The 144,179-nt window shown below is 42.3% G+C and overlaps 1 protein-coding gene and 1 pseudogene across 4 annotated transcripts; one reads left to right on the top strand and one right to left on the bottom strand.

Annotated features, from left to right (window-relative positions):
• The first annotated feature begins 2,432 nt into the window (after positions 1-2,432).
• LOC115899615 lies at positions 2,433-5,188 on the top strand (annotated as a pseudogene).
• A 20,537-nt stretch (positions 5,189-25,725) lies between these two features.
• On the bottom strand, positions 25,726-97,869 carry TRMT9B (tRNA methyltransferase 9B (putative)). 4 transcript variants are annotated; one of them, XM_010380105.2, is made up of 6 exons: positions 97,816-97,869; positions 96,846-97,140; positions 58,895-59,091; positions 41,671-41,825; positions 36,611-36,784; positions 25,726-28,754 (listed from the first exon to the last, which is right to left on the bottom strand). In XM_010380105.2, the coding sequence occupies exons 4-6, from the start codon at positions 41,822-41,824 to the stop codon at positions 27,718-27,720; spliced, it is 1,365 nt and encodes a 454-aa protein (XP_010378407.2). In that variant the 5' UTR covers position 41,825; positions 58,895-59,091; positions 96,846-97,140; positions 97,816-97,869; the 3' UTR covers positions 25,726-27,717. The 4 variants fall into 4 exon arrangements, with proteins under 4 accessions (XP_010378407.2, XP_030794081.1, XP_030794083.1 ...); XM_030938221.1 differs by having other exon boundaries at positions 58,926-59,091; XM_030938223.1 differs by lacking the exons at positions 58,895-59,091; positions 96,846-97,140; positions 97,816-97,869 and having other exon boundaries at positions 36,611-37,528; positions 41,671-41,799.
• Between the last annotated feature and the right edge of the window lie 46,310 nt (positions 97,870-144,179).

The following is a 144,179-nucleotide window of genomic DNA, read 5'->3' as shown; positions in this document are numbered from 1 at the left end:
GGCCACATATCGAAACCAAATCCTCTGCTCAAAAGAACTAGAATAAGTTATCTTTTACATATTATTCATACTTATATCCTGTCAACATCCAAAAATGTTTTGAGGTAGCCTGCAATAATAGACACTTACCCAATAAAAACATTAAAATGAAAAACAGGGGGAAAAAAAAACAGCAGGTGACATGGGAGACAGACAAAGGTAGATAGCAAAGACTGAGACTTAGAATCTAAGAAAACTTCCTGTCTGACCTTCCAGTTCCAGGGAGATGATACTAAAGGAAACAAGATGGTTTATAGACTCATCAACTGACAAAAGAGAGGCTGCAGCAGTTCTGAACTATGAAACACTCCTGGCAGCCACAGCAAATCTCTAGGACAACATACCAATGGCATCAAAGCAAGAGTATACTTCAGTGATAGAGCGAATTAAGTTCCCTGTTTGGGACCCAGGCCAGGGCTAGAGAAAAGAACTCTGAAATGTAGAGCTAAAAAATATATCCTCTGTCAGCCAGGCACAGTGGCTCACACCTATAATCCCCAGCACTCCGGAAGGCCGAGGCGGACAGATCACGAAGTCAGGAGATGGAGACCATCCTGGCTAGCACAGTGAAATCCTGTTTCTACTAAAAATACAATAAATTAGCCGGGCTTGGTTTCAGGCGCCTATAGTCCCAGCTGCTTGGGAGGGTGAGGTAGGAGAATGGAGTGAACCCAGGAGGCGGAGCTTGCAGTGAACCGAGATCCTGCCACCGCACTCCAGCCTGGGCAACAGAGCAAAACTCCGTCTTCAAAAAAAAAAAAAAAAAAAAAAAAAAAAAAAAAAAAAAAAAACATATATATATATATATACCCTCTGTCTTCTCCATACCCATGTGTTCCCTTCCGTGAGAGACTTCCTTTCATTTAATCCATATAAAAATCAAGCCTACTCTAAATGAAAAATACCTCGACACAGAAGCAGCATTAACTAGTTAAGTTTTATTAAGACATTAACAAAATCTAGAAAACCATAAAGAAAATCTGGCTGCATTTTAAAGCCCTCTCCTAACATCAGATTCCCCAAAAGAACAAAGTGCATGGGGCATATAACAAAGACCTTTTCCTAAACTAAGATAAGAATGCAAATCAAAATAAAGGCAAAATCCTACTGAGTGAAGCAAAAATTGTAATTCAGTAGCTCAAGACTTGACCAAACGGTTACTTTTAATCCCTATAATCATCCAAATAACTAGGAATAGCAGAGAAAATTGTGTCTCCTTTCTACAGAGTCACGTGGCTTTAAGAAACTCAAGCACATCAAATTCCCACCTTACCAAACAGATAAATTGGAAAGGAGTTTAGTATTTTATTTTTAAATTATGTATTTATCTTTTTATTTTTTAGAGAAACGGTTTCATTCCGTCACACACACTGGAGTGCAGTGGCATGATTATAGCTCACTGCAGCTTCTAATCTTGAGTTCAAGTGATCCTCGCACCTCAGCCTCCCAAAGCGCTGGCATTACAGGTGTAAACCAAAGCACTCGGCCTGACTATTTTAACGAATTAATTACCATATTCCTTAGAATTGTAGCTCCTTTATAGGTCATTCAACATGTGATGCAATTTTTTACAAGTGGTATTTTTTTTTTTTTTTTTTTTTTTGAGATGGAGTCTCACTCTGTCGCCCAGGCTGGAGTGCAGTGATGCAATCTCTAGTCACTGCAACCTCCACCTCCCGAGTTCAAGTGATTCTCCTGCCTCAGCCTCCCGAGTAGCTGGGACTACAGGCATGTGTCACCACACTCAGCTAAGTTTTTGTATTTTTAGTGGAGACGGGGTTTCACCGTGTTAGCCAGGATGGTCTCCATCTTCTGACCTCGTGATCTGCCTGCCTTGCCCGCCCAAAGTGTTGGGATTACAGATGTGAGCCACCACACCCAGCCCCCAGTGGTAATTTTAAACTATGCTTCAAGCCATTACACAAAGCCAAGTACATCTACTCAAGGCACTCTCAAATTTCCATTTACTCCCATTTTACTCAACAAAATAAAATGTTAAATTGGAACATATTTCACATGACACTTAAAAGATCAACAAAATGCTCCTGAAAAGTTCTGAGCTCAACAACTCCATGAATGAGAAAAAAACAAACCAACTGGATATAGTGAACATACTGCACATAAAACACAATTGTGAAGAAGATGCAAGATACTGCCAAAAAGCTGCTTCAGGTTTCATCAGAGATACTTGTCCTTAACTCTGAGTTAAAGTATATACTCATGTAACTCAACTCGTTTAAAAGGAAACAAAGAGGAAGAAGAAAAAGAACTTCCACTTTAGAATTCACATTTTCGAAAGCCTCCATTATTTACACCATTGCCGGGAAGAGAATTTTTCTCTGCTATATTTGCTTGAAAGAATTAAAGGTGTAGGGCAAAGATTCTTGGAAATTATGTCGTTTACGATCCTCAAAAGTGAGAAACATGAAGCCCAGAAGAGAAGGCCTTCCAGGAAAATTCCAGAGCCGGAGGTAGACCCAGTACATTGTTTTTGTTTTGAGACGAAGTCTCACTCGATGGCCCAGGCTGGAGTGCAGTGGAGCCATTTCGACTCACTGCAACCTCCGCCTCCTGAGTTCAAGCTATTCTCCTGCCTCAGCCTCCTGAGTAGCTGCGATTACAGGCGCCCACCACCACGCCCAACTAATTTTTCTATTTTTAGTAGAGACAGGGTTTCACCATGTTGGCCAGGTTGGTCTCGAACTCCTGACCTCAAGTGATCCGCCTGCCTAGACCTCCCAAAGTCCTGGGATTACAGGCGTGAGCCACCGTGCCCGGCCGACCTGGTAAGTTTTCATCAAGTACTCTGAACTATGCAACAAACACTAGGAAGTAACAGAAAAAAAATTAATCTAAAAACCCTCTGGAGAGTCAAAGAAGTGCAGATTTAAAAACAGCATGAATACTTGGTTTCATGGTATTGAAAAAGGACCTCGCACTTACCTGCATGTACAAACTGCCTGCCCACCTCTATCAGAGCATTTTTCAAGCTGTGCTACAGTTAACTATGTACTGCCCAAAGCCAATCTGTCCCTGCAGATCATAAGCTCTTAAAGACCAGGACTTCAGGAGAACAAGCAAAACTTCAGAGAGAAGGGAGCCACCGAAACAGAGTTCATAGCAATGGGTCGGCAGGAGCTGATGACTGGAGGTGCGCGGTAGCCTTGGGGTCTGGGACAGCGGAGGGCAGAGAAGGCAAAAGGGCCTGCATGACACGCTACACGGCTAGGAACCACAGCTGCGGTGATTAGTTCAGTTTTATCTCGTATGCCTGTCACTTATACACCATCTGTTGTTCAGAAAGAACTTCAGGTTGAGTATTTGGACTCCTTGAGCCTTCCGCTGTTTGTCTCCGGGACGTTTAACACTCTTAAAAGGGGAAAACTGTCCAGTTCGATTTTGCTTCCTGGGACATTACAGGTGTTTCAAAAGTTTGATGAAAGCATTCACTAAGGAGTGATTCCACTTTCTTTGGTGGTTGAGAAATACAGCGTCTGAGGGGCAGCATCAGGTCTTCCCATCAAGCTGAGGTCGGAGTCTCCCCACCACGGACCTCACCCTCGCTCTCCCCTCACAAATCTGACCTCTAACTGTAACTGCCTTGGCCTCATTCCGTGGGTGTGGATGCTCCTGCTTGAAACGCATTTTCAGCCCGCCAAATTCTTGGGAGAGTTTCTTCCACTCTCCAGGCGCTGAGAGCTACAAAGTTCAATCTGCCTTTCAGATTTTTTTTTCTTCCCATTACTAACGGAAGAAATCAAGAAGCGCCGGGCAGAAGGGCCCTTCTCCCTCCAATCAGAGCCCAGCCCGGGGCCAGAGCAGGAAGCGCGGCGGTGGGATGCGCGGTGACAGCCCCTCGCCCCCCGGGACCCGCCGGCCTGGGCAGAGGTCGGTGCGGCCAGCTGGCGACAGCCGTAGGGCCGACGCCTCTCGCTTCCTCCCGCCTGGGAAGTGAGAGGATAAATCACGGGGCGGGGCAGTGCGCCCCCACCAACCACTTCCCCCGCACACGGACCCCCACTACACGCGCGTCTCTGGCGGGGTCGACCCAGACGAGCCACGGGGCGGCGCACAGCCCCACTAGCAGGACGGCCAGGACCCACGCGCGCGGGTCCACGCAGCCACCTATATAGGTGACAAAACACTCAGCCGTTATGTGGGGCCGGAAAGAGCCCCCACCCAGAGTCACGGACCCCCTAGTACGAGGGTCCGCGCAGTCCCCTCGGTGAGTCTGGCGAAGCAGTGTCACTGCCAGGGAGGGCGGCGGAGTCTCCCACTCACGGTGACGCGGTCCCCGCCCCACGAGTGAGTCCTCGCAGGGCCCCCTCTGCCGCACGCGGGGACCAACCACGCCGCGGGGGGACCGGGCAGAAGCCAGCGCCCAGGTCCATGCAGTCCCCTCCGCGGCAGACGGGAGGAGCCGGGGAGCAGTGGGGACCGGCCCCCACCCGCAGGGCGACCAGGACCCCGCGCGGGCCCACGCGGTATTGCAGCAGGTGCGAAGCCCCCGGTGCCACCCGAGGCCGAGACAAAGCCCAGGCGCAAGGACCCCGGATCTCGACCTCGGACCCTGGGGAGCGCAGCTCGGAGCCGCCACGCCCGGGGCAGAGACCCCCGCCCGGTCCGGAGACCCAGTCACCAGTCGCGCCGTCTCACCTCAGGCCGCCGCCTCGCAGCGCTTGCTCCTCGCCGCGGCGCCTGGGCCAACTGGAGCGCAGCTGAGCAGCCCACACAGCCGCAGCAGCCTCAATAATGGAGTCCCGGGGCGGCGCCGCCGCCGCCGCTTCAGCCCGTGTTCCCCGCTCAGGATCCGGCTGGGATCAAGTAGCTGCAGCTGGCGCGGGGCTGTGGCCGGGAAACACACGGTGCAGGTGCACACGGCCCCGCCCGCCGCCCCGCCCCCAGCGGAGCCGGGCGCCCAGGGCCCGTCCCCCGGCCAATGGGGAGCGAGCCGCGCGGAGAGGGCGGGGCCTGGGGACAAAAGGGAGGTTGGGCGGGGCGGCGCTGGGACTGGGCGTGCGGGGTCCCGCGGGAGGACCGGACCCAAGAGCTGGCCGGATCCTTGCCTCCTAGAAGACCCAGCTCAACCTCCACCTGGAGTCTGCTCTACAGGACGCGCTCATCTCAACCCCAGAACTCAGGCTTTTAGAGCAGAGAGCGAGAGACAGGCTTGCTTTACAAAAAGGGAAACTGAGGTCCAAGGAATAGGATTGCCTGCTGCCCAAAGTCACGTAGTCCCATTCACTCGTTCACCTTGTCATTCAGCAAACATTTGGAAGCACGTATGGTGGGCGTTAGGAGTGAAATAGGGCCGGGCGCGGTGGCTCGCGCCTGTAATCCCAGCACTTTGTGGGGCCGAGGCAGGTGGATCACTTGAGGCCAGGAGTTCGAAACCAGCCTGGTCAACAAGATGAAACCCCGTCTCTACTAAGAATACAAAAACTTAGCCGATCGTGATGGCGTGTACCTGTGGTCCCAGCTACTAGGAAGGCTGAGGCAGGAGAATCGTTTGAACCCGGGAGGTGGAGGTTACAGTGAGCTGAGATCCTGCTACTGCATGCACTCCAGCCTGGGCAAAAGAGTGAGACTCTGTCTCCAAAAAAAAAAAAGTAATAGATGGGAAGTAGAAGCGAACTTAGGCCTTCCCTGAAGGAGCTCGGCCAAGGAGTACCTGAAATGTCTCTGCATCTCTTTAAGGTCTGATAAAGGAACCAGGAGCGAGCACTAATCACTTCCCTTTCCTGCCTCAGAGCTTTCATGTGTTTGCTGTTCCCCGCCTGAAATGCCAAGTACTAATGCATTTATTTATAGAAATGGGGTCTCCCTATGTTGCCCAGGCTGGTCCCAAACTCCTGGCCTCAAACTATCCTCTCGTCTCAGCCTCCCAAAGTGTTGGGATTACGGGCATGAACCACTGTGCCCAGCCCTGATCGTCTTTAAAACCTCTTTCCTCATCTTATTTGAGCTTCCTGCATCATGTGACCCCACACCCTTGGTTTTCCTGTACCTCCATAGCTGCTCCTCTGTGGGTACCGGGGACCCACCCCCTTCTCTGCCCAACTTGTATATGTCTGGGCTGAGGCCAAATGCCCTTCCATTTGCAGTGGGCACTGCCACAGGAAATCTCATGCCCTTCCGGGCTTCACAAACCATCCACATGCTCTGCTGCCTGCCAGAGACATCCATCCCAGTCAGATGCCCAGCCCTCACCTTTCCCAAAGCCCCAGCTGGACACAGGGAAGCATCTCAAATTTTCCGCGGGCCAAAACAGAGTGCTTTCTTAGTGCCCTAACTTGCTCATCCATATTCTTGTGATTCTCTGTAAACAGCTCCTCCATCCACCCAACTGCAGAGGTGAAAATCTCGAATCCTCCTCCAGTCCTTCCTCCCCGAACCTCTCATGCAGCCCTCTGCCTTCCTAGGACACTGAGCACCCCTCACTCCCAGCACCAGATGGGGTGCTGTCTGAGTGGCTGCCACTCACTTGACATGAAGTGTGACCTCTCGCCCGGTGTGGTGGCTTACGCCTGTAGTTACAGCACTTTGGGAGGCTGAGGCAGGCAGATCGCTTGAAGCCAGGAGACTGGGTCCAGCCTGGCCAATATGGTGAAACTAAAATACAACAGTTAGCCAGGCATGGTAATGCGTGCCTATCATCCCAGCTACCCTACCCAGGAGGCTGAGGCAGGAAAATTGCTTGAACCTGGGAGGCAGAGGTTGCAGTGAGCCAAGGTCACACCATTGCACTCCAGCCTGGGCAACAGAGTGAGACTCTGTTGCAAATTAAAAAAAAAAAAAAAAAAAAGAAGAACAAGAAGGAGAAGAAGTGTGACCTCTCTAAGGCAAGGCAGTGTCCCACTCTGGTTCACTTCCATGTGTAAAACAGGACCTGCACCCTGAAGGCACTCACTCAGGGAGCCTGCTGGGATGGGTGGATGCAGAGTTAAGGTCTTCATGGTTGCTGGGGCTGACCCCATCCCCATTGCTCTTCCCACACACACCTGCACACTCATCACTCCCACGCTCACACCCACCACTGAAAGCCTGGCCGCTAATCTGATTTGCCTAACAAGGTCCCCAGATGAACAATACATGCTTCCCTACCTCTCCCCTGCTAGGGCCCCACCGTGTTCTGGGATGTACTCAGGGATCAGGAGAACAAAACCTCAGGGAGTGAAAGGACATTCCAGGGTGCAGGCCTCTGCATCCCCCTCCATGCCCTCACCCCTGCCTGACACACCCTCACCCCGTACCTGGCCAGCTCCTACCAACCCTTAAAGTCTCTCCAAGTTCAGTGGTGGCAGCCACACCCTAAAGTGACTGACCCCCCAATGACCTATGCCCTTGCCTAGTCTTCCCGACCTTAGGTACGAGCAAAACCGGTGACTGTCTTTTAACCCATGGAGCCTGGCAAAAGCAATGGGATGTCACTGTCAGAGTGCATCACCTTTGCACACTGGAGAGAGAGGTTTTGCCTGCAGGTGCTGCAGGAGGGAGATGCTGTGCTGAGAAAGGACCTTTGGAGGGGCCCCGTAGGCAAGGAAGCAAAAAGCTGGACCCTTGCCAAGTGGGTCGGAGGAAATGAATTCTGCCAATAACCTCAGCAGACCGGGAAATGGATTCTGCCCTGGTTGAGCCTCAGATGAGGATGCAGCCCAGCTGCTTAGCGTGAGATCCCAAGCACAGGACCCACTAAAATGTGCTCAACTCCTAGCTTGCCAAAATTGGCTTAAAGGTGTGTGTTGTTTCAAGCTTCTAAGTTTTTAGTTATTGCCTATGAAAGTGTTAAAATATGAGACAATAACTTAGGTCCCCTCCCCATCACACACATTCTTCTTTCTGGCATTCATCACAATTATACTTACTGATTTAAAATCTCCCCCTTGGCTGGGTGCAGTGGCTCAGGAGTTCCAGACCAGCCTGGCCAACATGGTGAAGCCCCATCTCTACTAAAAATACAAAAATCAGCTAGACGTGGTGGTGCAATCCTGTAATCCCAGCTACTCGGAAGGCTGAGGCAGGAGAATTGCTTGAATCCAGGAGGTAGAGGTTGCATTGAGCCGAGATTACACCATTGCACTCCAGCCTGAGTGACAAGAACAAAACTCTGTCTCCAAAAAAAAAAGTCTCTTGCCACTAGCATGAAGGTCCCATGAGAAGAAAAATGGAAACTCTTGCTCATAACAGTGCCCCAAATGCCCAGCACGGTGTAGCTCTAGGGCAGTTGGTCGATGGTGGACGCTGCTGGTTGGAGGGCCCAGCTGGTCCTCCCAGCTGCCTTCTCCCTGGTCACATTCCATTATTGAGAACAGAATAATTTCTTGCCTTTCCAGAGTCCCTCTTAGTGGGGATTGGCCAAGTGACATTGTCCTGCCCCGGGAGACATAAGTGGAAGTTGGCTGAAAGGTTTCTAGCCGTGGTGTGCTGGGGCGATTTGAACCAGGACATGAGAGTTGACTGTCCATTGTTCGGGAATTCTGCAAGTTGGTTGTTCAACACATTCAGTACTTAAAAATATTAAATAATATAAATGCGCAAATTAAAAAATGCATTAGACCAGATGCAGTGGCCCACGTCTAACACATTGGAAGCCTGAGGCAGGAAGATCACTTGAGCCCAGGAGTTCAAGACCAGCTTAGGCAAAAAAGGAAGACCTTGTCTCTACAAAAAAAATTTAAAATTAGCTAGGCATGGTGGTGTGTGCATGCAATCCTAGCCACTCAGGAGGCTGAGGTGGGAGGATCGCTTGAGCCATCTGTTCAAGGCTCCAATGAGCTATGATAGTGCCACTGCCCTCCAGCCTGGGTGACAGAGCCAGACCCTGTCTCAGAAATAAACATATTGTATATATTAATAAATTCATAATAAATGTATATTTATATATACATCTATGGATTATAATTATATATTTAGACATAAATATATATTTTTTGTTTTATTTATTTATTTATTTTGAGATGGAGTTTAACCCTGGTCACCCAGGCTGGAGTGCAATAACACAATCTGGGCTCACCACAACCTCCACCTCCCGGGTTCAAGTGATTTTCCTGCCTCAGTCTCCTGAGTAGCTGGGATTACAGGCACGCACCACCACGCCTGCCTAATTTTTGTATCTTTAGTAGAGATTTAGTTTCTCCATGTTGCTCAGGCTAGTCTCAAACTCCTGACCTCAGGTGATCTGCCCACCTCAGCCTCCCAAATTGCTGGGATTACAGGTGTAAGCCACTGTGCTCAGCCTATATGATATATTTACATATTATGATTATGTATATTAATTTTATATAATTATATATAATATAAAAACTTTCCTTTCCTTCTCTTGTTTCTACCTACAGTCAGTCCCATGACTTCAAATGCTATCTACATGTAATAATTTTAAATGTATATTATATATATATATATATATATATATATTTTTTTTTTTTTTTTTTTTTTAAAGGAGTCTCACCTTGTCGCCAGGCTGGAGTGCAATGGCGCAGTCTCAGATCACTGCAACCTCTGACTCCCGGGTTCAAGCGATTCTCCTGCCTCAGCCTCCCAAGTAGCTGGGCTTATAGGCGCCCACCACCACGTCCAGCTAATTTTTGTATTTTTAGTAGAGATAGGGTTTTGCCATGTTGGCTAGGTTGGTTTTGAACTCCTGACCTTAATTGATCGCCCGCCTCAGCCTCCTAAAGTGCTGGGAATACAGGCATGAGCCACCTTGGCCAAAATATTTTTCTGTTTCCAAGCATTTTACATGAGAGGAAAGTGGAGAATAAATCATCTGACACTACTGTAAAAAAAATCTTTGTGCCTCTCTTCTTTTCATCTTTCCTAAGTGTACATATTACCAAAATGTCTTTAGGTTGAGGTCCTCCCGTGAAAACTTTACAGGGTGTTGTGTCCCCAACCACCCTCCTGTCTTTTCCTAGTCCTGGCATTTTAAAACTGTCTGGGGATGACCCAGGATACCCGCTGTGGCCATGTTTATTGGAGGGTCTAGTGAGTATCAGCCCTGGCGTCATCTCATCCCCAAGGACAGCCTGAGGTAGGGGATAGTCTCTCAGGGGAGCAGCTGGATGCTCTTGGCCTTAGAGGAATCTCCTGGTATAGCTCCATCTAAAATGGTGACCCTTTCGGGTTATTAAAATTTTAGGACATTAAAATTAATGGACAATACAACTTAGGATCCACGGTGGACACACAGCATGTTTACGATTTTGTGAGTAATATCATCCCCCCCCCCCCAGACATTACGGACAGTATCAAAGACCGGTGTACACCTTCTGCAATATAGGGAGGAATATCATCCTCTCGCCACCTGGATATTAGGAACAATATCAAAGGAGTGTTTATAACCTCTGCGATATTAGGAGTAATATCATCCTCTCCCAGGTGGAAATTAGGAACAGTATCACAGGGGGCGTGTACACCCCCTGCGATATTGAAAGTAATATCATCCTCTTCCCTCCTGGATCATGAGAACAACATCACTGGGGGGTGTACACTTTCTGTGATATTGGGAGTAACATCATCTTCTGTGCCTTGGAATATTCAGGACAATATCACGGGGGGGGGCGTGTACATCTTCTGCAATATTGGGAATAATATTATCCCCTCTCCCCCTGCATACTAGGAAAGATATCACAGAGTGGGTGTTCACCTCCTGCGATATGGGGATTAATACCATCTTCTCCCCTTCTGGATATCAGGAAGAGTATCACACGGGGGTGTACAGTGTCTGCGTTACTGGGAGTAGTATCAACCTCTCAGCCTTGGAATTTTTTTTTTTTTTTTTTTTTTTGAGGCGGAGTCTCGCTCTGTCGCCCAGGCTGGAGCGCAGTGACCGGATCTCAGCTCACTGCAAGCTCCGCCTCCCGGGTTTACACCATTCTCCTGCCTCAGCCTCCCGAGTAGCTGGGACTACAGGCGCCCGCCACCTCGCCCGGCTAGTTTTTTGTATTTTTTAGTAGAGACGGGGTTTCACCGTGTTAGCCAGGATGGTCTCAATCTCCTGACCTCGTGATCCGCCCGTCTCGGCCTCAGCCTTGGAATATTAAGAAGAATAACGCCGGGCGCGGTGGCTCAAGCCTGTAATCCCAGCACTTTGGGACTTTCTATCAACTCAGATGGTTACCAGGCAATATCACAAAATATGCAATTTTTTTTTTTTTTGAGATGGAGTCTTGATCTGTTGCCCAGGCTGGAGTGCAGTGGTGCGATCTCAACTCATTGCAAGCTCCACCTCCCGGGTTCATGCCATTCTCCTGCCTCAGCCTCCCGAGTAGCTGGGACTACAGGTGCGTGCCACCACACCTGGCTAATTTTTTGTATTTTTAGTAGAGATGGGGTTTCACTGTCTTGGCCAGGATGGTCTCAATCTCCTGACCTTGTGATCTGCCCATCTCAGCCTCCCAAAGTGCTGGGATTACAGGCATGAGCCACCGTGCCTGGCCAATATGCAATATTCTTTAAAATAGTTACCATTTATCAATTGCTTAATAATTGTATCTTACATATGTAATCTTGAACACCTGTAAGAACTGACCAAAGCAGCTATTATTATTATTATTGCTATTATTTTTGAGATGGAGTCTCACTCTGTCACCTAGGCTGGAGTGCAATGGCACGATCTTGGTTCATGGCAACTTCTGCCTCCTGGGTTCAAGTGATTCTTTTGCCTCAGCCTCCTGAGTAGCTGGGACTACAGGTGCAAACCATCACATCTGGCTAATTTTTGTATTTTTAGTAGAGACAGGTTTCACCATATTGGCCAGGCTGGTCTGGAACTCCTGACCTTGTGCTCTGACCTCCTCAGCTTCCCGAAGTGCTGGGATTACAGGCATGAGCCATTGCACCCGGCCCAAAGCAGCTATTATTATACACTTTTTGAAGCTGAGGAAACCAAGGCCTAGAGAAGGGCAGTGATTTTTTTTTCAAGAACACATTGCTGGATTTACATGGCCAGGCTCATGTTACTTCAAAGTGATCATCATCACCTAATCATTCACCTGGTAGAAACTTATTATTTCCATTTTCAGGGTACTCAGAAATTTTGTTACTGTATCAAGATCACAGGAAGAGTGTTTGAGACATCACCAGAATCTACAGCCTCTGATGGTGCTCCTGGGTTCAGCTTCTAGCATTACAGGTGTGCTAGCTTATCTACAAGATGGCACCCATGAGCCCTAAATTCCTGGATTGATGCTCTTGCCTAGTCCTCTATTGTGTCATATCAGGGCTGTTCTGAGTAACCAATAGAATACAGCAGAGGTGATGGCATGTCACAAAGTTAGGTCATAAAGGGCATCATGGCTTCCATGTTGCTGGCTTCCTCTTGGATCACTTCCACTGGAGGAAACCAACTGTGTGTTGTGAGATTTAAGCCATCCAGGGCGAGATCTACCTGGTAATGAACGGAGGCCACCAGCCGACAACCATGCCGGTGAGGGATTTTTAGAAGCAGACCCTCCAGCCCCAATCAGGCCTTCAGATTACTGCATCCCACATTGACTACAACATTGTGAAATGACACTGAGTCAGACTCATCCAGCAAAACCACCGAACTCCGGACCCACAGACACTGAGATAAATGTTATTTTAAACCACAGAGTTTTGGGGGTAATTAGTTACACAGTGATAGATAATTGATAGACATTGCAGATAACTTGTCTCTTTAGTCCACAAGACTTTAGACAGAGAGGAACTCTACTTGAAGATCTATTATTAAAGAACTACACTGGTCAGGCACAGTGGCTTATGCCTGTAATCCCAACATTTTGATAGGCCGAGGCAGGATGATTGCTTGAGCCCAAAAGTTTGAGAACAGCCTGGGAAACATGGTGAAACCCCATCACCACAAGAAACTTTTAAACAATTAGCCAGTCATTGTGGTGTGTGCCTGTCGTCCCAGCTACTTGGGAGGCTGAAGCAGGAGGATTACTTGAGTCCAGGGATCAAGGTTAAAAGTGAGCTGAGATTGCACCACTGCACTGCAGACTGGGCAACAGAGTGAGACTCTGTCTCAATTAAAAAAAAAAAAAAAAAAGAACTACACCTGAGAAGACTTCTCTGTATTGGGATCTGATTTAAATAATTACATCCTGGACCTCAAACCTGGACATCCTGTACAAGTTTGAGACTTTTGGGAGGAGTTGAGAGGAATGAGAGTATTTTACATGTGGGAGAAATAGAAATAATTTGTGGCCAGATGGTGGACTGTGATGATTTAAAATACATCCACAGATTATTTAATATTCCTTTCAAAAGATGGAACATAATTCCCCTACACCTGAATGTGGGCCGGTCTTAGTGACTTGTTTGTAGTGAATAGAATGTAGAAGTGATTGTGTGTGATGTCAGAGACTAGGTCATAAAAGTGATGGTGTTTTCCGGCTTGCTCTTACTCTTGGATGATCTGCTCTGGGGAGAGTTGTGAGTAGACCTCCAGCCCACAGTCATGTGAGTAAGCCTTTTGAAGAGTGGACCTTCCAGGCCCAGTCAAGCCTTCAGGTGACTGCAGCCCCAGCCAACATCTTGGGAGACCCTGAGTCAGAACCCCTGCTAAGTCACTTCCAGATCCCTAAGCCTCAGAAACTGTGAAGAAAAAAAAATGTATGTGGTTTTAAGCCCTAAGTTTGGGGCATAGTTTGTTATGTAGCAATAGATAATATGTGTGATATGGTTTAGCTGTGTCCTCACCCAAATCTCACCTTGAATGGTAGCTCCCATAATTCCTTCATGTTGTGGGAGGGACCCGGTGGGAGATAATTGAATCATAGGGTGGTTTCCCCCGTACTGTTCTCATGGTAGTGAACCAGTCTCACAAGATCTGATGGTTTTATCAGGGGAAACCCCTTTTGCTTGGTTCTCATTCTCTTCTCTTGTTTGCTGCCATGTGAGACGTGCCTTTCACCTTCCACCATGATTGTGAGGCCTCCCCAGCCATGTAGAATGGTGAATCCATTGAACCTCTTTTTTTTTTTTTTTTTTTTTTGGCAAATGGTCATGTCTTAGATATGCTTTTATCAGCAGCATGAAAATGGACTAATACAATGTTATTGCTGAGAATTTAACTTTATAATATTTTCATATTTGGATGAGAAAAAAGATTTTGGATAAATCCAAGCAAACTCTTTTCATCCTAAGGTAACAGAAACAGAGTAAATTGCCTCTATTCTTGCTCCTATTTTGTCGAATATAAGCCCAGAAATGCCGTTTGTCTTTATTGTCTAATTTTTTTATTGTAGAAATGTATTCAATCACTATATTTAGTTTAGAGAACTTTGCTGTAAACAGAACATTCAAAATTTTTTAAAATATATATTTTCTGAATAGCTACTTTATGATGTACACTGGGCATCCAGAGGCTATAAAGATGAATGAGGTGCAGTTCTTGTCTTCATGGAATTTAACCTACTCATGGACTATTAAATAATTAAAAAACAATAATATATATTAAAGTACCAAATGACATATATCCATATATTCTAAATTGTCTATTACCTTTTTACTCCTGTCTTTTCAACTTAGCCCTTGCAACTGAGATCTTTCCTAAATTTTAAGTACGTTTTATTTTAAAAAATCTTTTAGAGATGGAGTCTCACTCTGTCACCCAAACTGATCTGGAACTCTTTGCCTCAAGCAATCCTCCAGCCTCAGCCTTTCAAAGTCCTGGGATTACAGGTGTGAGCCACCACACCCAGCCAATTCATTTATCTAAAGCTGAATATACCACCAGGTGTGACGGTGTATGCCTATAGTCCCAGCTAATCCAGCTACTCAGAAGGCTGTGGCAGGAGAATCCCTTGAGCCTAGGAGTTCTGGACTGCATTACAGACTGGAAGACAGAGCAAGACCCTGTCTCTTAAATATATATGTATTCATATATTTTTTTATATTTATATTTTTTATATTTATATATACTTATATATTTATATATTTATATTTTTATATATTTATATTTTATATATTTATGTATATATATAATACAAAGTTAAAAACTCACATATCAAAGTGTGTACTCCTGAATTCACACAGTGACACACTCATGTATCCACACAGTGACCCACCCCTGTATCCACAATTAGATTTGGGAGCACAACATTACCCAGCCCATATCTTAAGGAGCTGTTATTTTGCCTTCCGTCGCCATACAAAAATTTTGCCAGTTTTTGAAATTTGTGAATAGAATGATATATATGATTTTTGGTTTGGATTCCTTCACTTAAGTTACGCTTGTGAGATTTACTTTTGCTGTTCAGGGTAGCAGTAAATTCCCATAGCTCTATGACATTAAATTATATAAATACACTTGTCCATTCTACTGTTGATGGATAACTTGATGATTTCCAGGTTTGGGCTATAATGAAAAGTACTGCTAAGAACATACACGTACATATCTTTTGATAACAGAACTCTTTTTATCTGATCTACACCGGCAGTGGAATTGCTGGGTCGTAGTGTACTGTCTTAGATTGGACTTTTAGCTCAGCTCTGTCTCCCTCTCTGTGTCCTTGCTGTCTGGCTTTTCAGTATCTCCTATTAGTGGAGTTTCAAGTTTTTCCACATCTTGTTCCACATCTGCAACAACATTTGATATTATAACTCTTTTTTTCATTTGAGATATTCTTGAGTGTTTTATTATTTATTTTTTACCTAGGTTTTCTCCTGTGCTTGATAAGTCTGAAGGAATTAGAGAGAGAGACCGTGTAAAATATAAACTGCTCCTGAGTCTGAAATAGGACGCATTAGAAGATGTAACAACCTGTTTGACAGACCCTTGTTCTCCCTGAACAACCAGATTTGTCCGAATTCCCACCTGGTTACCAAGTCGTTAGTTACCAGTTGTTTGTTGGTTGACTAGTTAGTATCAACTCAGCATTGGTCGGTTCTGTATGGATGTATACGTATATATATAAGATATATATTTAAATATATATAAGGATGTGTATTTAAGCGTGCTGATGGCTGGGTATGATGGCTCACACCTGTAATCCCAGCACATTGGGAGGCCAAGTTGGGAGGATCGCTTGAAGCCAGGAGTTTGAAACCAGCCTGGATGACATAGTGAGACCTCCTCTCTACAAACAAACAAAATAGCTTGGTGTAGTGGCACACACATGTAGTCCCAGCTACTCAGGAGGCTGAGGCAGGAGGATCGCTTGAGCCCGGGAGATCGAGGTTACAGTGAGCTATGATTGCATCATTGCACTCCAGCCTGGACAGCAAGACCCTGTCTGTGAAAATAATAATAATAATAATAATAGTAATAATAATAATAATAATAATAAATTGTCCTGGGCAGATGAGGACTTTGATTCAGCATCCAGCTTTCATTCTCCAGAAGAGGGCAGCCTCGTTCCATGTTTTGTCTGTAGGCCTCCCTGCAGACACCTCCTCCCTCCTCTATTTGTTAAAGGGCAGGCTTTATTTGTTAAGCGCATTACAGCCTCCTGGGCAGCCAGGTGGGAACTTGGGAGGTATTTTTTTCTCTTTGTTCTTTCTGGCTCTCTAACCAGATTCTAGTTAATTCCACCTGAGGTCTGGACGTGTCCTAGTTTCATTTCTAAACCTGCTGTCCCAGCTCCCTACTGTGTCTCCCAACCTCCTGCTGCAGACCCCTCAAATCTCAGACCCTCCTCTCCCCTCCCTCACCTTCTCTCTTTTCCAGAGGAATTTTTCCAAAGCACGTGCTCAAGAACGTTCCAAGGATCTCTAGCATTTGAAGAAAACAATACATGTGATTAGGTTAAAGTCTAAATCCCCGGGTGGCATTCTTGGCCCCTAAGAATCAAACTGCAATCCACTTCTCCACTTTCCTCTACTTGTACTCCCCTCAAAAAACCCATGTTTCCACGGAGTGAGCAGAACTAGGGTTTGAACAACTCTAGGTCCGAGTCCAAATGCAAAGCTCAATGTCTTTACTGTCTTTACTTTCCATCCATATGACCGTGGCAAGGAACTTAACCTCTATGAACCCTGGTTTTCATATCACTACATGGGGCTCAGTGGTACCTGCCCCTCATGGTTGGTGTAACAAATAAACGTTGCTACGAATGTAAGAGTTCCTGGCATAAAGTGACCACATGATAAATGGTACTGTCATTGTCATCTTCATCAATTTACTTAATTTACTCTGAGCTTCACTTCTTCTCTGTCATTGTCCAAATTCCCTGCTTTCCTGCCCTACTGAGATTTCATCTTGTGAGGTCCAGCCTTATGTCACCTCCTTTATGATAACCCTCTTCCTCCCCCAGCATCCCAGCGTTCACTGCTACTTCTGAGCACCCTCATTCAGAGTCAGGTGAAAATTCGTTCACCCAAGTTTACCGGGCACCCCCAACAGCACCAGCACTATGCAGGTACCACAGTGAAAGAGGCAGACAAATCCCTGCCATGGTGACAGGTATACTCTCGCAGAGAAATATGCTTAAATAAATACATAAATAAATATGTGTGATGAATTTCAAAAGGAAATTCACATAACTCCAGGACCACAGAGCAGGAAAATAACTTAGTGTCTTTTCTGTATCAGGGGCAGGGGCCCCAAATGCTTACCTCGGAAAGGCACGTCAAAGCTGAGATGGAAGCGTGATTAAGTCAGGCCAACTGAGGAGTGGAATGACATTCTAGAAAGAGAGAACTGTGCCCCTCTTCTCTGTCCTGCCAATTTTAAATTCTCCAAGATCAGACACTGAACTTTTTTTCCCATAAAATCTCCAGCAGAGCCTGGAAAGGCCCTTGCCTATAGGAATTCTTCAGAAATTGATGAACAAAAAAATGCAAAGAAATGGCAGTTTTTAAAATTGAAGTCTTTAAAACGATAGGGAAACAAGCTCTTTCTGTTCCTGTGTTTTCTGTCCCTTTCTCGGGGTGGTTACATATTTTGAGTCCCAAGATGATACGGTAGTGAAAAACTCTAGTTCTTCACAGACCACCTCTTTCGAGGGCCGAGAGCTCACAAGATGGCATGGGTGAGGGTTGCTTCAGGACAGCTTCTTACCCCCGAAGCAGGAGAGTTCTACCTGTGTGGGGTGTGCAGGTCACTTTATCCATCACACCGAAGTTCCTTCCTTAGCCAAATAAAGGAGTATAGGGTTGAGTTAGACACCCTAACAATCAACTTCTCCTGGAGTCATCTTATTTCCTGGAACTTTGGGGCTCAACTACGTTTCTTTTAATGAGAAGGCTTTTAGATGCCTCTGGGGTGGGGACAGTGCTCTCCCATGGAGGAAGAACCAGGCCTCTGGAAGTGGCCCCCCTATGCAGTTTGAAGGTGGCAGCTCCATTCACTCTATGCCAAGCATGGACACAGGAATCATCGCCAAGCTTCCCAGGCAGGCAGGCCAAGGCTCAGGCTCAGCGCTACATCCAGGGCTATTCCAAGTCAGGTTTCTTCCACTCCTGGGCAGCATCTTGGGGTCTCAAGTTCACTGCTGTGAACAGCTGCTGGCGAGTGGGGCTGTTCCCACCCTCCCCTCAATGCAGAGTCTCCCTGGGTAAACCCTTTCAGTGCCCTGGCCTCTCAAAGATGGGTGGGGTTCACTTCAAAGTGGCTGCAGAGTTCTCTTCTGCAGCAAGAGAGCTCTAACAGAGGCCTGCCTACCCTGATTTTTCAGGGGTGGAGTGTTGGGAAGGAAGGGATATCTCTGTCTCAACTTACCACTCCCTTCATTTTCAGTTATTGTGAGCGGTTTCATTGCAAGAGAAAGAAAAACTTGTAACTGATAGTCAAACATCATTCACTGGTGGTTTTCGTTTGTACGCTTGGACAATTAACCCCGAGGACCAAGTCCACATGATTAGTTTTCAGTATTCAAACAAACATCTAGCAAATAAATAAAAACGTATTCTTCACACCTGCAGTCTCAGAGAAGATGGAGAGAGGGCAGTTGGTCCTAAGGGCCTGAGAGGAGAGGTTATCTCCTAAGAGGAGATTTACGATGCAGGAAGTCAATGAAGCTGGGACATGACCCTCTATTGCCAGCCGATCCCAGGAGCTGAGTTCCATCAGCCAGGGCCGGGGCTCTTCCTCCCCACAAGGCTGAAGGCAGGCAGGGAGTCGGTGGCGGGCAGGAGAGCTCCTCTGTTGCTCATTTAGAGTAGGTCCTTTAAAATGGCAAATGATTGTTTGTTTCTGGAGGTCAGGGCAGGGGGTGACATGGAGGATAAAAATACTGTGGTCCCTCGATACCCGTGGGGAGTTGGTTCCAGGACGCCCTCAGATACCAAATTCATGGATGCTCAAGTTCCTGACATAGAAATGATGCATAGCATTTGCATATTACTGACACACATCCTCCCTTAGACATTAAAACATCTTCAGGTTCCTTATAATACATCACACAGTGTAAGTAGTTGGTATACTCTATTGTTTAAGGAATAATAACAAGAGAAAATATCTGTACATGTTAGCACAGACACAATCTCCTTTCTTCAAATATTGCTTGAATCTACAGAGGTGGAACCCAGGGATCTGGAGGGATGACTGAGCTAGGTAGAAAAGTGACTGGAGCTGGAATCGCCTTAGTCAACTATCCCCCTTAACAAAAAATTGGTGGAGACATAAGAGAAAACTTGTGGCTGATGCAGAATGGTTTTTTAACTGCTAAATTGTAAAGGTGTAAAACGAGTAGTGCTGTAAAATACCCTAAATGCAAAGGGCTGTAGATGGTGAAAGGGGAGAAGATCAACATGGAGCTGTGGGATCAGGGGCATTTCTTTGCAGATGGGACCTGAGTGGGCTGCAGTGTGACAAAGATCTGGATGGATGCATAGGACAGCTCCCTGGAGGAATGCAAACGCAGGTGTTGTGGAGGAATGCAGAAAGAAGCATATGGATCTGGTTCTTGGCTTTGCAAGTCACTCCTTCTCGGAGTCAGTGGCTCCCAAGGTTTCTGGTATCCCAAGCATCTGCTGCTTTTCCTTGCACACACGTGCACTTGCATGGGGATTATCTTCTGTGCCTGCATCCGGGATGGGGTGGGGAGTGAAGTGTACTGACATTGACAGTTTCCTTCTGATTTCACCCATTGAGAAAACTGTAAAACCCACTATACATCTGTCAAACATATAATTTTAAAGCTGAATTTATGCTTAGATATTTCAAAAATAGCAAAGGAGCACAAAGATGGAAGAAGGGATGGCTTCTAAAGACAATAACTAGCAATGTTTTTAAACTGGGAGGTTTCTGGCAGAGTACAAAGCACAGGACTGAGGTCTCACTGATTCTTGCAAAAGGTCAGCACAAAGTGTATTTTATTTGTCATGATTTTTATCTTTCAAGCAGCCACCTGAGGGCCAAACTGATGCTCAGGGAGATGGAGTAGCTTCTTCCATCACAGGTGAGGAGCCGTCAAGCTGCACCATGCCAGGGCACCATCTGCTGCAAGACTGCATCCCTCTGAGTGGCATGAGAGCCACAGCAGGGTCGGCACAAATCCTCCCTCGTTTCACACCCCCATGCTGGTAATGAGCTGACAAATTACAGATGGAGCAGGTCAGGAGAGAGAACAAACTTGCCTACCTCCCAAGCAACATACAAAAATGACATCCTTTCTAGATTAGGACCACATTTGCACGCATCCACTTTTGGATAGTCTAATATATCTTTATTAATCTCTAAATATGTCTTTTTGGTCAATAACATTCTTTTAATAACCATTAAAGATAATCTAGTATTAAATGGTTAATTTTGCTTCCCTTAGATAAAGATAACAGAATTCAAATAGAACTTGCCCCATCTGGTTGACGTGTAGTGAGATCTGACTGTGTGAACTAAGTAATGCTTGTCCTGTACAGAATGGAGAAGAAAAGCAAAGTTTTGTTCACCTGGGAGCCCATTTTTTAAAAATGCATTGATACCTAACTTAAATAATTGAATACATATCATAAACATACAAATTACACCATTTAAAATATACTTACTACAAAAAGATCCTGAACATATTTGGTTAATGCAAATAAAATTTCTTCACATTATTATAAGAGTCAAAATATTTGAAATCAATTTGTGCTTTTAAAACTATTGCTAGCTTCCCCTGGGAAAAGCCAAAATAACTGTATATTGTAGAAAAAAGTTTTTGCACTTTTGACCCAAATACACATATCAACACAAGAAGAGGCACAATAACATCTAATAATTGTTTTAAATTTCCCTGAAACAGACAAACAAATGAAACCTAGTTATTCAATGAAATACATTTCTATGGTAATTGCTAATTTGATGTTTTCACACGTGCACAAAAGAACCACTTTTTCTTGGTCACTAACGACAGCAAACCCTAGATGTCTAGGAATATATATATATATATGTGTGTCATATATATACTTACATACATACATATTTAAGAGAGCATATGAAGAAAATAGGACAGTTTGCACATACATATTCAAAGCCTCTCAGAAATTCCACTTAGGTCCACATTAGTGAGCCTTAATGTATTGCCAGCATTCCGTGTAAATAACCAGAGAAGTAAAACAAACTTTAGTAGTGGAGTCCCTCCTTGTACATTAATAGAAAATCTAGTTAGAAGTCGTATGATTAGCTCATAAGAGGTCAGGAGTTCAAGACCAGCCTGGCCAATATGTTGAAAGCTCGTCTTTACTTAACAAAAAATACAAAAATTATCCAGGAGTAGTGGCACGTTCCTGTAATCCCAGCTATTTGGGAGGCTGAGGCACGAGAATTGCTTGAACCTGGGAGGCAGAGGTTGCAGTGAGCTGAGATTGTACTACTATACTCCAGCCTGGGTGACAGAGACACGGTCTCAAAGAAAAAAGAAAAAAGAAAGAAAAGAGAAAAATGCTTATCACTTAACCAAATTCTTGCTAAGGGAATGTAATATAACTGTACCTTCTTCAGGGAATTCAACATCAGGGTACACTGGCTTAGCTGCAGTGACTCACTCGTTTTTCAATGCGGAGGTAATATTCATAGAAAAATCCATATTCCATGTGGAGAAAATGTATTTTTCCTGTGGATGAATTAATGATTAATTGGGTTGGAGTAAACTTTACTTTCTGCAGCTCTAGTATTTATTTGTCTAATGAAGATCCAATCTGGCCATCAGCTCTTACAAATGGTCATCAGATTGGTCAGATAGATTATTCTATAGCTCCAATCCCTCCCAGATAAAGTCATTGATTATCTGTATATACTCAATTGGGGAAGACCCGTATCACGAGAGGACAGAGTATGTGATGTAACAGAAACGATTCACACCGCTGTTAATGTGTCATAGACAGTGGGATCCCTGGGGAACTAAAAATAGGACAATTCAGCTAGAATTTTCTCTTTGATCAACTCTCTTCGGTTTCTGATTGTGCTTTCATGCTGAGCCCTTTCTATTCGCATTACAATTTCAATCCTTGGTTGGTGAGAATTCTTTTTAAATGTTTGCACTTCAGTTTTGTAGACAACTGAGGTTGCAGATATGGAGTTTATACTATCAAAACAATCATCAAATAATCAAAATAATCATAATTTTGAGTCAAGATTGGAACAAGAGGAGTTAAGCATTATGGTTGTTTGAGGGTCTGTTAATGCGTCTCTGATTCCCTTCCACTTGCGCGGTTTTCCCATCTGCTGGACGCGTGTATAATAACACTTACCTCATATGCCTCTTGATGGCATGAAGCCTGTATCGTGCATTTTTCTTTGGAGAAAGATTACAATTATGGCATTTGAAATCCAAGTATATATCTAGGGAATGTGGGAATTACTTGTCATTATGTAATTTCTTATGAAAGCTTTGTCTAAAATAGCAGATTGCAGAACAGAAAAAATCGGGTGCAATTGCAGGAAATGAGACTGAAAAATAATTCAGAGTTAGTTTATGAAGGGCCTGAATGCCAGCCAAAGGAGTCTGCATTTATTCTGTATTTTTCTGAAATATATCCCACAGAACACTTGTGCTACCGGATGTTAATATGTCTAGGGCAAGCTAGATTAAGTCTAAGTTTTAGGGTAGTCCTTAAATATGCTAATATGCATCGTGATTCTCTAAGGGAGCGTTGTTTTTTTTTTCCTCAAACTAAACAATATAACTTGGTAATAGGCACACAGGGAATATGAAGAATGTTCCAGCTTGGCACCTTCAGGTCAGTTAAGTCCAATATTCTGGGTACCTTCAAGATGCCAGACAGTCATTACTTTGTATCATATGTATCCAGCACACAGCAGATTGTGTATCCAGCACACAGCAGGGCTTAGTAAACAAATGGAGTGAATGAAATATCTGAATAGTCCTCAGTTGCCTTACTTATAGAATGGGAAAACAATAATATAATTGTCGAAAGGTTGAAGAGTTGGAGAAAAGTGGTCCCAGAACATTTTGCAATCAAGTACTATTTTTTAATTCAAATCAAATTAAAACAGATTTACAAATGAAAAAAGGAAAAACAGGTAAGAGACTACTATTGAATTACTGTCTAGCTGTGTAATCTTTGCTTAACTTTTCCAAAGTTCATTTGTAAAGGGGATAATCACACTTACCTTGAAAGGCTCTAATACTCTGCCAAGCACATGAACTAGGCCCAGGGGTAGGAGTATATGGTGTTGTGGTTAAGAGCAGAGGCTAGGAGCCAGACCTGAGTTTGAATCCCAGCTCTGCCTCTAACTAAATGTGTGATACCTACTATGTGTGTAACCTTAAGCAACTTAATTTCTTTCTGCCTCAGTTTTCCTCATCTGCAAAATGGGAACAAAGAGTATACTTATCTCGGAGGGCTGTGGTGAGGACTGTATATAAACTAATGAATGTTGTATATTAAGAAAAGTTCACAGCTATTCTTATTTCAGATTTTCTATGTAATTGGAAAGAGATGCTGAGGCCTGCCCTAATTTGTTCTTCTTAGACTGCAGCTGCTTGACTGGCAGTTGGTTCCCATTTCCTCCTTCCTCCCAAACTGGGTGCTCACAGCTCACATTTAACCTATGCTCTCCCCCACCAAGTCCAACTCCTGAGTTAGACCTTCTGTTCTCCTCCAAACCCCTATATATGTACATATGTATGTATTAATTTAATTTAAAAATTCACCAGTGCTTTCTTTTTTTTATTTTTTTGGTCATTAATATTCAGGGGCATTCATGTTCCTACCTGGTTTATATTTGGATTTTTTTTTCTCTGGATTATTACAAATTTTTGCCTATTGAGTTGATGGCCACTTAAAAGACAGAGGAATTCTTGGCATGTAGAATTTGGAAGGAAATAGGTAAACAAGAAAGAAGGATGAGCACTATTCTGCACGGAGATCTTTGATGAGAAAAGAGAACCAAAGCAAACTCCAAGATGTTTATGTAGCTAGTTTGTTAGTTACTTTGATATGCTGGTGTCATATCATCACTATGCTGGCAATTGGAAACAATTTAAATAGTTGCTTGAATTATTCCCACTGTAACATTATTTTGATTCCATCCTTTGTCCACGTTAATGCACTTCCCCTCAAATCCTTTGAAGATTCCATGGAATTCCTCAAATAGACAGTGAAGCATCAGGAAGTCAACAAAGTTTTGTTTTGTTTTGTTTTGTTTTGTTTGAGATGGAGTTTCACTCTTATTGCCCAGGCTGGAGGGCAACGGCACAATCTCGGCTCACTGCAATCTCCACCTCCCAGGTTCAAGCGATTCTCCTGCCTCAGCCTCCCAAGTAGCTGATATTACAGGCATGCGTCACCAACCCGGCTAATTTTTTGTATTTAATAAAGATGGGGTTTCACCATGTTGGTCAGGCTGGTCTCCAACTCCTGACCTCAGTTGATCCACCCACCTCGGCCTCCTGAAGTGCTGAGATTACAGGCATGAGCCATTGTGCCCAGCTGCCAACCAAAGTTTTTAAGAATCCTCCAATAATCCCCCAAACTCTCCCTTCTATTTCAGATAGTGGGACTCTGTGCTCATGCCAGTAAGTAAAGAAGAAGGAATAAGAAAGACATTGTGTGATTTAGTATAATAAGGAAGTAAGTGATCAAATTACTCCAGCTAGATCGGTAGAATCTATTATCAAGCACGTGGAGGCCGACAGCATTCACAAATCAACTGTCTACGTTTATACTCACTGATGACTCGTGTTTCCTTTCGAGGACAAGTAAGCTTTTTAAATGATCAAGACGTTTACATTAGTTTTGCTCTTCAATGGCTTTTCTTTAAAAAAAATCCAAAGGCAGAAGTTAAATTTAAAAGAGTTTTCCATGTGACTACCCCAACGAGAGATTATCAATCACCAAGTTAAATATTTGTATACAAAATAATATCTGGATGCATAGATTCTTACATTCATCAGATGAAGAGTGAAAGACTTATTAGTCACCATGCTTTATTTACACCCCTGTCAAAATTACATGAAAATATTTCTCTCCAAAGAACCATTCTAGAGGACCCTTTCATACAAAGTGATGTGTGTACATCTAAGAGGTTGCTCAGTTTAGCTCAAAGGCTAAAGAGTCTAGTAAACAGTTCCACCACGTCATGACTTTTAAGTGGTAGGTTACCACCAGAAAGAGACGACTTCGAGCACAGATTTCTGGCAGCAAGGCCAGGATTAAAAACCCATGTGACAACAGGCTTCAGAGAGAGGAACAATCCATTCCTAATTCAAAGGCCATCAAGCCCGAGTTGTAAGAACATTTTTGACTCTGAGAATCTTCTCTTTTTACCAAGAAAATCCCTTACAGTCATGGTTTAACATCCTAAATTAAGGAATGGAAGAAACCAAATTAATTTTTAATTTGTACTCCGCTTATATATGTTTTCAATCGTCCACTACTGCAGGATGTACACTGAACGGTAGAAGTCATATACATCATTTTTATCAGACAACCTCATCTACCAAAATGGTGATAACACAATCTTATTTTGAAGCCAAAAGAGAGTTATAAACATCAATCGTTTTCAGATATGCTTTAAAAATGTTCAAAAGTAACATCATTATTTGAAGTTATAGCACAATCATGAAAGGAAAAAAGAACCCAAGAGCAAATGAAATTCGTTATTATTTTAGTTACTTTTAGTGGAAAAAATAAAACAAGATTTGGATTTTCAGCCAGGATAAAGTAAAGACTCCTGTCAGATGTCCATTTTCTCATTAATGAACTACTTGAGACTGTACTCCTGGGTCAGCTTATTTCTGCTTCTCCTGTCTCTAGACCTGTATTAATTATATTTGTGTCTCAGGATCTATGACATAAATTTAAACAGACCCACGGGCAAATCTAAACACTGACCACACAGTGTTCAGTCTATTCATTTCTCTACAAAGTGACAGAAATTCAACCTTTAATAAGTAGAAGTTGATTCTACCTAAATTCCTAACATAACTAATAAAATGTAGTTGCCTTCAATAAAATAAATGCCCAGATACTATTTTTAAGGATACAGCAAATCCCAGTCATACCTCTACCAAGGCTAACTATGCTGTACCTTAATCTGTTTGTTCTCAGAGCCAAAATCAGTGCTTCACCTAGATTCTCCTTTCCTAAAGAGTCTGTCAACTCAAAAGAAGTGCCTCGTTCTTGATGCAGACTCATCATTAGTCAATCCTGGTCTTGGATATTCATGCTTCTAATAAGCATGATTGATAACAATCTTGCTAATAAGCAATAGTAATATCAATCTTGAATATTCATGCTTCTACTAAGATTGGAAGAATACCACTTGGGTACTTGCATATAACTCCTAGTACCTACATCCTCCACTACTTACAAGCTAACAATGCCTTTATTATTATTATTATTATTATTATTATTATTATTATTATTTTGAGACAGTCTTGTTAGACTGTCCAGGCTGCAGTGCAGTGGTGCAATCATAGCTCACTGCAGCCTTGAACTCTTGGACTCACGTGATCCTCCTGCCTCAGTCTCTTGAGTAGCGTGGATGACAGGCTTGCACCACCACACCTGGCTAATTTTTTATAGAGATGGGGTCTTGCTATGTTGCCCAGGCTACTCTTGAACTCTTGGGTTCAAGTGATCCTTCCGCCTTGGCCTCCCAAAGTGCTGGGATTACAGGCGTGAGCCACCATGCTCAGCCTAACAGTGCCTTTAAAAACCTCCTGGGTTACATTGAAAACCTTACTATCACATGTCAACTTATTTTGAAGCAAGTTAGCTTACAATTTAGAAAAGTCCTTGTAACACTTCTTGGTTCTCTCCACTGTCACTCAGTTTTCTGAAAACTTTAAGTAGAAGCAAGACCTTGGCAGCAAGATAAGTCATCACATGGTTCAATGTATATTTGTGCAATGGATCAAGTTTACCTATTATCTTGCACACTGCTCTCAATTATAACCTGAGAACCAGAAATTATCCCCTCACTTTATAAAAATACTGTTTTAAAAGATTATTTAACAGCATCATCTTTTTAAATCCATGTGTAGCACTGAAAAACACTATAAATGTATTTTATCTCTCGGGGTTAAAAAAAAATCTGAGCTGTACTGAAGGGCATTTTCTGTTGCTTCTTCAGATCTTTTATATTAACATTTAAGTGCAAATACCCTTTGTCAAGTGCTTTCAGTGCCAGGATCTGTGCTTATTCAAAGATAAAAACAAAAACAACCATATAATTCACAGTCTCTGCAGACCAAATCATAAATGTATTAACAAATAACACTGAATGCAAATTCAGGTAACCATATCAAACCTAATGAAAAAAATGTGGTTCGTCTTTTGGAGGAGTTGTCTAAAAGGATCCAATCAATCACAACTTCCCTTTTTCTCTGCAATGATACACCAGTTACCATGATCATTTCCAGAACTCAGGATACGAAGCTCTGATACATTCTCCTTGAGCAGACTGCAGAGCTCCCCTTCTCGAAACACGTGGTAGTAGCGCATAAAGGCTCTGGAGTCCAAAAGATCAGGCTGTGGATCTTCGACAGACATTGTATCATCTGCATTGGAATCTGTGGAACCAACTGCAGAAATCCTTCTCAATATTTTACTAGCAGAAGGATTATCATCTTCTAAGTTACCTGCCTCCACACAATTCGCACTGGTATTAGTGCTATCCAGAAAACTGCCCCCTCCATTTCTCCTCATTTCTCCTTGATGGTCTCCATTTAAATGCTTCAGAGTGCCTGGTGCTCTCAGCCACTCTAAGTGTTTTCGAGAAGAAGATTCCACAAACACTTCCTCATCTAAGTTTTGCTCTTTTGTTGAAAATGGCTCTTGGTGATCAAAGTCTAAACTAGAGTGTCTGGAAGGCTGGATTGTTACAGTGCTATTGGTCCAACCTTCTGTGTTTTTCAAGGGTCTTACTCTTTCAATTTGCTTCCTCAGAGTCGACTCATCCAAAGATCTGGAGAAAAACCAGGAACGAAATGATTTTCCTAATGTGTTGTAGAATCCATATTCTTCCTCTCCTTCCTTAGAAATATTTGCAAAACAAGTTCTTGCCATAGCAGGTTCATAGTCCACACTGTGGGACCGTTTTGAACCCCACTGCTCCTTAAAACAAACAGAACAGCTACACTCAGAGCAAGGAGGATGGTAGGGATGGCTTCTTTCTGAGTGTCCACACTGCCTCTTCCTCCCAGACTGGCTGGACTCTGAGAAGAGCTGGGAACACAGGGCCCTGTTCCATGGAACAAGCACGTCTTGCTTCTCAAAGCGACGGTTCTTTTGTTCCATTGCCCAAACGTAAATCATCAGCTGGCCTCCAGGAACTAAGACCCTGGCCATTTCTTTTATTGCTCTGATTCTTCTTTGTTTTGTAGAAAAATGATGTATGACTGAAAAAGACAAAACTAGATCTTACTGTGTATGCACACACATAAACCCACACATGTATATACTGGTGTTTACCACATAACAATGATGAAATTTTGACATCTAGTAAAACCTTCTTATTTCCTCCATGGCAATGATGATGACAGAAATAGCACAGGCCTGATTTTAGGAGAGAGATAAATTTTAGCTTTGGCTGCTGTACTTTAATATTAGATAGCTGATCTTGGGCAAGATATTTAAGTTCTACAGATTTTAACATGCTTCCTCGAAAATAAGAAGTCTAGAGTCCACAAATCCATAAAGTCTCTTCCAGTTCCAAAATACTATGGATTTTCTTAACCAGAAGGATGGCCACTGTGAATTCCTAAAATTTGAAAGGGATATTAAGTGTTCCCTGGTTGAATTCTATGATGTAATTCAATGTGTTAACGAATGCTTTGTACTGCTAAAGTAATAGCTGAGAAGTACAGAAATATACTGAATATTGTTTCTCTGTCTGGATAATGCAAAGATCAGCCAGCTCACCACAAGTCCTATTGATTGCTTATAATAAGATATAAAATAGTTGTGTCTATTAAAAAAATCAATGTATATAGGTCATCATTTTACTTCCAATTTCTGCAAAGTCAAAATGAGCTTCAAGTAAGACAGACTTTATCAAGTCGTAAGTGTGTTATTAGGCATAATTTTATCCACCAATAGACAGAAAGTGCTAGTCTGTTTGTTCTTGAGGGAGTGTAATCACAGTACTGTGTTAAGAGAAAACGTCAAATTATTTTTTCCTACACAGACCTACCAATATATCAGGAAGGAAATTAATCTCAAGCAAAGTTTCTTGTTTTGATATGAGTTGTGAGGGCAGAGATAGAGGTTGAAAGGGTTGCTCTAAGGGTCAAAATAATCCAACTGTTAGTGGTGATTTTAGGCAAACTAATCTTTGTAGTTTACCTGCCACAGAGATATATTAAATATCAAAAATGGGGTTTGTGTACAGATCAAACTAGTAAAGAAATATCACTCAACAGATACATTTTGTATTGTTAGCAATCAAGTTTTCATTCCTATCGACAGCACACAAACTTTGGTATCTCTACCACGCAGCAATGTAAGAAAGCCAGAGGTGTGAGGGTAAAATGGGTTTGAAGAACAAGACACCAGTGTATTTTGTTCTGCTAGATTATTTTTTTGGTAACTAGTTTTGTGATCTTTGACCAATCACTCTATCCACCTGGCCTCAGACTGCCGCCACCCACCCCCCAAAAGAAGAGTCCATTAGTATGGCTCATTTGAAAGCACACTTTTCTAGAAGTAGAGTCCTGATTACTAAGCTAAGGAGGTATAGGAGTCAGGACTGAGAAAGACTCAATCCACTGCTAATGCTCACATTTACCCGTGGTTACTAAGGGCCATTAATATCTCCCGTGCCGCGTGCAGTGGCTCATGCCAGTAATCCCAGCACTTTGGGAGACTGAGGTAGGTGGATCACTTGAGGCCAGGAGTTTGAGACCAGCCTGGGCAACATGGCAAAACCCCATCTCTACAAAAAATACAAAAAAATTAACTGGGTGCAGTGGTGTGTGCCTGTAGTTCCAGCTACTCAGGAGGCTGAAGTGGGAGGATCATTTGAGCCGGGGAGGTCAAGGTTGCAGTGGGCCATGATCAAGCCACTGCAGTGCAGTCTGGCCAACAGAGTGAGACACTGTCTCAAGTATCTCCCATATGCATGTATGTATCTCCCATAACTTGCGCCTAATTCACTTTAGAGCTTCTTCTATGGGTATATTTTCTAAATACAATCCATCTTCATTATTCATGGATTCTGTGTTTGCAAATTTGCCCACTTGATAATCAATCGCCCCCAAATCAATACTCCCCAAATTGTAGTCCCTCAAATCAATACTCCCAGACTTTCATGGTCATTCACTGACGAATGCAGAGGGGCAACTCGAGCCTCTCAATGCACGTATTCCCAGCTGAGATGAAACAAAGCAATGTTCTTCCTTCTGATTTCAACTCTAATACTGTAAACAAGGGTTATTTTTGTGATCTATTTTGTGTCACATTTTCTGCATGTTTGTGCTTCTTGTTGGTGATTTTGCTATTTGAAATCGCCTCCAAACATAGTGATGAGGTATTACCCAGTGCTCCCAAGCCCTGGAAGACTGTGATGTGCCTTACGGAGAAAATATATGAGTTAGATAACTTCATCCAGGCCTGAGTTGCAGTGCTGTTGGCATGAGCCTAAGATCCAATAAACTGTCTTTAAACAGAAACACACATAAAACAAGGCAATATATTGTTCAGCTGACAAAAATGTTGTGACCAGAGGCTCACAGAAACCCAATCCTGTATGCCTCTTGGGATTCTATATTCCACTGAATTTATTAATTCAGTGTTCACAGAGACTTTATAGAACATTACTACTGTAGATAATGATAATTGACTGTATTTTTTGGGGGGTGGTATAAGACCCCAAGAAAAAAACCATTAAAATGGAACTATTTTAATAAAATGGTCTCTTCAGTAGACTCGTACATCAACATTCAGAATTTTATTGGGCTTCAAAGTAGGTTTTTTTTCTTTGTTTTCATTTTTGTTTTGAGACAGGGTCTTGCTCTGTCACCCAGGATGTAGTGGCTCCATCTCAGCTGGCTGCAGCCTCTGCCTGCTGAGTTCAGTTGATTTTCCTCTCTCAGCGTCCTGAGTAGCTGGGACCACAGGTGTATACCACCACGCCCAGCTAATTTTTGTAATTTTTGCAGAGATGGGGTTTCGCCGTGTTGCCCAGGCTGGTATCGAACTCCTGAGCTCAAGCCATCCTCCCACCTCAGCCTCCCAAAGTGCTGGGATTACAGGCATGAGCCACCATGCCTGGCCAAGTTGTTTTTTTAAACAGAAAGTCCTTATTTATTCGTTTATTAATGCCTAAGTGACAATTCCTTTCCAATCAGATGTAATACTGTAATTTCACCTAGGAATATCAGTGTTTTATATTATGTTTTATATTTAAAGTGTAATAAGTAACAGCCTTTAAACCAAATGTTCTTAAGAAAAAAATAGCTGGCTGGGATGGTGGCTCACACCTGTAATTCCAGCACTTTGGGGCTGAGGTGGGCGGATCACTTGAGCTCAGGAGTTGAAGACCATCCTGGGCAACATAGTGAAACCCCATCTCTACCAAAAAAATAAAAAATAAAAAAAGATTAGCTGGGTGTGATGGTGTGTGTCTGTGGTCCAAGCTACTCAGGAAGCTGATGTGAGAGGATCACTAGAGTCCAGGAGGCAGAGGTTGAAGTGAGCCAAGATCACGCCACTGTACTCCAACCTGGGTGACAGAATACGACCCTGTCTCAAAAAAAAAGAAAAAAAAACCTACAAATGATTACTTCTTTACATGTTAAATGCATTAGACATGCATACACATGCATGTTCTATTAAGAAACATTGTAAATGTATCTAAAGTGGGAAGTGAGAATATATTTACCTGAAATATCAATGTCTGGAAACGATGTTGAATTTTTTTAAAGTCCCTTTTGTTTAAAAAAATCATAATCACAACTTAAAGGCAAAAGTAGTACTCAAGATACGTATCCTAAAGCAGTATTTTCCTGCTGAGAGCCCAGACAGTAGGTAGGTTGAATTCAATTACTGGATTCCAGATTCAGATGAGAAGTTTACACACGATCTCCTTTAATGTCTTGTTACATTTTGATATTTTATCATTTGTTTACATTTAACTTTTCAAGTGTACATGACTCGCTTCTCTAACCTTCAGCATTCAGAATCTGCAGGTTTAGCGTAAAGCAGCCTTTTTTTAAACATCAGTACTGTTGACGTTTTGGGCTAGATGATTCATTTTTTTGTTTTTGTTTTTGTTTTGTGAGACAGTCTTGCTCTGCCACCCAGGCTGAAGGGCAGTGATATGACTTGGCTCACTGCAACCTCCGCCTCCCGGGTTCAAGCAATTCTCCTGCCTCAACCTCTCAAGTAGCTGAGATTACAGGCATGCGCCACCATGCCCGGCTAATTTTGTACTTTTAGTAGAGATGGGGTTTCACCATATTGGCCAGGCTGGTCTTGAACTCCCGACCTCGTGATCCGCCCGCCTCAGCCTCCCAAAGTGGATAATTATTTATTGTGGGAGCCCACTTACTAGATGACATTACACATACACACATCCAGTTGTGACAATTAAAAATGTCTCCAGACATTGCCCATGTCTCCTGGGGAAAGTGGGAAGGAGCAGCATAACCCCCATTTGAGAAGCACTAGCCTGAAGGGCATCGTTGATTGCTGCTATGTTAATATGCCACCACATTTCCCTAGGATGTTTATCAGACTATTCCAAAGGTAAGTAAAATGATGCTTCTTTTTCTAATCCACCAGTAAATGAAGGCATAACTAGGTATGATGCTTAGCTCACATTACTATTATTAAAAGATATGGAAAAGCGAACATATATATACATATGTATTTCTTCCTGTTAAGCAGGAAGTGCCAACATATAGAATTTTAAATAGAGAAGTAAATATATAGGGACATAACAGAGACAGTCTATTGAAATTTCTCATACTATACTTTCTTTTATATATTATTCATATTTACATATTTATTTATATATATTTCTTATAATATAGGTCCCTATATATGTAATAGGAGAAATTTCAGTAGACTCTCTCTCTTATGTCTCATACGGTCATATATGCACACTCACACATATATATTTTACCTTTTATATTTATATATGTTGTGTGTGTGTGTGTGTGTGTATGTGTGTGTGTATATATATGTTTTTTAGGGACAGGGTCTCACTATGTTGCCCAGGCTGGACATAAACTCCTGGGCTCAAACGATCCTCTCACCCCAGCCTCTCAAAGTAGCTGGGACTACAGGTGCCTGTCACCATGCCTGGCTGCTGTAATATAGTTCTCAATTTGAAATTTAACTGAAAATAACCACATCACATTAATTCATAGTTACAGATCATACAAACGTGTGCTGTTTTTCTACTTAAGGAAGCATTTTAAATTCGAAGATGGCAACTAGGTGAACTCCATTTTCTCTGAGGGCAAGGCACGAGATGTACACTGAAAATAGAGAAGGACGTAGCCAGACACGCACGGAGCATTTCCTAAGCATAAGAAAGCTGGTCTATATCCCCTTCCTTCACCAGTGGCTCAGTGGCATGGTCTGGATGTAGGTGGCTTTGCAGACTAAAACGAATTTAGCCTGGGCATGGTGTCCATGCCTGTAATCACAATACTTTGGGAGGCCAAGGCAGGTGGACTGGTTGAGCCCAGGAGTTCAAGACCAGCCTGGACAATATGGCAACCCTATCTCTACAAAAAAATTCAAAACAATTAGCCAGGCATGGTGGTGTGTGCCTGTAGTACCAGCTACTTGGGAGGCTGAGGCAGGAGGATAACCTGAGCCCAGGAGGTCAAGGCTGCCACAGCACTCCAGCCTGGGTGACAGAGTAAGACCCTGTTTCAAAAAAATAAAAAACTCTTGAATCATTAAAAAATCCAATAACAATTTGAAGGTTTAAATAGTTAAAAGGAAAAAAAGTAAAATGAGTGTAGACAAAAGAAAAGCAGAGCCCACACATTTATCTGACATTTTATTTTATTTTATTTATTTTTTGGAGATGGAGTCTCACTCTGTTGCTTAGGCTGGAGTACAGTGGAGAGATCTCGGCTCACTGCAACCTCTGCGTTCCGGGTTCAAGCAATTCCCTGCCTCAGCCTCACAAGTAGTTGGATTACAAACGCCTGCCACCACGCCCGGCTAATTTTTGTCTTTTTAGTAAAGACGGGGTTTCACCATCTTGACCAGGCTGGTCTTGAACTCCTGACCTCGTGATCCACCCGCCTCCGCCTCCCAAAGTGCTGGGATTACAGGCGTGAGTCACCGCGCCCGGCCCATTTCTTTGACCTTTCTCCAATTTCTAGTTAAGTGGAATGATCAAACCAAAACCTTTTTCCACTAAAGATTCAAAGCATTGTATAATGTTGCTTAATTCAACAAGGTTTTCTCCTGGTTATAGACTGAAGGTTTGTGGCCCGCAAGACTCATATGTCGAAGTCCTAACCCCGAGAGTGAACGTATTAGGAGATCAGAACTTTAGGAAGTTTAGACAAAGTCATGAGGTGGGCCCCCATGATGGGATTAATGGTCTTATAAGAAGAGACCAGACAGCTTGCTCTCTCTCTCTCTCTTTCTCTTCTTCTCCTTCCAGTCTCCCGCTACATTCCACGTGATGATACAGCAATAATTAAGCCATCTGCAAGCTGGTAGGAGGGTCCCTAACAGAACCTTACCCTGCTGGCACCCTGATCTCAGATGTGCAGCCTCCAGAACTGTGAGAAATAAATGTCTGTTGTTTAAGCCAAGTCTATGGTATTTTGTTATAGCAGGCTGCAAAGGCTAAGACAATCTTCTTCATGCTTACAACCAAAATGGATTTAACAGTTTCAACTGCAAACGAGACTGTCAGAGAGCAAGTTTCCATGGCAACCATCTCTTGCCAGTCCTTACTAGTTCCAAGGTTATGGCTTCTAGGCAGCCTCCCCTCAACATGCGAAGAAACAGTCCCCACCTAATGTTGGATAAATCAATCTTTCATGCATTTTAGGAAAAGAGCAAATCATCTTATTCTGCATTTTTGTCATGAAAAACTCCATTTTATAAAAGATCATCTTTCTTGGATAAAACTTGTTATTCAAATAGGTGGATTTTTTTTTTTTTTTTTTTTTTTTTTTTTTTTTTTTTTGAGATGGAGTTTCACTCTGTCATCGTGTACAGTGGCACGATCTCAGCTCACTGCAACCTCCGCCTTCCCAGTTCAAGCGATTCTCCTGCCTCAGCCTCCTGAGTAGCTGGGACTACATGCGCTTGCACCATGCCCAGCTAATTTTTGTATTTTTAGTAGAGATGGGGTTTCACCATGTTGGCCAGGCTGGTCTCAATCTCCTGACCTCATGATCCACCCACCTTGGCCTCCCAAAGGGCTGGGATTACAGGCGTGAGCCACCGCACCCAGCCAAACAGGTTGATTTTTAAGAGTGTATTGGGACAAGTAATTTGCTTTGCAAAAGATTTTTCCATTGCAAAACAAACAAAAAAACCTTGTCATAGGATTCCTTTAAATATCAAGTTTCCCTGCATATTTAAATATGGCAGGTGTCATGTATTCCTTACCTGCATGTATTTCAGGCATGGCTTTTTTTTCCCCATTTTTTGGCATGTGTGTTTTCTGGTCATACTTTTTGGGAAGATATGAGAAACACATTCCCTAGACTCATGAACAATCTCTGGCAGTATGTGAGCAGAGTGGCATTATAAAAACAATGCCATCCAAGACCAGATGGGACCCACCTTCTCCCTGAACCTGAGTGCCTGTGAGTGGCAGATTGGTCCAGGTGACATTTGGTGTGTGAGCCCTAGAATTCTCTGCTAACAAAGGCCACTATTTTGGCCTAAAAAATGACAATATAACTTCTAAAAATCTACTTTGCTTTGCATGAATCTGGCTTCATTTAAATATAATGAAGTGCTGTTTTCAATGAGTAAGATTCCTTTTATCCTTTCTTACTCATAAATAAAAGAAATTGGAATGAATCATAAAAAAACTGCAATGACAATTTGAAGGTTTAAATAGTTAAAACAATCATATATGCCATAAATACATTTTGGAGTTGAGTCAAATCACTCAAGTAGTTGAAACAATTATTTTAAATTAGAGAAAATAAATTACATTGACATTTCTACACAGAACAGATGGTGAGTCATGAGAACAGACTAAACCCTGTCAATTATTCTCGTGGCAAAGGGTGAATGTGTGATCCGGCTGCCTTACCTCCTATGGAGATGACAGCATCGAAGCCCTCATCCCTAAAGGGGAGATTAAGGTTGTCACATACCATGGCTTCACATCCTCTCTCCCGGGCAATCTCTACCAGTGGCCCACAGTAGTCACAGCCCACGGTATGTACCTGGCTGTTTACTTTAAGATACTTCCCAGTCCCACAACCTAGAAGAGAAAAACCTGCGTTACATGCCGTCCTCAATGGAAAGTGTGAAATAGTTCATTTGTCTCATAACAAGAAATATAATTCACTTTTTTTTTTTTTTTTTGAGACAAAGTCGCGCTCATTCACCCAGGCTGGAGTACAGTGGCGCGATCTCGGCTCACTGCAACCTTTGCCTCCCGGGTTCAAGCAATTCTCTTGCCTCAGCCTCCCGAGTAGGTGGGATCATAGGCGTGTGCCACTATGCCTTGCTAATTTTGTATTTTTCATAGAGACGAGTTTCTCCACGTTGGTTAGGTTGGTCTTGAACTCCTGACATCAGGAGATTCGCCTGCCTCGGCCTCCCAAAGTGCTGGGATTACAGGCATGAGCCACCGTGCCCGGCCAACTTTTTTTTTTTCTTTTTTTTTTTTTAACTAACTAAGACAGAATACAACATGGTGTGAAGGTATTCACAAAAGTAAAAGAAAAGTCTTCAGTGAATACTTACATATTCTCATATAGAAGAGAGAAAGGCCATAGGAAAAAAATAACATTTATTGAATATTTAATGAGGTAATGTCCACAGGGCTCAGTACACTAGTGCAACCAAGGCACGTCAGCTGGTCCATGGCAAGAAAGGTAGTTCTAGTATCCCAGAGACCGTGTGCAGCCTCTAAGCTCACATCCATATTTCATTGTATATACACGCATGTGACGGCCTTTATTCTCCTGTTGTCTCTCCAAAGATTCTTACCACTTGCTGACTGCAAAACAAACAACTGTCAACAACTTTTCAATTATTTATACACTAAAACATGCCTTCAACTTTTAAAAATTTGAACTTGAATTAGAAAAGCATTTTAAACATTGTTTTTAGCCAATCTCTATTCATTGCTACATTTAAAATGATCTCTATGGGCCCAGTATACAACTCAGATTATAAAAACTACTTTTTTTTCTTAAATAGACAATTTTTGATATTCACTTTCCAGTGGCAGAGACCTAAATCATTCAGGATTCACAAAGCCCAAAGGTTTAGATCATTGAGGTCTTACTGATGTTACAGTTGAAGAAGGTAGTAACATGAATGAATAACCACCTTGAAACAAAGCCTACAATCTAATACTTTATATTATATTCTATCACAGATATATAATCTAATTCCTTTCCAGAAATACTAAAAGAAACCATTAGAGCCTATATTTGTACCTATTGACATTACCTATACAATTTTTCTACCTGAAAAAATATCTATCACTATTCAAGGGTGATTAGCTTGCTGCTTCTGAAATACATCAGGACGCTGCAACCTCTGCCTCCCAGACTCAAGCGGTCCTCCTACCTCAGCCTCCCAAGTAGCTGAGACTACAGGCATGTGCCACCATGCCCAGCCAATTTTTTTTTTTTTACTGTTGTTGTATTTTTTGTAGAGATGGAGTTTCACTATGTTGTCCAGGTTGGTCTCAAAGTCCTGAGCTGAGTGATCTGCTCGCCTCGCCTCCCAAAGTGCTAGGATTACAGGTGTGAGATACCGCGCCCGGCCTATTTGTAGTGTAATTTGTAGTGGCAAAACACAGCAAACAACATATATTAAATGTTAATATGGCACGATTAGCACAGAATCGTAGGCAGCTTTTAATACTGGGTAGCTCTATACAAAAAATATGGAATGATTTCCTCAATATATTAAAAGTATAAAAAAAGCTAGGAGTATAATTAATAGTATACTACCATTAATGTAACCAAAAAAAGGGAAACTACCCATCACACACTCACAGGCACAAATACGCTTATATTTACATAAAACATCTCAAAAAGATCATACAAGAAGCTAATAGCATCAGAGGCCTCTGGTGTGGGTTGCTTGGTGCCGGTGACTGGGATGGGAGAAGATTTTACACTATGCATTCTTTTGTGCTTTGTTGCTGAACCACATCGGTGGGTTACCTATTAAAATACTTTTACACATTTTGAACCACTTGTTCACATCCTTTAACTATTTTTCTTGTGACTTGTTGGTATTTTTCCTTTTTTTTCTTTTGAACTTATTCCTTCTGTTTGATACTCTGAACATTTTAACCAACATCTTGCCATTTCCTACACCTACCACACCTGCTTTGACACCCCAGCCCAGGTAACCACCATTTTAACCTCTCCTTCTATGAGTCCCACTGTTTTAGATCCCACATATAAGTGAGATCACTGCGTATTTGTCTTTCTGTGCCTGGCTTATTTCACATAGCATAATATCTTCCAGGTTCCTCCGTGTTGTCGCAAATGACAGGATGCTGATCTTTTTTTTTACAGTGACATTGAAGAATGCTTAGTAGATTAAAAAAATTGTCAGCCGGGCGCGGTGGCTCACGCCTGTAATCCCAGCACTTTGGGAGGCGGAGGCGGGCGGATCACGAGGTCAGGAGATCGAGACCATCCAGGCTAACACGGTGAAATCCCGTCTCTACCAAAAATACAAAAACTTAGCCGGGCGCGGTGGCGGCGCCTGTAGTCCCAGCTACCCGGAGCCTGAGGCAGGAGAATGGCGTAAACCCGGGAGGCAGAGCTTGCAGTGAGCTGAGATCCGACCACTGCACTCCAGCCTGGGCGACAGAGCGAGATTCCGTCTCAAAAAAGAAAAAAAAAAATTATCTAGATTTCTATGACATATGTTGCAGATGTTTTTACTTAGTTTGATTTTGGTCTTTTGACTAGAATTGTATGTCTGTCTAGATTTTTGTCTTGTGGAACTTTTCCATTTTTATAGGGTCAAAGTTATCCGTCAATACAGTTAATCCTCATCAATTACAGCTTCCATATTTGCAGTTAATCTACCTGCTGAAATTTATTTGTTACCCCAATGTCAATACTACAGCATTGCATGGTCATTATCAGACTTATATACTCACAGTGCAGCAAAATATTTGAGTCACCTGAGACCCACATACCCAGCCTCCTTTTTTCAGCTCCCATACTGTAGTCGTGTGTCCTTTCCATAATCTATTTAGGGCCACGATTTCTCCATTTGTACAGTTTTTACCGGTGATTTTGCTGTTTCAAAGAGCCTAAGCCTGGGGCTGAAATACCGTCTAGTGTTCCTGAACATAAGAAGGCTGGGATGTCTCTGATGGACAAAATATATGTGTTAGATAAGCTTTGTTCAGGAAAGAGTTATAGTGTGTTGGCCATGAGCCCAATGTTTATGAAATAATAATACATAGTAATCAAGGTGTCTTTAAACAGAAGCACAAATGCAACAAGCTTATACATTGGTAAATTGACAAATATGTTGTGACCTGAAGTTTACAGGAGTCTAATCCAATATTTCCCCTATGAGTAATGATTCAGTATTTGCCAATTCAATGTTTATGATACATATATGAAATGTAAGTACTGTGAATAATGGCAATGAACTGTATATTCTTTTATGATTTCTTTTTGTATGTGTATCATACATAGGCATTTTGCCTCTGAGAATATTTTAAATAACAATCTAGTTGTCATCTAGTCCTTTAATGAGCTCATTTCCTTATGCTTATATCTTTGCTTCATTTGGAATTTATTTTGATGTAAGGTATGAGAAAGTAACTCTCTGATTGTATATGTCGTTATCCCAAAGCCATTTACCTAATAACTCCTTGTCCCCACTGATTTTAAGATCCTGGTACGTGGCTTACTTACATTAATAGGTGGCAATAGATCCAAACTCACTGCACGTTCTGAAACTAGATTTATTATTTTTTTAAATTACATGGTAGAGATATTTTTCAAAGACTCCCAATTTCCATGTGACATGCACCCCTTCCCCAGATTCCACATTACTCATACCATCTTCAGCAAGTCACAAGTTCCGGTATGTCTGTTTCTCTTACCAGTGTTTAGAGTGAATATCAAACTAGACAGACTTTGCAACTACAGACTTACGACTCATGGGTGTAGTCAGCATGCAATTGCTAGAATGCAGTTTTAGGTGGGCAGGCCTTGCGTGAGATTCCAACCACAACTTAAGTCTTAGTCCTAGATCTACTAAGCTGTGGTTTACCAGTTCTTGATTTAGGAGGATGCTGAACCAATGTCCTCCAGACAAATAAGCTATTATGAAAATACTGTCTAATTAAAGATATGTTTCTGTAATGAAACACCTATAGAATAATTAAGGGAAAGGACCCATGAGATTCATAAGACATTACTGGACCTCTTGCATAATCCCACAATTCTACAGAAGGCATGTGAACCACTCAAAGTGAGCCACCAGCAGAGAACACATTTGGCAAATGTGAATGTCTTTAAATTTACAACGGTCAGTTTCACAAGCCATCATTTCCATCCTAATTTATTCAATCAATGTTAGGTCTGTTTTGGTGGAGGATGTACACAAAGGCCCTGAAAAGTCACTGTCTAAATGTAAAGTTTGAGGCCAGACATGGTGGCTCATGCCTGTAATCCCAGCACTTTGGGAGGCCAAGACAGATTGATCACCTGAGGTCAGGAGTTCGAGACCAGCCTGGCCAACATGGCAAAACCCCGTTTCTACTAAAAATACAAAAAATAGCTGGGCATGGTGGTGGGTACCTGTAATCACAGCTATTTGGGAGGCTGAGGCAGGAGAATCAGTTGAACCCAGGAGGTGCAGTTTGCAGCAAGCTGAGACTGCACCACTGCACTCCAGTCTGGCTGACAAGAGTGAAACTCCATCTCAAAAAAAAAAAAAAAAAAAAGAAAAGTTTGAGAAAGTTTTTTACTTGCTGCTGACTTGACTGTCTGAGTTTCTGCTGTAAAATGAATATTCTAGGTACTGGCATGCCAAGGGTACAATTTCAAGATTCTTATTAGAACAAAACTAAAAAATGAATCTGAAAAGCAAAGGCTCAATGGAAGATATTTCATGCTGCATGGCCCAACGGTGGGTTACCTATGTCTGCGACGATGCTGCCTGGCTTCTGTTCTTGGAGGAACTGGCGGACACGAGGCCAGGCTTTGCTCTGCAGGTCGCTGAAGTAAGGGGCTGTGCTCTCGTACACGTTGTGCACATGCTGCTTCTCCAGCTGGGCGGCTTCATGATCCATCCTGGGGAAAACAGGACCAAGCCAAGGCATGCAGGTCAGCCTATGCGCCATAGGTGACTGAAGGAGGATGCATATTTCCCAAACTTGGGAACCTACAACTGCAAAAGTCGTGCTGTTCACACACTTTCTTATAAGCTGCAAAGTACAATGCCTTCACGGTAACCATCGTTGCCAAAAGACTAGCAAATGCACGGTTTTTACCTGCTATATTAAGGAAAACAATGGTTTGAAAATGAGTTAATTATTATATAATAAGTTCCTGAAGAAGATGAATTTTTTTTTTTTTTTTTGAGGTGGAGTCTTGCTCTGTCGCCCAGGTTGGAGTGCAGTGGCTCGATCTCTGCTCACTGAAAGTTCCGCCTCCCGGGTTCAAGTCATTCTCCTGCCTCAGCCTCCTGAGTAGCTGGGACTACAGGTGCCCGCCAACACACCCGGATAACTTTTTGTATTTTTAGTAGAGACGGGGTTTCACCGTGTTAGCCAGGATGGTCTTGATCTTGACCTCGTGATCTGCCCGCCTCGGCCTCCCAAAGTGCTGGGATTATGGGCGTGAGCCACGGCGCCCAGCCAAGATGAATTCCTAATTTTAGAAGCATAACCAAAATTCTTACTAAACGGTTTACTTTGGATAAGACCATTGTATCTGATGCTGAATAGATTTCAAAATTTCATAACAGGTAGCTCACCATTTCAGCCCAATAACGAAGCCCTATTAATTCTACCTTTTTAGTGTTTGGGTTCCAGTCATGTCTCTATATCACTACTGCTTTTATTTTAGTATAGGTGCCCATTTCTTTACTGAATTACTTCAACAGCTGGCAAACAGTTCTATTGCCCTTCAATTGCTTTTCCCAATTTCAATTACGTCATAATTATTTTTGTAAAATATAGGACTGATTTTGTTGCTTCTCATGTATTTATTTTTAATTTTTGTGGGTACATAGTAGGTGTATATATTTATGGAGTGCATGAGATGTTTTGATATAGGGATACAAGGCTCAATAATCACATCAGGGAGAATGGGGTGTCCATCACCTTGAGCATTTATCCTTTGTGTTACAAACAATCCAAAATGTACAAATAAATTATGTTTTTTACTATAGTCACCCTGTTGTGCTAGCAAATACTAGGTCTTACTCTATTTTTTGTACCCATTAACCGTCTCCACTTCTCTCCCACTCCCCACTACCCTTCGCAGCCTCTCCTAACCATCCTTCTACTGTCTATATCCATGAGTTCAATTATTTTAATTTCTAGCTCTCATAAATAAGTGAGAACTTATGAAGTCTGTCTTTCTGTGCCTCACTGATTTCAGCTAACATAATGACCTCCAGTTCCATCCATATTATTGCAAATGACAGGATTTTTTTTTTTTTTTTTTTGAATGGAGTCTCGCTCTGTCACCCAGGCTGGAGTGCAGGGGCATGATCTCGGCTCACTGCAACCTCCACCTCCCGGGTTCACACCATTCTCCTGCCTCAGCCTCCTGAGTAGCTGGGACTACAGTCGCATGTCACCATGCGTGGCTAATTTTGTGTATTTTTAGTAGAGAAGGGATTTCACCGTGTTAGCCAGGTTGGTCTCGATCTCCTGACGTCGTGATCCACCCGCCTCGGCCTCCCAAAGTGCTGGGATTACAGGCGTGAGCCACCGCGCCTCGCCCGGATTTCATTTTTTTTTTTTTTTTAAAGCTGAGAACTCCATTGTGTATAAGCACCACATTTTCTTTATCCATTCATCTGTTGATGGACAGTTAGTTTGCTTCCAAATCTTGGCTGTTGTGAATAGTGATGTAATAAAACATGGGAGCGTGGGTATCTCTTGGATATATTGGTTTCCTTTCTTTTGGTTATATACCTAGGAGTGGGATTGCTGGATCGTAAGTAGCTCTATTTTCGTTTTTTTGTAGAATCTCAAAACTGTTCTCCATAGTGGTTGTACTAATTTACATTCCCACTAATAGTGAATAAGGGTTCCCTTTTCTCCACATCCTCACCAGCATTTTTTATTGCCTGACTTTCAGAGAAAGCCCATTTTAATTGGGGTGAGATGATGTCTCATTGTAGTTTTGACTGGCATTTCTCTGATGATCAATGACGTTCAGCACTCTTTCATATACCTGTTTGCCATTTTTTATGTCTTCTTTTGCGAAATTGTCTATTCAGATATTTTGTCCTTTTTGTTTTTTATTTTATTCTATTTTATTTTATTGAGATGGAGTCTCGCTCTATCACCCAGGCTGGAGTGCAGTGGCGCAATCTCAGCTCACTGTAACCTCTGTGGCCAGTTTCCCAAGCCATGAGCAGGTCTAGAGGTGCTGTCTGGGAGCCAGGGACTGGAGTCAAAAACCTTAGAAGTCTACTTGGTGTTCTATTGTACTGTGGCTGAGCTGGCACTCAAGCCACGAGATGCAGCCTTTCCCACTCTTCCCTCCCCTTTCCAAAGACCCCTTCCCCACTGTGGCCAAGCTGGTACCTAAGGTGCAAGGCAAAGTCCCCTTCCCTTGTCCCTCCACTTTTCTTAAGCAGGAGTCTTGCCCCACAGCCACCACAGCTGGGAATGTGCTGAGTCCTCATCTGGAGCCAGCAAGACTCAGTCTCACCCAGGTCCACAGAGTACTACTTGGGTATCATTGCTAGTTATGCAGGGCCCAAGGGCTCTTTAGTCAGAAGGTGATGGGCCCTGCCAGGACTAGCTCCTTCCCTTCAAGGCAGCAGGTTGCCTTCTGGCCCAGGGAGTGTCTAGAAATGTCATCTGGGAGGTAGAGCCTGGAAAGAGGGCCTCAGGACTCTGGCTGGGCCCTATCCTACCGTAGCTGAGCTGGTATCCAAGATGCCAGGCAAACTCCTCTTTACACTTCCCTCTCCTCTCCTCGAGCAGAAGGAAGGGCTCTCTTTTGGAGCCAGGAGCTGTGCAGCCTGGGTAGGGGAGGGGTTGGTGCAAGCACTCTCTTAGCAGCCCTTGCTGGTGTCTCCATAGGTGGCGTTCCCTCCTCCCCACCTAGTCCACTGGCTCTGAGGCCAGTTCAGCAGGAGGACTCACCTACGAGCTCTGGCCTAGACTGCCTTTCAAGTTTATTTAGTACCCCAGAGTCCTTTAGCCTACAGTGGTGAGGCCTGCAGGAACTCAAGTTCAGACTGCTGGGATCTGCAATTCCCCTCTGGCTAGGGCTGGTTTCAATGCTCCCTCTGTGAGCAGGTGTCAGCTGAGTTCAGCCCCATGGTTTTGCCTTCTACTGTGACAGGGCAGCACTGAGTTGGATACAGTGTTGGACAAATGCAGTGCTCTCCCTCCGCTAAGCACAGATTCTCTCTCCATGCCACATGGCTGCTGCCAGGGGGTTGGAGGAGGGATGGCATGGGCAATTCAAGACCGTCTTTCTCACCCTCTTCAGTGCTTCCTTTAGTGATATGAAGTCAAAACCAGGCACTGTGAGTGCTCTCCTGATTTTTGGTTCTCATGTAGGTGCTTTTTTGTGTGTAGATAGGTGTTAACTTTGGTCCTTGTCGGGAGGGTGGCGGAGAGAGGACACACTATCAGTGGAGCCTTCCATTTGGCCGTCTTACTCCACACCACTCCCCTCAATTCTTACCTGCAACTTCTTCAGAGGCATTTTATAGCTTGTCCCATTGGATTCAGCTGGCCTAGGTGAGCACATAAGGCTCTTTCTGATCTAGCCTCATCAGACTTCTTAAGGGTCATTTCTCACCATCTTTCCTCAGCATTAGCCATAATACCCAATGACCCGTTGTTTCTCAGCGGTGACACATTCCTTCTCATCCAGGGGCCTGAACAGATGCTATGCTTTACCTGGCTAAATTCTAGTCATTCTTGGAAAAGGCATCACTTCCTCCAGGAAGGCTTTCCTGACCTTCCAGGCAGGATAAGGGCAACAGGGAAAGAGTAAGAAAAGCATGAGAGCAGGTCCCGTTTTGGGCTTTACTCTGTCATGATTCTATTCTATTTTGGCGTGTGAGTGAGTGAGGGCTATCCCAGGCAAGTGGCCAGGGGCTCAGGTTGTGGCTTTTACCAATCAGTAGGAAAGTATTTCCAATCATTTAATAACCCATTTGGCCCTACTGATGGCTATCAGCTATTGCATCCCATGCATACCTCTACAGGGATCACAGAGTCCTGTAATCGTTGAATTCAGATAAGATATTTTTCTCTGGCAGAGTCCGCGGGAAGACTCTGGAGAACAAGGACTTGTCCTATTTAATACTGAGTTCCCAGCACTTAGGACACAGCAGACCCGCAGCAAATGATCAAATAAACACACATAACGAGAATGGAACCTAGCTCTGAGTACAGAGGGTAGTACTGGCTTTGTTAGCAGACGGAGTGATCACTCTGAGGAGCTGGGGAAGGGAGGGGACCCGACACCTGCAAACTGGCAGATGGGAGTGTAACTAGAGAGAAGGTACTGTCCCTGGACAGCCTCTGTCCCCACACCTCTACCCCTGTCCTGGGAAGTTACTGCCAAGTTACTTCCCTGTATGGAGAGAGACTTTCAGACTATGCAAATACTGTTTCAGACTATGTAAATACTGTTTCTTATTTGCTCACCCGCCAGTTTTAGCATCTACCAATGACTCTTGCCCCAATTATTACTACAAGTATCACCAAATGATGATAATATAATTCCATCATTTCTTCCGTTTCAAGGAAGAGCTATTCAGGATTTACTCTTAAAATGTAATAGGTTGTCTTTAATCAGTATGAACCAACCCACAGCCCCTGCAAAAAATTCTAGCAAACTCCTGAGTATAAATCCAATTTGTGAGGTCTGACAAAACTTCCACCCAAATTGAAACAGCTTATGTTGCACCTTCAACTGAAATTTACAAAGTAAACATATGGCTGGCTAGAACTGCCCACACAAGAGAAAAACAGAAACACTATGTGCTTTTCATTTAAATCAAAATCTCAGTAGATTTTAGTCTATTTACATTTCCCCTTCCTCAAGGAATCAATCAAGCAATACAATTTAGAGAACAAGTAAGTTTTTCTTTACTGCACTTGCAAATGTTAAGTGGTAACCAACATAAACTGGATTCCTTGCACTATGCAGTTTAAAAAATGACTCCAATTTCAAGCTCAGAATTTGTAGTATCTGAACAGCACCCCCTGAGATCTTGCCCTGAGTTTTCAGGTAACCTAAAAGAGAGTTATTTTTAAGTGTATAAGCGATATGAATCTATGTTTTCCAGTTAACTTTATAAACACTGCAGATTTAAATTTTAAACGCTGTGGATTTAAATTTCCTACAATATTTTCCACATGAATTTTATGTATATAAACAAATTCCTTGAGTTTGAAAGTGTGACTAAGCTAATAAGACTAGTACTAAAACAGGAGCACAGGATTCCAGATGAAGCGAGGGATAAAGGGTTTGGATTAGCCAGGATTCCTAATCTGTGTGCTGTCAAACTGCAGACCCATAAAATAATCCACATAAAATGTCAGTATTTAAAGCCTCACATTGTGTCCCTCCTTTGAGATTCAAAATGCACCCCAGCATACTACAAGTTTTGAAAAATCTTTTCTCAGAATTACTGGGTCTAATATACTCTTTCTGTCTTTAAACACCTCCTGTCTTTTTAGGAAATAATATTATGCGGAAGACACTTTGGAAATGCTAATTTAATGTTTTGCAATTTAAGAACGTCCCCCAAACAAGGAAGCATTTTTCCTGAGCATCCTTTTTCATTCATGTAGTTTTAGTGAAGTATGTTATCTACAAATCATAACTTCTAAGATGGTTTATAAAATGACTAAAAGGCCGGGCGCGGTGGCTCAAGCCTGTAATCCCAGCACTTTGGGAGGCCGAGACGGGCGGATCACAAGGTCAGGAGATCGAGACCATCCTGGCTAACACGGTGAAACCCCAGTCTCTACTAAAAAATACAAAAAACTAGCCGGGCGAGGTGGCTGGTACCTGTAGTCCCAGCTACTCGGGAGGCTGAGGCAGGAGAATGGCGTAAACCCGGGAGGCGGAGCTTGCAGTGAGCTGAGATCCAGGCCACTGTACTCCAGCCTGGGCGACAGAGTGAGACTCCGTCTCAAAAATAAATAAATAAATAAATAAATAATTAAATAAATAAAATAAAATGACTAAAAGTATGAGACGGTAAACATTTTAACTAGAAAGTCAGAAGGATGCACATCAGAGTTGCTCATTGCTGTCGATCCAAGAGAACCTGCTTCTGAGCCTGTGCCTCCTCTTTCCAGGGATCCCCGCCTCACTGAGTGGACCCAGGTTGAAAACCAGACCTACCGGGAACCAGTGCATGGGTGAGACTGACCGAATCTTGAGAATTTGAACTAAAAGTCCTGAATAGTCAAATGATCGCAAGTGGTTGGTTGTGATCACTTGGAGTCTGTGTTAGGGAGTCCATTTTTAGCCATGCACATATGGATGAACCAAAAGAATATTTTTCTGCAAAATGAATGTAGCTGTAGGAAACAAAAAAACAAGATGAGAGTTTGGGATGCTTCATAACATGGCGGGGGGAAAGGCAGAAGGACTGCGGAAGTCTAGTAGATGATATTCTAGTTCTAGTCCCTGTGTAGGCTCTGGACAGGGTCTCAGGGTCACTCAACTCGCAAGAAACCTGTTCATTTTAGAGTACCACCCTTGCGCCCTGAGGTACCACATTTCCTAACTTTGAATCTCAAATGGATACCCTGTTCTAGCCCTAAAATATTCTTCTCTTGAACTCATTTCTGTTTCTACAACCACACCTTTCCAAAGGCAGGCAAACTGCTTTTTTTATTAACATTTTGAAATGATTATTTTATACTTTAAATAACTAGTGTGCAGTGATGCTGACACACAATGTTGTAATATCTTACCTTTATTGCTACTTTTCAAGCAACCTGTAAAGCTTACAATGTAACCTTAAATCAAACCCCCAAAATTGAATGCTAATGATCAAAAGAAATCATAAATATGATGACAAAAACACAAATGAAACTGAGTAGACAAAGATACAACTAACTTTGCCGGGGGAAGCTGATGTAGGCACAGAAGAGCAGACCTCAGACGTTGAATCGTCTTTATTCCTTCCCTTGCCCCACAAACTCTGCCTATTTCTAGCATTTATTCCTTGGAGGATGGAAGAGAGGAGAGAAAGTGACAGAAAACTAACAGGAGAGTGAGTGGCCTGGCATGTTTCCCAAGGCTAGAAAAACAAAGAGAAGGACATTGGCAATTCCTGCTTCTGACAACAGGGTTCTATTGAGAAGTCACGAATGTTTACTTTTCCTGCCCTGGGCATGTGATTAGGCTAACATTTTTCTACCTACTTGAATTCAGGTAAACCCTATGTGACTTGCTATGGCATAAATGTGATCCCAGTGTGTTGCTTGCCAAGTTCCCTATCCCTTGTCTCTGCAAGGAAAGGTTCCTTGTCCTGGAGACATCAGCCTGGGTCCCTCAGAACTCTTGATGGAGAGACATCATGGGTATTCTAACCCCATCCACCAAAAGGAATAAACAGCTCAGTTCATCATATGAACGGCAAAATATCTAGATCATGAAAAAGTAAAAAGTATACATCAATTTTTATTAGATGACAACTTGTTACCATACAAGTTCCCCTTTTTCTTCATAAAGATTAAAAGTTTTCTTTCTCATAGGTATGTATTATTAAAAAATTGAGAGAAAACTGGATACAGTTTTGCATCCTACTTTTTTGAACTTAATATTGTGAACCAAGTGGCAACTTCTACCTACAGTCTTCTCTACCTTCTCAAAGAAACATAATCTCCACAATCATAATTCCATAGCACTTGAAATATATTGTGTGCTGTAAAGTATTATAATGGCTTAAATATTTCTACTAGATTCTGAACTTCTAAAGAAGAAACAAGATTTCATACACATCTTTGGTTAGCCCGTAGTATCTAGCACTGGGCCTAAATATAATAGCTCTAAATACGTTTAGTGAATACATGAATGATGGAACTCTAGCCAATTAAACAGTATTTCTTTTACATTTTTAAATCATATTAACAGTTTTATTTAGGTATAATTGACATATAACAAACTGCATATATTTAAAGAATATAATTTGATGTTTTTACACATGTGTGTGTATGTGTGTATGTATCTGTGAAACCATCAAGATACTCAAGATAGTGAACATATCCTTCCCACAGTAAATCAACCCTCCTATCTTCCCCTACCCTGAACAATCTTTCTTTTTCTTTCCCAATTTTTTTTTTTTTTTTTTAGACGGAGTCTTGCTCTGTCGCCCAGGCTGGAGTGCAGTGGCGCAATCTCGGCTCACTGCAACCTCCACCTCCCAGGTTCAAGAGATTCTTCTGCCTCAGCCTCCTGAGTAGCTGGGATTACAGGCACACGCCACCACGTCCAGCTAATTTTTGTATTTTTGTATAGATGGGGTTTTACCATGTTGGTCAGGCTGGTCTTGAATACCTGAACTTGTGATCCACCCACCTTAGCCTCCCAAAGTGCCAGGATTACAGGCGTGAGCCACTGCACTCAGCCTCTGAACAATCTTTCTTAATGTCATGTTTCTGGGCAAAGAAACAGGGACAGAGAGGTGGACACTGACATATATATCCAACAGCCACAATTTCAAAGGCAACTTTGAGTATTTGATATGTCGACAAATAAAAATAAAAAGCTTTCCCAAGTTTTTCCAGTTTCTTAATGATCACTGGAAAGCTACAAACATATTCACACCCAGGTGCAAATAGTAAAAATATTCCGAGGAACTGAAAAGGCTTCCAGGGAAAAGGTTTTTCTATTGTCTCATCAAGGAGATGAGACTCTGTACTTGAGCCACATAAATCTAGTGAACTCTGAGAAGGCTTTGCCCCCAAGAGTGGCTCCTTGTCCTGAGGGAGGAGGTGCTATAACTGAATGTCCTCAAGATGGTGCTTATTATACCCGCTCCTCCTAAGACGTTAGCACAGAGACCGAGGTGATAGGCTATAAGCACTTAGCCCTGTCATCAGAAAGGATTTCTCATTCGTTTGTGACGGGAACTTCCATTACCTCTATCTTGAGTTTCTTTCTGTACCACACTCTTCCCTGCAGTGAGTCCTCTATGTTTTAGCTCAATGGAAAACACACGTGGCTTTAAAACAGTTCTGTCTCCAAATACTGACATACATTTACGAATTAAAACCTCTTGTTATCATATAGAACAATAAAGCTTTTAGAGGAAAATGGAGAACGTCTTCACAACCTTGGAGTAAGTTAAAATTTCTTACAAAGGGTCGTACAAAGTGCTAACCATAAAAGGAAAAATAAAGTAGACTATATTAAAATGAACACACCATGAAGAGAGGGAAAATTCAACCCCCAGAGTGTGAAGAGGTATTCACAGTACACACCGCTGACAGTTGAGTAGTAGCCAGAATATACACAACTCCTTACAAATAAAAAAGCAATAGACAGGCAACACAACCGACAAATGGGCAAGAGACTTTACCAGACACTTCACAATGGGCAGGAGATGGGCAGGAAACACACACAAAGGGGCTTAACTTCACTAGTATCAGGGAACTGCAAATTTAACCCACGATGGGATCCCACCACCTATACAAAAGAATGGCTGAAATGAAAAACACAAGGAATATCAAGCATTGGTGAAATATGGAATTGGTGAGTTCTAATACACTGCTGGAAGAAATGTGAGTTGTTTCAATCTGTTTGGAATACTGCCTGGCAGTTACAACTAAAGCTAAACATATGCATATCCTATGGCCCAGCAACCTCACTCTTAAAGGTATATACATATATCCAAAAGATATAGACACCTATATTCACCTAAAGACATGTGCTAGAACATCCAAAGAAGCACTCTTCAAAGTAGCACAAATCTGGAAACTGCGTATGTGCCCATCATCAGTGAAATGATCAAATAAACTGTGGTATATTCATAGAATGAAATGCTACCAGAGTTAAAAGAATGAAAGTTTTCAACCATATGCAACAATATGGATCAATCCCTATATTAGTCCATTTTGTATTGCTGTAAAGGAATACCCGAGGCTCGGTAATTTATAAGGACAAGCAGTTTATTTGGTTCACGGTTCTGCGGGCTGTACAAGCATGGCACCAGCATGTGTTTGGATCCTGGTGAGGCCTCAGGAAGCTGTTACTGATCGTGGAAGGTGACTGAGGAGTACGTGTGTCACAAGGTCAGAGAAGGAGCAAGAGAGAGGGGAGGAGATGCCAGGCTCCTTTAAACAACCAGCTCTCATGTGAACCGACAGAGCATTAACTCACTCATTACCACAAGGAGGACACCAAGCCATTCGTGAGGGATCCACCCCCATAACCCAAACACCTCCCAATGGTCCCCACCTCCAACATTGGGGGTCACATTTTAACATGAGATTTGGAGGGGACAAATATCCAAACGATAAAAATTCCATAAATATCATATTAAAAGGGAAGTCCACAAAAGAATACACACTGTAGGATTCCATTTATAGAAAGTACAAAAACATGAGCTAATAGATCAGAGAAAATAAAATAAAATAAAGTACAAAAACATGTAATTCCAGCATTTTGGGAGGTCGAGGCGGGCAGATCATGAGGTCAGGAGATTGAGACGATCTTGGCTAACACAGTGAAACCCCATGTCTACTAAAAATACAAAAAATTAGCCGGGCATGGTGGAAGGCGCCTGTAATCCCAGCTACTCAGGAGGCTGAGGCAGGAGAATGGTGTGAACCCGGGAGGCGTAGCTTGCAGCAAGCTGAGATCGCGCCACTGCACTCCAGGCTGGGCGGACTAGAGACTCCGTCTCAAAAAGACAAAAAAAAAAAAAAAAAAAAAAAAAAAAGTGCAAAAACAGATAAAACAAATGTGGGCCATTAGAAGTGGGATAGAGGCTGCCTGGGGTAGCACCTGGCAGGGAGCGCTGGGGATTGGGAGGTGGTCCTGGGGTGCTGGTAATGTTGTTTCTTGATGTGGGCTCTGGTTACATGAGGGTGCTTAGGTTATGAAAAATTCATTCATTTATTTGTACATTTATGATATATGTACTTTGGTCCATGTATATTTCAATTAAAACTGCCTTTTGCTTTCAGGCAATTGCCTTGTTATGTATTTTAAACCATGTTAGAACTTGAAACTGAGCAGAGTATTCTCTCTCATCCGTGTTCTGCCATTCCCCTGAGGGATGAATGCCATCCAGTCAGCGCCTTCTGGGCAGCTAGAAACTGGAGATCACTGGGTTCAAAGATCAGGTGAAATGTCAGAGCAGTAGCCCCATCCAATAAGATGATGTCATAGTATATACAGAAACTGCTGAGAGTTTTAGCTCAGAAGAAATCTAACTGAAGAAATAAGTGACTTAAATGAGATAACGTCCAATGCCAGATTATCCAGTAACCAGTGAAGAATAGAGTCCATTTGCTCTCAATAAAGAAGTTGTTTCAGTTAGGGCAGCAGATAAGTGACTCATTAGTATGATGAGAGGAAGGAAATTCATTTTATCTACCTTATATTTGTGATCTTATTACACATTGAATAGCTTTACTCAATAACTCGAAGTGAAATTAAGGATGAATTGTGCCAGCCACAGCTTCCAAGTAGCACAACTATAATAATATATGAGGATTACTGATCTCAATAAATAGATGGGAACATAAAATTGTGTAAAGGCCCAGGAAGGAGGCTACATGATCCTCCGCTTGTAGCAGCAGGTGGTTGCTATTGCTACTTACTTTCATTCTCTAATTACCTTGCTGTTTCATTGTTACTGTTACTCATTAAGACAATTCTCAGTTACTTCAGTACCTTAGGAAGAATGTATGGACAAACTTGAGTGTCCTCATTTATTACTCTCATGTGGATCATCTGTAATATTTAGTCTACTGTTTATGTGGCTCTTTATATATGTGCAGTTATTGGAAAAATCTGCTGAGCTTTCTATTCTGCAGAGAATAAAATCTTCCTGAAAAATATTATAGTATTTATAAGCCTTAGAACCTAAGACAACAATGACGTGGGGCCTAATTGATATCTGGACGGTGAATCTCCCGAAACACACACAACTAACAGAAGAATCAGTGTTCCCTCCAAAAAAACCAAACCCAGAACAAAAACGACACAAAGAAGACAAAAATATGTATCAATGAAGTTTTTTAAATAAAAATCAAGAAAAGGATCAAGATAGAATGACAAGGAAAAGAAGAAAGAAACCAGGGGAAGTAAAAGGAGAAGAAACGGGGTAATGAATATATGTATTGAATGATTATCATGTGGTTCATATATGTTAGTGCAAAGAAAGCCAGAAACAGGGAGTAAGAAAAGCAGACAAAGAGCTAAGAGCTATGACTTAATATGTATAAAGAATAGGCCGGGCGCGGTGGCTCAAGCCTGTAATCCCAGCACTTTGGGAGGCTGAGACAGGCGGATCACGAGGTCAGGAGATCGAGACCATCCTGGCTAACACGGTCTCTACTAAAACCCCGTCTACTGAAACCCCGTCTCTACTACAAAGAAATACAAAAAAACTAGCCGGGCGAGGTGGCGGTTGCCTGTAGTCCCAGCTACTCGGGAGGCTGAGGCAGGAGAATGGCGGGAACCCGGGAGGCAGAGCTTGCAGTGAGCTGAGATCCGGCCACTGCACTCCAGCCTGAGCGACAGAGCGAGACTCCGTCTCAAAAAAAAAAAAAAAAGAAACTAAAACAAAATAATGCCAAAGGTTAAAAATTCTTGCTCTAGAAAGTCTAGAGTTGTATTGTTTTGAAGTTTAATATATTATATTCATTTCCAGAATAATAGGAAAGTATTAAAAAGGGAAATTTTCAGTGAGCCCTATGTGTGTGTAAGCTGACACATCTTCAAATGAATGCTTGAGAGGTCGGGAACTGCGCCTTGGAACTCAGCCTAGAAGTGTAAGGCAAGATTTGAAAATCTTTGTTTCAGCCAGGCACGGTGGCTCACGCCTGTAATCCCAGCACTTTGGGAGGCCGAGGTGGGCAGATCACGTGAGGTTGGTAGTTCGAGATCGGCCTGACCAACATGGAGAAAACCCGTCTCTACTAAAAATACAAAAATTAGCCAGGCATGGTGGTGCATGCCTGTAATCCTAGCTACTCAGGAGGCTGAGGCAGGAGAATTGCTTGAACCTGAAAGGTGGAGGTTGCAGTGAGCCGAGATCACTCTATTGCACTCCAACCTGGGCAACAAGAGCGAAACTCCATCTCAAATAAAAAAAAAAAAAAAAGGAAAATGTTCGTTTCTTGTCATTTAAATTGCACTTGCAAGAAGAATCAATTCCAGGGTTCCCCAAAGGTGGACAAGTCACTGCTTTTCAGGTCCTCTTAGCCTGCTTTTCAGGGAAAGTAGCAAACTTGAGAATTCTAACATAAGTAAGGTGTATAAATCAAGTCACTTTGGGACACTTGATGTGTTTGAAGAGCTGACCACTACAGAAGGAAGGAAAGGAAAGGGAGAAAGAGAAAAGACGCTTAATCCACGCAGCTACAGGCATGCAGGCATGAAGGTATTGCCTAGTTAATACCTTCTAGTCAATATCAGTGCCTTCTTAAAAAATGAAAAAGCTTCTAGTCAATATCAGTATCTTTTTAAAAAACAAAAAAGACATTAGTTTGAAAGAGCAGAGGGTCCATCAGAGGTAGTAGTGAAAAATAATTTTGGAGATCTAAGATTCTGGGGAATAGCTGATCCCTTGCCAAGCCTGAGGCCACGCACATATGACCACTATTTGCAATTGCAGACACTTTAGAGATTAAAATACTTTTATTTATTTATTTATTTATTTATTTATTTATTTATTTATTTATTTTTGAGACAGAGTCTCGCTCTGTCGCCCAGGCTGGAGTGCAGTGGCAGGATCTCAGCTCACTGCAAGCTCCGCCTCCCAGGTTCACGCCATTCTCCTGCCTCAGCCTCCCGAGTAGCTGGGACTACAGGCGCCTGCCACCTCGCCCGGCTAGTTTTTTGTATTTTTTAGTTGAGACGGGGTTTCACCGTGTTAGCCAGGATGGTCTCGATCTCCTAACCTTGTGAGCCACCCATCTCGGCCTCCCAAAGTGCTGGGATTACAGGCTTGAGCCACCGCACCCGGCCTCTAAAATACTTTTAAAAAGCCTCTATTTATCCTCTGTTTCTTTGGGGAACTGCACCTCTCTCAGACTCCAAGTGTCACTGGGGCCTGCCAGGCACACTGACAGTGGCAGTGCGGTGGGTACATGATCCAATCTCGGACAGTCATTCTCCCTGGCCCAGGAAATTGACAAGAGGTTGGAGCCGAACTGCTGATGGCTCAGCCTGGAAGCAAAGATCCTCATGTCTCATCCCAAGTTGTAACTTTCCTGAGGTTTGGTTTGCAGAGGTTCCTTTTATTGTGCCAGCTACTTAGGCATTCCCAACACATCCTCCTCCTTGCTTTAGTTCATTTTGACGTGTATAGCAAAAGGACTAAAGTATTACAAACTTGAATGCTCCTTCACAACAACAGCATCTACCCCAGTGGAGGCCACAGTGAAAGAGAGGTACCATGGCCACTAGGGTTGCCAACAGGACTCATCACAAATGGATGAAGGGACTCTTGTTGGAGCAAAAGAATCTACTGAGATGGCAATGTGCTATTGGAATGCCAGCCTAGAAGATCAAAGTTGTTGCAGTGCTGGCACCTTTGCCCCCTTTCTGTCTTTCTGTTTGTACTGCCATCCCCTAGTATCTCAGCTAGTCTAGCTGGTCTGTCTGTTCCTCTTGCTGTCTCTGCACCCCCTACATCTATCCCTTCTAATATATTCATAATGATGGGAGTTGGCAACACAACCTTCTCTGTTAATGTCCACTTGGCTGGAGCACAACACATTCCTACAGTAAAAGGTAACAGCATAGACCATGTAGCACACGTGCCATTCCTGATTTGCTGGCTACAATTCATGATTTTTCTTCTATGAATTCAAGAAAAGTTGGTTAGAATCTGTATTTCATGCCAGTGCAGGGTTAATTTTTCTATACAACCCATTGGATAATATTCACTCCTTCTTGAAAGCCCTTCAGGGGACCTCTACTGCCTACTGGATAGCACCTGCACTCCTCAGTCTGTCATGAAAAGCCTCCCTGACCTGGTCCAGTCCACTTTTCCAGTCTTATATCCTGCAACTACAGTACCTCAAACTCTCAGCTCTACCCACACAAATCTACTCACTTTTTCCCAAGTGGGACTTGCTCGGGACCTTATTCAGGTCTTTGCTGAAGCCAGCAGTGTATTCTCTCTCACCTGCAATGCTCTCCTATCACTTCCTCCTGCCAAAATCTTCTGGTCTGCAAAGTCTAGCACAGTTTCTTCCTCCTACATAAAGGATTCATGGATAACTACAGATAAAAATCATCCATCTCAGTACTTTTTTTTCTTTTTTTTTGGCCGGGGGGAGATGGAGTCTTGCTCTGTCACCAGGCTGGAGTGCAGTGGCACGATCTCTGCTTGCTGCAACCTCTGCCTCCCGGGTTCAAGCAATTCTCCTGCCTCAGTCTCCTGAGTAGCTGGGATCATAGGCGCATGCTGCACACATGGCTTGTGTGTGTGTGTGTGTGTGTGTGTGTGTGTGTGTGTGTATTTTAGTAGCGATGGGGTTTCACCGTGTTACCCAGGCTGGTCTCAAACTCCTAAGCTCAGGCAATCCACCCGCCTCGGCCTCTCAAAGTGCTAGAATTACAGGTGTGAGCCACTGTGCCCGGCCCCAGGACTTCTATACGCTGCAAACTTATTATCTCTATCACTCTAGAGCATTTTTCCGGATACTGTCATGAACTCTCAACTATATATATGTTCCCAACTAGATTATAAGTTTCTGGAGGGCAGAGATGGAAATGTGATGTTTTTATATATCTATACCTATGTCTCATCTGTACGTCATAGAGCCTAGGATAGTGCAGAACACAGAGCATCACTCAATAATTAATTGTAGAGCCAATGAATCAAGGAGCTGTTTCTTAGCTCCCTCTGCAAAACAGCAGTACTTTACTCTGTACAAGCTGGTCCTTGACTCTTTGGTCATAAATCCTAAAGAGCCAGCTGTGAGTCAGTGGGCACTTGGAGGAAAGCAGAACTAAGACTGAGCTTTTCCAGTTTTATTTTGTATTTTCTGATTTGCTGCCCCAGAGGTTTGTTGTTGTTGCTGCTGTTGTTGTTTTGAGACAGTCTTGCTCTTGTCGCCTAGCCTGGAGTGCAGTGGCATGATCTTGGCTCACTGCAACCTCCACCTCCTGGATTCAAGCAGTTCTCCTGCCCCAGCCTCCTGAGTAGTTGGGATTACAGGGGCCCGCCACCATGCCTGGCTAAGTTGTGCATTTTTAGTACAGACAGGGTCACCACGTTGGCCAGGCTGGTCTTGAACTCCTGACCTCAGGTGATCCACCTGCCTCGGCCTCCCAAAGTGCTGGGATTATAGGCATGAGCCAATGCATCCAGTCAGGTCTGTATTATAGGTACAATCTAGGCATACAACGGTCACTTTTTCATAACTAAGAAGAAATATAAATACTGGAAATGGCTCTCCTATTATAAATGCCACAGAGGACACAGAATTAAAAAAAAGAGAGCATAAAATTCTGCTTTAAAATTCAAAGACGTACTTAAACTACAATTCTAAACTGAAAATGCAAGTTGGCCCAGACAGTTAAAAGACAGGTCTTTTATATTATAAAAAAGACCTAATTACAAGATGTATAGCTTTTTAATTTTACTTTTTAATACATGCAACTTCACACTTAACATCTATATATCATTTCCAAGTACAAATGATACTGTAAACTTTTGTGTGATAAAAATCTCATTTAAAAATATGTTTAAGTCCTACAAAAGCATTTTGCTTTCTAAAAATGCTAAATATGTTCTTATAATTTTTACTTACCCCGTACAACTACTTTCAAACACTGTTTTCCACCTTATGCAAAAATAAATTCCAACTTACTTTATATCACATTGTCATAAATTTAAAATTATAGGGATTGGGAAGAATTCGATTCGCTAAAGATGCACATTGCTAAAAACGCCTCATGGTATGTGAGTTGCTGAAGGGCTGAAAGCTACTAACCTGAGTCATCCTGTGATTACAGGAAAATTACCTCTTGTCTTTGTGAATCACGGCAGCCTCCACCTCCAGAGAGTGACAGTTGCTTCTCATAACTTTCTCAATGTGTAACGTCAATTAAAACTTGTAGGAGTGAAGTCAAATAGTGCAGTCCTTCTCATGATAAACCACTTGTGTGAGTCTTGACGGGAGCACAGGCCCTATCAGGAGGAAAACAAATAGTAAACGTCATTTCACATGATAAGTATATGGAACCAGCTACAGCCCAGGTTGACTTCCTGACCTATGCATAAATTACCCAGCCAAGTAGGGATTAGAAAGAATTGTTAATATGTGGAGTGTGCCAGAATTATAAAAGTAGTTCAAATCAATGGGCCAATAAATCAATTCCTAAGCTTTCTGTAAAACATACAATACTTTCTCCTAAAATTAAATTGAATGATTTCATCTTGTTCCTGGGAAAATTGCTAACATTGAGAGTCATCTCTGATTCCAGGGGCTCAATTAAATGTATACTATCTAAGACAATATTACTAAATTGTACTAAATCATTCCAGTACAATTGGACTGCTCAATATTTTCCATATTACCAGCTACTTCCATGTCACTTTGACAAGTACTTGTTGTTATTCATCATTGTTCACATTTTTCTTCTTGTTCATAAGAGTTTGTCATGAAACCCATCAAAAAACTTTTAGTAATTAAAAAAAACAATGCACCAGAAACCACTTTGTAACATAGAGGTCTTGTGGTATACAATGAGATCCCGAGAGATGCCTGATGTGATAGGAAAAGCCCATCCTGTAACACCTTGGACCCTAATTACTTGTCTGCAAGTGGGGTGAATGAACTATAATCTAAGTCCCAGCCTGCAACCATTTTTCCTAGTTTCCTTTTCACTTGTGTGTTCACCACACTGCCACAAACTGTACTTCTCATTACTCTCAGTGATTCTCACGATAGCAGGGTGCATGTGGCTTTCCTACTTAGAGATGCATGTGGCTTCCCCCAACATTCCCCTACACCAGCTCCACCCCAGTCCTGGCCCCTATTTAAAAAATCATTGATCTGGATGTGCTTTGGAAAGCTTCTCTCTAGTCTTCAGAACTTGCCTATAGATTTTAAGCCCAGCTACGTCTCACTCATATGTAGGCACATGATCTGTGCCGTTGAGAGCCACAGAAGCTAACTTTTTAGAAGTGCATTTAAGAAGCATTTTGAAAGAGCTACCAAAGCACCTCATCTTTGCTCATGCAATTTTAGAGCCTGCCTTAATTATAAGAGAGATGATGTTTGCTAACTGAGTCCCTATGACAGGGCGAAGCTAAAAGCTCTCTGTTCGGACTTACCCTGCCAGGCTCTGACCTGGGCAGTCAACTGTCATCAGACAATGTGGTTGTCTACACGCTTTTCCTTCAGGCATTTGTGCCTAAATGTGTTAGACCTCTCAGATAAGCCACTGAAGGCAAAGTCTTGAATGCCCCCATCAGTAAGAGTACCAACGAGAAGAGAAATTGTAGCTAGTATAGAAGTAGGAGGCATATGTGAGCTACCTGGGCAGGAGGTTTGTCTATATGCCCAAATCAGGCACCCAAAACACCTACAGATATGACTGATTTTGCTTCATTTTCCTAAATTAGGATCCAAATTTGCCTTTGTCTAAAGTGCATGAATCATATCACCTTCTCCAAGAAGTTGTTGGGCAAAGATAGAATGGGGTCGTATCTATCTCAAAGGAGTTGAATTCCAATTGAGTCTTTTCATCAAATCAGTCCTATTTAGTATTGAAAGAAACACATTTCTTCCCTTCTTCTCTTTGACTAAACAGGAGGCCATCTTGTACGGCAAGGTCTCTACCTTAAACCTTCTCAAATGAGCCATGCATGTATTTTCCTGGGAAGAGGGTCAGCACCTCAAACCACGGCTCAGGGGCAAAGCCAGATTTTTGAAAAAAAAAAAAAGAATTATCTGTATTAAATTAAAAATACACATTCATCTTTTCAACAAATATTAACTGAATCTCTGGTGGATGTAAGGCACTAAGGATAGAGATAAAATAGCTCTCACCACATTCAGGACCCCAGAATTTAATATTGGAAGCATACAAATAAATAGAAAATTAAAGTGTAGGAGAACCTTTACTTCTGGGATGGATACATCCTGAGCTAATGTGATTCCCCAAACTCATGCCTTGCCTTATTTAATACCAAGAATCAAGATTATTTGATATAATCATCTACAAAATAATAGAATTGATATGGTTCGGCTGTGTCCCCACCCAAATCTCATCTTGAATTGTAGTTCCCATAATCCCCATGTATTGTGGGAGGGACCTGGTGGGAGGTAATTGAATCACAGGGGTGGTTACCCTCATGCTGTTCTCATGATAGTGAGTGAGTTCTCACAAGATCTGATGGTTTTATAAGGGGCTTTTCTCCCATTTGCTTGGCACTTCTCCTTGCTGCCGCCATGTGAAGAAGGATATGTTTGCTTCCCTTTCCACTCATGATTGTAAGTTTCATGAGGCCTCCCCAGCCATGCTGAACTGTGAGTCAATTAAACCTCTTTCCTTTACAAATTACAGTCTCAGGTCTGTGTTTATTAGTAGCCTGAGAATTGACTAACACAATAATCATATATTTATACAATCATTATAAAAGAATTATTTTGTGTCATTGCAAATTATTAAACATCATGGACCTTTAGGTCACTTGCGGTGTTCAAAATCACAACGTCGATACCCCTTATCTGGTGTGATGATGTGGGTGTGCGCCAGTGCTACAGGAGCACATAGGCGATGCAACTAATCCAGCCTCGAGTGGGAAGGGGGAGTGAAGGCTCCTTCAAGGGGCTGACACCTAAACTGAAGTTCAAAAGATGAGTAGGGTCAGCCAGGTGACAAGGAGAAGTGGGTGATTCCAGGCATATGAAATAGCGTGTGCAAAAAGAAAGACACAAAGCCAATAAATGAATAACAACAACAATAACAGCAACACACGCACACAAATATATGCAGATGTCACAGACCCACGAAGGTTTGACTTTATGACGGTGTGAAAGTGTTACACATTCAGTAATAATTGTGGTCTCTCACAAAGTTAGATGGACATGAAGCTCAGGAGAACTTCATTTAAACATCATCACTGGCTGGGCACGGTGGCTCACACCTGTAATCCCAGCACTTTGGGAGGCTGGGATAGGCGAATCACCTGAGGTCAGGAGTTCAAGGCCAGCCTGGCCAACATGGTGAAACCCCATCTCTACTGAAAATACAAATACAGTAATTTTTTTTTGAAATTACAAATAGCCAGGTGCAGTAACACGTGCCTATAATCCCAGCTATTCAGGGGCTGAGGCAGGAGAATTCGCTTGAACCTGGGAGGCAGAGGTTGCAATGAGCCAAGACCATGTCACTGCACTCCAGTCCGAGCAACAGAGTGAGACTCCATCCCAAAAAAACTAAATAAATCAGTAAATAATAAAATAAAATAAGACAATCATTATCCTAGTACATAGCCCATTAGAGACATTAAGTATATTAAATCAAAAGAGAATACATACAGCAAGAAAAGAAATGGAGCTAGAAGAGGAAGAATCACAAACTCTTAAGTCTCATAGATGTTAGCATCAGAGGAGAGACTACCATGTACGCTAGAGCTCTATTATAATTAAATTTCATTTGAGAAATGTTGACTAAGCACCTACTAGGCAACAGATGCTTTGGTAACTGTAAGACAAACAAAGATGGGTGGTCCTTACTCTCTAGAAGCTACAGACTAATTCAGGAGTAACACAGAATAACAGCTGAATAACCATAGCCAGGGGTAAGCATATGACGGGTGGATACAAAAGTATAGACAGCAAGCAATATTAGCTTTTCTAGATTGGGGTGACACTTGGACTCTGGTTCTGACTCCCTCTAAAAATGAAGCAAGTAAAACAACCTCATAAATATTTTCTCCTCTACACAAAACTCCTTAATGATACACCAGAGGGATTACAATGGAAATGCTAAGGAAAGGAACAGCTGGCATCTCTCCTCGAAATCCTATGAGCAGAACAAACTCAGAGCTTCGAAACAACAAAATATGTTGCATCTGGAGAATATGATCCTCTCTGAAATCCCATCAGGGACTAGAAAGTTACTCCTGACAACCATGTTGAAAACAAGTGAACAACCTGAGGGGAGTTTACCTCAGGGGAAGAAATCAAATACCCCGAGAGCACGTTGTTTTCCTCGAAAAATTTCAAGGAGTACGTGTCTACATGGCCTTCATTAAGAGTAGGATACTAACCCCAAAAATGAAATAGGGGAAATGAACATGACAACATCTGGGTGGGGAGTGTGAGTGTGTGTTTCAGGGAGTGGGTGTAAGAGGATAATGTAAAAATTAGGAAAAGAGAGCTGGCGGCTTAATATTGATCGTGAGATCCGTTACCAAAGGCCATTCCTCCTCAGGCAATGATAAGGCCATGTTCATTGCAACTATATTACAATTCATTTTGGTTTTGTAGATGAAAGAATGTTAGAAATGAACAAGAAAATCAAACACGAGAGTGAAGAAAAATGAAAATGTAGCAGCCGGCTTCCCCTAGCCATTGGCTGCTGGTGTCAATTTGACAAAAACAGCTCTCAGTTTGTGTTGAGATAAAAGTAATAGGTCCCCCAAAATAGCACCTTGGAAGAAGACTGCTCCGCTATTACATATGAAAGGCACTTCCAGAGAGGAAGTGGAACACGTATTACTCATCCTCTTTTCTCCCAGGAAAGAAGGTTTAGGCAGGATAGAGGACAAGGAATCCCAAAGTCATTTTACTGAAAAGAGGTTGCTCAAGAAAGAGCTTTTAAATGAAGATCATGGTTTTCAACCATAGAGCTATAAGTTATCTAATGATTTTTCTAAAGATGGAATTAAGGGGAAATGTGACAATAAATTATATATTAGTGTATTTCATAAAATAAATTTATAACACAATTGATCCCAAAGAGGCACTCATGGGATTATTACAGTTTGAGTATCCCTTAACCAAAGTGCTTGGGACCAGAAGTGTTTCGGATTTTGGATATTGGAAGACTTGCATAGACAGAATGACATTTCTTAGGGATGAGACCCAATCTAAACACAAAATTCATGGATGTTTCATAATACCTTGTATACATTGAATGAAAGTAATTTTATGCCACATTTTAAATAATTTTGTGCATGAAACAAGTTTGTGTACACTGAACCATCAGAAAGAAAAGGTGTCACTATCTCAGCCACCCATATGGACAATCTGGTTGTGTGATGGCACCATCATTCCTGACTCTAAATTTATATGCTTCTCATAAGCAATCGTGTTCATATGCTTATTCACGCTTAAATACTTAACAGTAAAAATAGGACACATCATTAATACAGTTTTTTTAAAAAGTGTGCAGGGTAGCCGAGCAGCACAACATCAGATACCTGTGTCAGCTGTTAACAGCAACAAGTAAGGGCAGGCTTTCACTCTCCATCTGCAATGCTGTGTTTTGATTAAAAGGCTACTGTACACTGTATTTTATTTTTCAAGGCAAGAAGAAACATCAGAAGCAGTTGAGGGACCAAGAAGAGGGGCCTCTAGGGATGAGGAGACATTCTGCTAGAAAGGTTTTATTATTATTGGTTTTTTTTCTCTGAGAGAGTCTTGCTCTGTTGCCCAGGCTGGAGTGCAGTGGCACCATCTTGGCTCACTGCTGCCTCCGCCTCCTGGATTCAAGCGATTCTCCTGCCTCAGCCTCCTGAGTAGCTGAGACTACAGGCACCCGCCACAACACTCAGCTAATTTCTGTAATTTTAGTAGAGACGGGATTTCACTGTGTTGGCCAGGCTGGTCTTGAACTCCTGACCTCAGGTAATCCGCCCTCCTCAGTCTCCCAAAGTGCTGGGATTACAGGCGTGAGCCCCTGCACCTAGCCGGCTAGATGGCATTTAGAAAATGTTTCCTGGCCGGGCGCGGTGGCTCAAGCCTGTAATCCCAGCACTTTGGGAGGCCGAGACGGGCGGATCACGAGGTCAGGAGATCGAGACCATCCTGGCTAACCCGGTGAAACCCCGTCTCTACTAAAAAATACAAAAAACTAGCCGGGCGACGAGGCGGGCGCCTGTAGTCCCAGCTACTCGGGAGGCTGAGACAGGAGAATGGCGTGAACCCGGGAGGCGGAGCTTGCAGTGAGCTGAGATCTGGCCACTGCACTCCAGCCTGGGCGGCAGAGCAAGACTCCCTCTCAAAAAAAAAAAAAAAAAAAGAAAATGTTTCCTCCAGAGTCACCTGTCTCATTAAGAATTTTTTTTTTTTTTTTGTCTTGGAACTCTCTGATTTTATAAACCGACATGATTTCTTGTGTTATGGCTGCACACTGCTCTAGTCCTTCAATAAGCCCATCGCACCTTTTCACCATGCCATTGACAGGCGCTTTTTCTGCAGTGTTGACAATGTCATCTTCATCATCACTACTACATAAAAGCTTCCTTTTTCTCATCACCGTTACTCATAGGGGTATTTGCAGGTCTTTTTGACATTTGCAACACTATCTTTACACCACAGAGCAGGAAATAAGCAAAAGACCACATTGGGTAACGCACGCAGGTCTTGGCCTCATGTGGGGCATCGTGGGGAACCCGTCGTTGGTGCCCAAACACGTCATTTTATTACACTTTGTGAGCATGCTCACGTGGGGAAATTTGGGCATGCGAGGAAAACATAGATCGTATCTAAAGAGGGATGGAAGGGCCTTTTGTCCCTTGGAGATGCTAAAGAAACCATGTGTCCCGTGCCTGCATTTTGACTGCAACCAGTCACATGAAGTCAGGCATGACTTCCACTTGTGGCATCACGTGGGCACTCAAATATTTCAAATTTTTGAGCATTTCGGATTTGGAATTTCAGACTAGAAATATCCAACCTGTGCTAAAAAAATAAACTAAATAAACTCTGATTATGATTTTTTTTTTTTTTTTTTTTTTTGTAGACGGAGTCTCGCTGTGTCACCCAGGCTGGAGTACAGCAGTATGATCTTGGCTCACTGCAACCTACGCCTCTTGGGTTCCAGTGATGTTCCCACCTCAGCCTCCCGGGAAGCTGGGATTACAGGCACCCGCCACCGCACCCAGCTAATTTTTGTATTTTTAGTAGAGACATGGTTTCACCATGTTGTCCAGGCTTGTCTTGAACTCCTGACCTCAAGTGATTCGCCCACCATGGCCTCCCAAAGTGCTGGGATTACAGGCATAAGCCACCGTGTCCGACCCTGATTATGTATTTGAATTCCACACAGAGTCTATGTGTATGCAAAACATAGTAGAATCTGGACTGTCATGGATCTCATGATGTGGATTCCAGCTCTGTCATATCCCTCTTGTGAGTACTCCTGCCCCTTCCCTATCACCTCCACCTGGGATTAAGTCCTCACCTGGTCCAGGAGGTCTCACTCTTGCAGATTGCACAGTACAGAAAAATCTCAAAGGGACAACTGGAGAACTAGAGGGACCAGCTGATTTTTTACTTGAAGGCGAACACATGGATAGGTATGTAGATAGATAGATACAATAGATAGATACAGAGATTGTAAAGCCTATTATTCACTATTACCACAATTTCATAGACAAATGGACAATTTTACCCTCATAAAATTTAGGAAGTCATGATCTCAAACCAAAGGAGAGTCCTTTGAAATTGAACAGAATTTATGAAGAACTGACTATATCAGGTTTAATTTTCTCATTTCACTACAGATTGATGAAAACATTGTCACCTCCCAACACTGGCTTTGGGAGGCTGAGGAAGGAGGATCACTTGAGGCCAAATGTTTGAGATAAGCCTGGGCAACTTAATGAGATTCCTGTCTCTACAAAAGATTGAAAAATAGCTGGGTGTGGTGGTGCATGCCTATAGTCCTAGCTACTCAGGAGACGGAGGCTGGATGATCATCTGAGCCCAGGAGGTTAAGGCTGCAGTGAGGTATGAACACACCACTGCACTCCAGCCTGGGCAATAGAGCGAGACCCTGTTTCTATTAAAAAAAAAAAAGAAAGAAAGAAGAACAAAAGGAAAGGAAAAAGAAACCAACACTGGAATAAAGAACTGAGTTTGGGGAAGCAGATAACATAATGGTCTCCAATCTCACACGCTCCGTGCCGTCACACTCAAGTCCTGAAAGTCATCCTCTACGTCACCAGTGTATCACTCTCCAGCTCTAAAGAGAAAGTCCAAATACCTGAGCATGTCACCTAAAGCCCCCAGGATCTGATCTGCATCTTCGCTCATGATGTCCCACCCGCAATTCGTGCACCCTGTGCTCTGCCAGCGCCATTTGAAGTAGCCAGCCAGTGACTTCTCTGTGACAACGAGAGGAGGACTTTGCAACAGAATGTAAATCAATGCATTACTTCTATCATAGAGAAACTCTTGCAGTGATCAAAGAAACAAACAAAAAAGGAATCTGCATAGTGACTTTGTGGATATATATTCCAGCACAAGCTCCTTATCTAGTGCCACTGCTCTTCCCTTTGGACTTGAAATTCCCTGAATGCTTTGGACATTTGATACCTTCGTGCTTTTTGCTCATCTGTTCCCTCTCTGCTTGGAATTTCCTTTCTCCTCTACACCACCTAACAGACCAAGTATCTCTGATGGTTCAGCTTGTGTCATGAAGCCTTTCTTGCCCCCCATGTAGGATTCGTCTCCTGTGCTCTCTGGTACCTCTCCTGTATTATATGGTAGGCTTTGGCACTAGTGCTGTGGTTGTAATCTGGTTTATTTTGGCTTTAATATCTCAGGGCATTTTCTACTCAACTCCGTAGTGTGCAGTGCTGGTGGGATGCAGAGCCTTGCCTCTCACCAGACACGGAAGCAGGGAGCTTTCCCCACTCCCTGTGCCCTGGTGAGATGGTGTACTCCCACCATGATGTGCCCACATCCTAACCTCTGGAATCTGGGAATGCGACCTTATTTTAGATGTAATTAAGGATCTCAAGGGGAGATCATCCTGGGTTATCTGGGTGGGCCCTACATGCCAATGACAAATGTCTTTATAATAGACAGGAGAGAAGGTGGAAGGCAGATACTGGAGTTACACTGGCACAAGCCAAAGAGTGCCTGAGCCCACCGGGAACTGGAGGAGGCAAGGAGGAATTTTCCTGTGGAGTCTTCAAAGGGAGCAGGGCCCTGCTGACAACTTGATTTAGGACGTCTGGCCTCCAGAGCTGCAAGAGGATACATTTCTGTTGTTTTCAGCCCCCAGTTTATGGTCATTTATTACAGTAGCCCCAGGAAACAAATATAGATGCCTGGTCCTGTGACCTAAATTCAATCAACCATGAACTCTTATCCTGGACTCTGAATGCAAAGTGAGTCATTCAAAGGCACAGGCGGGGTGACAGTGTCCTGGCCACATCACTCCCACTAATAGGTGCCCTTGTCCTTCTCAGACAATCAGGATTCAAACCCATTCTCCAGCCCAGGTTCTCCTGATTCTGTACAGTCCCTGCTGTATTCCAGACAATGTTCTTCTCTGCTTAAGATATCCGGAATTCCTTTCTGTTGCCTGCAATTCACAATTTTAACTAAATTTTTAAAAACGTGTTGGTCGTTGTTCCGGCCATTCCAAGAGAAATACGAAGATTCTGAGTAACATCATTAAGTCCAGAATGGGACTCTGGCAACCAGTGGGGTACAGTAGCAGAAAGCTCATTGAACTAATCACCTGTAGTTGCAGGATTTAGGTATCCAAGTAGGGCAAGGCTTTGGGAATTAACACCGTTCTCACTGGAGAATGCTACCAAGGGCATGAGGAATTCAAGCAGGCAGGAAGGCATTTGAATGAGCTTAAGAAAAACAAATACTCAAATCATTTTTTATTTTATTTTTATTTTTTATTCTTATTTTTGAAATGGAGTCTTACTCTGTCACCCAGGCTGGAGTGCAGTGGCATGATCTTGTTTCACTGAAACCTCCCATTTAATTCTTAACGCAACACAGGCTTGATTCTCTTATCTCTTGAAGCGGTAGGTGCTAAGGCAGCTGAAATATAAGCTCTAGGTTAGTGAGAATCTATAGGCTGCCAAATTACTTGAATTCATAGCCTCCCCAAATATTTTATGTGAACGTCAGGGCATTGCCTGCGGGGGGCAAAACTGGGGCCCTGAGAACAGGAATGAGAATTTTTGGATGCAGCCCTCCCTCACTCCCCTGAAAAGGACAACCCTTACTTCCTCGTAGGCCTGCCATTGCCCCAGCAGAGGGAGTTTCCTGTAAGAGGGAGAGAGCTCAGCCCATTCCACAGCACCATGTTCCCTCCCCTTCTCACTGTCCCCAAGTCTGTAACTGGCCACTTTCCTGCAGGTTCCAGAGAAAAAATATTACAAAATCAAACCCAGAAGGTTACACACCAGATTTACAGCCCATTGAATTTAGAAGGAAAAGATCTGGGGTAAGTATCCACACATACGGATTCTGAAGGTGACTGCCAAAGAGAGAGGAATGTAATTATAGACTGTACTGAATTTATCAACATGGGTGAGCTTACCAGAGAGTCTGGGCTTCATGTGCCAACCTGGGCGACTGAATGCAGCTCTAGGAGCTTGCTCATCTGTTAAATCAAAACCTGGACTCAGTGGTGGCCTAACCAGAGCTGAGATGCTGTATATTTCTTGATCAAAGATCAACTAAGGCATGCAAGTGGGCCTGTTTCATGCCCTGCAGTGGCTACTATATTGGCTGGTTAGTGACACAGAAATAGTCTGGGAAGAGTCATATAAATGAACTTCTCAGAATTGCTCATAGTGCAAGAATCTATCTATCTATCTATCTATCTATCTATCTATCTATCTATCTATCTATCATCTATCTCTCTGTTGCGGGTGAGCGGCAACTGTCTGGGCCAGTGGTACAGGGGTAAACAAATTTACCAAGACAGTTATAGGTAAAGAAAGGCAGATTTATTAGAGAAAGTAGGAAAACAGGCTGCCAGAGTGCAATGGGCAGAATCAGTGGAAGAGGAGCTGACTGCCAGGAAACAAAGGCTTGCTGGAGATTTTATAGAACGATTCCTGGGTTGATCGATAACGCCAAGGTAGCAGGGAGCTCACCTGCATTCTTCTGTCAGCCAAGGAGCTTGATGATAAATTGAAGTGTTTGATGATGAGCAGGAAGTTTGTGAGTTATGCACGTTATTTGCTCAGAAGGGCTATATGTCCTGGGCCATGAAGAAAGGCAGACCTATAGCTTATTTGCTTTCTCTCTTTGCTCGCCCCTGGTCCTGCCAGCCTGACTCCTTTTCCCTAATTAAGACTCCACACTACCCATTTTTTTTTTTTTTTTTTTTTGGAGACAGGGTCTCACTCAGTCACACAGGCCAGAGTGCAGTGGTGCAATCACAGCTCACTGAGGCCTTGACCTCCTGGGCTCAAGCAGTCCTCCCACCTCAGCCTCCCCAGTAGCTGGGACTACAGGCACATGCCCTGGCACCTGGCTAATGTTTTTGTATTTTTTTTTCCTTTTATTGTAGAGAGAGGGTCTTGTTATTGCCCAGGCTGGTCTTGAACTCCTAGTCTCAAGCCATCCTCCCACCCTGGCCTCCCAAAGTGCTGAGATTACAGGTATGAGCCACTGAGCCCAGCTGCAAGCATATACTTTGTTTGTTTGTTTGTTTGTTTTTGAGACGGAGTCTTGCTCTGTCGCCAGGCTGGAGTGCAGTTGTGCTATCTCAGCTCACTGCAGCCTCTGCCTCCTGGGTTCAAGCTATTCTCCTGCCTCAGCCTCCCAAGTAGCTGGGACTGCAGGCACGTGCCACCATGCCCAGCTAATTTTTGTATTTTTAGTAGAGATGGGGTTTCATCATGTTGGCCAGGATAGTCTCTATCTCTTGACCTCGTGATCCACCCCCTCAGCCTCCCAAAGTGCTGGGATTACAGGTGTGAGCCACCATGCCCAGCCAAGAATATTTTTAAGTCCAGAAAATAAAATGGTCATGGTGACCTCCTTGCTTGACACTCTAGGGCTTGCTCCATTGAGGTCGTGAACAGGTTGACAGCTATCTGTGTGCACAGTAACATATTCCTCTCCTCTCCAGGCTGATCTTGCCATTGTCACTGCCGAGTGCTCCATCGACCAGCAGAAGTAATAAACCCTGAGCCCATGGTATTACACAAAGCTTCAAGTGAATCAGCCATCTGTCTGACAGCAGGCTGATTGTCTGGGGTCACCTTCCATCCTGGAGGGGGCAGCAACTGGAGAGGAATTCAATAGAATAGACATTTAATCTGCATTTGAATTTTCTCTTTGCCCACCATGCTTCTATTTGCAACACCATCTGCTAGCAACACCTCCGGGAGGCTCTCCAAGGAAGCTTCTTTGCCCTCAGACCTCCATCTGGGGCATAAGCAGGCACAGGCAGGATTTGGGAGGAGGCAGCAGAAGCAGAGGTCAAGTTACTTATTACCGGTTGAACGATGGCTTTGTCTCTTGCCTGCAGGTCACAGCTCCTGCTGGGCAGCTCTTTCCTGGGGTTAAAGTTATGCTAAGTTCTGGAATCCAGTCTTTCTCTGTTCCCTTTCAGGCTAAGGATGGTAGTCTTGTCACTGCTAACCCCAGGATGCTTTGCAGTCCCTAGTTAGTTTTCTTAACCTTGCTGACGCTTTGTGAATGGACCCTTTACTAAATTCTCTTCAGTAACATCTTTTGAATATGCCACTTTTTACAGAAATCTGTACTGATAAGTCACCTTTTTTTTTTTTTTTTTTTTGAGACGTAGTCTCTCTGTGTCGCCCAGGCTGGAGTGCAGTGGCGCAATCTCGGCTCACTGCAAGCTCCGCCTCCCGGGTTCACGCCATTCTCCTGCCTCAGCCTCCTGAGTAGCTGGGACCACAGGCGCCCGCCACCACGCCTGGCTAATTTTTTTGTATTTTTAGTAGAGACGGAGTTTCACCATGTTAGCCAGGATGGCTCGTGATCCGCCCGCCTCGGCCTCCCAAAGTGCTAATTACAGGCGTGAGCCACTGCACCCAGCCCATATGCTATCTTAATGAAACTAATATATAGTATCTCACACAACATTGCTGCTGACCAAGAAATTCACTTTATAGTTAAAAAAAAAAGTAAAGCATAAACAATGCCCTATTACTGATCCTACCACGTACTCATCACCTAAAAATCCCTGGCCTTTTACGATGGTGGAAAAGCTCAGTTAAGCTGCAAGTGGGAAAATCTTCAGAGCTGGTAAAGTGGCCTTGTATATATCGTCCTCCCATGGGAGAACTAGTGCAGGTGCCAAGTGTGGCAGCAGAACCTCACCAGTGGCACTGGGTCGTTGTCCGACTGACTGTTGTACCTAAGACTCCTGGCATGATGGAGCTTCTCTGGGGCACATTTATTTTTCAAGTCTAGTTCTCTGGCTTTCTATGTCCTCCATATTTCAATAAATTCCTGATTAGTCCAAAGATCACGAGTCAGTGTCTGTTGCTTATAATCAACAACCATGGCTCACATAGAACGGAGAAAACATTACCGTATTCATTTGTTGGTGCTTGTTTATTGCCCCCAATTTTTACTCTTTCTGGACAATGACCATACCTGTCTCATCTCTTTATCTGTAATGTCTGTCATCATATCTGGCAAATATGGTGGTGTTGGATTATCATCAATTGAAGGAATGAATGCCCCCAAATAGCTAGAAGCATCAATTTATTTATTTTTATTTTTATTTTTGAGATGGAGTCTTGCTCTGTCAACCATGCTGGAGTGCAGTGGTGCCATCTCGGCTCACTGCTACCTCCACCTCCCGGGTTCAAAGGATTCTCAGACCTTAGCCTTTGAAGTAGCTGGGATTACAGACACGTGCCACCATACCCAGCTAATTTTTTGTATTATTAATAGAGATTGGGTTTCCCCATGTTGGCCAGGCTGGTCTGGAACTCCCGGCCTCAAGTGATCTGCTCGTCTCACCCTCCCAAATTGCTCGGATCACAGGCATGAGCCACTGTGCCTCCCGTAGAAGCATCAATTTAAGAGCATTTTTTTTCTTTCCTGCTACTTTTAGAAGAAAGGAGCAAATAAGAAGTTCTAAATTTTATTCTGGGGTCAGTCTATATATGTTCAACAATTACATGATCAACAAAATATTTGATATCTATATCAAGTATAGTATCAAGTATCAAGTTCAGGGGAGTGGCCCACTTTGATTTCCATGGGCCTATACCAGCAAATCTACTAATCTATTTGTATCTCTTCTCATACATTCCTGGAAGAGAGATGAGGATGAACTATCTGTACTTCTAGAATGCAAACCCCACTAGCCGTACACGGAATCCTACGTTCTGGACAATTAACAGCTTCTCTCCTGTAATTTTCTTCTCTCTCTTCTCAATCATTAATTTTCCCCATTAGTGTAAAAATACACTTCAATAGCTCAACTAAAAAAAACAATCTGCTTATGTATGACCATAGACCATGATCCAGTCTTAACCCTAACTTCCCTGCTTCCTTTTATGGTAAAGTTTTTCACAAATAATGCTGCCTCTATTTGTTGGTTTTCCTTTGATCTGAAAACTTTAGCTTTATGATCTTTTAGGGGATCATAAAACACCTGTCAACCTCAGCAGTGAAGAGCTGCACCCAGTAAGCTGTGTAACCAGGGGAGCTACTTTAAAAAAACACAACAAAACAAAACAAAACCCTGCCTGCTGCTGTCCCACCTCATGTCCCTTTTCATGCAAGAGAAGTGAAATGCCTTTATTTTACACATAATGCAGTGGTTTACTTTTCATCAGCCCTACAACATTACTTTCACTGCAGCACAGGCAGCACTCCAGACTGCCACGTTTTGCTCCCAGCTTTCATCGCCACTTGAAACATCTGTCGGCCAACCTGTTGTCTGGAACAAGCAGGACCTATAGGTGACTTCATATCCCTGGAAACCTATTCTGTAGGGGCTCATTCTTCCATTGCCCTTGAATGAAACTCGGGCAGGGCCACAGATTTTTCATAAATTTCAATAATAAGTAAACGCTCTCCAAATCACAAAACGTTCTCATTTCTGATATTAAGATTCCCCATCCAGTGTAAAATTCAGGCTCCCCATTTCATCACCATTTGAAACTTCTCATCTCTAGCTTGGACCTGCTGCTCTCAGGAAGCTTGCGTGGGAAAGGTGGCTTCTTCTCTTGGTGCATCCTTCACTCCCAGTTCAGTAGTTAGTGGGACAGGGTCGCGGTGGTGGTGAAAGGAGCCAGCAAGTAGAGGTTAGGGAGCCAGAAAAGTCCTTTTCTTTTCTTTTTTTAAGAGACAGGGTCTTGCTCTGTCACCCAGGCTGGAGTGCACTGGTGTGATCATGGCGCACTGCAGCCTTGAATTCCTGGGTTCAGGCCACCCTCCTGCCTCAGCCTTCTGAGTAGCTGGGATTACAAGTGCTTGCCACTATGCCTGGCTTAAAAAAAAAAAAAAAATTAAATATATTTTTAGAGAGCTCACGCTGGTCTCAAACTCTTGGCCTCAAGCAATCCCCCCATCTCAGCCTCCCAAAGTACTAGGATTGCAGGTATGAGCCGCTGCATCTGGCCAAAATGCTCTTTTTGACTGGTACTGGTGTGAACTGAGTTCAGTGATCTCTGGGCACAGTGGGAACTAAAGGCTGTTCTCGTTCATGAAGCATTTTGTAGACCTCATGGAATCTTTCATTGGCTCTGTGCAGACGCTCACGGATGAAGTCCTTTCGCCAGCAGTTTTCTGAAACGGATAATCCACTGTCCTGCTGGCTGCCTATGACAGTTCCATGTCATCCACCCCTACACTTCCAACATGTTTCACCCGCAATATCTTCACCTCTCCAGATGAGATCCTAGCCAATGCCATCTGTCTTTCATGGCCCACATCTAGTCCAAGGAATACAAGCGCCTTTTTTCTCTCTTCAGTAAGAGTAACGGTTACTTCCCAAGCAATACCCACTCTCTGCTGCCATAGATTGCTTCTACCAGTCTTTAGATTTTTCAGGCATAGCTCAGTCCAGACCACTGTGTCTGAGATCTCATCTGCAGTGGCACATATCCAGCTTTCTGTGTGGTCCTCCTGAAGCCCTTGTCACTTGACTTGAGGATAGGGAGAAATATGTTCTTCTTTCCTCCCACGATGCTGTGCGTGTGTTGGCAAGGGAAGGGGCACCCACAGCATGCCAAAAAAAAATCTTCCTAAATACATCTTCTCCCCAGTGTCCAACTGGGTGTTGGACTAAGGGTCACAAAACCAGATTTCATATTATTCAGCCTTACAAAGCAATGCAATTCTGACACATGCCACAAACACGGATAAACCTGGAAGACATTATGCTCAGTGAAATAAGCCAGACATGAAAGGACAGACACTGCATGATTCCACTCATGTGAGGTTCCTGGAACAGTTAAACACATAGAGACAGAAAGTCGAACGGTGGCTGCCAGGGCCTGGGGAGTCGGAGTAAAAGGGGCTTAGTGTTTAAGCGGCCTGGAGGTTCACTTTGGAAAGATGAAAAAGTTCTGGCGATGGATAATAGTGATGGTTGTACAACACTGTTAATGTATTTAACGTCCCTGAGTTGTACAGTTAAAAATGGTTAAATGGTCGTTTTTATGTTATGCATATTTTACCACAATAAAAAACATTTCAGTCATTTCTTCTGCAAGTCCTGCTTAGGTAGTCTAGCAACTCGCTTCAGAACATGAGATCATTGTCGCCTAGCGTATTTGGGACTGTGCCTGTTATCAAGCCATTGTCTCTCCCCTCCAAACACTCCCTCCTACACACCGCTTTGTGTGGAGAGGGCGGGGACTCTGTAAACAGCACTGCTTCTTTACTGTCTCTGCTGACAGGGGACACCACAGGGAGCCTGGAAGGACAGGGAGGGAGAGGGGACCGGCTCCTCTCTTTGCTTCCTGTTTCTGCCAGAGTTGGCCAGCAACAGCCCTTCACCCTGGCAGCGGCATTTGTTTCAGTTAGCAGTCGGTTAGTTTCCAGTTTCTCTCACTTTCCCAGTACTAGCTCTTTTGCACACTCCCAAAAGACACCTCACCCACAAGCAAGGCTCCTTCCAAGAGACCTGCCTCCCAACTCCTTAGGGACTCTCCTCTGAGCTCTCAAAGTCTCCGCACCAGCTGGCCAGCCCCGCCTCCTCGGGAGTCTGGGTCCCAGTTCTGCAGACCCCTTGTCCAAGCTTCTAGGTTCTGAGAAGCTCATTTTCTTATCTGTCCCCTCAGCACAGGGGCGGACAGCTGCTTCCTGCTGTTGTTCTTGCTATCCTGCCTCATTTGTTCCCTCTTTGCATTGCTCGTCTTCTAATACCTGTCTAACCAATTCCTTATGTTAAATTTTCTGTTAACATAACTGATGGGATTTTCCCTCCCAGACTCTACCTAACACTGCTGCATTTTTGCGCTATTGTGCAAAACATGAAAACAATAAAGAGTTCCTTTTCAATATTTGGCTAGAGTTATTTATGGCTTGTCTCTCCCAATGAGTTTATAAATTCCATAAAATCTGGGTTTTGGTCTTTTTTTTTATTTGGTTCACTGCTGCTATGTTCTGCATTCTAAACATGGCCTGGCCCAAAGTAGGCACCCAATTATATCTGTTGGACAAATAAATAGGAAATATTTAAACATAAAAAAAGTAATTTTGGTCATGAAAATATGCTTGTGTAAAAGCGATAACCACATCTAAATATATTTGGAGGAAAGTAAGTAGCTGAACTCTCTTTTTCTGAAATTTTTAGTAATATCCATTTTCTGATTCCCCCACCCCCATTTTCTTGTTTGCTAATTTTTGTCAGTGGTGTTTCTCCGTTTTTTTTTTTTTTCTTGTAGATTAGGGCATGTTATCCATGAGATAGTCATTCAGCCAGTAAAATACTTTTTAATGTCAACTGTATACTGGATATCACACTCGACGCGGTAATGACAAATTCATTTTAAATCCAGCTGATACACAGTTTGAAATTGGCACACCAATACCATATGTTAAACCTCACAAAGAAAACTTCCAAAGTAGAACTCAGAGGATTTCATTATTATGAAAAAATGCTGTAGTGGGAGAACCCTGAGGTCATAGGCCCAGCTCTGTTATTCCCTGGCAAAGTGACCTTCAGCAAAGTATTTAGCTTCTCTACGTACCTGCCACCCTTGGAATTAAAGAAATACCAAAATGAAAAACAAAACAAAAAAGAAAAAAACTTGGACAAAGGGGAAACAAAAAGAAAGAAAGAAAAATAAATACCAGTACTTGATACTACAGTAGGGAAATGATAGTTAACAAAACTTTATCACCTATTTCAAAATAGCTACAAGAGAAGAACTGTAATGTTCCCAAGGCAAAGAAAAGATACGTGTTTGAGGTGATGATATGCAAATTACTCAGATTAATCATCATATATTGTATACACGTGTCAAAATATCACATGTATCCCCAAAATATGTACAACCATGATATATCATTAAAAATGCAAAAAATGAAGAAATACAGATACTTTCTGAAGTGCCTCTCCTCTTTCAAGACTGAGCCTTCATATAGAAATGTGCTTTACACGTATGTTTATTGCGGCACTATTCACAATAGCAAAGACTTGGAATCAACCCAAATGTCCATCAGTGACAGACTGGATTAAGAAAATGTGGCACATATACACCATGGAATACTATGCAGCCATAAAAAAGGATGAGTTCGTGTCCTTTGTAGGGACATGGATGCAGCTGGAAACCATCATTCTCAGCAAACTATCGCAAGAACAGAAAACCAAACACTGCATGTTCTCACTCATAGGTGGGAACTGAACAATGAGATCACTTGGACACAGCAAGGGGAACATCACACACCGGGGCCTATTGTGGGGAGTGGGGAGTGGGGAGTGGGGAGGGATAGCATTAGGAGATATACCTAATGTAAATGACAAGTTAATGGGTGCAGCACACCAACATGGCACATGTATACATATGTAACAAACTTGCATGTTGTGCACATGTACCCTAGAACTTAAAGTATAATAATAATAAAAAAAAAAAAGAAAAAAAAGAAATGTGCTTTAACATCCCCCAAATCACAACAGAACTTTCGAGCATCGGCAGCCAATATACAGACTTGAATTTCTTCTTATCACAGTTCCCAAATGCATCACCCTGTACAGACTAAGAGGCTGGAAAGACATGAAGTGACTGACAGGAAGCCAAAAGTGTAAAAAGCCTTGGTGCCAATTCTATTTCCAGTTCCAAATAACATTGTGATTTTCTGTAGTAATACTTTTTAAACTTGGCTGGATTTTTTTTTTTTTTTTTTTTTGAGACGGAGTCTCGCTCTGCCGCCCAGGCTGGCGTGCAGTGGCCAGATCTCAGCTCACTGCAAGCTCCGCCTCCCGGGTTCACGCCATTCTCCTGCCTCAGCCTCCCGAGTAGCTGGGACTACAGGCGCCTGCCACCTCGCCCGGCTAGTTTTTTGTAAGTAGAGACGGGGTTTCACCGTGTTCGCCAGGATGGTCTCGATCTCCTGACCTCGTGATCCGCCCGCCTTGGCCTCCCAAAGTGCTGGGATTACAGGCTTGAGCCACTGCACCCGGCCTGGATATTTTTAAGACCATTTTAAATCCATGGAATAGTATTAATATTGACAGCAGCATTAACCACCTCACACATTCGAATACATTGCAAGTCTCAAAAAAGGTCAGCACAGCCGGCTCATCTCTTTCACGGATGTAAATCTGTAGGACCGCCCAGAAGGCGTCTTCTCTAGATCTGAACAACAGAGTCCACGTTTAGCAAGAAGCCCTGCACCAAGCCATGAAAGTGGACTGGAATCAGGAAGCAATGAGAAGAGGAAGGCACCTGCCATAATGTGCTCTCTTCACTGTTAGGTTGGGATGGAGAATACTGAATACATGACAACCTAAAAGCTGGGCAAATACTACTTTGGAAATAAGAGTGAATAAATGAGAAGAAATAGGCTTACATAAAAAATAGGACCAAAAGTTCAAGGACAGTGAAGGAAGACACTGGCCTGTCTAATAATAACAGATGTCTATAAGCTAACGAAGTCAATTTGTTTTGTTTTGTTTCATATATTTTTGTTCACAGAAGTAAAATAGTTTGCACATACCTGGAAGAAAACCAAGTGGAACTGGAGTTATCACCAGCGGAGGGCTAAAGGGAAGGGTTATTCAGCAACAGTGAGGTCACCAAGGATCTGCAATAGTTCTGCCTCGTTAGGCATGGTTGGCCCTCTGTATCTGAGTTCCATGTGGGCCAATTTGATCAACTGTGTATCAAAAACAATTAAAATCAGAATCATGCCCATAATTCCAGCATTTTGGGAAGCTGAGGTGGGAGGATGGCTTGAGGTCAGGAGTTTGAGACCAGCCTGGGCCATAGCAAGACCATGTCTCTACAAAAAAAAAAAAAAAAAAAAAAAAAAAAAAAAAATTAAAACATTAGCTGGGTGTGGTGGTATAGGCCTGTAGCCCTAGCTACTTGGGAGGCTTAGGTGGGAGGACTCCTGGAGCCCAGGCGCTCGAGGCTGCAGTAAGCCATGATTGTGCCAGTACACTCCACACTCCAGCCTGGGGTATAGAGCGAGACTCAGCCTCTAGAAAAAGAAACAAGAAATAATAAGAAGAGAATTTTTAAAAAAGAAAAAATATTAGGAAAAATAAAAAATAATACAAATAAATGATACATTATTACAACTACTTAGCACTTAAATTGTATTAGGTTACTGCAAGTAATCTAGAGATGATTTAAAATAATGGGAGAAGGTACACAGGTTACATGCAAATACTATGCCCTTTTATATCTCAGAGTTGAGCATCCATGAATTTTAGTACAGGGGTGTAGGGGTGGGGTGGGCCCTGGAACCAATCCCCTTTGGATGCAAAGGAATGACTGGGTGTGTGCGTATATGTATTTATATATAAACAGCACAAAAACATAGGAAGGTAGATTTACAGGCCTCTGTGAGCCCAAAGGTAGCTAGCACTGTCCCAGAGCCTAGGATGGATGGAAACCTGTGTAATCAAGAGAGGGCGGGCCTTTCAGTTCTTTTTGTTGTTGCTTTTTGTTTTGGTTTGTTTTGTTTTTTTAAGACACAATTTCACTCTCTCTCTTGCCTAGGCTGGAGTGCAGTGGCACAATCTCAGCTCACTGCAACCTCCACCTTCCAAGTGATTCTCCTGCCTCAGCCTCCCGAGTAGCCAGAATTACAGGTGCATGCTACCACACCGGGACAATATTTTGTATTATTAGTAGTGATGGGGTTTCACCATGTTGATCAGACTAGTCTCGAACTCCTGACCTCAGATGATCCACCCACCTTGGCTTCCTAAAGTGCTGGGATTACAAGTGTGAGCCACCGCACCCAACCCACTTTTTGGTTTTATATAAATACGTAAGAGCAGCCTTATGTGACCACTGCTGAAGGCCTGCAAGTGTGTTGCCTCTCCATGGGGTGAGTCAGGCCAGGCCTATGTACATAATGAACAACATGGCTCTCTACCCACCATACTTCACCTCTTCTAGTAACTGACCTTGTCAAACAGGACCACACCTCCTGCGAGAGGTAGGGGTGCACTCTTGCGACTCAGGGAGGGGCCTTCTGGGCTGCCAGCTGCTCAGGCTGCCCCTCCCACACTGAGGACTGATTCCTCCCAGAGTGGGTAGCTGAACCTGGAGTCCATGTGGCTATCGGCTCACAGCTCATGCCTCCAAATGTCACTGTCTTAAGATTCCAATTAACCTGATTGCATTCCATTAAAATGCAGACCTCCAGTTAGAAAGCATGAAGGGATTTTGGTAATTTATTTAAAACTATTTAGCTATTTACAACAAATATACCAGAAATTGCTAAAATGTCTGTCACTGGATAATGTCTGTTTATGAAAGGAAAAGTCTCCTTTTGTAGCAATTCTCACCAAACAGCAAGCCTGAGGTTTTCTAAAATTAAAGAGACAAAAACGAGGAAGATCGGCCCACTTCCTCACTCTTCCTGCCCTCATCCCCATCACACAGGTCACATGCCCGGAAAGTCACATACTCCTGTAGAACTTTATAGTCTCTTGGGATGTATGTTTTCTGTGACTTGAACAATATTTCATTTAAAATAGCACTGCTGGCCAGGTGGTGGCTCATGTCTGTAATCCCAGCACTTAGGGAGATCGAGAGGTGGATTGCTTGAGCCCAGGAGTTTGAGACCAGCCTGGGCAACATGGTGAAATCCCATCTCTACTAAAAATGCAAGAATTAGCTGGGTGTGGTGATGTGTGCCTGTAGTCCCAGCTGCTCAGGAGGCTGAGGTGAGAGGATTGTTTGAGCCCAGTGGGAGGAGGTTGCAGTGAGCCAAGATCGTGCCACTGCACTCCAGTTCGGGCAACAGAGCAAGACCGTGTCTCAAAAAGTAAATAAGTAAATAAATTAGAAGAATGTTGTCTTTTTTAGCAGCTGTATAATAAGGACCTTCAGCCTGTCCAATGACATGGGAAAATTAAACTAATAATAATGCTTCAAAATCCACTTGTTAAGTTTTGTCCTGCTGACCACGTTCATGCTGACCATCACTCTATGCATAAAGATGTACTTAATACTCTTCTGACATTCTAAGTGGTAATTGTAATTCTACTATGAAAGTGACTACTCACTTAAAAAGAAAAATTGAAAACTCAGAAGGCTGTGCCATTGTTAAGGAGCTGCTTTAATTAGAAAGGATGCATTTAATTATTAGTTCATTGGTGGGGAAAAGCAAAAAACAATCTAAATGAAGAGGGTCTGAGTTGGTCAAATGTTAACTGGAGAATGTCATCCTTTTTAAGGTCAACTTCAACCCAAGAAAAATCTCCGGGGTAAACAAATCATCCTTGTCATCATTGCTGCCATTTTGTTATGGTCTGATGAGGCTCGGTCTTTGTAGGGGAGCTATGGGGCGGAGTAGTAGTTCAGAAAAGGATTTTTCTAGACTTACAGTCCTGAGGTCAAGTCTCAGCTGTGCCACTGTCTAGTCCTATGAAACACATATGTTCCTAAAACCGTTGATGACTTTTACCACTGGTATTTAACTTAACCGATCAAAGATTTCTGGACATTGTGCGTATCTTTGGATGATCATTTCAGAAAGAGAACAAATTCAGGAGATGACTTACCCGGGATCCTAGAGATATGTCTTGCTTGGACATGAAACTTGTAAAACATTTCTGCTTCTCAATTCGAATTTTGTGTACTGTTAAAAAGTACCTAGAATGTCATGACCTATCCTTCCCACACCTTGGGAGTATTCACCGTTGGTGTCTGTAAGGAAGGTGAGTACTAGAGTACTACCTAGCCCTAAAATGCTGTTGGATTATAATCTCATAATGTAAACATGGAAAGCAACACTGTAAAATGAAAGCAAGGTAGTAAGAATGTGGCAAAGTCTATTTTTTTGCTCCTTTAGGAAAACCAGGCCTGCAGACTTCCCCACTGTACCCAGCTACTCAACAAACCCTATGAGGCCCAGGCCCCATCTCGAACAGGATGGTTCCCCTAACCCTATGCGTTAGAAATGAGGGCTCTCTGAGAGTTCCCACAGCATCTAGTTCTTACTCTCATACTTTGGATGGTATTCATGCATGCCATCTCCTGTATTAATCAAATAAGTCCCAGGCTAAATAAATGGACACTGAACTAAAACTTTAGAACAATTTAAATAAATGCTGTGTCACATGGCTTGACAATGGAAATAGCTGTATTATCATGGAAATCTTTCCAACACATGCTTTTATGTCTATCTCAATAGTCTATAAATAACACATTTTTTATTTGTAACATATGAGCTAATTATGACAAAGTATTACAGAACAGCAATGTCTAGCTTGTAAATAACACATCTTTATTGATAACATAAGGGTTATCAATAAAGATGACAAAGTATTATATAGTAGCAATGCTTTCCAGAGTTCACAAAGTGTCTGCATCCACACTAAATGGCACATGGCTATATTTGTTTGGAGTGTTTCTTCCCCCCGCCCCCACCCTGAGCACAGAGACAGGGTCTCACTCTGTCACCCAGGCTGGAGTGCAGTAGCACAATCATAGCCCACTGCAGCCTCCTATTCCTGGGCTCTGGTGAACCTCTTACCTCAACCTCCTGAATAGCTGGGACCACAGGAATGGGCCACCATGCCAGGTTACTGTTTTTTTTTTGTTTTTTGTTTTTTGTTTTTACTTTTTGTAGAGATGGAGGGTCTTACTATGTTGCCCAGGCTGGTCTTGAACTCCTGGGCTCAAGCGATCCTTCTGCCTTGGTCTCCCAAAGGGCTGGGATTACAGGCATGCATCACATGCCTAGTCGTGGAGTGCTTCTTTTTTTCTTCTTCTTCTTTTTCTTTTTTGAGACAAAGTCTTGCTCTGTCACCCAGGCTGGGGTACAGTGGCACTACCTTGGCTCACTACAACTTCTGCCTCCTGGGTTCAAGCAGTTCTCCTGCCTCAGCCTCCCAAGTAGCTGGGACTACAGGTGCTCTCCACCATACCCGGCTGATTTTTGTATTTTTAGTAGAGATGGAGTTTTGTCATGTTGCCCAGGCTGGTCTTGAACTCCTGAGCTCAAGCAATCTGCCTGCCTCAGTCTCCCAACATGCTGGGATTACAGGCGTGAGTCGCCGTGCCCCACCTGCCCCATCTTGCGGTCGGCTGTCATTTCTCGCTCTCATTGTGCCTGTCTCCGTAAGCTCCTCTACTTTCTAATTTCCTGCTTGTAGTATACCTTGGGCTTAAAAAAAAAAAGAAAAAAATCAGACAACTAAGCCTTTTGGGATCCTATCAAAAATATGAAGAAAAAGACTTTCAGGTCATCAGAGGGGTGAGCTTCGGATAAACGAGTTTGGTGACATCCTGTACTGACAGCTCACAGGCCACCTTGGTTCCGGACAGGGATCTGGATGCTGGGGAAAGCTGGCCACACCGTGTCTTCCTGCTAAGCCCTTGGGTAGTGGCCTTCTGATTGCCAGCCTTCGGCTTTTTCGTCAGAGCTCCCTGCCACCATCTCTATGCTCTGTGTTCACTGTGGTGCTAGCTCTGCTTCTTTCAAACTGAGCTCCTCAGTAGCTCGGATTCTGTAGTTCCCTCCAGAGTCTCCGAGTCCACATCTGCTTAGTGTCTACAAAAACCAATGCAGCCATATGGCTTGAATGCTTACATCACACACAGAGAGGCTTTTGGTTCTGGGTAAGTGCCACAATTATGAAAACTGCACTGAAGTAGGAAATAACGCCAGTTGAAAGAATGGCCTCATTTGCAGGCAGCTTGCGCTGTATTTCATAAGAATGTGTTTGACATTTTAAGCTTTCCTGTGGCAGCCAATTGTACTTCTCCTAGTGGGAGGAGTTACTAAGTCTGTGACCAGAATAAACCAGACTGTTTTGGAAAGTTTGATTTTTTCGGGTTTCATATTCCATTTTATGACTGTGTTTGTTTGTCCAGAGATAAGCCTGTGTATAAGAAAACAGTCTTATCTCTGAACCAAGTACATGGCTCACACCTGTAATCCCAGCACTTTGGGAGGCCAAGATGTGAGGGTCATTTGAGACCAGGAGTTTGAGACCAGCCTAGGCATCATAGTGAGACCCATCTTTACAAAAAATAAGAAAAAAACAAAAAAAATCCCAAAAACATTAGCCTCGTGCGGTGCATGCTTATACTCCCAGTTACTCAGGAGGATAAGGAAGGAAGATCGCTTGAGCCCAGGAGTTTGAGGCTACAGTGAGCTGTGATTGTGCCACTGCACTCCAGCCTGAGTGGCAGAGACCTTGTCTCAAAAACAAACAAGCAAACAAATAAGCAAAAACAAACAAAAAACCACAGTCTATTATTTAGAGTTAAAAACTACAAATACTATTTTTTAACCTCAAGGAGTTCTATCATAAACTACCTTAAAAATAAAAAAACAAATTAAACAGGAATACAGAACTCTGGCTCGAAATTTAAAATTACAAAATAAATAAGACAAAGCATTCGACCTGAAGTTCCTGGGGCAGGATGGAAATGTTCTGGTAAATGGCTATAAAACATTTCACAGAAGCTAGGAGGCCACGTATTTTGTAAAATGCACAACTGTTTTACTTATTGCCAAGAAAGATGAGGATGTGTCATCAACTGTAAGATGTATCCCATGTCAATGATGTTGAAATGTAATGTTTTTCAAAAAGACGGAATACGATATTTTTGAAAAATAGCTTTAAAATAACAAAAATAATATCACAATAATGACATGAGTCTTTTCGAGTTTCCTTAGAAAAGCCAATATTCTACCTTGATCATCAAATCTCTGTTTTAGAGCATCCTAAATTGTTAGAAAATGAGACGTTACATAGTTCATGTACAAGAAGACCAGAGTCAAAAACAGGTGAAGGGATTACAAAACGAAAGCTGATGCGATTGGTGTCATTTATAAGTATCTGGGAATCAACCAGTATGGAAACAATAGCATTGGTTTCTTGAGGAGCAAGGACTAGAATCCACATGGGCTGAATCCACATGTCTACAGATCTATCATGACACGCTGCAGTCTAGTTTAAATAAACAGAAAACAGGAGCTACTCAGGTACAGCTTTAATGAAGGTAGCCATTGCACAAGGTTTTAAAAAACTTATATACATTTTTGTTCGTTTGAGACAGTCTTCTTCTGTTGCCCAGGCTGGCGTGCAGTGGTGCGATCATGGCTCACTGCAGCCTTGACCTCCCAGGCTCAAGCAATCTTCCCTGCTCAGCCTCCCGAGTAGCTAGAACTACAGGCATACTCCACCACCCCCAGGTTCACTTTTGTTTTTGTAGAGATGGGGTTTTGCCATGTTGCCCAAGCTGGTCTTGAATTCCTGGACTCAAAAGATCTGCCTGGCTCTGTCTCACAAAACGCTAGGATTACATGCATGAGCCACTGTGTCCTGCCAGTATACATGTGCTTTGTTTGTTTGTTTGTTTTGTTTTGCTTTTGTGACAAAGTCTCACTCTGTCACCCAGGCTGGAGTACACTGGCACAATCTCGGCTCACTGCAACCTCCACTGCCCAGGTTCAAGCGATTCTCCTGCTTCAGCCTCCCAAGTAGCTGGGACTACAGACACATGCCACCACACCAGGCTAATCTTTGAATTTTTAAAGTAGAGACGGTGTTTCACGGTTTACAGGCGTGAGCCACTGCGCCCGGCCGCCAGTATACATGGTTTAGTGATTACTATTTACTTGTAATAAAAAGTTCCATGTAAAAATATAATATAATTTTTCCTCCATTTTTTAGTTATTCAATTATTCTTGAACTTCCTGCTTTAATGGATAAATGATAATATTCAGCAGACTGGGAAGAATCCAAACCCCCAAACCACGTGGCTACAAGTTTTTAATGTTACACTTGAGTTGACAAGCCCTACCTCCTCTACAGCAGAAACGCACAGCCACAGCATGAAGTCAGTCAGCTGTTAGCTGCACAAGTGGTAGGATTTATAGTAGGTTCTGCCTTCCAAAGACCCACTCTCATTCTAAAGTGGTATGCTACACACAAAACCATCCATCAGGCCAGGTGCAGTGGCTCATGCCTGTAATCCCAGTACTTTGGGAGGCCAAGGTGGGCAGATCCCTTGAGCTCAGGAGTTCCAGACCAGCCTGGACAACACAGCAAGCCTCATCTCTACAAAAAGTATAAAAATTAGCTGGGTGCAGTGGCACACACCTGTGGTCCTAGATACTTAGGGGGCTGAGGTAGAAGGATCGCTTGAACCCAGGGGGCAGAGGTTGCAGTGAGCCAAGATCATACCACTGCACTCCAGTCTGGGTAATAGAGGGGGACTCTACCAAAAAAAAAAAAAAAAAAAAAAAAAAAAAAAAGCTATTAATTTTATGCCAGAACACATCATCTTAAGAACAAAAATCTTCTGTATGCACATACTGCCAACACATTTTAAAAGGCCCACATTTTAACAAGTAGAATAGACAAACTATCAGACAAGAAATCATAAACTATTTTGGCTGAAAAAAAAATCGTTAAAATTATCTAACTCAACATTCTACATGTAGGTTTCTACACATAATGTATATGTATGGGTGTGTCTACATAGCTTTTTGAAGGGAATGACATATTATCAAGCCCATTTTTCCATAGTTATGATGGTTTGCTAGCAAAGCAAGAATATCAAGGTGTGCATTTCTGCCAACTCAATGCATAGCCCCAAGAGCTTCTTGCAGAGGAAAGCTAGCATGGAGAATCCAGTCCATGTCTGTAGGACGAAACATTAATGGTAGAAGGTTGGAGAAACTTGTGGATGGTTGGCACTGCAGCTTCAGGGCTGGCATTCTCTCTGGTTTCAGGTGTGTCTGTTAATGGATTCTGTAGTATCTGACCCAAGTCTTTAACTAATATAAAACTGGAAGGCAAGGAAGTGGTCTGCTGAGAAGTCTGATTGAATATATTCTCCTCGCCTGTTGAAAGCTTGGGTGAAATGTCTGCACTGAAGGTGCAGTGTAGCTGATTAGATGTTTCCTCTGGGATTAGGGCAACAGAGCTGCTGTTCTGTTAATTCTCTTGACTTGGAGCTATGTAGCCTACTATTTGACCTGCCATCACTTGGAGGCCTGAAGTTAACGTTTTCTACAACTCCTATGCTAGCATCAAGTGATGTATTTGTTAACTTAAAAAAAAAAAATTATGAATTTTTTTAAATTAAAATCTTGCATTGGTATGGTACTTGGGTTACAACTGATGAACCACTATTGATATTTATTATTAAATAACATTCATAGGCTATATTAGGATTCACTCTATTAGACAGTTCTTTGGGTTTTGCCAAATGCATAACGTCACATATCCACCATTACCGTATCACACAGAGTAGTTTTTTGTTTGTTTGTTTGTTTTGAGACAGAGTCTCACTCTTTCACCAGGCTGGAGTGTAGTGGCGCAATCTCGGCTCACTGCAACCTCTGCTTCCTGGGTTCAAGCAATTCTCCTCCCTCAGCCTCCCGAGTAGCTGGGACTACAGGCACACACTACCACGCCCAGCTAATGTTTGTATTTTTAGTAGAGACATGGTTTCAATATGTTGGCCAGGATGGTCTCGATCTCTTGACCTCATGATCCACCCGCCTCAGCCTCCCAGAGTACTAGGATTACAGGCGTGAGCCACTGTGCCTGGCCTAGTGTTACTGCCCTACAAATCCTTTGTGTTTAACCTATTCTTCTCTTCCCCTCCCACTCGACCCAGGGCAACCACTGATCTTTTTACAGTCTCTAGAGTTTTGCCTTTCCATACGTCAATTAGCTGGAATCACACAGCATTTAGCCTTGTTCAGACTGGCTTCTTTTACTTAGTAATATGTATTTAGGGTTCCACCATGTCTTTTTGTGGCTTGAAAAATCATTACTTTTTAATCACTAAATAATATTCCATTGTAAGGATATACCACAATTTGTTTATCCATTCACCTATTGAAGGATATCTTGGTTGCTTCCAGTTTTTGGCAACTAGGAACAAAGTGGTTACAGACCTTTGTGTGCAGGTTTCTGTATGGACTTGCCTGTTCATTTTTCAGTCTTCACCGATGCAGGTACTGTCCAAGGAGAGCAGGCCTGGGAATACTGTCCATTCTGGGCTGCCGTAAGATACTCCGTGGGCTCCATTTTTCTGAAAGCTCCTTAATACCTGTTTGGCTCTCAGCTACCATTTCTGACTGTCAGGTAACTTCTGCAGATGTATTTTCTTAAGCTTGGTGACTGCTAATGACTGAAATGTATCTGTTTTCCTCAAGGCTGCCATTTTAAATGAGCAGATTTCCTCTGTTGACTCCTCAGAGCATCAAAACTGGCTCAGAGAATTAAACAGGGGGAGCAATTCCCATATAGTAAATGCAGCAACTCCTTATTTGTCCCAGACACATGGACATTACTTTCCAGGACTATAAAGCTCCAGTGGAAATTGTGTTACTTAAAACTTCCAATGCAGGGTTGCATTTTGATGTCTTCACTTCCATAAAGGGATTGTCTAAATTGAGATCAGCTGCACGAATGTTCTTGACACTGGCATTCAGGTATCTAGTTCCACAGCCAAAGGAGGAATACTTTTCTCTGTACCTGGAAGCTCCCTATTCTGCTGTAGTCTGTCTCCTTTCATCTCAGCTTCCAAATCAACAGATACAGATTAAGTATCCCTTTTCTGAAATCTTTGGGACCAGGCCAGGCGTGGTGGCTCACATTTGTAATCCCAGCACTTGGGGAAGCTGAGGTGGGAGGATCACTTGAGCCTAGGAGTTCAAGACCAGCCTGGGTAAAGTAGGCTTTTTGTGAGACCTAGTGTATACAAAAAGTAAACAAAATTAGCTTAGGTGTAGTGGCATGAACCTGTGGTCCCGGCTACTTGGGAGGCTGAGGCAGGAGGATCACTGGAGCCCAGGAGGTTGAGTTCCAGTGAGCCACGATGATGCCACTGCACTCCAGCCTGGGCTACAGAGCAAGACTCTGTCAAACAAACAAACAACAACAACAAAAACGAAGGAAAAGAGAAAAAGGGGCAGGAGAGGAGAGGAAAGGGCAAAATCCTTGGGACCAAAAATGTTTCCAATTGTGGCATATTTGCATAGACATAAACCAGCAAAATTCATTTGTGATTTATATACACATAGCTGAAGGTAATTTTATATAATGTTTTAAAATAATTATATGCATGAAACAAAGTTTGGACTGCATTTTGACAGCAATCTGTCAAGTAAAGTCAGGTGTGGGATTTTTCCACTTGTGGCATATCATGTTAGTGCTCAAACATTTGTGGATATTGGCGCATTTCAGATTTTGGATTTTCAGGTTAGGGATGCTCAACCTGCAGTTGTTAGTCTGTACCCTCTCACCCAGGAAGTTCATGGTCCCCTGTGTTACAAAGATGGTCTTGGTCACATGGAGAATTCTTCTTATTATTATTATACTTTAAGTTCTAGGGTACATGTGCCCAACGTGCAGGTTTGTTACACAGGTATACATGTGCCATGTTGGTTTGCTGTACCCATCAACTCATCATTTACATTAGATATTTCTCCTAATGCTATCCTTCTCCCAGCTTCCCACCCCTGACAAGCCTCAGTGTGTGATGTTCCCCACCCTATGTCCAAGTGTTCTCATTGTTCAATTCCCACCTATGAGTGAGAACATGTGGTGTTGGGTTTTCTGTCCTTGTGACAGTTTGCTGAGAATGATGGTTTCCAGCTTCATCCATGTCCCTGCAAAGGACAGGAACTCATCCTTTTTATGGCTGCATAGTATTCTATGGTGTATAGGTAACATGGAGAATTCTTTTGTTCAATCTCATGCTGGTTCTTTGTGCTACTGAAGGCCATCATTCACTTGGTTCAGATTCTGACATTCTAGATGCCAGCCCTGTTCATTTAGAGACATACCCCTGTGGTTAATGCATCATGGTAGCTGTTACAGAAAAACTGGCTTCTTTTCTTGTATGGAGACGAAATTTAAGATCTTGGGTGCTTTTTTCAGCAGGTAGTTTCTTTGAATTACCTGATTTTTCTGATGAATCCTACAGAGGCATAGCTGGGCACCAATGTGATGCAGTACTATGCTGGAGGAACAGAATCAGAAATATCTTACAGAGGAAAAGAATGCTTTCTTTTCCTTCCATTTTTAATTTCTTCATTTAAAAACCAATACTTGGGTATATACCTAAAAGAACTGAAAGCAGGGACTCTAGGAGATATCTGTACACTCATGTTCACAGCAGCATTATGTGCAATAGGCAAAAGGTGGAAGCAAGCCATGTATCCGAACTGCAGCTGAATGGATAAGCATAATGTGGCATAAACAGACAATGGGATATTATTCAGCCTTACAAAGGAAGGAGATTCTGATATATACTATAACATGGATGAACCTTGAAAATATTGTACTACGTGGAATAAATTAATCACAAAAGGACAAATACTATATGATTCCACTTATATAGTATATTAGTCTGTTTTCACACTGCTGATAAAGACATACCCGAGACTGGGTGATTTATAAAGAAAAAGAGGTTTAATGGACTCACGGTTCCACATAGCTGGGGAGGCCTCACTAGCATGGCGGAAAGCAAAAGTCATGTCTTACATTGGCGGCAGGTAAGAGAGCTGCAAGCTGGTGCAGGGAAACTCCCCCTTATAAAACCGTCAGATCTCGTGAGACTTACTATCACAACAGCAGGGAAAGCACCCTCCTCCATGATTCAGTTACCTTCCACCAGGACCCTCCCATGACATGTTGAGAATTGTGGGAGCTACAATTCAAGATGAGATTTGGGTGGGTGCCCAGCCAAGCCATGTCATATAGGTTCCTAGAATAATCAAACATATATAGACAGAGTGATTTCCAGGTACTGTGGGGAGGAGGGATGGGGAATTATGGTTTAATGGGTATGGAGTTTCACTTTGAGAAGATAAAAACATTCTGGAGATGGATGGTGGCCGTGGTTGCACAACAATGTAAAAATAAAGGTCACTGAACTGTACACTCAAAAAACAGTTAAAATAGTATATTTCATTCTATGTATATTCTATTACAATTTTTTAAAATCAGTATTGCAGTTAATGCAATCAAGCTATAATACTAGCATCTTAATCTTGGGTGACTGTTAAGTCCTGGTCACCCCAAGGTTTGCTGAGGCAGTTTCCATTTATGCTTCTGTATTCAGGGTAATCACTAATCATTCCCTCTTCACTCTCAAAAGTGTCCTGGCTTGAACACTAAGTCATCTGGTCACCCTAGATCTATTTCATAATTGTATAAATCATTGAATTGCCATCTTTGTATGCAAATGTCTTAACATTCAGAACGTACCTGTATTTTCTTGAATTACTCTAATCATAAATTTCATGTCCCATGGAATGTTATAGGCTCTGATAAAATTTTAAAGGCTTCTGACTACTTTCTGAACACTGATTAGAGCACCAAAAGTAGTCCTCATTTCTTATAGACACATTATTTCTCTAAACACTAAAACCTTCTAACATTTGTCAAGCTCTCCTACTTCACTAGCTCTGTGTTAAAGGGAACAGAGAAGAGGAAGACATGGTCCCAGACAGTTGCTATTTCTTGTCTCTCTTGGCTACCTCTTTGTTGTTGTTAAAAATATCAACAAATATTCCTTGAAGTCAGAAATATGTTCATGTTTCAATTATTTCCATCTTCCACTTCATCATGAGAGAACACACCACTTTCTCTTCGAGTAACCTACTGTTCTGCACTTATAATAAAAGTACCATACTATCATAACCTTATTGTTATCCACCCCCTGGATGAATATCTTCTCTCATTTTCCAACTCCAAATATCAGAGGTAAATATAACACAATTTCGTTCAATAATCAAGACCATCCCTTGATGTGCTAATGTAATTTGTGAGTGCAAATGAACTGGTAATTTATTGCTTAAAAATAGAAGAGATCCAATCATATCTACTTCAATAGTTTGGAAAAAAAGGAATCTGACAAGCACCAGGGTATGAAATGAGTAATTAAAGTGAACTCAAGCATACTCTTATGTTATTCTCCAATAAACAAGTCATGTCTATTTCTGTAATCCTTAAAATGAGCATGCTGAAAGTTACAGGGGAGAGAAGGATTCGGGAAAAACACAGATAATTCATCTGACGAAAGAACTAGCAAGCCAGGTGCTATTATTTCTCTCTTAGGACATTACTGTCTTCCTTTGTATTGTTGTTCATTAAATGAGTAGATGATCTGTGGCTCTGAGAAGGAAAAATAATTTTTAAAAAATAATTTTCCTAATATTTTACCTTGATTATGAAACCAAACCTAAGGAACATTATTTCCATTCAATTAGTACCACATGCAGAGACAGGCGCTTGGTAATTTTTAGTTACTCATTTGCTTGATGCTTTTTCCAGCAATTTCAGCTGCAAAATGATAACATCCATCTGTTTGAAAAGGTAACTAGTTAGCAACTAGCTCCTTTAAAAAATTTTTACAACATATCCTCTTACCTTTCCAAAGTCAATCTCTACCAGCTTTAAAAATAAATATTCTAGCCAAATCTCGGATGAAATATATTTTAGATACGTGTTAGGCATGATGGATTGTCACATAACATTCACTCCTATCTCCTTCAAGTGTGCATCCCTCTATCTTTGAGGCTAGAAAACTATAAGCTGCATTTCCCAGAGTCCCTTGCAGCTAGGGTTCTGGGCACAGTGTTCTTCCAGGGAGATGAGCAGGGTAACAAGGAAGGTGCAGAGCATCTAAGGAAAACATTTGCTTTCTTGTTTTTGTTGTTGGTAGCAATGTTTAGTCACTAGCTTCCTAGGGTGGAGAGGCATTTTGCAGCAGCCTCTCTGATCAATGGAACATAGCCCGAAAGGTGCACCCTTGATGTTAGCAGTTCTAGTGGTGGTTCTGATTTCCAGCCCCCAGGCTGTGGCAATGACAGCAGCAACCCTGGGGGCCAATCAAGCTTGCTGGGAGCCAAGACATGAGGAGCCAAGACATGAGGCTCAGGCCAGGTCCCCTCCTCTACTTTCAGTTGCAACCTTCATTCCAACCTTCTTGTGAGCACCTAATTCTCATATTCAACCCCTTCCTGCTTGAAATAGTTAGGATAGTTTCCATTATCTGCAACCTGACGGAGAAGAAAGAGAAGGTAGAAATGAGCACATTCAATACAGCAAGATGGGACGTCACACCCCAGAAGAACCATGGAAGTGGCAAAGGTTGTGCCTATTTGACATTCGCAGTTACACCTTTAAGAGCAAGAAGCTCACAGGCTGCACCTTCCAGGACTACCCAAATCCGGACTAACAACCCTTTAGGGCCTAGGCTTGATGCCGAGACATATTAACAAAGGCTGGGAAATAATCGTCGGGACCCCTAGAGAGAAAAGAAGGGAGGATAGAAGGGAACAGAGAAAAGCAAAGAGAAGAAAACCATGCATATGTGTGAAGAGGACCATACACCAAACCCCTCAAGTGCCCTCCTCCCCCCACCACCTCATGTCATCTCTAAAAACAACCACAGGTTACTTCTTTAACCTAGCTGAGTCAAAGGCCTGTCTAGGGCGGAGGAGATGCAAGTGTGACAGCCTCTGGCTCCCGAAGGACACTGGTTACTAAGAGTACAACATATTCTATACTCTATGCTATAGGAGTATACTAGGAGTATACTCAGTATACCCAGATGGGGGGCTGAACCAGTGACCCATATATTCAGTTCTAGAGTCAATTAGGCAGCAACCTCTCTGCAGCCTCCAGGAGATGATATTTAGTCAACATATTCCTACTTCTTGTAATAAATCCCTCTTTATGACTGCTCACAATGTGCCAACTGTGTACTCAGCATTTTACACCTAGTCATTTGCTCCATAGCCACCTGGGGAGGTGTCATTATCTCCATTTCACAGACAAGGAAATGGCTCGGAGCTGGGCTTCAATCCAGGTGATCTAGTTCAAACTCTTAAAATGCTTTCTTTGAGTGGTTAGAAGTTTCTCTGGATGAGAAGTGAGTATCCAAAGTCAATGATGTTAACTCCTTTTGAAGATGTCTCAGCTAGGATGTCTATGCAATGTACTTTCTTTATGGCATCAAGAGAAGTGAATCGCAAAAGCTGAAGGACATTTAACTGGCCATTTGGCATCACTCTTCAGTCTGTCCTTAAATGAATTCTCCAGTTATCTTAATGCTTTCACGCCATTCTTTTCAGAAGAATTCCTAATTTATCTACAAGTAAAAACGTAAGATTGCACAGACAAGTACTGACAGCCTAATTTCAATAATGCATTATACCAGGGGCTTAATTGCAGTGAGGGCTTTCACTCAATTCCTGTTTAAAAATACAAATGAGAACTTTGACATGTAGTAAACACAGGCATTTAATTGCATTTTGCTCTCAACATTATGAGCCTGTATAGTGCCAAGTATGTCTTGCTTGTGTCTTCTTTAAAGCAATGATAGAGTCTTCTTCATAAATCTGTTTCAAATTGTGGAGACTAGTTCTCTAAAAGAGCATATACATTCTTTACAAGTGAAATGAATTTAAACATCCACATATCCACCTGTCAGAAATACTAAAAGGTCTGGTCTCTTCTTTACAACCCTTGCAATCTCCAGTAAGATATGGCTATCAAAGATACACATACACAGAGATTTAAGATTTACTGGGAAGATCCCTGCTCCCATTGACCTTCCAATTTAAGGCAGAGTTAACTATCCACACAGGGTATTCCCAATTTCATATCCCTCTGGTAAGTAAAATTTTATTAAAACCTTTGAACTACCTTGGAACTTTATCCATATTAAGATACACACGCAAAAAGGCACATTTCCAAAGGACATCATTACGGCAACTGAATCTTTCTAGAAAAAAAATTTCTTTGGAGTTAGAAAAAGAAGGTATACAGAGCTCCCTTTTCAAATCTGACCAAATGCGTTAATAAAGCAGCAGTTCTTTGGCATAATTTCCTCAGTGACAAGATATGTCCCAACTTCTCAAGGTCTCCTTTAAATAAGTTATAGATAACCAATGACCATCTGAGAGCCACTTCCATTCTCCTAAGTGATCTTGCTATGAGCAACTCTAAGGCACCACTCATAATACTGGACAGTTCTTTACCCTGTATTCTGAGGCAGTCATCAAGGACAGAGAAAGCTCCAACTCTCCCTTCCCCAAACTTCAAACAAGTTAACCATTCATTAGCTAAAAGATAAAGGCTTCCGAGATGGGTGGATCATTTGAGGTCAGGAGTTTGAGACCAGCCTGGCTCACAAGGTGAAACCCCCTCTCTGCTAAAAATAAAAACAAACAAACAAACAAAAAAATTAGCTGGGCATGGTAGTTTGCACCTGTAATCCCAGCTACTGGGGAGGCTGAGGCAGGAGAATCGCTTGAACTCAGGAGATGGAGGTTGTAGTCAGCCAAGATGGCACCACTGCACCCCAGCCTGGGCGACAGAGTGAGGCTCCGTCTCAAACACAAACAAACAAACAAACAAATAAATAATAAAAAATAGAAAGATAAAGGCTTCCATTTGCTGATGTCACATGAATAATAGCACTTTTAGTTGCTGAAACAGGGTTAAATGCCAATGGTTAGCTGTAATATTACCAAAATCTTAACCTAAAACAGTGTAGATATATTTTAGCTCTTTCTACACACTAAATTTTCAATGTACATTTAAATTCATGCCTACCACCTAACACAAAGCTCTGCAAGTAGACGTTTACAGCCTTATCTTCTTTCTACATAGAGCATTGTGGGCTCACATCATTTATCACAAAGAACCCACCTAATATAAAAAGACCCAGCCGGGCCCCATCCCAGCACTTTGGGAGGCCAATGTGGGCGGACCACGAGGTAAGGAGTTCGAGACCAGCCTGACCAACATGTTGAAACCCCGTCTGTATTAAAAATACAAAAATTAGCCAGGCGTGGTGGCGGGTGCCTGTAATCCCAGCTACTTAGGAGGCTGAGGCAGGGGAATTGCTTGAACCCAGGGGGCGGAGATAGCAGTGAGCCGAGATCCTGCCATTGCACTCCAGCCTGGGTGACAGAGAGACTCCGTCAAACAAACAAACAAAAAAACCCCACACATAGCAAGTATATCATACAAATCCTTACCTTCCTATTTTGGCATTCCTTCTTAAACTGTATTTTCATCGTGAGTTTTGAAAACTTTCTGGCTTCAAGTTATCTTAGTTCTTTGCCTCTTACTAATTAAAAATCAGTTCCCCAGGGAAAGATACACGTGCACTCCATGAAAAAATACGAATCCATTTTAACCTTTAAGGCACTAGACATGTTCTCTCTCTCTGATCTCACACCCAAAGCACAACCCGCAATCCCTTACGGCATGGCAGTCTCGCCTCTTTTGATCGTATCTAAGTTTGCAAGGTAAACAGGCCACCCTGGGCTACCGAAAGGCAGGGGACGACCAGGAACTCACCCTGGCGGCCGGACCGGGCGCGGGCTCCGGAGCACGCGCTAGATGACTTGTCGCGCCCCCTCCTCCCTGCGGGCGGGCGCCGAGGCGGCGGATCTAGGGCGGAACAGAGGCTTCTCTCCGCTCCCCTCTGCAGACCATTGTCAGCGCCCGAGTCGCCGGCGCTTTCTGCACGGTGTGGGGACGGGCAGCAGCTCTCCCGATGCGAGTAGTCACAGCGCTGTCCCGCAGCCTGGGGCAAAAGCTGCTTTTGCATCAGAGCCGAGGGCTGCACCAGGTGTAACTTCCACCCCTTGACCTATTTTAGAGGGTGAGGATGAAAGGAAGAGGGAAAAAATAGACGGAGGGCGCGCGGAGGAGCGGGCGGCAGGGTGCGCGCGTGGCCGTGGGGGAGCGCGCGCGCAGGCCCGGGCTAGTGTAGGGGCTTCCAAAGAGAAGTTGCAGCGAGCCCCGGCCTCCCGCACCTGGGCCGGCTCGGGGGTGCTTTGCTAGCCCCTCCTCCCGCCGCAGCAGCAGGCCAGCTTGGCCCGCCCTACTCCGGCGCCCCGCGCGGGAAGCGCAGCTCCCGGGGATCGGGGGCTTTGGGCTGGCCCCGCGACAGCCGCGGGGAGACCGCCCGCGGCCCCCGCCCCCGTCGCCGTCCCCGCCTCCCCGGGCTGCCTTCACCTTTCCGGAGGCAGTGCTCCGGCTCAGCTGTCCGGGAACCCAGGCCTGCGGCGCCTCCGGGCAGGGAAGGCGGGCTGGCGCGCAGCGGAGCCGGGGACTGTCGCCTCCCCGCCTCGTTCCCTGCAATCGCCCCGCCCGAACGTGCCCGGGAAGTGAGGCTGGGCCGCGCCCGCCCGGCCGGGGACAGGGGTGACCTTCCGGCCTCCCGCCTTGCCCTTGTTGCCGGTGTCTCTCGGCGTGGCCCGTCCTGCGTAGAAGACGCCCCGGCAGGCGCACCTGGTCGGCCCGAAGCGCATCAGCGTAGTACCTGGGGTGACGGCGACGTGTGACTTTAGCGAGGCTCTTCTCACTTAATTTTTACAGCCCCGGACTTGAGCGGAAATGCCCCCTTGGGGTCGGTCCATTGGGATAACTGGAGATGGGGGATTAAGTAGGGTGCCACGGCTTAGACGCTCCAAATCATTCCAGTACACAGCGTGCCTTATCTGTTGAGTTTTGCAAAACAAGCCCCATCAAAAAAGCATCCATCAAAAGGCGGGTGGAACTTATAAGTTTTTGCCCAAAACGACACAAACCTTCCCTCCCCCCATTGCTTCTGTTACAATAGCGTTAATTACTTTCTTCCAAGTCCCTAACGTGATACTATCTCCAATCGCCTATTATTAAACAACTCCCTTATCATCAGGGACCTATGCACTTTAAAAATGCACGTTCCCAGTGACTAAAAACGAGCACGTTTAGTAACCGCTCTGCCGCCCTTGGTATAGAGGTTCGTGCTCCTGATCCCCTGCCTAGGGGGCAGAGTTCATGTCGAGCTGTTTTTTCCAGTCCAGGTTATTTATGGGTACCCAACAACAGGTCTCACATAGACACTGGTCTATTTCAGGTGTGACTAAAAGGGTTGGTGGAGATCAGCATCTAGTTTCTGATTCTGGAATGGTTTTCTAGTGCCACAGTATATTGGGTGGGGTGCAGTGGGGGAACATTTGTTTGGGCTTCTCTTTATCGTCATGCCCTGGATAATCAGATTGACATTTTCTTTTTCTGTAAAGGCCTCACATTCAAAAAGAAAGAAAGAAAAAAATAAAATAAAATAAAAAAATCACCACGAGTCTGGTATTCTTGAGCTGAACGCCAGCTACAGAAATGCAACTGCTCATCCTTTTGCTTCCATTCACTGGAGCTACAACTGCAATATGTCCTTGGACACAGAAGATGTGTTGGATACTGTGATGTTCCTTGTCCTCTTCTAACAGTGCATCAGGAGACAAAGTATACCTAAAGTATAGGATACTGCCTGGCAAATAGTACCACCTGATAAATACTTGTCCAGTGATTGAGCGACTGTGATAAACAGGAAAGTAACCCAGCTCAACTTTTGCAAGAAACCATGAGAGAAATCAGTTGTAGGTGACATCGTCAGGGAAGGCATCCTGGAAGTGGTGGCCGGTACCTGATTTAAATATAAAAAAAATGGCTAAGAACTAGGTGAGGTGGCTCGTGCCTGTTATTCCAGCACTTTGGGAGGCCGAGATGGGAGGATCGCTTGAGGCCAGGAGTTTGAGACCAGCCTGGGCAACATAGTGAAATTTCATTTCTGAAAGAAATACAAAACATTAACTGGGCATGGTGGTGCATGCCCATGATCCCAGCCATTCAGGAGGCTGAGGCAGGAGGATCGCTTGAGCCCAGAAGTTTGAAGTTGCAGTGAGCTATGCTTGCACCACTGCATTTCAGCCTGGGTGACAGACCCAATCTCAACATAAATAAATAAATACATACATACATACATACATACATACATACATACATACAATTACGGAGTGGAAGTGAGATAGTATATTTGATATGCTTTCAAGATGTAATAGAGGCAGAGATTCTTAACCTTTTGTGGGTAATAGGCCCCTATGAAAATGTTGATAGAAGCTTTGAAACTCCCTTATATAATAAAACAAATGTGAAATACTTGCATATGTTTTCTGAAAGTTCACAGACTGGCTGAAGCAGATGTGTAGAATCCCTGGAGACTCGTGAACTATGACATGAGTTACCAATGTCTTTCTTATTTGGAGGCAGGTAGAAAAACAAAGAGATTTTTCTAGTTGAGACCATCATAAAAGGCATTTCAATGACCATCAGTAGAATTTGGGTAACGGTTGTGGAAATGGAAAGAAAAATGTACTGTAAAGAAAATTTGTACACTCGAGAAACATAGCTAGACTTTTAAACCATTTATGTTCTTTTTGTACCTGAGAATTTCACTTTCATATCTCAGCAAAAAGGGGGAAGTAATAGATTAAAAAATGACTGTCAAAATATTGACAGTTGCTGATGCTGGGTGCACACGTGGGGCTTTATTGTATTATTCTCTCATTATTTGTGAGGTTTAGCATTTTTCATTTAAACAAAATTTCAGTGGATTTTTACTCTTGGTAGTCATATCCAATCCTATAGCATTTCCTAACTTGGGTTCTTAGAATGGAGATTTTTGTATATAAAAAAAGAAAAAGAAAACAATACAAATAGGCCAGTGATGCCACATATAAGATTGTTATTAATAAGTAGAGTCTTTGTAGAAACAATACGTTTTCTCTGAGGAAGAATTATAAAGTGTGTTGGCCACAGTCTCAACATAAATTAGACAACCATGAAACACTGAACACGTGGTTTTCTGGGTTTTTTTTTGTTTGTTTTTTGTTTTGTTTTGTTTCGTTTTTTGAAATGGAGTCTTGCTTTGTTGCCCAGGCTGGAGTGCAGTGGTGCCATCTCGGCTCACTGCAAGCTCTGCCTCCCGGGTTCACGCCATTCTCCTGCCTCAGCCTCCCAAGTGGCTGGGACTACAGGCACCCGCCACCACACCTGGCTAATTTTTTGTATTTTTAGTAGAGACGGGGTTTCACCGTGTTAGCCAGGATGGTCTTGATCTCCTGACCTTGTGATCCGCCTGCCTTGGCCTCCCAAAGTGGTGGGATTACAGGAGTGAGCCACCGTGCCAGGCCTTCTGTTTTTTTCTGACATTACACTTAACTTCATTGTATGTTGCTTAACTAAGTTTCTTTATCATTACATTTTATTATTATATCATGCATATAATTTATATACTCATATATTATATATTCATATGCAATATAAATATATATGCAATATGAATAGATATTCATATGTATTATATATTTTAATATATTTATATAATATAAATTATTGTATTATATGTCATATACACACATATATTTATATATAGCAATATATTTTATATATATTATATATACAGATGTTCCTTGCATTATATGGTTCTTTTACAATATTTCTACTTTATGATAATTTGAAAGCAATGCGTATTCACAAGAAGTCATACTTCTAGTACTCATACAACCATTGTCTTTCATTTTTTGTACAGGATTCAATAAATTACATGAGATATTCAACACTTTATTATAAAATAGGCTTTGTCTTAGATGATTTTGCCCAAGTGCAGGCTAATGTAAGTGTTCTGAGCACATTTTAAGGGTAAGCTAAACCAAGCTATCATGTTCAGTAGGGTAGGTGTGTTCAATGCATTTTACAACACTTTCCATTTACAACGGGTTTATTAGGATGTAACCCCCATCATAAGTCAAGGAGCATCAGTACTATATAATATTATTATGACCTTTCTCAGTTAACTCAGTTTCTTTATTAGTCAACTGCCTGGGTCTGGCACACACCTCTTGAGGCTGCAGACGGCTGACCATGATTCTTTGAGTGCCTGCCTTTCTCACTGCCTCTTTCTGAGCAAGGCAGCCCCAGTGTTTCCTTACACATAGGTACACAGAGGCTGCACACTTTCCAAATGTGACCAGTTCAGTCTAGCATGTCCTGTGGACTACAAGGCCGTTGCCTAGCAAAGCATGAAATTTCTCCAGCTTATGTAATAACTACCCCACATCTGAAGTCTCTTAAGGTGTGGCATTTAAGTCAGGAATTCACATAAGTTCTTTTCCTAGAGCTTTTGACCATTATTTTACTTATCCTCATTGGCTATCACAGTCCTTCACACTTAGAACTCAATGCACATATATGCATTAATATGCATGTATTGCCATAAGCCTCAAAATGTGCTGCATGGTGCTCATGTCACCATTTCATTCATTTCAGCCTTGACCGTCTGTTTTATTAAAGGACCTGGTCTAAGGTACAGGCTCTTAGCCCCTGGGGGTGCTTACCTATTATTGGCATGATGGAGACTTACCAAAAAATTACTGTATTTTTACCCTCTTTTCTCCACCTTTCCAAGTCATCCCGTTTTTTTTAGTGATGTTAGCTAGTTTAGCAGAATAACATCTTGATGCATAAGGAAGTGGAACCCTCACCAGGCTGAACGGTAGAGCGGGCGGGCTTAGCTTCGGATTACAGGAAGAAATTGTGAGGTGTGTTCCTGTCTCCCAGACTGATCTTTAGGACACTGGAGACAAAATATTCCAACAACAGGGATAGACAAAGCTCAAGCTTTATGGCCTCATTGGTTTTAAAGGATTCCCTGCAGTGACCCAGTCAGACTGGACTGAGAATCAAAGAGCTCGCAGCTATTTATTAGTCAGCACAATTTAGAGACAGGAGTGCTAACCAAGAGCTGTCCTTGTCATTTTGGGATGTTCACGGGCTGGAGTTCCAGTAGCCATCTCCTAAAACCTAAACCCTTCCGTTCTCCCGCGATTTTGCTGCCAGAGAGTGTGTAGCTGCTGCCTTTATCCAAGATACCCTTTATCTGATATCCTTCACATCTGTGAAACCCAGAAGACCTTCTTAAGGTACATAGGGAACTTCCCAGCATTGGGAATAGGATGGTTTCTTCTCTCATAGGGTTTTATGCACCAACAAGAGAAATGCCACTTCTCTGTCTTCCTGAACTTTTTAAAAACTAGTCCTGCCAAGTCTCATCATTTCTCAAGTACCTGTCCTTGGTCCTCTGCTTTTCTGTCTATATGATCTCCCTGGACAACCTCTTCCACCTTTCTAACTGCAAGGAAAACTGTGTAGATTTCTCAAAAAATCTATATATCTGAATTGGTCTTCTCATAAACCTGCAGATTCCCATGCTCATCTTGCCTGACATCTCCATCAGGGTGACCTCAACACATACAAAACTGAGGTCCTTTGCCCTCCGTGCACCTAAAGCAGCTGCCCTTTGCTTTCTTCTACAATCTCCATCCTCCCAGTCACCTGGCACATTCTTAGACTCTGCCTCTTCTTGTCCTTCATAGCCCACTGGTGACCACCGTCTGACAATTTTATATCTGTACTGCTTTTATTTATCAACTCTGCTCCCTTCTTATTATTTCTATTCCAGTTGTTTATGTCCCATTACTTCCCACCTAGATGATTACAATAATTGCTTAATCTGCTCTTCTGATTTTCGAGGCCATCTCTTCCATAAAAGATAATTCCAGACAAAAAGCTTTTGTCTAGATTAATCTTTCTGTCCTAGGAATTTATCAGTTCTTGATCTAGATCCCTCTTATAACATTTATCTCTAACCTTCATATAAAGTATTATTTTATTCAACAAAGATTCACTGGACATTTATTTTATACTGAGCAGTCTGTGAGAAAAGCAAGGGGGAGCAAAACAGATAAGATATCTATCCTCATGGCACTTATAGTCTCGTGGGATGATAAACATTAATCAAATAATCATAAATATCACAACTAAAATGTGCAACCCCAAATTGCAACACACACTTTGAAGGAAGAGTACAGAGTTGCTAGGAGAGCTCGCAGGTCTCATCACTCTCCCAGAGGGAGGACTGTGTAGGATTCAGCCTTAGATCCTCAAAGTCTAGTCCAGAGCCCTGCACATGGAAGTGCTGAATAAGTTTCTGTTGAAGGAACATATGCATCAAGAAAAAAAATCAAAACAAACAAAAAACCCCACAAAAAATGAAAAAAGAATAAAACAAAGAAAAAAAAGCCTCATATGCATCCACTTCTGACATATAAGTGTGTGACCTTTTCTGTACTACACAATACTGAATAAAACACACGCAGGATGTTCCCTCAAATACCAACCTCAACACGTAGCCATGTTAGCTCTTTGCTTTTGTTTCCATGACCACAAGTCCATGGGGCATCTAATCTCTAAACACACCCTATTTTCTTTGCCAGCATTACAACATGTAGAAACTTGTCATCCTGGTAGCATTACCAAGAATAATTGTTGCTTTATGGTGAAAGTTTTTATGCACGCTTTAATACTTTGCTGTTATCACCAACACAAACCCATCACCCCTCTTCCTTACAGTTTGGAATGTTTGCTGAAGATGTCAAACAACATTGTTTCTTTTGCCTCATGGGAAACTGGGTCATCCTCCAGCTATCCTTTGTGTCATTTGCCAGCTTCCTCTCCATCTCCAAAGCTGTTTGAGTATTACCTCTTCATCCTCCCGCTCTTACCTTTTGTCTGTCACTCTTTCATCTTTCTGCTATTGTGATCATGTAATTTTTGGAGTCAGCTTTTCGCTGGAACACTGAGTGACACATATCACTTGGCTTATTTTATCTCTATTTTTTTTCTTTTTTACAATACTATTACATAATTCGTTTCAAGAAATACTTTTGTGCATAGAATCTCAGGTCTGATTTGGGTGTGTGTGTTGTTTCCAGCTTTGAACAAACAAGGACTGGAAAAGATGAGCTTATTTGTCATGGTAGGAAAAGAAAAACTGCAAAAAAATACAATAAATCTCACCAACAGTGAGTGTGTTATATAAATAAGGGAGCAACTACATGTCAAGAAATGCAGAGCCATGATACTGAAGACAATTTAATGACCCAGAGATACAATGCAGTGTTAAATAAAAAGCATTTTCACCCCAATATTTTAACATTATATAGTATATTTACATATATGTAGGGGAAAATACTGGACAACTATACAAAAACGTGACTAATGATTTTCTCTGGGTGATGGAATTTTATTTTCATATATATATATATACTTTTTTTTTTTGAGAGGGAGTCTCGCTCTGTCCCCCAGGCTGGAGTGTAGTGGTACAATCTCGGCTCACTGTAATTTCTACCTCCCAGGTTCAAGCAATTCTCCTGCCTCAGCCTCCCAAGTAGCTGGAATCACAGGCGAGTGCCACCAGGCCTGGTTAATGTTTTTGTATTTTTAGTAGAGACAGGGCTTCACCATGTTGGCCAGGCTGTCTCAAACTCCTGACCTCAGGTCATTCACCTGCCTCAGCCCCGCAAAGTGCTGGGATTACAGGCGTGAGCCACTGCACCTGGCTTCGTCTATATATTTTGTATTTTTATTTTTTGAGACAGAGTCTTGCTCTGTTGCCCAGGCTGGAGTGCAGTGGCACAATCTCTGCTCACTGCAAGCTCCGCCTCCCAAGTTCAGCCCATTCTCCTGCCTCAGCCTCCCAAGTAAATGGGACTACAGGCACCCACCACCACGCCCGGCTAATGTTTTGTATTTTTAGTAGAGACGGGGTTTCACTGTGTTAGCCAGGATGGTCTCAATCTCCTGACCTCGTGATCCACCTGCCTCGGCCTCCCAAAGTACATATTTTTTAAAGGGAAAGGGATTCTAGGCAGTATGGGAGCAAAGCAGATCCCTATTTATAGCCACAACTCTTGTCTCATAAATTTTATTGCTATTTCATCACTGCTCTTACCAATCAAGTGTGTGAGGAGCAATACCAACATAGTGCTCTCTTGTTCTTTTTCTTTATTATTATTTTACAATCTCAAGCGCAACAGTACAAGAAAGTCCAATTGTTTCAAGTGAAGGAGTCACAATGACCTCATCATTCTCATTGTAAAAAGCTATTTTATGTCTATGTCAAAAATAATTTGCCTATTGTATTTACATCCTGTTTGTTAGGTGAAGGCAAATGTTGGCTCCCTGGCTAAGTGTCTTGATTAGATCTACCTATTAGTAATGGTAATCTTGGGTTTGTATGAAAGTCAGCTCTAGGAAAAATGGAGAAATAGGGTCTGTGTGTGTGTGTGTGTGTGCGCGCGTGTGCTTGTGCATTTTGTGTACTTGTGCACTCACATGTGCTCATATCATCCCTAGAGATTTGCTTCTGGGGAAAATAAAGGGTGAATTTTGAGATGGTTGGTTTTTATTTTTCTCTGAAGATATTTTTTGAACTTTTTGGGGATACAAGTTTTGAGATATTTTCAAATAAATTATTGCTTAAGATTAGATTCTAATGTATGTCACTAGAAATTAACACATTGTAATATAGTTTCAAAAAGCTGTGCCATAAGAAAATTTTGTTTAAAAAGTATTTGCAATTGGCAAAGCACAACTCTTATCTTCTGAGAGCAAGCAAGACAATACTACTCCACTTCAGCATTGCTCTCAGCGTTCAAATAACCAGAGTCCTGTGACTCTGATCTTAATCAAGACCTCTGGGCCTTAAGTCACTTATCTAAAAAGTGAGAGGGTTGAGTTAGATAATCACTGAGATCTCCCACAGTTCTTAAAAGAAAAAGCATTTTTGTTTAGATCTGGAGTGAAAATGTAGAGTTGTAAAATAAAGAAGAGATTTGGTGCTTTCTTTATTGCATTCATTTATGATCTAAACGTTCAGTAGGAAAAACTCCCATTTTCCAAGCTACATTTCAAAAGACTGGATGTGGAGTTAATAGTTGATAGAAGCTTCTGTTTAATTCATCCGAAAAATTTAGGAAGAACTTGTGAGATGGAAGGGGAAGGAGACTTATTCTGAGATGCTCCAGAGGGCAGACTTGGACCAGTGAATGCAAGTTATGAGGAGGAACATTTAGACTAAATTAGAGGAAGAGATTTCTAAAGTTTCAACTGCATAAAAGCAGAGCTTTTTCAAGAGGCACAACTCTTTGTCTCTGAATGAGCAGAGGAATAGGCCAGCTCATTTACTGGTGATGGTTGCAGAGGGTGCCGATACATCAGACAGAAAGTCGTGCCAGACACCTCAATGTCCTATCCTAGGCTGGGGTTCTTTGATGCGATGTGACAATGTACTTTGGGAAATGACAGAATACACAGTCTTTTCCGGTGTTTGGAGAAAGAATGAGGCTAGTATTTTCACAACACAGCCTTTGTAGCTCTAATTTCTCTTTCCTGCTCTGATGGTGTCACCTTCTGTACTGGTGATGAAGCTCATTATGTTTGGAATAGTAGTCAAGGTATAAGTAACGTGAGAAAGAGATGCAAAGATTGGTTTCACCCAATTTATCTGAGGGATCCAGCTGAGACCAGAACAGGTAATCTGCCTTGGAGACCATGAAGAATGTTTGCATGGATAATCAAGGAAAACGGGGTCCCAGTTTCGGTATAAGACTGCACATACCTGTTGAACTGGAATTTGTACTTTCTTCTTCCCATTTAGTGTGAAAGAAGAAAAGGAAAGAGAATAAGCAAATGAGAAAGAAAAGAAACTTAATGAGGAATGCAAGCCTCCTGCAAATGATCAGGCCCAGAGAGGCAAAGGAATGAGGCAGCAGTCATGCTCCACTTCTCCCCTGGAGCTAAGCTCATCATCTCTAGAATCTGCTTGCTCTAGACTGACTGTCGCCACAAGTAGCTGTAAATTAACCTAACAATGCCGTGCACTGGACACCATAACTAATATCCTATAGTTTAAAAATATATAGCCAATTACTAATCATTGTCATTTCCATAAACCAGTGGGAATTTCTGACAACTTGTCTGCCTTGTTGCCTTTTAAAGCCTGCTTGTAAAAAAGGTTGAATGAAGCTCATATCCAAAGTTACTTGGGTCTGAGTCTTCCAGGCAGCTGTCCTCATCTTGGCTCAAGTAAACACTTTAAAATTATATTTTGTGCCTTAGCCTCTTCCATGAGGTTGCCACAAATAACGATTATCAGTAGGAAGATGACTAGAAGCATTTTAAAAATCCAACTGAGCAGTCAAAACAGCCACTAAAGGTCAGAGAAGGTATTTTTTTCTTGTAGCTTGTCTAAAAGAAACATAAATTACCATAATGAAACAAAAACAACAAAACAGGAGAAAATGCCATTTGCAGGAGAAGACTGCAAGTGAAATAGCCCAGAGGTTGAAGTCACTGCTCAGGGCCAGACAGGTGGGAAGTCTCCTTGGCTTCTCCATCTTTTATTTATTTATTTATTTATTTACTTATTTATTTATTTATTATTTTATTATACTTTAAGTTCTAGGGTACATGTGCACAACATGCAGGTTTGTTACATATGTATACATGTGCCATGTTGGTGTGCTGCACCCATTAACTTGTCATTTACATTAGGTATATTTCCTAATGCTATCCCTCCCCACTCCCCCCATCCCACGAGAGGCTCCAGTGTGTGATGTTCCCCACTCTGTGTCCAAGTGTTCTCAGTGTTCAATTCCCACCTATGAGTGAGAACATGCGGTGTTTGGTTTTCTGTCCTCGCGATAGTTTGCTCAGAATGATGGTTTCCAGCTTCATCCATGTCCCTACAAAGGACACGAACTCATCCTTTTGTGGCTGCATAGTATTCCATGGTATATATGTGCCACATTTTCTTAATCCAGTCTATCATTGATGGACTTCTGGGTTGGTTCCAAGTCTTTGCTATTGTGAATAGTGCCGCAATAAACATACGTGTGCATGTGTCTTTATAGCAGCATGATTTATAATCCTTTGGGTATATACCCAGTAATGGGATGTCTGGGTCAAATGGTATTTCTAGTTCTAGATCCTTGAGGAATCGCCACACTGTCTTCCACAATGGTTGAACTAGTTTACAGTTCCACCAAGAGTGTTAAAATCTTCCTGTTTCTCCACATCCTCTCCAGCACCTGCTGTTTCCTGACTTTTTAATGATCGCCATTCTAACTGGTGTGAGATGGTATCTCATTGTGGTTTTGATTTGCATTTCTCTGATGGTGCATCTTTTTTTTTTTAATTGCAGGAGAGAATTCTTCCATGATTTTGGACGGTGGCTCTTTTCTTTCCCCACAGCAAAGCTTTTCTACATTTACTATTCAGGCCACATACGGCAACTGTAAAGTAACATAGTTCACTTCTCTCAATTCTATCTGGTTATAAATTGGATCAGCATAACCTGGAGCACACAATTTAAGAAAAATGTCAAGCATTAGACTGGCATGGTGGTGTGTTTCTGTAGTTCCAGCTGCTTGGGAGGCTGAGAAAGGAGAATTGCTTGAGCCTAGGAGGTCGAAGCTGCAGTGAGCTGTGATCATACCGCTGCACTCCAGCCTGGGAAACAGATGGAGACCTTGTCTCAAAAAAAGAAGATGAAAATCCTGCCATTTGTGACAACATGGATGAATCTGGAGGGTATTGTGTTAAGTGAAATAAACCAGGTATAGAAAGACAAATAACAAATGATCTCACTTATAAGGGAAATCTAAAAGTCTATCTCAGAATTAGAGGGTAGTGTGGTAGTTACAAGGGTATGGTGTGGTGGTGGGGATGTAAGTCAAAGGATACAAAGTTTCAGTTAGATAGGAAGAATGCCTTCAAGAGATCTATTGTAAATATGATGACCATAGTTAATAAGAAAATCTTGTATTCTTGAAAACTGCTAAGAAAGTGAATGTTGAGTGCTCTCACCACAAAAAGGATAACTATGTGAGATAACACATATGTTAATTAGCTAGATTTGGTCATTCTACAATGTATATATACTTCAAAACATCATGTTGTACATGATAAATACAGACAATTTTATCTGTCAATTAAAAAGTTTTTAAAGAAATATTCATGCAAAAGAGAAAGTTATCTTACATGGAAACAAAAATGAACACTTTTTCTCAAGATTGCAATTTATACCTAAATGTATAAAGCCAAATAAATGTATGCATTCTCTATACCTTAGCTTCAGCTTTAAAGAAACTCTGCAATGGTTTGGGGTTCTAGAGTTTGGTATCTCCAATTGTCACGTTCAAATGTCAGTAAAGTTTTATGCTAGAAATTATTTGGAATTATTCCAATATGTATTCATTCAGGATCCAGGAAATGTTAGAGAAAAAAGGGGAAAAAATGAGAATTTGAAAAGGTATGTTAAGTTTTTACTATTGACTAAGAAAGAAAAAAAAATTAGAAACAAACAAACACATAAAAACCCTGTTTGCTTCTCAGCAGATGAATTTTTAATGTTGCTGGCCAATTATTCTAAGGCAAGAGCAAAGTCAAGAGTTTCCTCGGGGAGGTCTTATCTTTAGGAGAAAATAACAGATGGAATCACATCATGTTAATAAAGCAATTATGTATGCATACACAGTTTAAGAGATGTAAAGGATTTTAGAAATTGCAAATAAAAGAAACAAATGTTTACCCCTAAACTTCTGTATGAGCAGGAATATAAAAACATCCATAATTGTACCACTTAAAAACATCATTGTTAATATTTTGGTGCATTTCCTTTCTGTCTGTGTCCATCAATCAAAGTTGGGATTACATTGTATTCATTTTTACTTTAAACTGCATTTTTTGTGCAACATATCGTGTTGTTAAATAATCCACAAAAACATTGATTTGTAACATCCTCATAACCTTTCATTAAGAAAGTATTTATCATATGCCCCGTGGTGAACGAAGTACAATGGTGCTTTAACTCATGTAATCCTTAGGAGATCCTGAGGAAGCATTAGTATTATTACTGTTATTATCCCTATTTTTTCACAAATGGGGGAAACTGAGGTTAAGGGAGTTAACCTTGGAACTTTCCCCAAGCCGACACAAAGCTGGGCTGTGACTTGCAATGATTTGCATCTAACTCTAATGCCAATATTCTTAATGATTATGGTAAACTTTCTCCATGTGAGAAATGTAAACGATTCATATGAAATGTCAGAATCTTTTTTTTAACTTGTCAGAAGATCAAGTAACTTTTTTCAGGTGTACTGACTAAATCGCCACGCAGCTGTGTGAATTACGTCTTTCCTTAGAGAGTAAATAATACTGTCTGTTTATCAAGGTCTTCAGTTTTCATTTACACTTGTCTGATTTTTTAAAGGCCAATACATTTTGTCTATGCTTGGAGAATACTATAAGCCTACCTGAAAACTATGTAAGGAAATCCAAATAACAATATATTGTGCTTCTTTTTCAGAATAGCATTATATGAATAATAAATTAAAACCAAACAAAGTGTTGTTTTGGACATTGTCATTTACCATGTGCCATATTGTACTGTAATTCTCTCATTCTGTGTGTCCTCATCCCTGTTTAAATTGTAAGCGCCTTCAGTAATTATATCATTTACTGCATTTTCAGAGTTGAGTGCATCTTGTAAAATAGTTATTCAATATTTGCTTCCATCCAGCTACTTGGGCGGCTGAAGTGGGAAGATCTCTTTAAGTCAGGAGTTTGAGGCTATACTGTGCTATGATTGTGCCTGTGAATAGCCATTGCACTCCAGCCTGGGCAACATATCAAGATCCTGTCTCTTAAAAAAAAGAAAATTAAAAAAATTTGTTTGCAATGTACATAATGGTGTTCATGTTTCATGTATCAGTAACTAAATACAAAGTACTTAAACACTAAATAATAGTCCTCTTAAATAAATTGGTCTTTATAGATAATATTGTCTCTGTGGCAAAGATAATGTTAAGTGATCAACAAACTAGGATCAGTTACCTCTTGGGCACTCAGGAGACTACATAGCCCAGTCTCCTTTGTGTTTAAATGGGACCATGTCCATGTGACTTAGTTCTGGCCAATAGGATGTGGGCAAATGATGCACGGCAAGTTCTAGTCCTTACTCTGTACAGCCTCCTCTATGTTATGATCTCTCTTTCTTGCTCTTTCATTCTCTGTCTCTCTTTGTCTGCTGAATACAGAGAGAATTAGTAAGGAAGACAAATCCAAGAGATTCATGAATCTCCATGTGGAAGACCACAGTCTGAATTCTAAATTTGACTGTGATGTGAGCTATTGAGATTTGGGGGTTGTTTGTGATAGTCTCTAGCATCCTATTGTGTTTATCAGGTATTGAGTTTCACATGTGCCTCAGATACATACCAACATACCCTCTACTATCACATCTCTCTTCCTTTCCCTCATACTGTTCTCTCAGCCTGACATTTCCTCTTTCCATATTTTTATCTATTAAAACTCTACATATGACAGAGCTCAAATGCCCCTTACATAAAGCTTTGTTTCATATCACAGACAAAATAATCTTGCTCCACTGTAACCCATCACAGAATTTTCTTCCCATATTCCACATCCATAGTTGAGTGCTGGTCACCATTGTATCCCTAATGCCCAGTGGTTAGCACTTACAATAATTATCCAACAAATGAATGAATTAGTGCATTTCATTTCTCTCACAGGTTTGATACATTCCCTGTGTATAGGATCATGTCTCATTCATCTTTCTACTTCCCAGTGACAAGCGCAGAACTTGGAACATAGTAGATACTCAAAAAATGTTTGTGGAATGGCTAAGGTATTATTACTGATGATTGAGAGAGGTGCATTTTTAAAATATAAGTGTTCATCAGAGTTTTATAATTCTTCAATTATTTAATAACTTTCACAGAGGGGAAATTTGTCATTAAATTTAATCTAAATTCCTTTTGTTGCAATTTCAAGTCTTTAATGATTCTTGGTTCCCCTACAGTCACAGCACTTTTGAGCAGGAAGAGGCTCAGTTCTCAGAAGCTATTTCTGTCTTGACTGATATATTTACAGAAGAGGTGGTAATGATTCAACTGCTCTAAATCAATACTGCTGAATTATTTCAGGAAAGACAGGGTTTTTAGACACTTCTCCCTCCATATATTCTTTTTCCCTTATGGTTTCTATAATTAGTCACAAATTTATGCTTGTATGAAGGTGAAAAATTGAATATCATTATTTGGGGAGAAGTGAGGGAGATGGCAATTGGTGACGCCTACTCTGTTGCTGAAGGCTCAGTAAGTAGTACTATAAATAGAAAAGAAACTAGGCCAGGCACGGTGGCTCATGCCTGTAATCCCAGCACTGTGGGAGCAAAGAGGATCACTTGAGCCAAGAGTTCGAATCCAGCCTGGGCAACATAGGGAGACCCTGCTTCTACAAAAAAATTTAAAAATTAGCTGGGGTGGTGGCCTGCACTTGTAGTCCCACTACTCAGGAGGCTGAGGTGGGAAGATCACTTTAGCCCAGGAGTTTGAGGTTGTTGTGAGGTATAACTGCACCACTGCATTCCAGCCTGGTGACAGAGTAAAACCTGGTCTCAAAAATGAAATAAATAAAATATTTATTTCCCAATTATAAAATCAAGAAATGTGTATCATATGAGTAAAATGGTAAAAGTTGCATGGAATTAATTATCAAGAATTTGTAATTATCCAAAGCATAAACACAATCTTCTGATTTCAGAAAATATATCTAAGCATTGAAAAAGCCCACCATGGTTGTTATTGCACTGAAATGGCCTCCAATCATATCCTGAAATGCAAAAATATATGTTATTGCTATAGACAGCAATAAACACTATTATAAAGACAGCAAAATAAGATTTTATAGTTTAACTATACAGTTAATATCCAAATATATTTTTGTAAAAATTCAAACAATAAGGAAGATGTACAAAAGAAAGGGCCCTTTTGACAACCTCCTTCTCCCCTCACTTGCCCTTTCCTTCCCAGAGGTAGCCTCAGTTAAGGGTGTTTTATTCCTCTAGACTTCTGTGCAATTGCAAAACAAGCATATTCTTATACAAATAGGATAAAAAGTAGCTTTTATATAAATATTGCTGAAATATGTTGGATATGTGTTCCCCTCCAAATCTCATGTTGACATGTAATCCCCAGTGTTGGAGGTGGGGACTAGTGGGAGATGTCTGCATCATGGGGATGGGCCCCTCATGAATGGCTTATCACCTTAGTGATGACTGAGATCATGCAAGATCTGGTTTAAAGTGTCGGGCATCTCCCACTCTCTCTCTCTCACTCCTGCTCTGGCCATGTGACATGCCTGCTCCTGCTTCTCCTTCCGCCATGAGTAAAAGCTTCCTGAGGCCTCCCCAGAAGCCAAGCAGATGTCAGCACCATACTTCCTGTAAAGCCTGCAGAACTGTGAGCCAATTAAAGACTTTTCTTTGTTAATTACCCAGTCTCAGGTATTTCTAGCAATGCAAGAACAGCCTAATATCGTTGCCTGCTCATTTCACTCCCCGATTTCATAGAGTTGGATATCTTTTTCTTACTGATTTTTAAGAGTCTTTTTATTAATTCTAAGGCCTCCTTTTTTTGCTATCAATGTTGCTAAAATTTTCTTCCAGCTATGAGACTTTTAAATTTTGTTTACGTATCTTTTGTCATATAAAAGTTTTCAGTTTTTAGGGAGTCAAGCCTATTAATCTTTTCTATACAGTGGCTTCTGGGGTTCGTATTTTGTTTTTGAAATCTTCTTCCTGATTATAAAAACACTTGCCTATATTTTTGTGTAATGGCTTTGTTCTTTATTTATTTTTGCTATGGTGAGAGATAAGGATCATGTCATCAAAGCAGTACATCTCAATGACCATTCTGACCTTCCAGACTTCCATAGAACCAGGGTTTGGGGATGCGAGTCTCATTCTACCAATCAGAGGTTCTCACAAGAGACTTTGATTTGAACTGAATTATTCTGAGAGAAAGAAAGGGCACGCGGCATTCACTTTGCAGGCTTGGGTCGTGGCAGAAGGTAGCAAGGTCTGAAATCAGCAACTACGGTGGCCGCTTCTCGTCAGGCAGATGGATTCCTGTTTTGGCAGCTTCCTGAGAAGTGGTGTGTTTCTGAAGTCACTGCTGTGGTAGAAACTTCTGATTTCTGCAGCTTCCCCTTTTGCGGTACATGCATCAGTTCCTCGGGCTGTTTAGTTCTGTGGTTTGGTTTTGCTGGTCATTCCTTAAAATAAAGACTGGAATCTTTTTCTTCACGAATTTGCTGCAAGGTTTGTGTACTCCACGTACCCTCTAATATGTTCCTTTTACCTTAAGCTAGTTTGAAATAATTTTATTGTTTGAAACTAAGAACCTTGACCAAACAAATATGACATTCTGTTTTTGCCCCGAATCTGTTTAAATGCCATTTATTGCACAACCTTTTTCCTACCTGAAATGTCTCTTTTCATAAGTCTTAATAATTATATTTGAAGGATCAATTTCTTCATTTTTATCTATTGTATTGATCTGTTTACCTACTTTTGTACTGATTCCACACAGGTTTTTTTTTTTTTTTTTTTTTTTTTGAGACAAAGTTGAGCTCTTGTTGCCGAGGCTGGATGGCAATGGCACGATCTCGGCTCACTGCAACCTCCACCTCCCTGGTCCGAGCGATTCTCCTCCCTCAGTCTCCTGAGTAGCTGGGATTACAGGCACGCACCACCACACCCAGATAATCTTTTTTTTTTTTTTTTTTTTTTGTATTTTTAGTAGAGACGGGGTTTCTCCATGTTGGTCAGGTTGGTCTCTGAACTCCCGACCTCAGGTGATCCATCCGCCTCGGCCTCCCAAAGTGCTGGGATTACAAGCGTGAGCCACCATACGCAGCCGATTCCACACAGTTTTAGCTGCTATAGTTTTATATGACGGTTTACTATGAGTAGGGATGTTTCTTTCCATTGATCTACTTTTTCAGAATTTCTTCAGCTGGTCATGAACGTATTCCTTCCCAAATAAACTTCAGAATTATTTGGCTGAGTTGCATAAAACGTACCATCAACATTATGATTTCATTTACATTAATATAGAGTTTAATTTGGTAAGATACTTTAAAACAGTGGTTTCCAAACCTTTTGGTGTCAAGACCCCTTTATATTCTTGAAAATTAATAAAGACATTACAGAGCTCTTGTTTATGTGGGATATATTAGTTAATACTTATGCTAGAAATGAAAACTGATAAAATTTAGAAATATTTATTAACTAATTAAATATAACGATAAAATGTATTGTATGTTTATTAGGAAAATAACTATATTTCCCAAAACAAAAGTATTAGGGAGAAGAATGGCATTATTTTACATTTTTGCAAATCTCTTCAATGTTCAGCTTGATAAAAGAGACGTGGATCCCCATATTGGTACAGCAATCAATCTGCTGTGATGTTGTTTTGATTGAAGTATATGAAAAAAATCTGCCTTACACAGATATGGAATTGGAAAAGGAAAGAGTGTTTTAATAGCCATTTCAGATAAGTGTGGATATTTTCCTTTGCTACTGCACTGCAACTTGATAAGTAGTATTTTCATAGAGGTTAGCTAAAATGTTCAATCTGAAAATTTGTCAATGAAATTTTTTTACATGGATTCTTCAAAAGCCATTGATCTATCTTGTACTTTTAATTAGATCTTTTATTCATGTATTTTGCAACATGATTCACTGATCATCTGGCAAACATTGGTTCACTGAGTTATGGTCATCTTCCAAATATTAACACAGCTCATATGAAATCAAGATAGCACACTCATTAATATTACCACTGATCTGATTAGAAAAGACTTCAATCATTGAAAAGCTGACATGCTCATTATGATAAATCCAAATTACTCAAAATTTTATTTTTCATCTAAAAGCTTAAATTTTTGTCTTTTTGTTATTATTTTTTATTATTAGAGATGGGATCTTACTACATCACTCAGGGTGGTCTCGAACTCCTCGCCTCAAGTGATGTTCCTGTCTCAGCTTACAGAGCAGCTGGGATTACAGAGGTGAGCTACCCCACCTGCTAAAAGTTTGAATTTTCTCCTTAGCAATAAACACAGTCAGTTGTTTTCTTTGAAGCAACAGGCTCACCTCATTCCCTTTGTTAATTTTTATTTATTTATTTATTTTTTTGAGAGGAGTCTCGCTCTGTCGCCCAGGCTGGAGTACAGTGGCCTGATCTCTGCTCACTGCAAGCTCCACTTCCCAGGTTCACACCATTCTCCTGCCTCAGCCTCCCGAGAAGCTGGGACTACAGGATCCTGCCACCACTCCCTGCTAATTTTTTTTTTATATATATTTTTAGTAGAGGTGGGGTTTCACCGTGTTAGTGAGGATTTCGATCTCCTGACCTCATGATCCATCTGCCTCAGCCTCCCAAAGTGCTGGGATTACATGCATGAGCCATCGCACCCAGCCACTTCATTCCCTTTTAAGGAAAATGTCAGCCCAATAACCCAGAGTTTTCTGTTATTTGTTCTTTCAAGTAAAAACAGGATTCCATGAAAAAAAAGAGAGTAAATTATCAGAAAAAATTTTTTGTTTAAACTTTATAGAGCTTTTTGGAGATCAGAATTGAGAATAAGGAAGAGTGGGCCTGAATTACATTTACTTCATTACTGATTTCTCCATTTCATAGTTCATACCCGGGGGCTCATCATGATGGACTTCCGTCAGGAATTGGTGGATTCTTGGTCTCGCTGACTTCAAGAATGAAGCCGTGGACTGTCACAGTGAGTGTTTCAGCTCTTAAAGATGGTATGTCCAGAGTTTGCTCCTTCAGATTTTCAGATATGTCTGGAGTTTCTTCCTTCTGGTGGGTTCGTGGTCTCGCTGACAGGAGTGAAGCTGCAGACTTTCATGGTTAGTGTTACAGCTCTTAAAGGTAGCACATCTGGAGTTGTTCACCCTTCCTGGAGGGTTTGTGGTCTCGCTGGCTTCAGGAGTGAAGCTGCAAACCTTCACGATGTTAGAGCTCACAAAGGTGGGGTAGAGCCAAAGTGCAAAAGAACAAACCTTCCATAGTGTCCAATGGGACCCGAGTGTGTTGCCTCTGGCAGGCTTGGGCAGCCTGCTTTTATTCATTTATCTGGCCCCACTCACATCCTGCTAATTGGTCCATTTTACAGAGAGCTGATTGGTCCATTTTACAGAGAGCTGATTGGTCTGTTTTGACAGGGTGCTGATTGGTGCGTTTACAATCCCTGAGCTAGACACAGAGTGCTGATTGGTGCATTTACAATCCTTTAGCTAGACACAGAGCGCTAGACAGAAAAGTTCTCCAAGTCCCCACTAGATTAGCTGGATACACAGAGCACCAATTGGTGCATTTACAAACTCTGAGCTAGACACAGAGTGCTGATTGGTGCATCTACAATCCTCCAGCTAGACATAAAAGTTCTCCAAGTCCCCATTAGACCCAGGAGCCTACCTGGCTTCACCTAGTGGATCCCACACGGGGGGCTGCAGGCGGAGCTGCCTGTCAGTTCCACACCGTGCGCCCGCACTCCTCAGCCCTTGGGTGGTCTATGGAACCGGGGACCGCGGAGCAAGGGGCGGCGCTCCTCAGGGAGGCTTGGACTGCGCTGAAGCCCATGTTGGGGGCGGGAGGCTCGGGCATGGCAGGCTGCAGGTCCCGAGCCCCTGTCCCTTGGGGAGGCAGCTGAGGCCCCGCGAGAAATCGAGCACAGCGCTGGCCGGCCCGCACTGCTTGGGGGACCCGGGGCATCCTCTGCAGCTGCCGACCTGGGTGCTAAGGCCCTCACTGGGGCCGGCGGCGCCGGCGGGCTGCTTCGAGGGCGGGGCCCGCCGAGCCCACGCCCACCCGGAACTCGCGCTGGCGCGCGAGCGCCACGCGCATCCGTGGTTCCCGCCCGCGCTTCTCTTTCCACATCTCCCCGCAAGCAGGGGGAGCAGGCTCCGGCCTCGGCTAGCCCAGACGGGGGCTCCCACAGTGCCGTGGCGGGCTGAAGGGCTCCTCAGGCGCCGCCAGAGTGGACGCAGAGGCTGAGGAGGCACCCAGAGTGAGGGGTGCTAGCGTGTTGTCACCTCTCAGACTGAATAATCCATTTATTCAGAAAAGGTCTTCAAGCAGTGGAAAGTGGACAAGCTCGCTAAGGTAAATTCAAGTTATCCAAAATTTTAAGTTTCACCGAAAAGCTTGAATTTTGATTTTACTATTTTACTTTATTTGATTTTTTTTTTCCTGCAAAATACATATCGAGCCCCTGCCATGGACTGAGCCCTGTTCTTGGTCCTGGGTATAACTAAACAAAGTTGCAACCCTTACATTTTAATGAGGTGGCAGGGGTTGTAAACGTTGTAACTATGATCCCAGGTAGTTCAAGAGCTACAAGGAAAAATAAAGCAGAATGCGGACCTAGAAAATGTCAGAGGTGAGGGAGGTGGTGGGGTGAGTAAGGAGAGGTGTGGGCGGAGGAGGGCAGGCAGTGCTAGTTAGGGTGTTCAGTGAAGGCCGCGGAGGCCTTTTGGCCAGACATACCTGCGACGTAGGACAGCAAGCAGCATGAGCACTGGGGCAGAAACCTTTCTGGGCAGAGTGAACAGCAAGTGATCTAGAAGCAGGTGTGTTCTAGCAGGTTTCAGGAAATGAAAGAAGGCCAGGGTGGCCACTGAAAAAAGAGCAAAGAGAGTAGAAGCGAATCCTGCCGTCAGTCAAGTCTGCTAAGTACTTGGGATCTTTTTCTCAGCAAGATGGCAAGCTGTTAGAGGAGGGCCGTGAGCAGGGCGGTGACCAGCGAGGACTGTGTGTAACAGGGTGACTCTGGCTGTTGTGTGGTTAAGTAAGGGAGTGCAATGAATGAGTCCTGAGGTCTGGCGCTCAGGACCCATTCCAATCTCTTTCTCTAGTGCTCCGCAGCCCTGCAGAGACCAGAAAGCGAAAACCACATACCTTGGATTCCTGTGTAGCTGGGCTTCTGGATGGGGCAGATGTAGGTTCCACCAATCGGAAGCACTCACATGAGATTCAGTAAGGGCAATTCTCCCACCTCAGCTTTCTGAGTAGCTGGGACTACAGGTGCACGCCACCAGGCCCGGCTGATTTTTGTATTTTCAGTAAAGACGGGGTTTCGCCATGTTGGCCAGGCTGGTCTCGAACACCTGACCTCAAGTGATCTGCCCACCTTGGCTTCCCAAAGTCCTGGGATTACCGGCTTGGACCACCATGCCCGGTATTATTTTTTCAACTCCATAAATACTTACTTCCCCTCCTAATGTCTCTTCTCAGTTGCCACCCTGCTGTCCTCCTTCCTTCCTCCCTGGGTGATTCCTCACACAGCCTTTTCTTCCCCTGAAGATTTTCCTCTAGTCTTCCAATCCTTTCTGTTTCTCTCAGCCTTTCTTAAGCAGGGCAGTTCAGCTCTAGCATCTCTAATATATAATATGCTTCCGCCCCATCTCTAGATCTGCAAACATCAGACCCTCAGGGGACCAGAATTTATGCTCTCTAGGTAACATTTGAGGGGTTTTAAAAGACAAAGACATTTTTCTTTTATCATTCAACAAGCTAGTACGACTGTTTACCTTTATGGATATTTGGAGGATTCAGTGAGATATCAAATGTGATCTGCCTGGCTTAGTGCCTGACACCTAGCATGTGATTAATAAAAATCAGGCCTTTAAAAAATATATAGACAGGGTCTTACCCTGTCACTCAAGCTGGAGTGCAGTGGTGTGATCCTAGCTCACTGCAACTTTGAACTCCCACCTTTAACCTCCCCAGTAGCTGGGACTACGGGCAAGTGCCACTACACCTGGCTTTTTTTTTTTTTTTTTTTTTTTTTTTTTTTTTTTTTTTTTTGTAGAGATGGGGGTCTCGCTATGTTATCCAGGCTGTGCTCGAACTCCTGGCCTCAAGTGATCCTCGATCCTCCTCAGCCTCCCAAGGTGCTTGGATTACAGGTGTGATCCACTGCACCTGGCCAGAAATCAGTTCTTGCTCTTCCTGACTTTCAGTTCTCATTTACTACGATTTATGATTTTATCTTTTTTATGTTTTAAGATCATGGAGAACAGCTAATTCACAATTGGAAATCATTCCCAAGGAAGCAAAGTTTGACTCCTGCTGGTGTTCCCTGCCCTCTGGGCACATGGACAGGCATGTGTTAGGGTTCAGTACATGCTGGTTGACAAGGACTAGCAAGTGGGTTGTGATTTATTTCAATTGGTTGCCTTGGGAGCCAAACATAGGGGACTGTGCTGATGTATCAAAGCACAATCAAAAAGATCTAAAAGTCTCCTTTGTTATATTTTCATGTCTATCTCACTGTCCTTATCAGTCAGTTTCCACAGAATAGCTAAGAGATTAAAAAGCTTAAACTTAATTTTCTTGCTTAAACTCAATGTTCCAAGAGCCTTCCAACCTGACAGCAGTAAAATATTTAAGTCTATTAGTCTGTGGTTCCAGGAATTTCAGAGAGATGCTTGTGTCAAATGATTTCCAGCAAGGACATATTAAATTGCCTTTATCTCATCTGTCTGTGAGGATCTTGAAATGGAAGCTGTTTATTGGAGGGGTGCAGCCAGACTGGTCAGAGCCTTTTTTGAAGTCCTCATCATCCAGCTCTTAGTTTATGACATTTGAAACACTTATTTGACGACAGAAATGGAAGTTAACTATTGGTTCAAATGATTGGCAGTACTTAGCAGGACGAGGTACGTGTAACTCAGACACTGGAATGGATTTTTAAATTAACCTCACTACTGGATCTGCTATTCAGCACCCAGATCTGGGAAAACACTCCCTTAAGAATCCAATGCTAAGTTTTCATTTTAAAGCTGCACCTACCTATTACATTTCCAATCTGGAAATTTTGCCTTGGTAAATCATATTCAGCCATCACTCTGCATATCTCTGCCAGCCACCAAATTACCCTAAATATTGCTCCCTTCCTTGTAGTTCAGATTTGCCTCCACACTCGCTTGCTTGCTTGGTTATTTTTTTTTTTTTTTTTTTTTTTTTTTTTTTTTTTTTTTTTTTTTTTTCTGACAGTCTTGCTCTGTCACCCAGGCTGGAGTGCAGTGGCACGATCTCAGCTCACTGCAACCTCTGCCTCCCAGGTTCAAGCAATTCTCCCGCCTCAGCCCCCCCAAGTAGCTGGGATTACAGGCACATGTCACTATACCCAGCTAATTTTTGTATTTTTAGTAGAGATGGGGTTTCACTATGTTGGCCAGGCTGATCTTGAACTTCTGACCTCAGGTGATCCACCCACCTCAGCCTCCCAAAGTACTGGGATTACAGGCATGAACCACTGTGCCAGGCCTTCTGCATTCCCTTTCGAGATAGACCTTCTGCCTTATTCAATTTCCTAGCCACCATAATGCATGTGCCTTACCTGTGGCAGAAAGAATTCAACAAATATTTAAGCATAAAGGAGAAATTAAAAATGAGATCCAAAATTTGGAGTCCACTGAAGTTGTTTGTAACTTTGGAATACAATTCTTGCATTTAGGTTTTAACATCCCAGGAAGCAGATTGAAGTTGTTTGTGTAAGAATACCCCAATTACTCCTCCCCCCAAATTTTCTGTCTTCTCATAGGAAAGCAAAGTGGCCTCACTAAATGATAAGTATGGCCCTGTGTTTAGGGCTATCTGTCCCACCTCCTAAACATCCCTGTACCAAGTGTAACATGCTCCTCTGAGTCCAGGGTCCAGAGGTTTGGACCAAGGGCCATGGTCTGATTGTATTTTCTCAGTAAGGAAATTCTCAACCCAGTCAACATGTTCTACAGCCTGTAAACTAAACTCCGCATTCATAAACAGGCCCCCCAGGATATAGCCATGTAGGAGCCATAGAATCAGATTACTGAAGAGACACAAACATCTTGGATATTACATTGCAATCCACTGTCATTAAAAAGTCGGATTAGGCCAGGCATAACTTTAATTATATGGATCAATAGTAATGATAGCTAAGAAGTCCTCTTAATTGAGCTGGGTTTCTTTTCCCCTTCCTTCCCTTCTTTCCTTTCCTTCCCTTCCTTTCCTTCCTTCCCTTCCCTCCCTCCCTCCCTCCCTCCTTCCCTTCCTTCCTTCCTTCCTTCCTTTTTAAATCTGTAAAAAGAAACAAAAACTGTATTACTATGCCGTGCTTGGGACTTGTATGCATTCATCGGGTCATAGCCTTCTTGTTATTGTGATGCAATTTTTTAATGAGCAAATGACATAGTATTCCTGGTGGATTCCTCTGGCCAAGATTTCTATTAAGTTAATAGAAGAGATTAAATCAAGGTAATTTAAAAGATTTGTACTCTCTCTAATGCAGTCACTCATTTGTAAATCTAATTACAGTGACGAGTGCTGGGCTTGAGTCACGCTTCTCTAATAGGGAGTAATAGGAAGGTTTTAGTGCTAGGCAGGGCCCACCCTGGAGGAAGGCGGAAATATCAGTGGTGTGTTCGGGGTTTGATTTCAGTAAAATAGATGCAGTGGAAGCAGGTTAACACCTTCAGGTGTTCATCGGTGGTAACTACTAAAGAGATCACGGAGGAGCGAGAACCTTTCCTGCCCTCTCCTCATACATTCTATAAATGGATAGGCTAACATAAAGAGAGTTACCAGCTGGAAAATTAAAAATATTGCATAACCATACCATCCAGGCTAGCAGGAACATCTCAGAAAGAATGGCCTTGTGTTTGAGGTGGACGATAGGGTTTGGAGGAAGTAGGGAAGGGCTGCCCTCTGATGGGGGTAGGAGGTGGCCTGGAGTGGGAGAGCCTCTCCATTGCACATCCACCTGTTTAAAAATTCTACTTGACTTTTCTCCTCTTTCTCTTTCTATCGGTTGGAAATTAGTTTGCACGGAAACATTTGAAATGCAGAGAGGTCTGGGAGTCTGTAATCACTGCTATATCCATGGAACTTACTCTAATCACGAATTTCTCAATGTGATGAGGCAGGGAGAGGTAGTGGAAGGTAGTCTAACTGTCTGTTTCTCACCTTTCATGTAGATACTAAATTTTTCATTCAAAAAATCAATTAATGGATATATTAAGTTATACAATTTACTACCAAAAACACTGTCAAATAGAAACTGGAGAAAGTGGTGCCTTTGGGGGAATGGAAGAAGATGAGGAGATTCTAAACTTCCCCTTTTAGAAGCTTCTAAATGGCTTGATTTCCTTTTCCTTCTGTCACATGCAGGTGTGACTTTAATGAAAACAAAAGAACTAGTTTAAAATAATTTTAAAAGTTCACTCTTGTCAAGAAGTGAAATTGACATGTTAAAGGGGTATGTACCTTTAAACATTTTCAAAATCCTGCTCAATGACCTGCAAAACATGTCTATAATAACATTACTGCTACCAATACTGTAAGAGAGTTCTTATTCCACGTCATCAAGGTAAGATATTTTTAATTTTTAAATTGCTACTTTTCAGATCAAAAAAATGTTCTGTATATATTTCATTGTGTAAATTTTCCCTAGATATTTGATGATGATTGATTTTTTTTTTAGCCCAGTTAGTGAGTTTAATATTTTTTTAACCCTAGCTTTAACCCTTGCAGAGTTTGCTAAGAAAGTATGGGATGTGCTGCTGGGTCCCGAAAGCCAGTAGTTGGACTCCTGGACATGAGGACTGATGATTCTGTGGTCTATTGGTTGATGCAATTTGGGAGACAGGAAGTGGCCAACTGGCCTAGATGCTCTTTTGCTGTACCCCAACTGTTACGTTTATATTTGCCCCCCTCTCTCTCCTGCTCTCCAGTCACCACGTCTAAGGTCAAGGTGAATTGCAACCCAACTCCCACTCCTGTCCTCTGTTACTTATGTTTTGGGCTATGATCCGCCAGTCAAACATTTCATTGCTTTTCTTTTAGGGATTTCCCATTACTTTTGTTCAATTGAGACCATACTGTCTTATTTACTGGCGTATTGAAAATATATACTTCATGTTATTTCTAGGGAATTAGATGCAGAGGGTGTATGAGTCTATTTTATGTTGCTATAAAGAGGTACTTGAGGCTGGGTAATTGATAAAGAAAAGATGCTCACCGTTCTGTAGGCTATACAAGCATGGCACCAGCATCTGCTCAGCTTCTTGTGAGGCCTCAGGAAGCTTTTATTCATGGTTGAAGGTGAATGCAGAGCAGGTGTATCACATGGTGAGAAAGGGAGCAAGAGAGAGAGAGAGAGAGAGAAGTTACCAAGCCCTTTTAAACAATCAGATCTTGCAGTAACTGATAGAGCAAGAACTCGTTCATTACCACCATGGGGAGCACACCAAGCCATTCCTGAGCAATCTGCTCCCATGACCCAAATACTTCCCACTAGGTCCACCTCCAGCATTGGTGGTCACATTTCAACATGAGATTTGGAGGGGACGAAACATCCAAACTCTATTAGAGGGATAGTTTGCTCAGTCAGCCATCTTTCTCTAGTCTCCTGGTGGTACAATGCCATCCCGTCAGGGGTGCATTTGAGATAGACAGATAGATGGGTAAACGCATATTGATTTCAAACCATTCCAATCACAATCTACTCAATGATTGTCTACTCAAGGGTGAGGACAAAGTGGGAAGTGAAAACCAAGTGGCCCACAGAATGAGCTTCTGGCTATGCTCAGTGTGAGTCTAGGGTTTTAAGATGCGTATTTTTGGGGGGTACAGCGTGACCTCTGAATGCAAGCCAACCACTTCATCTGGTGCTTAGCTGAAGAAACAATGACCTGTTCCAACATGGAGGAACAGTTATGCCGGAATTACACAATTACCATAGGTTGCTCTTCAATGTAGTGGCTTCCTACAGAGTTCTCAATGGTAGTTTTGACTATAGGATATTTCACCTTTACACATTGACTTTAGAGCCCACCCTCCACCCACAACATGAAAGGCATAACTCTATTGTATGAGCATGATCATTTTGAAAATTTGAGAAATAATGAAGTATTTGAGAAAAACATCTAGTCAAGATCATTGTGGAAGAAAATTTTGCTCTGAGGGCAAGATACATAGAGAAATGAGATAGGAAGTGATTTGGGAGCATGAAAACAGTAAGTCAGACAGCAGCGGCAGGTGGAAACTGACAACTCAGGAAAGGAGTTGAGGTTCCTGCCTGCAACCTAATGGGAGCCCCACCAGACACGAGCTAGGGTAACCCACAACTCTGAAATTGACCAAATGGGACTTTGGGGCTTGGTCTGAAAACCATATTTCAATCTTTTAAATTTAATTTTGCTTTTATTTTTTGTAGATAGGAGGTTTGGTTGTGTTGCCCAGGCTGGTCTCGAACTCCTGGCCTTATGAAATTCAACTTCCTTGATCTCCCAAAGCACTGGGATTACAGGCATGTGCCACCACACCCAGCCCATATTATAATCTTTCGTGTTATATTTACTGAAAAATATATTCTAAGTTCTAGCAACCGTCTTTATTTAGTCAAAATATTGGCTATTTGTGTTTTTGTTTCCAGATTCCTGTCAGCAATTTAATATTGATTTTTGCCATCTGTCACTTAGCTGTGTCTCTCAGATTTGTTTCAACTATGAAATTGCTACAAATGTACTTATCTAAATCATAGATAAATATGTTAAACAGGGCAGAACAAAGATGAGAATTGTGTGATGCTTTGCAAGAGGGCACACCACCCCCTGTCGTTTATAACCTGTAGAATTTTTTGGAATGAAAGGATTTTTCAGAACACTGAATGCAACATACATATTGCTGAGACACAAAGACCTAGAAAGTGGGTTGACTGGTTCAATATCATACAACTAGTTATCCATTTGTTAAGAAATTCATGTGTGTGTATTTTGTTTAATCTCTTACGTGAACTGACTTTTGGTGGAAAAGCCTAGATACTCCCCAACACCAAGGCCAGGACTGCTTTCCACTGATTCCTTTGATAATGCATAATTAATCATCACTGTTGAATAGAGTTGTTTATATGGTTCTCAAAGCCCCTGATATGGTTTGGCTCTGTATCCCCACCCAAATCTCATCTTGTAGCTCCCATAATTCCCATGAGTTGTGGGAGGGACCCAGTGGAAGATAATTGAATCATGGGGGAAAGTCTTTCCCATCCTGTTTTTGTAATAGTGAGTAAGTCTCATGAGATCTGATCATTTTATAAAGAGGAGTTCCCCTGCATGAGCTCTCTCGCTCTTTGCCTGCTGCCATCCATGTAAGATGTGACTTGCTTCTCCTTGCCTTCCACCATGATTGTGAGGCCTCCCCAGCCTTGTGAAACTTTAAGTCCAACAAACCTCTATTTTTTGTAAAATGCCCAGTCTTGGGTATGTCTTATCAGCAGTGTGAAAATGGACTAATATAGCCCCTATGTCACTTTTATCTATATGTAAGGATATCATGGAATATTCTGTAAAATACTTTTGTTAATATTAACATAAATTTGACTGTACCCTTCTCCTGCCCTAATAAGTCAATGATTATATGGACTTAACTTGACATTGCTTGGATATTAATATATTTTTCACTCCATCTTCAGTCCTATTCCATTCTGTTATTCATTAAATTGAGGAAATCTTATCCATTGTGATGATTCCCAGAAATATATCATCAGCCCCTATGTTTCCTCAGAGGTTCAAACTTTTCTCTTCCTATCTGTACTACAGACTTGGTAGAGTTTGGATGTGTGTCTACTCTGGATCTCACATTGAATTGTAAGCCCCAGTGTTGGTAGTGGGGCCTGGTGGGAGGTGATCGGATCATGGAAGCAGACTTCTGAACAGCTTAGCACCATCCTCTTGGTGCTGCCCTTGTGAGAGTGAGTTCATGAGATCTTTTTTTGTTTTTGTTTTTGTTTTGAGACAGGGTCTTGCTCTGTCACTCAGGCTGGAGTTCAGTGGAGTGCATGGCTCACTGTGGCCTCAAACTCCCAGGCTCAAGTGATACTCCCACCTCAGCCTCTACAATAGCTGGGACTACAGATGTGCACTACCGGGCCTGGCTAATTTTTATATTTTTTGTAGAGATGGGGTTTTACCATGTTGCCCAGGCTGGTCTCAAACTCCTGGCCTCAAGTGATCTGTCTGCCTTGGCCTCCCAAAGTACTGGGATTACAGACGCAAGCCACTGCACCTGGCCAGATATAGTCTTTTCTGCTTTCACTATGGGAAGTGCCTGTTCATACTTCACCTTCCACCATGAATAAAAACTTCCTGAGGCTTCCCCAGAAGCAGATGCCAGCATTATGCTTCCTCTACAACCTGCAGAACCATGAGCAAATTAAACTTCTTTTCTTATAAATTACCTAGCCTCAGGTATTTCTTTGTAGCAATGTAAGAATAGCCTAACACAAGACATCAGGCTCAATGCATCAAAAACTAATTATCTTCTCTTTGCCAATCCCACTTCTAGATCTCATTTCTGCTATGATACCATCGAAGCTGACCCAATTTTTTAGGCTGAAAACCTGTTTCAATTGCCTGCTTTACCTATTTGTTCATCAAGTTGTATCAATTCTATCTCCAAGAAATTATAATTTAGATGCTCATTTTATCTCATTTTGATAACCACAGTAGGCTTTAAATTGATTTCCATGTTCCCATGCCTCCAGCCTCCATTGCCCTCTCCAGAATGTTCTTTCTACAACATCAATTCAGTTTTTGCTAAGCTGGGCACCTCTAAAACCTCTAAAAATTTTGAAATATGCTAAAAGATTTTCCATTTAAAAAAAAAGGTAGGCAGAATTTTAAGATGGATCTCCAGGATTCCTGACCCCTGGTTTCTCAATCAAATACTAATCTACTTACTGCTGTAAAGGGATTTTGCAGATGTGATTAAAGTCTCAAATCCACTGGCTTTAAGATCGAATGATTATCCTGGTGGACCTGACCAAATCACATGAATGCTTTACCTGCAGAGTTTTCCCCATCGGTCAGAGAAGGAAGGACAGAGACATGTGCTCTGGTCAGCCCAGAAAGCAAACCTCCATACTATGAAAGGGACCTCTTAGAGCTGAGATCAACCCCCAGGTGACAACCAGCAAGTAGATCGGGATTTCAGTTCTACAACATTGAAGAACTGATTTGTGGCACTATTCACAGTTGTGAAGATTTGGAATCAGCCTAAGCGTCCATCAAGGCGTGAATGGATAAAGAAAATGCGATACAGCCGGGCTCTGTGGCTCACGCCTGTAATCCCAGCACTTTGGGAGGCTGAGGCAGGCAGATCACCTGAGGCTGGCAGTTGGAGACCAGCCTGACCAACATGGAGAAACTCCATCTCTACTAAAAATACAAATTTAGCCAGGAGTGGTGGTGCATGCCTGTAATGCCAGCTACTTGGGAGGCTGAGACAGGAGAATCGCTTGAATCCAGGAGGCGGAGGTTGCGGTGAGCTGAGATTGCACCATTGCACTCCAGCCTGGGCAACAAGAGTGAAACTGCAGAAGAGAGAGAGAGAGAGAGAAGGGAGGGAGGAAGGAAGGAAGGAAGGAAAGAAATGTGATATATATGTGTCCTTACTTATAGGTGGGAACTAAACATTGAGCACACATGGACATAAACATTGGAATAATAGACATTGTGGACTACTAGAGGGAGGAGAGAGGGAGTAGTGGGTTGAAAAACTACCTATTGGGTATACTATGCTCACTACCTGAGTGCAATATACCCGTGTAACAAGCCTGTACCTGCACCTGTTGTATCTAAAATAAAAGTTGAAGTTTTAAAAATAAGAAAATAAAATAATAAGGTGGTGTCATCTAAAATAAAAGAAAGAAAACGTATATATATAGTGTGGTATATGTATACACACATATACCTATATATTCTGTGTGTGTGTGTGTATATATATACACATTAAGTGAAACAACTCAAAAACAGAAGGTCAAATACCAAATGTTCTCACTTAGAAGCTAAACAATGTGTACACAAGGATACCAGGTGTGGAATAGACACTGGAGACTTGGAAGGTTGGGATGGGGTGAGGGATGAGAAATTACCTCGTGGGTGCAATGTACATTATTTGGGTGATGGCTACACTAAAATCCCAGACTTCACCACTATGCAACATATCCATGTAACAAAGCTGCACTTGTACCCCTTAAATTTATACAATTAAAACAAGAGAATGAGCTTGGTGGTGGATTTTCTCCCAGAGCCTCCAAACAGGAACTCCCCTTGGCCCACACCTTGATTTTAACTTTGTGAGAATCTCAGCAGACAAACCTATGATGCTGTGGCAGACTTCTGACCTGCAGAATTGTGAGCTACTAAGGGATCTTTTTTTTTTTTTTTTAATTTTTATTTTTTAACATAGTCTTTTTCTGTCACCCAGGCTGGAGTGCACTGGTATAATCACAGCTCACTGCAGCCTCAACCTCCTGGACTATTGATCCTCCAGCCTCAGCCTCCTGAGTAGCTGGGACTACAGGCATGCGCCACCACACCTGGCTAAATCTCTTTTGTATTTTTTGTAGAGATGGGGTTTCACCATGTTGCCCAGGCTAGTCTCAATATCCAGGGGTCAAGTGATCCTCCAGCCTCAACCTCCCAAAGTGCTGGGATTACAGGCATGAGCCACTGTGCCCAGCCACAGGCTTTATTTTAAGCCACTAAACACATGGTCATTTGTTACACGCAAGTAAAAGACTAATAACTACATTTTGTACATACTGAGTTAAGCTTAACACATTTCTTTATTTCCAAAATTCTCAAGTGTATATCGATGCCCATTGATGTTCTTATGAGTTTCCAAGAAGGAAATCCAGTATGACGTGTTTCCTAAACCATACTGAGCACAGCATTGGGATGGGACACTGTCCCAAACACCATTTTGGGAAACTTCCTGTAGAATCATTCTCCTTCCCTTAATTTAATACTTGCGATGGCTTTCTATCATTTACCCAATAATATTCAAATATCTTAATTTGGCTTTTGGGGACCTGCACACTCTAGTCTAATCCCAGCCTACATTTCTAGCTTTGGCCCCTCTCATTTTCCCACATCCAACTGGGCTCACCCTTCTAGACCAAGTTGTATCAGTTCAAACTTCTCTGACTCTACCCGTCGCATTTTTTGAGACACATTCAAATATCACTTTTGTGACACGTTCCCCACACTCCCAGGCAGATAATGTTTGCCGTGCTTTTAAAGCTTCCCTTGTGCTTTGCGTGTAGAGCCCTTATGTTCATGTCGTGTTGTGTAAGAGTTACAGTTCACCTCCTCCTACCCAACCGTGAGCTCCTTCGGGGAAGAGGCTCTATCGCACCCATCTCGGCATCCTTCATGACGGACACGGACATGAGGCTTAATTATCTGTCCCTGGATATATTCCTTTTTCCTTTATAAAAATTGAGGTAACATGAACTTGTCTGTAATCATCTACCTCTTTTCTCCCCTTGAATTAAATTTTCAAGGTTTTTCTTTTTCTTTTTTTTTTTTTTCTTTTCCGGTGGTGACCAATTAGGAGAAGTGGATAGAGAAATGGAGAGTGAGGAATATTGAGGCAATCTTAGGGAATAAGAATGAGGGAAAGATCAATGTGTGAAAAAGGGTTTATTTTTTCTTTTATTTATTTATTTTTTTGAGGCAGAGTCTTGCTCTGTTGCACAGGCTGGAGTGCCATGGCACCATCTCGGCTCACTGCAACCTCTGCCTTCTGAGTTCAAGTGATCCTCTTGCCTCAGCCTCCTGAGTATCTGGGATTACAGGCACCCGTTACTGCACCCAGCTCATTTTTGCATTTTTAGTAAGATGGGGTTTCTCCATGTCGGCCAGGCTGGTCTTGAACTCCTGACCTCAGGTGAGCCACCTGCCTAGGCCTCCCAAACTGCTGGGATTACAGGCATGCGCCACCACACCTGGCCTGAAAAAGAGTTTTGGAAACTGAAAATCTAACTACTCTTATCTCTTCCAGAAAGGCGTCCCCCTTGAGCATTGTTTTCTCTTTCACACCCCAACTTTGCGGCCTGTTTTCTTTTTGTCTCTGACTTCACAGGGGCCATGCATAACTCTGACTTTATTTCAGACTCAGCCCATCCCCACTGCCTGTTCCACATGTAGCCATCTAAGAGTGTTTCACATTCTATGTAAGAATCAGTGCCCTTTTGATATTCAGTGTCAAAGCCATGTCAAGCAAACAGAAACGGTGCACTATTAAAATGATTCTCTTCCTCCCTTGTTTTTCTATGTTGAGGACTTATTTTAAATGCTTCTATCTAACATAGAAGCTGATGATGCTGACCACACTTCCATCGACTTTTCTACATGCCTGGCTTCCTTTGCAGTTAAGCTGGCTGTAAGTCTGCACATTAGAATCTAGGGAGAGGTAACCAAAGTTGCTTTAAGTGTTGGTCCATAAGAGATCCCATACAGTCCTTGTATTCTCTCTTCCCCTGCCACAGTGGCCTTGGAGGCCCTGTGTTCTAGAGAGCATGGTGGCTCACGCCTGTAATCCCACTACTTTGGGAGGCCAAGGTGGGCATATTCCTGAGGTCAGGAGTTCGAGACCAGCCTGGCCAACATAGTGAAACCCCATCTCTACCAAAACTACAAAAATTAGCTGGCTGTGGTGGCACATGCCTGTAATCCCAGCTACTTGGGAGGCTGAGGCAGAAGAATCGCTTGAGCCCAGGAGGTGGAGGTTGCAGTGAGCCGAGATGACGCTACTGCACTCCAGCCTGGATGACAGAGTGAGACTCTGACTCAAAAAAAAATAAACAAATAAAATAAAAATAAAATAAAATAAATGAGAGCCAACTGATCTAAGTGACTTTGTGCGAAGCTGTTACTGATTTCACACCACCAAAATTTGGCCGGGGGTGGTGGCTCACACCTATCATCCCAGTGCTTTGGGAGGCTAAGATGGGAGGATTCACTTGAGGCCAGTAGTTTGAGATCAGCCTGGCAACACAGGGAGATCCCTTCTCTATAAAAAAAATAAATAAATAAAAATTAGCCTGGCATGGTGGCGCGTGTCTGTAGTCTCAGCTACTTGGGAGGCTGAGACAGGAGGATCACTAGAGTCCAGGAGTTCTAGGCTGCAGTAAGCTATGGTTGCACCACTGCACTCCAGCCTGGGTGACAGAGTGAGACCCTGTCTCTTAAAAATAAGGAAGTAAAGCCACTGAAATTTCAGGGTTTTGTCATTCTTATAGCAGAGCCAAGCCAGTTTGAGTTTAGCCTGACTTATACATTTAAGTAAATGTATACTTATACTTCAAAATTGTCCACAAGAATTCACTGGTTGCAAATAAAAAAAGTAAAAATAGAAGATTACTTGGAAAGAAGTCATTCAAGAATCTCTGCAATTTTTTTTCAAGTGAAGCTTTGTTGTTAAAATTTAAATGCTAAACAAATGCTATAGACGCTCCAGATTACAATTAAAGCAATTGGAAGGAAATAGATTTCCCACGCACAGATATAAATTTATCCAAGAACTAGGTTGTACCCCTTCCAGTATTCTTTCAGAACTCTTAATTATAGAGATTACTAGCTCAAGGAACAGGAGGTTAAACATCTGCTTCCTCAAATGAAGCCAAAAGCTTGAAACAAATTGGCTGAATCATACTTAAAGGAAAGAATGAGAGGCTAAAATTAAACATCTCCACCAGCATCTCATACTTCTTCTGATGAAATAGTCTTGTACATCAAGTACTTAATGGAGAGGGGCACAGTTAGGCGGTGGGGGCACCTTTGAGAGAAGCCCTTCATGAATCGTTTTATTCCGTTTCTCTCTTCACATACACAATCTGATCATTTCACCATCTTTTGTGAACAGCTTACAGTAGTTTCAAACCTGAACCCTTGTCTGGCTCTTGTCCTTTGAGAGCCTTGCACCAGAGACAGTTTTTTCTACACTGCGATTAAAGAGATGGGAAATGCACCTTGTCCTTGGTTCCTTCTCTCCCGGCCTTCCTTGATCTGGTACCTGAAATGTCAGCATTTATTACTTTGGTGATAAAAGTTAAAGGTTTTTTATTTTCTCTCTTTCTCCCTTTCCCTCCCTCCCTCCCTCCCTCCCTCCCTCCCTCCCTCCCTTCCTTCCTTCCTTTTTTCTTTCTTTCTTCTTTCTTAGATGGAGTCTTGCTCTGTCGACCGGGCTGGAGTGCAGTGGCATGGTCTTGGCTCACTGCAACCTCCACCTCCTGGGTTGAAGTGATTCTCATGCCTCAGCCTCCCAAGTAGCTGGGATTACAGGCACTGGCCACCACGCCCGACTAATTTTTGTATTTTTGTAGAGACAGGGTTTCACCATATTGGCCAGGCTGGTCTCGAACTTCTGATCTCAAGTGATCCACCTGCCTCAGCCTCCCAAAGTGCTGGGATTGCAGAGTGAGTCAGTGAGCCAGGCTTATGATTTTTGAAAGCTATTATGAGAATACATGTATCACTGCCTATGAGTTACACATCACAGGAGATTTCCACCCATCTGGACTGGTACCTGAAACAGAAGACTAAACAGGAATGCTGGAAACAAGGGAGGGAGGACAGAGGGAGGATGGAAAGAACAGGAAGGAGGAAGGATGAAGGATGAGGATGATAAAGTCAAATTCTTGCCTTTCACAGTCCTACCCTGGGATTTAGTGATGTGCTGCCTGTCCCAGAGAAGGGCCACAGAGCTGTCTTTCAGTGTTGAGTCGTGCTTTCCTTTGACACACCTATAGGTTTGATTTTCATCGTGGAATCTCAGAAATACCCCAAACATAAAAAGGTTTGTCTGTGCTTTGTCAAGAATGTTTATCTCCCTTTCTGGCCTTTCTAAATCTGTGCAGAAGCATACACATTGATTAATAAAGCTTTGATTTTAGCTCTAGTATTCATTTTTTTCTATTCATTATTTTTTTCATTCTCTACATTCCGTATAACATATAAAGAAGGTAACTTTAAAATTTTTCATCCAGAAATACTACTAAAATTTATTTGACTTTTATTGATAGATCTTTCTTTCTCTTTTTGAGGGTGAGTGAGGAGAGATGGGGTTTCGTCATGTTAGCCAGGCTGGTCTTGAACTGCTGAGCTCAAGAGATCCTCCTGTCTTAGCCTCTCAAAATGCTGGGACTACAGGTGTGCACCACCTTGCCCAGCCAGATCTTTCTTTAGAAAAAAATATAGTGGTCATTTAAAAAGTGTTTTTTAAATGGACATATATTCTATAATTGCACTTTGCAAGGCATTTAAAACTTACCTATGTTAAAATATTATATTCTTATTACTTTTAATTATTACTAAGAAATTGGCTAACAGACTCTATTCTTATATTAAATGAATGTTAGAAATCTAGTATAAGTAATGATAAAACAGCATGTTCATTAATGAATAAAGAGATAATTGACCAAACAAATGAGTCTGATTTTTAAGCATCCACCATTCCTCTGCAGCATTATGAGGACAATATGTTAACAAAGCAAGGAAAAGCCACATTTAATTTCCACCCGTATGAATCACTCCAGGGAAGAAGGATAGACTTCAGTGTTGTCCTTTTGCCTTTTGCTTAGAACCAAAAGAATCAAAGCCTTCCTTTCCCTACCTCTTATCACCCCTAGCTGTTCATATCTCGCTATTCCAATGCAAAAGAATTCCATTCATCAACAAGAGGCAACATAACAGCAAAGGCAGGTAGGTGTTGCAAGGGGATGAAAGTTTGTGTCTCCCCCAGATTCAAATGCAGAAACCCTAACCCCCAAGGCAATGGCATTAGGAGGTGGAGCTTTGGAGAGATAATTAGGTCATTAGTCTGGAGCCTTCCTGCATGGGATTTGTGCCCTTCTAAGCAGAGACCAGAGAGCTGGCTAGTTTTCTTTCTGCCATGTCATGGCACAAGAAGTCCACAAGCTACAATAAAGAGAATCCTTACCAGTGCCTGACCATGCTGGACACTGATCTCAGCCTTTCAGCCTCCAGAACTGTGAGAAACAAATGTCTGTTGTTAAAGCCTCCCAGTATATGGCATTTTGTTACAGCATCTCAAGCTAAGACAGGTGTTTGCCTCAAGTTTTTCTCAAACGGGACAGCAGCTTCTGTACCAGGTGCTGGGGTGAGGGGAGGGTGGACAGATGGAGAGAGTCGTGCCCATCACTGCAGCCCTGGGGCAGGGTGAGTCTGAAATTCTGCCTCCACATTAAAGTGGCCCTTTCAGCCTCCAGTGAAAGTTCCTCCACTGCCACAATAAAATATACTTAGACACGACCAAGCTTAACTGTTCCTCTTCTGCTCAGGGAGTGGAGGTGAGAGGGCTTCTTATATGTATAGGCATTCGGCAACTTTTATCTTATTTCTGAGATGGGAAATTCTGTGTGAACACACGTACCTCAGGGAAAAAATAAATAAAAAGATTATTAAATGGTTTACTGAAGATCAATACAAGGATTAGTGTCATTCAGGGCCTATTTCATGGGCTGGGCATTGAAGGGAGGAATATCTAAACCAGAGGCAATACTGGTAATCCCGAGTCTTCGGAGAGAACCCAGAGAGGTGGTAAACCAGTAGTCTGAGCTGGGAAGAAGATGTGGTTTCACTGGATCAGAAATCCTCAGCCAGGTTCGGGTGCGGTGGCTCATACCTGCAATCCCAGCACTTTGGGAGGCCAAGGCGGATGTATTACTTGAGGTCAGGAGTTCAAGACCAGCCTGGCCAAAGTAATGAAACCCCGTCTCTACTAAAAAATACAAAAATTAGTTGGGCATGGTGGCATGTGCCTGTAATCCCAGCTACTCAGGAGGCTGAGGTAGGAAAGACTCTTGAACCTGGGAGACGGAGGTTGTAGTGAACTGAGATCGTGCCACTGCAGTCCAGCCTAGGTGACAGAGTGAGACTCCATCTCAAAGAAAAAAAAAAAAAAGAAATCTCCAGCCTAAAGGTCGAAGAGACATCACAGAAGCCTGCTTTAGGAACATAGTCTGTCAGGGCGCGTCAGCTTAGAAAGAATGAGAAGTAAGTTTCCTGGAAACTGTGAAATTCAACCATGATGGTGCTTTCATTGTAGTCCCATGATCACTGATAAAACTACCCTAGAATAAAAGGTGGAAATGCTGAACTTTGCTGCTGAATATTTGTCAGGTAAACCAAAGGGGAACAGAGGGGACTTGGATAGGAATTCCAGGATTAGAGACACAGAAATCCCCAGGTAGGGTGAGTGAGGGACAGACCTGGAGTATTAGAGCCTCAAAGACAGAGACCACCTCATTCAGCACACTTTTCACATTTGAGAGGTGATCTTTTATGAGACGGTCAGTTGCAACTGCAAGAGGGGATAGAGGAGAGGTTCAGGGAGACAAAGTGTATTTTTATTTTCTTTTATTATTATTATTGTTATTTTGAGATGGAGTCTCACTCTGTCGCCCAGGCTGGAGTGCAGTGGCACAATCTCGGCTCACTGCAAGCTCCACCTCCTGGGTTCACACCATTCTCCTGCCTCAGTTTCCCGAGTAACTGGGACTACAGGCGCCCGTCGCCACACCCGGCTAATTTTTTATATTTTTAGTAGAGACAGGATTTCACCATGTTAGCCAGGATGGTCTCGATCTCCTGACCTCGTGATCTGCCCACCTCGGCCTCCTAAAGTGCTGGGATTACAGGCATGAGCCACCGCGCCCGGCCTATTTTTTGGTATTATTTTATATTTTGTTTTGAGACAGAATCTTGCTCTGTTACCCAGAAGTGGAGTGGCGTGATCACTGCAGCCTCAAACTCCTGGGCTCAAGGGCTCCTCCGACCTCAACTTCCTGAGTGACTACAGGTGCACACCGTCAAGCCCTGCTAATTTTATGGGTTTTTTTATTTTTTGCAGAGACAAGGTCTCGCTATGTTGCCTAGGCTGGTCTCAAACTCCTGATTTCAAGTGATCCTCTTACCTCAGCCTCCCAAAGGGCTGGGATTACAGGAGTGATTCACTGTGTCTGGCAAAACATGACTTATTATACTCACAGGCTCAAGAGATAGGAGGTATGGCAGGTCATGCAGGATCACGTGGGGAAGCCTCAGGATGCTCAGGAGGTAGAACACAGGAGCAGGGGTAACGTGGAGGCTATACAGCCTTGTTGGACTTCTGGGGGAAAGTCAAGGCAGGGAGAAGGAAACAATTTACGACTGGCTAATTGGAAAAATTTCAGCAGCTCTAGGCTATAGGTTACAGGGGTGGTCCTAATTGCCTGGTACTTCTCCTGGGACAGTTAAGGCAGAAGAGTGCCGCCTCCTGAGTTGGAGGGATTGGATGGAGGAGGGTGACTCTGGATTGGTTAGTTTGAATAATAAGGGCATGCTTTTCCTGGCTGACCTTTGCTGTCTCTAAGAACTGACTAGCTCTGGGACGGGCAGTCTCTTCCCAGCCAGAAAGATTTTTAAGATGTCAACACATCCTACTGTACTGAAAATAAAAAAGTATAGAAACAACACAAAATCAAACAATACAGAAGCCTAAAAATGAAACATGAACCATCTTATCCACACCCTCTCCAACCCCCGTGTGCAATTCCATCTCATCTGAAGTTAGGTTGGCACTTGAATGTGTGTTCTTCCACATCTGCTCCGTGCAAACACAGGTGCAAAAACATGTTATACCCAAATGCAGGTTTTTAAAATAAAAATGAATTCTCACCCTGTACATCTCTTTTCATTTACTTTTCAGTTGAGTTTGTTTCATGAATAGCCTTCAACATTAATACAAGTAGATGTAACTTTACTTTTAATCAATGCTTCTGGTTTATAGGGTGGATATCCTAATTTACCCAACCACTGTCTCTTTGCAGAAATAAAGGTTATTTTCAGGTTTGTTTCTTTTACAAAATAACTGCACATAAGCTTCCATAAATACTTGTGTTCATAAATACTCATGTTTTCATGCCTCCATTTTCCAGTGGGATTGTTGCATCAATGGATGCATTGTAAATGTTAATTGATAGAGGAGATAGTGACCGATTTCTTCTTCAGAATGTTTTAGCAATTGAACCTGAGATCAGCAGTGCGTGGAAGTGCCAATTTTTAAATTTTTTATATTTTTTAGGAGGGAATCTAGCTCTGTCACCCAACCTGGAGTGCGGTGGTACAATCATGGCTCACTGCAGCCTCCAACTTATGGGCTCAAAGGATCCTCCTGCTTCAGCCTCTGCAGTAGCTGGGACTACAGGCACATGCCACCACGTCCAGCTAATTAAGTAAAATTTTTTTAGAGACAAGGTCTCAGTATATTGTTCAGGCTGATGTTGAACTCCTGGCTTCAAGTGATCCACCCACCGTGGCCTCCCAAAGTGCTGTGATTACAGGCAGGAGCCACACCATGCCTGGCTCTGAAAGTGTCAGTTTTATTAGTTTTACCATATCCTGGTCATCACTGGATGTTATAATGTTTTAATGTTTACAAATCTGATGCATGATCATTTATAATTTTTCTAATTTACGTTTTTCCAACTAATAACACTGAGCATCTCAGGCAAAAAAACAAATAAAACAAACAAAACAAAAAACAAACAAAACCCTCTCCTTAATTATAGCTTATAAGACCTATGAGAACCATGTTTTTCCTTTCTTTTTTATTTTTTTGAGAAGGAGTCTCGCTCTGTTGCCCAGGCTGGAGTGCAGTAGTGTGATCTCGGTTCACTGCAACCTCCACCTCTTGGGTTCAAGTGATTCTCCTGCCTCAGCCCCCCGAATAGCTGGGACTACAGGTGTGTGCCATCACACCCACCTAATGTTTGTATTTTTAGTAGAGATGGGGTTTCACATGTCGGCCAGGCTGGTATTGAACTCCTGGCCTCTGGTGATCACCTGCCTCAGCCTCCCAAAGTGTTGGGATTACAGGTGTGAGCCACTGTGTCTGGCCAAGAACCACATTTTTTCTCTTTATTTATTATTTGTAAGAGGCCAAGAGAAAAATAAGGTTTATTTGCATTGAGGAAGCTGCACGTGTTACTACACAGTAATACGTAAGTGCAGATGCTTGCTTTTGCCTGACATGCCTGTGTTATCCAGCTTCTGTCTTCCTGGAATATAAGATGAAATAAAACTGGCCATTTCCAAATTCATTTGATCCAGGCTGTGTACAGGATATTGCAAAAATTCTGTTTGTTATTTACTCATCTTGGGAGATAATGAGAAAAGAAGAGCTGTCAGTTTCTTCCTTCTGACTGTTGTAATTTATTTTCTTTGAGGAGTTAACATTACATTGAATCTGTTTGACTATTGATTATAGTTTGGTTTACAGCATGCTATAATTTTGTGCTGTCTTTGAGAGCTGAGGACGCCAGTGGTCCGTGATTCTCGGAATTGTTAAAGCTTGTCTCACTACACAGTATGGATCAGGGAACAATAAAATTAAGCCCTGGTTTATCTGAGTGAGTCTAAGGGCAAATAAACCCGTGAGGGCTAATCCCTTAGTTTCTGGTATAGTGGCCTTAGGGGGGATATTAATGAGGTGGCAGCAGCCCTCTTCTAAGAGCCAGGAATAGTGTCCGAGATCAGTGTAAGGTGGTGGGATGCGGGTGGAGGATGCTCAAGTGATGTGAGACAGGAGACCGACCGGACTTGTTTTCCAGCCGTGACCCTGCTGACCAGAACAGGCTCTGGTTGAAATGGTGCAATGAAAAAGGCAGATGGCTACGAAAGTGACCTCCAGTTATCCTGCCTGCTCATTAGCATAATGAGCTACACTCCCACCAGCAACATGACAGTATACAAATGCCATGGCAACGACTCAGAAGTTATCACCCCTTTTCTAGAGATTTCTGAATATCCTCCCTTAATTTGCATGTAATTAAAAGTAGGTGTAAATACAGCAAGCTACAGCCCACAGGTGCTGACTCTGGGCGCACTGCCTATGGGTTAACTCTGCTCTACGAAGAGCAGCATTGGTTCAATAACAGATGCTTTCTCTCACCACCAGCTTGCCCTTGAATTCTTTCTTGGGAGAAGTCAACAACTTTCCTAAGGCTAAGCTCTAATTTGGGTGCTCCCCTGCCTTGCATCAGTTGTATCAGGCAGGGCTCTCCAGAGAAACAGAATCCAATAGGATATCTATCTATCTATCTATCTATCTATCTATCTATCTATCTATCTATCTATCAATCATCTATTGTGAGTTTTGTTTTAAGCAAACTGCTTATATGATTGAGGGGCTGGTAAGTCTAAACTGTGTAGGTCAGCATAGCAGCCTAGAATTTCAGGCAAGAGTCAATATTGTATCTATCTATCTATCTATCTATCTATCTATCTATCTATCTATCTATCTCTCTATCTATCTCTCTCTCTCTCTCTCTATCTATCTATCTATCTATCAATCATCTATTGTGAGTTTTGTTTTAAGCAAACTGCTTATATGATTGAGGGGCTGGTAAGTCTAAACTGTGTAGGTCAGCATAGCAGCCTAGAATTTCAGGCAAGAGTCAATATTGTAGTCTTGAATCCAAAGGCTGGAAACTCTAGCAGAATTTCTATGTTGCAGGCTTGAGGCAGAATTCCCTATATCTTTCTTAGAAACCTCAGTTTTTGTTCCTAAGGCTTTCAGCTAATTGGATGAGACCTACTCACATTGTATAGGGTAATCTGCTTTACTTACAGTTAACTGATGATAACTGTTAATCACGTCTAAAAAATACTTTGACAGTGACATCTAGGCTAATGTTTGACCAAACAACTAGGCACCATATTCTAACCAAGTAGACACATAAAATTAACCACAATAGCAGAATATAGTTTGTTTGCTTCATGTGAGTTCAAATGATCCAACTGCTATGCATTTCTCTGTTGAGCAAGCAACTTAAAGTGGAGTCTTGTTATAATCATGCTATAATCCAAGAAGGATTCCTGATGTCCCAATCATTTTCAGCACATCTACTCCCATGAAGAACAGTCGCTGAGACCAAGGGCATAACATGTTTCGGGAAGGGAGCAGGAAAATATGTGGAGAATGCATAAGTCTCTTATTTTCCAACCTTCCTTCTTTTTCTCCTTTGGCCACTTAACCCAATCCGTTGAACTCCTTTTTTTTTTTTTTTTTTTTTTTTTTTAAGTGTCTGGTGTTAAGAGAGCTCAGTTGAAATGAAATAATTCATTTCCTCTTGGCACAATTCTTCTGGCTGATGGAAAAAAGGCATTTTGGAACATATGAACAAATTTTAAGTAGAATTTGCATCTGATTGTTGTTCTTTGCATTGATATTGATCAAACACATTGAAGAATTTTTAAATGTCCATTTCTCTTTCACATGTGTAATTTAAAAATTATTAAGGTAAAATTCACATGACAAAATTAATCATTTTTAGTGAACAATTCGTTGACATTTAGGACATTCACAATGTTGTGAAGCGCCACCTATGTCTAGTGTCACTCCAAAGTCAAACTCTTGCCTATTAAGCGGTTCCTCCCCCTTTCCTCTGGCAACCACCCATCTGTGTTGTCTCTGTATGGATTTATCTATTCGGGACCTTACATATAAATGGAATCACACAATATGTGGTATTTTGTGTCTGGCTTCTTTCACTTAGAAACACTTATAATGTTTTGGATGTTCATTCACATTGTGGCATATATCAGTACTGCATTTTTTCCATAGCTGAATAATACTACATTTTCTGTATAAACCACAATTTGTTTATCTCTTGTCTACCGATGAACATTTCAACTGTTTCCGCATTTTGGCCATTGTGAATAGTGCTGCTATGAACAGGACCTGCTAGATTCTTTTGGTTCTTAATACAAGGCTCTTTTACCTACCCAGGACACATCTATGCTTAGAGAAAACAGAAAACCTCCTCTTCCAAATCTAGCCATTTTATGTTATGTTATGTTATGTTATGTTATGTTATGTTATGTTATGTTATTTTTGAGACAGAGTCTCGCTCTGTTGCCCAGGCTGGAGTGCAGTGGCCGGATCTCAGCTCACTGCAAGCTCTGCCTCCTGGGTTTACACCATTCTCCTGCCTCAGTCTCCCGAGTAGCTGGGACTACAGGCGCTCATCACCTCACCCGGCTAGTTTTCTGCATTTTTTTTTAGTAGAGATGGGGTTTCACCGTGTTAGCCAGGATGGTCTTGATCTCCTGACCTCGTGATCCGCCCGTCTCGGCCTCCCAAAGTGCTGGGATTACAGGCTTGAGCCACCGCGCCCGGCCAAATCTAGCCATTTTATATGAGTTAAATTAAAATGAACGTCAAAGCTAATCTATGGTCAATGCAATCTAGAACATAAAGATGAGTAAAGAAGACAGCTGGAAGTGTCCCAAACACACAATAAGCACTCTGACTGGTAAGCTGGTACAGATTGCATTTCATGTCCAGACAGCAACCATTACTAGCAGTCTTTCTGTCTCAACTTGGCATGAACCCCTTGAAATTCAAAGCGCAGATAAATGGAAGTTTCCTAATTCTGGAATCACTTCCCCTTGGATCAGTGTAAGCCCAGTAAACATGTCTTTTTTTTTGGAAAAGAGTCAGTAACAATCACAACCAGGAAGGAAAACACATTGGATAAAATAAATTGAAGATAAATATTTTCTAACTATCTCACGTTTCTCACTATTGTGAGACCTGAGTTTGAGAAATCTTTACGGGTAGTTAAAAACGATAACCAATCCACTTTGGACCTTACTCTTTTTCTTAGCACTGATTGCAAAACACAAAAACTTCCTGCAAAAGCAGAACATGTTGTCATGCTGTACTGAATACAACTTCCTTGCGTTTCCAAATAATGCTGTTTTGCAGAAGAAATTAAATTACGTGGTTTTTCTTTCTTGGCAAAGTAACACTATGCATGAACGTGACATAAAACTTAGCTTCTGGAGAATAAATGCAAATGAACACCAAATATTTTTGTGAAACCAATGCTAGAATATTATTCATACTTTAGTAATCTTTAGTCCTAAAATCCATCAGATTTCACGAGAACCAATTACTAGAGGGAAACGTGGGAAACAAAGGTTAGTAAAACAAAACAAAAATAATAACAAGAACATTATTGATGGCATAGTTCTGTAACATTCTGAGAGTATTTATTTTCAAAATGGCTATTTTACCAACATGGCAGAAACAACTTTGCAAGTCTTAAGGAATATTTTATTATAAACACTTAGTAGCCATCATAGAGTGAAGAAATTGAAGATAGATGGCCAGGTGTGGTGGCTCACGCCTGTAATCCCAGCACTTTGGAAGGCTGAGGTGGGCGGATCACAAGATCAGGAGATCGAGACCATCTGGCTAACACGGTGAAACCCTGTCTCTAATAAAAATACAAAAAATAAAAAATTAGCCGGGCATGGTGGCAGGTGCCTGTAGTCCCAGCTACTCAGGAGGTTGAGGCAGGAGAATGGTGTGAACCCTGGAGGTGGAGCTTGTAGTGAGCCGAGATTGCGCCGCTGCACTCCAGCCTGGGCGACAGAGCGAGACTCCGTCTCAAAAAAAAAGAGAAATTGAAAATAGAGTGAAATCAAATCAAAGGTGAAATTATCAATGTGACTTACTTAAAGTTCACATATTTGCATTAACTCAAGTATATGGAAAATCAGTATCTACTGACCTTGAGTTTGGAAATGACCAATAATGTATCTTTAAAAACTGAGGCCATCAAGAAAACTATTTGCAATAATAAACATATCCCTATTACAAAAAAGGAAAGAAAAAGAAAAAAGAACAGTGTCTTCTATGGAAAAGGCGCTTTTTCCATAGAAAATCATTTATTGTATAAATCATTATTTTAATTTTAAAAGTGAAATTGCTTATTAATTTTTAATCCCTTCATCAAACAATTTTGAGAACCTCCAATGGGCTAGGCAATATTTTTTATTTTTATTTTTATTTTTTGAGACAGGGTCTTGCTCTATCACCCAGGTTGAAGTTCAGTGGTGTGATCACAGCTCAGTACTGCATTTCTTCCACAGCTGAATAAAATTGCATTTTCATGTACAAATTGCATTTCATATCCAGACAGCAACCATTACTAGCAGCCTGTCTCAGCTTTGCACGAAATCCCTCAAAATTCAAAGCCCAGGGAAACAGAAGTTTCCTAATTCTGAAATCACTTCCGAATTTTCTTTTTAGTTCATGTTTTTAATTGACTCAAATTACAAAGATCCCCCAGGAGGCGCTGGAGGAGGGGAACAGCCTGAAGAGGCAGAGATTC

Source organism: Rhinopithecus roxellana, chromosome 9 (genome assembly GCF_007565055.1).
Source record: "Rhinopithecus roxellana isolate Shanxi Qingling chromosome 9, ASM756505v1, whole genome shotgun sequence".
NCBI lineage: Eukaryota > Metazoa > Chordata > Mammalia > Primates > Cercopithecidae > Rhinopithecus > Rhinopithecus roxellana.
Note: the sequence above shows the minus strand (reverse complement) of the source record. Positions and strands in the feature narration are given on the sequence as shown.

Coding starts and splice junctions, on each gene's coding strand:
- TRMT9B (XM_030938221.1), bottom strand. CDS start 58,984: ATGAGAAGCAACTGTCACTCTCTGGAGGTGGAGGCTGCCGTGATTCAC. Junction 41,826..58,925: donor GTGATTCACAAAGACAAGAG/GTAATTTTCCTG, acceptor TGTTTTCCCCAG/GATGGATCATGAAGCCGCCC. Junction 28,755..36,610: donor TGCTGTCATCTCCATAGGAG/GTAAGGCAGCCG, acceptor TGTCTTTTTCAG/TCATACATCATTTTTCTACA.